Here is a 126,329-nt window from a genome sequence, read left to right on the forward strand (position 1 = left end):
CTGCTACACAAGGCAGAGAGGAAATGCATGCCAACAGACAGAGGGTTCGTGTGTGCACCCACAGGGTAGATCACACTGAAGGAATGGAGAACCACGATTAGCTTGGTTGTTTTTACCTGCTAACGTGGATGTCTTAACTTTTCAAAAACTGTTATTATTTAACATCAGTAATTCTCAGTAATTTCTCATTGTTTTGCACTTCCGTGTCTTCAAAGTGAGCACCAATGGGCAGGGGTTTCCATTGGTTTTCCGCTATACCCATTTCTAATTCATTTTACATGAAGACTTTTGCTCCAATAGCACGAAGCAACTGAGTAATCGGCACCTCAGGGAGGTGCTCAGTGCCTTCATCTGCTCAATAGTCATGAATGTGGAGAGCACCTGTCCTGAATGAACACTTGTAGCAGGGAGGGTCACGCATGACCAGCAGAAACCTTTAGCTTCCAGCAGCCATGAAGATCTACCAACTCCTGGGAGCATTTCCATGCAGCAAACCTCTCCAGTGAGCACCAAGTGATCACACCAGTCTTAAGGTGCCTGAACAGATTCTAAGGCTAAAAGGAACCTGGCTGCTTCTCTGAGGTCAGGAGACCCAAGCTTCATTCTCCCGCCTTCATTACAGTCTGTTCCATTGACAAGTTCACCATATCACATTTCAATGAGTTCAACACAAAACTTCTCCACTAGCCCATTCTTCAGTTAAGTCCACATTTTATTGATGGTTTGCTGTTGGTACTTCAATCAGATTTATATACATAGTCTAAAACCTACATCAAAATACTTTAGACTGCTCTGAAGACCGAGAGAAGTGACACGGCTGAAGTTTCCTTCCGCATCTCTATGATAAGACTACATTCCAATAGCAGCTTTTGGGTTCAGATTGCAGAAGAAAGCCAGCACCGGGTGCCTCACAGACTCCAAGTGGAAGGGTTACACAGTTTTCTTGCAGTATTTCAGTCTTACACACAACCAGGGCAACAATTGGTAACATTCCTTTCTAAATGAACAATCGAGGCCAACGCACAGAATAGTAGAATTTCTCATTATGAAACCTTCCCTTTCTGGCCCCTCAAGAAGTCAGAATAGCTGGAAAGCAGTTCACCTCCCTGTAATTGCACTATTTGCGAACTACTTTATGTCGACACACAGGATGGGTACGGAGGTAGCACGAGAGACTGGATGCAAGTGCCCCTGAGCCCATGGCAGGGTACCCCTCGGGAAGGCGTGTTCCTTGGTTTTGATGTGAGCACTCTTGGGATCAGACTCAAACAATCCCCAAAGGCTCCTCTCCACAGGAGGCAGGTATCGCCCTCTGCCCAACTGGGTGTTTCTGTGCTCCTGCCAGCCCGGCACTGAGGAGCCCACTGTGCTGTCCGAACCACTTCAAGCAGCTCATGGGGGCTCTACAATGAATGTCAAGAGGTAGAAAGTATGGATAGAAAAAACTTGGGGGGGGCCTCTCACTCAGCCTGTATTTGCCAAGGAGATTTTGCTCATCAGATTTTAGAGGAGTATACTATGAAGTGCCCAAGCTTTCAAGCCAGCCCTCTTTCCCAGTGCAGACTCCAGCTGGTCCCCTCTAGCTCTGCTTTTCACCTGTAGGACCTAATTGCTCCAGACAGAAAATGGAGCAGAACAAAAGTAGACAATAAGCTAGAAGCTACTTCAATTCAAGACCACAATCGGCTCCACAAAGCTTTCATCTCAATGAGCTTTGAATAGATTCAGGAGATGACAAAACCCACCTGGCCCAGACTGGGGGCTGCTGCCACAGCACTTAGAAAGGCTCCAAACTCAGGGAGCCAGGTTGGCTCATAGGAAATAAGCCAATATTAAGTAGGAAGTGATCCTGGCAATCCAGAATGACAAACTTAGTGTGAAAACATTGTGAGGAGTTATGGATGGGAATGTGAGGTTATGGATGAGAATGGAGCAGCCTTTCAATGATTAAAGGCCAACACTTTCAAAAGCTCCATCCACACAGGTATCGTGACAGAACAGGAATATTAACTGCTCCTAGTGGCTTAGGTGAAACCATGCTTGTAAAGCATTCGTTCAGTCCCGGTCACTTTGTGAAGTCAGGAACAGCACATGGTAGCAATGGGAACAGAAATGAGATGTGGGGAATTGACTTACACTGGGAGAAAAACAATCGTGTGAAGATTTTGCTTTGATAAGGGCTGTGCGTGCATCAGGAAGCTGAAAACTATGCAAGTGGCACAGCTTAGGGCAATACAAACAGCTATTGAAATAGCATGGGAGAAAGATAGGAATAAAAAGCAACGTTATCCAGCATTATCGCTTGATGCTTAGGGAGGGAACGATCTTTGTTTTCCTGCACTAAATGCTCACCCATGGTTGGATTTTGTAGGACTTATCAAACTTGTTAACTTCATCCCATTTTCAATATTCAAGGTCAGCTTGTTCTTAAAACTAGAAGGCATTTGCACATTATTTCCAACATTAAATAATGACACTTGCCACTTTAGAATTGTGCTGATCAATGTAAGGCTATATTAAATTCACCAAAGGAAACAGCCCGTAGGTCTGACTCTACTCTCAACAAGTGGCTTTAAGGAATTCTAAGGCTAAAAAATCCAGAGTTGGGTATTTAATGAAAAGTTAGCCCTTGTGCAGGAGTGTTTTTCTCCTCCAGAAACTGTTTCTCCTGTGCAGCAAGTAAGACAGCACACTGCCATCTCACTGCAGCTTATGCGGGGTGCATTGATCCTCAGCACATCAACAATCAAGTGCCAGCATCAGCAGGACTCACACAGATATCACTGACATCCTTGGATCCCGAAGCCACCGCAGCCTGCATTGGAAAATCTTACAGCAGGACAAGGGTCTCTGAATTGGAGCGCTGGAATCTGTGCCAGCGCACTTCTGAGAACAGCCTACAGCGCTAGAAGCTACAAGGGCAGGACTGGACACTTGCTACCGTTTAACAATAAATAAAAGAAACAAGGATATTTGGCATTTAAAAACAGCAAGTCCAAGCGAACCTTTTATACCTTAGAAACAAAAGGTACATAGAGTAAAAAGTGACAGTGCTCAGACTGGGTTAAAGCCCTCCCAGTGCAGCAGGACTTCCTGGTCTGCACATGAACGCATTAAAGCAGCAATTCCTAAAGACCAAGAGAAGGAAGAGGCAAAGAACACTCTTGAGGGCATACACAGGGTGTGTTGCTTGTGCTGCAAGGATCTTTACGGCACTGGTGTCCTGATCCTAGCTGCAAGTCGAAGCAAATGCTTGCTGCTGCCTTGCTCCAGAGATTACTTGCAAGAGGAACAGCAACCATACATGACGATACAGCTGGATTTCTTTCAACTTACTGTTTATTACAGTACTGTTCTGCAGCATGCAGTGCTTACAAGATGTTTACTACTTGTCCCCCAGAAAACCTCTTTTGTTTCGCTCTAGAGAGATGGCAGCTTTAGACCTTATCCCCAAGACCTCATGGATGTGAGAAGTGCACAACATGAATACAACAGGAGGTAAGAAGAGAGGGAGCCAACATTATTGCCATCCCGATCCACAGAATCACACCGTTCCAGAGCAGGGCCACAAGTGGCAGGAACCGCCACACTGCTGTGAGAAGCGTGAGGTTGGCACCAGTGTCTCACCCTCCTGAAAATTAAGGAACGTGCCTTTTATCACAGGAGTGGCTTGGCTTGCAGTGTGGACAAAAAGCTTAACTAAATATACTTAACCTGCAATTTCCTATCATGCTGCTTTTCCCTGTAATTGACAGAACTAATCTTTAGTTTCCCTTTGTTTCCACGCTGTGAGCCTCGCTGCAATGGCTACTAACCAAAACACACACCAACAAATGCACTGAGCCATCCTGCCGTCACACAGTACATCAGCCTATTCACTCCCAGCAAAAGACTTCGAGGTAGACAGAAACTTACTGAAACCCAAAGTGAAGTGAATTGCTACAGCAGCCAATTTCTGACCGTTCAGCTTTGGCAGAATGGCTGATCTTGTTCCCTCCTGGAACTTCCCAAAAATATATATAGAAAATTTTGGAACCTTGGATGGGAACGTCTGCCAAAACACACAAGCTGGGCACAACAAAATGGCCAAGGAAACATAGTAATAATAGTAATCTTAACACAGTTTTCTCACGTTCTCTCAAAATGAAGTTCCACTCTGAAAACGTGAAATGGCGCTGCGGAATTTCATTTCTTTCTGGCTTCATTTCAGTGAGATGCACCAGTTTTAAGAAGAGAGGAGCTGACTCTCCAGAGCTGGTAGTTAGGGAAAATTCCAGTTCTGCAGAATTCCAAACCAAGCTATATTCTTTTCTGCTTGCATGTTGCCATACAGCATGGCTCTGTGCATCAAATGAGCTCTCTCACAATCTCATTTGTCAATGGGCTATCATGGATGTGGGTGACCAACCACTCCAAACAAAGCTTAGTACATTTACTAATACGCAGCAGCAACAAAGCTCCTTTTGTATATGGTAGTACTGCTTCCTCAACGCTCAAAGTAAGAAGCGTTAAAAAGCTACTAAACAACCACAGTCCAACTGTACAGAGGGAGAAATTCTGCTTGGTAAGGTTACAGATTTCCCGCTACATCAAGCTACGCATTCACCGCCATGACATCACTTAGGAACATTCAGTTTCTACACACTGGATGTTACACTGTCAGGAACACGAGCATTTGCTTTACTATTTGACTGGCTTATTCGCGGAAGACCAAAGATTCCCTATCAGCTGTCCTAAACAAACAGGAAACTGCAATTGGTGCCGGGGGAATTCAATCTGTAGGCACTTTGAGGACTACTGCTTTACATTGTGCCATCGACAATGAGGTACCATGTGTCGCCAGAAAGCGACCACTGCCAAAATGCTGCGACAGTCACATGCATGTGACACTTTTTGCTTGTACAATTTTGGTTAAATACAATTTAAAATCACTTTGCCCAGAGCGAGGGGGAAAAAATAATAAAAACAAAAAGCATCGCACCTTTTAGTGTAGCTGTTTAAAAGCAGCAGCTGCAACAGACAACTTGGTTATCTTTCTTCCAAGTCACAAAGATGCAGCAAGTCCTCAGTTTGCCACCTGACAAATGATTGCTGCTGCAGTCACCGTCCGTTCAGGGGCAGGGCTTGTAGATGACTGAAAAAGTCACAGCCTTCAAATGTCACAGGCTTTACACGTCTCTACAATCATTGCACTATTAAAAGTGAACACATTTGGCAAGGCTGAACTAGAATATTATACATTTTAGCTACGTAGTAAAAAATACGTAATAATAATCACCTCTGTGATCGCTCGTTTAACAATTACTGGTCCAAATAAATAGGAACTATTTCAACATGAGTACTCAGGCCAGCAATTTTTGAGTTAAACCTTTCAAGAAACATTCCCAAACAGAAATGGGAAAAAACTTTACTCAAATTTACTAAGTCCAGGTAAAATGGCATTACTAAAAAATTGTGGAAAAAATCTGAATTAACTCGAGCACTGAGAAAACATGGAAGCATAAAAGTGATCGCTGCTACATAAGCATACTCTAAAATCTTCTGTGTCACTAAAAATGCCTAAGAGCGCGCCTGCGACTGAGTTTTCCTTGGTTCATTTCAAAACTACAGACCTTTAATTAGATAAGCAGCTTCGTTTCTGTCAAATCATTTGTAAAAAAACACCGTCAAGCTTGTGCTCATTAAATATATACGTATATATAAAAACATACAAAAAGTACAAGAGAAATCACATTAGGAAACTTTTGCAATGTAATTGTCCTGGTTATTTTATTCTGATGGGCCAATTCTTTTCCTTTCTTTTTGTGTGTGTGTATGTGCGCACGGAAGTCTCACAGTGACTGTTGTTCCAGAACTCAGCACAATGCCACTGCACAGCATCCGCCTTTCTGTGCAGACCATTAAAAAGAAGAAATAAGAAAGAATAACAAAACCAAACCAAAACAAAAAAGCCAAAATAACCAACACACACCACAGGACAAAACGTTCTTCTTAAATCAAATTCTATTTGTGAATTCAGCAAAATAATTTCTATAAAATAAAACAGCAAAATATTTAAATAGTATAGGGTGGGCTGTATCTGTTTTGCAGGGGTATTTGGTTTTTAGACAGGTTCCAAAAAATTACACACATTCAAGTTACCAATTTTCATTTAAATACAGTATTTACTGATGCGTTTCTCAAAGTCTTTAAACAAATGTTTATTCTGGAATAGAGATACCTCAGAATTGTATTTGACTAACCAGTAGTTTCTCTTCTCATTAAACCCTGCTTCTAACGTTAAGATCTCCTGCATATGGATAAAGAGCTAAGACAATTCTCGCTTTCAAGTAGAACTGTGAACGAGCAGAAAACCAGCAAGTTAACTTGGTGCAGTGGCACTCACAAGTACTGTGTGATTTTGTAGACTTCCACTTCACTGGGATGCAGTAGAAGGAAAGTGTTAGAAGTTTATCTAATAAGCTCTACCAAAGAAACAAAACAAGCACACCAAATACAGTCTATTATGCTCCAGGCATCCTGGCATAGCAAATTTTTGCATATTTGTTTTAAATCTTTTTTTAAATTCCTATTACTGAAAACTAAGTGTTCTTTATCCCACCCAGAGACAGAACTGTCAAACATCAGATGTGAGGAACATATGTGAAACTGAAAACCACTTGTTTGTTTGTCACATTTTCCCTCCCCGTTTTATAGTCTAGGTGTAAGAAGAAAAAGTTCTGAGCAATACAGTTGTCACATTGGGACAACTGCTGTCACTTTTTTCCCCCCTCGTTGGCTACACTAACTTGGTGTGAAGCCATGCTAAATGTTACAGCATAACTATAGCTTCAAAGTGATTAACCTAATACCAGAATGAAAAAGGCAATGAAAAAAGATCTAGAAACAATGTTACATCACCAATTTTCCACATCAACCAAATAATTAAAAGGTTACCAGCCATTACGTTGCTCATAGTAAAATCGACTCCAGTGGCAAAGAATTAACATGAAACTATTCTCGTGGTTGACATGGATAGGCTTTTTCATAAAGGAGTTGATCCAACTGCCGTGAGGCAGGCAACACTGGTCGCAGAGCGCAGCAGATATATCAAGAAATTATTTTTTGTTTTTGTAGATCTGTGAGTCTCATCAAGACAAAAAAAATGTTTCTTGCTTAAGAATTAACAGTCAAACATTAATATACTATATACACCTTTGCCATTTACACATTAGCATCAGGCCATTTATTACAAAACACTATACACTTTCCACTGCAGGCGGGTTATATATTGACAGCAATTTTCTGCAGATAAGACAGTGAATAGACTCTCCACTCCATGTTGATTAGGAATAGTTTTTCTAGTTTTAAATATTAGCCAGACACAGAGAAAGGTTGGACTGTAAGGCCTGGGTGCACAGTCTTGATGGAGCAAGTTAATTGATTATGTGCATTTCACTAATCTTTTGTCTGAGGCGGGGAAACTTCTTCACTGCCTTCATAATTTTCTTGTGCTCGTTGGCCAGTTCGCTGAGGGTTGTTCATATGATGTGCTGCCGGGCCTGTATATGGCTGTCCATGCACATGGTTATTCTGGAACAAAGCACAAACATTTTAAAAGGACATTAAATCCTTGGATTGTTTCCTAACCAGTTACTGGGCTTTCACCTCTAGCTTCAAACTACTGAAAAGCATCACTGAGCACATCCGACATCTGATGTGACGGTATTTGCAGGAACATACATGGCAACATCGTCTTTCCTCTGAATTACATCCCTCACTTACCTTCTCAACTAACACAGTGTAATTATGCTTTCAACTTGTAAAGATACAGTGATGAATTAAACAGTCATTTCTAGCTTTCGACTAAAGAACATTTACATGCAAAGCAAAAGCAAGAAAAAAAGGCTGCCTGTGTGCTCTGGATACTGAACTGTGCACATATTTTATAAACAGATTCAATCAGTGTGCATGTTTTCCCTATGACAATGGAAAAAGCAGACCTGCACATATGTAACATATGCTGATGTATGGGTAACATTTAATGTTACAGAACTGAATGAAATCTTGACCCCTCATTTTCTCCAGATGCTCTGTCCCAATTAAAAAAGCTATACACACACCTGGCAAATGAAAATACCTCATCTACCTATTGCGTTGCAAAGTTTAACCAAGTGTGGAAAAATTAGAAACACGAATTAGGAACTGTGTGCATTAGTGAAAATGCCACCTACTGCAAGGAAGTGAGCACATCACACAGGTAATGGTGGGGTTACAGTATGTGCCTGAACTCAGGAGCTCAGAAGAGAGTGGGAAAATCTGCACAACTTACCAACTGCTCTGCTGAGAACACCAAGTAAGGAAAGCAAGATGGAAGGAGAATGGGTTTGGGCAGGAGAGGAAATTAAATTAGCAGATTCAGAATAAATAAAATTAATTGGAACAAGAAAAATAGAAACTAAATAGGGAACCTGCTAATTTAGTCAGTTAAAATATCTGGTAATGATTTCTTTCAGATCTGTCTCTCTGTAAGTTTAATTAAGCAGCCATTTAGCCTGAAACAGATTCACGCTTTGTATGTAAAATCTGGAGATCAGTGTTCATAGCACAAGTTACACGCAGCAAAGGTACCCACTTTGATGAAAGCCTTGCAATCAACTCTAACCTTGGTCTTGATTTTAAATTTATAAAATGAGAAAGCAACTGACAAAACATCAACACAAACAAATAGCCCAGAATCTAATTTCATATGCACAAGTCTGTGACGACATCTGTTCCCCTGCTGTTTCTATGGATAATTAATCTCTGATCAAGTAACACTAAAATTCTCTCATGAAAGCAATAGGGACGTTGTTCCTGCCAAAATGGATCTGAATCTTTATTTCTCCATTAGTGATATTTGATAGTAACATGCTGCTGGCTATACACCTGTAATGAGAGCTACCATGAATGCTAATGTTAAAAGCTAACACAGGGCTCTGAGTAATTCTTAAGCTTTTACCTGTTGATACTGGGAACCAGGTGAATGAGGATACAGTGGTGCATCTTCAGGTGGAGAAGATTCATGTTCATCTGGAGCATCAGGATCATCTGGTTCCTGAAGTTTTAAAAAACATTAATTTACTCAGGTAAAACATTAAGATTATACTACTCAGAACCAACACTTTGTGCAAGTGATACTTTCAGGCACACTCTAATAAAAAAGATTCTCCCACCTCCAGTGTCACCTGTAGCTTGCACTGGATAAAAAAAATACAAACATGATATAATACGTATATAACAATAATTTGTATTAGGGTTATTATATATTTGTATTAAAAATCCCCACCATCAACACAGTATTGGAAAAACAGACTTTTTAATCATACACGATCTACTTCAAACAGTTAATTTCAATTCCAGACTAATTCTTTAACTGACAAATGTCTATAAAACCAGTAATAAAAATGGATAAAAACATGAATATGTAACTAACAAAAGTATAACTCCTTATCAATCACTTATTTATAGATACATTTACTCCAAGTTTTTAACCCATGTAGAAATAACTTTTTACCTCCTCCGGGCAGAGTTCACAAGCCTTTGCAAGAGTCATTCTAGCACTGTGTGATCTCTCTAGGAAGTAGCCATTTGATGTTTCATTGCTCTGTATTGGTGGAGACCAATTATTATAGGTGTACTGGGGATTGCCAGTGTATGGTCTACGCTCAAGCTCGTCTCCAAGCCATTCTACTGCCCAGGTCCATTTTCTCTTCAAGTCTCCATTACTCTGCAGATACAAAGTTAGCATTTAGGAATTATTTTCTCTGTTCTTCAAGAGAGGAATACATTTTTTTCTTTCAAGAGAGCAGACCACCAACTCATACGCTGTTGCTCCAAAGGCTCATTTTTTTCCCCACACAGTATAAACTTCAAAACTGAAATGAAGGATACGAGGATCTTCAGTTGCATCACACAAACACAAATATAACTGAATCACTCTGAATTCAATATACTGACCATCTGATATCAGAAGGTTTACACGAGTTTTACTCAAAGGCCATAATTTTGTTAAGTCAGTGAAAATAGAGGTTTGGTTTGTTTGTTTGTTTTTTAAACACACAACAGGAAAAAAGCAGAAGCAAGAGTCAACAAAATTTATCACCTGAAGGATCTGGTAGGCTACAGGGCAGTTGCTGAAGAGGGCCACCATGCATTTTATACACTGGTAAGCTCTTTTCTGATAATGGTTCTTGGAGCGCTGAATGGTGTCAAATAGTCCATCCCTGTCATCTGGGATCCCCTTAAGTGCATTGTGAATCCTACAGAAATATTCCAGTGTTAGAAATCAGTCTTCACTTACAGTGTAATTACGAAACGGGTAAATCACATTTTGAATGTTTTAACTTTTGAAATTAGGAGACTAACTTGACAGGCTGCATACAGAACAAACAGTTTCACCAAATGTTTGGTGATGTTTAAGCCAGTCAAAAGTTTCAGTCCCTTGAACAAAATAAAACCAATCACAGCAGTGTCTTTTTTTTGTATTGTTGTGTCTGTTTTTTTTTTTAAATATAAACTGCATTTACAAAACTATTTCTAAGTCATTATGTTCTGACAGAGTTAGAACAGTTAAATTCTTGACAGCAGGACTATGTTATAGTTACAGACCTTCAAGATAAAGACTTTTAGATGCAGTTCCTCTGAAGAGAAATGAATGGTACATGCATGTGCATAAGAGACTTAGACATTCGCTGAAACCAAACACATTATCTGCCTTTTGCTCTTTAGGTAGTGGATAAAGGAATTTCAAATAAAAAAAAAAGGACACTCTCGGTTCTTGCACTATATTTCCCAATTCACTTAATTTTGATTTTGAAAAAGCACCAGAGGAGAAAAACACAGAACCTAGACTGTCAAAATCTCTAAGAGTTACATTCACTTTAGGAAAAGCTATTGACTTCTTTCCTGTTAATCTCTGACAATCATCAGCAAATAGTCTCCAGGCAGCTGATAACTTAGGCCTCACTCCACAAAGGGCATTGCATTGCTCTAGCATGTGTAGTGATGAGCAACAAAGTCAATGATGGGACTAGAAAACAAGTCTTATGTAAAGAAGCTGGGAGAGCTGCGACTGCAGGAGGAAGCTGAGGGGAGACTCCTCTTGCTGTGGTCTGGTTGAAGAATAACGGAGTGTGGGCTTCTTTTCTGATGTGACAAGTGATCTTAAAGGTCTTTTCCAACCTAGATGATTCTTCTCTATTCAGTTCTATGCCTCATCAAGAATGTAAAATGAACTTCAATTGATTTAGTGTAATGGCATGCAGTGAAACTATTATCCCCAAACTGGGGCATTAACATATCAAATCATGATGCCAAAGAATGGCAGCAGCCATCCCAGTAAGAGAATACAAGAAGCATTGAAGGATGCACACTGTTAAAGATTCTAATTTTCTGCAAGTTATATGAGATTTAACTATGGACAGTTACACTATTTATTTTTTTTTAAATGGCAGCAAGAAATCAGAAAATGACCACAGTTGGACACTTCATATTCCTCTGCTGAAGCCTACCATAATTCCAATGAATGCTGTTATTCTTGAGACTGCAGTCTTGCATACAAATATAGCAAAAGCTATATTTTTTCTTCAAATATAGCGAAAGCCACACCACATTTAACCTCCTTCCTATCTCCATTATTTCAAACATTGTACTATTCCAAGCAAGCTTTCTTGTCACTTGCATTTTCACCATAGTAAGTCCTATTTTACTTCACACTTCCTAAAATATGCCCATCCTCCAGTGTTCTGTGGACTTCAGACAGGACATCTGCTTAGAAGGAAGTACATCTAAACAAACTGCTTTATATTAGCATTACATATATATATGCAAACATGAAAAGTCCGCATATGATAGGTACTCTAATCCCTTACTTTAGGGGTAATTCCTCTAAAGGAAATGAAGAAGCCCATCCACTCTAGCCTTCAGGTTTTGGAGTGTAGTAAACCAGATTACCACCTTACCTCTGAATATCTTCTAGAGTAAGGCAAGGCAACTGTTGAAATCCTGAGTGTAGTCTATGTCTACACTGAAATATTTATGAGTTCACTCCAACAACTTCACTGTGGCACAGATTTAATATCAAGCATGTATTTAATCAAAATATTTAAAATACAAATAGGACATGGTAGCAAATTATTTAGTGAATCCACTATTGTCAATATTCATCAATTACATGATATTTTGAAACAGATGAGTAGAACGCTGATTACATTTATTTTGTACATCACTCCTATGATTGCTAAGTGTTTTGGTGAGGCCAGGAAGGATATCATTGAACCCTCTCAAAATGAGATGCTTGCAGGAATCAGTCTAAGCAACAAATAGTAAATGCCAGTACATTTAGCCTAACTGGCACATTAGTAAAATTCTCCTGCATATGAAAAATCTTGAATTTATAGGACTGAGTAGCAAATTTCTCAGGAGTAAGGAAGAGAAAGGTTAAAAAAACATAGATTCAAGTTGTCTTGAAACGTGTGATGAAAGGGAAAATATGCTTTATTCCATATATTTTGTTCTAAAACTAATACCCTTGCAAGGATTAGCAGCAGAATCACTGAGAGAACAGGCTGTACCAAACGCAGTGGTAACAAATTGTAATAAGATAGGTAACTACAAACCTGTGAGTTTGCCAAGAATCCTCAATTAATAGGATTTGCAGAAGCAGATCCAAGTAGGGTCGAAGCTCATATGTGTATGAATATGCAACCTTAAAAAGTAAAAAATGCAGAGAAAACAAGAAAGCATTCTTCAAAGTACGTAGATTACATAGCGCAATACAAGAATACAATTACTTTGAAGTGAGTTGTACTGTAACATAAGGCATATTTCAAGATGCAATGCATACTATTATGACTTTACATTCTGGTAGCATCAGATTTTTTTCTAAATACACTGTAGATTTTATAAAGGAGAAGTGTTTCATCATGAGTTTCTAACACAACTGAAGTGCCAGGCATGATATGCAGAGAAGTTATCCTGAAAAGTACCCTTAGGAAAGTAAAATTACAAAATAGTATTTTCCACTGATATTGTTAATTCTAGTCAGCATGTTCAAGGTTATACTAAAATGCAAAATATGTGGCTAAGTACAACATCAGTAAAACGTATGTCTTGCAGACTTATAAAAAAGGACCTTATACACAGAGCCAAAATAAATAAAAGGGAGATTTTAGAATATATTCCCAGGTTTGATTCTAATGAAATAAGCTGTTATTTCATTATTAAAAAAGGAACTAAATGCACTTAGAGATCATCCTCATCTACATTTTTTTTTTAATAGAATGGCTTGGGTTAGGAGGCACCTTAAAACCCATTCAGTTCTAACCTCCCTGTCACAAGATCAAGTTGCCCAAAGCTCCATCCACAGAGTGGCTGAACAATTCCTGGGTGAGTCATTCACACCTACTCGGGGCAGCTTGTTCTAGTGCCTCAGCCTCACAGCTATTTCCTATAAAAATCTAATATAAATCTTCCCTCTCTTTGCTTAAAACCAATAGATCTTGTCTATCACTACACTCACAGATAAGCAATTCCTTCCCACTGTTCTTGTGGCCCCCTTTAGCTACTGGGAGGCTGCCCTAAGGTCTTCCCAGAGCCTTCTCGTCTTAAGGTGGAATAACCCCAACTCTATTGGCCTGCCTTCACAAGAGAGATGATCCAAAACATTGATCACACTCTGTGGCCCTCCTCTGGACCCAATCCAATGGGTCCATACCATTCACCCTGCTGGCCATTCTTCTTTTGATTGAACCCAGAATGTGTTTCTTCACCTGGGCTGCAAGCACAAACTGCTGGCTCATGCTGAGTTTCTCATCCATAAGTACTCCCAAGCCCTTCTCCCACAGGGCTGCTCTCTGTCCACTCATCCTCTAGTTTACTTATATCTGAGATTGCCCTGATCCAGGTGAAGCATATTGCACTTGGCCTTACTGAACCATATGAGGTTCCTGTGGGCGCATTTCTCAAATCTGTCTAGGTTCTTCTGGATGGCATCCATTCACAATGGAGTGTCAACATGCACCATTCAGTCTGCCGTCATTCACATTTGCTGAGTGACTCAATCCCATTCTGCCCATGTCACAAATGTCAATATTAAATACTATCAGTCCTAATATAGACCCCCAAGGGGCAAATGCAGAGCTTCGAAGTTCATCCTTGACCTCGTGCTCCCAACTTAGAACTATTTATTGCTTTCTTAAATTTATAAAAGGACTTCTCATAATACTACGCTATGGTGTATACACCCAAGAGTAACAAGATAAGGAACATCTCCTTACCAAGCACCTATTCAGTATTCAATAAGACAACAGTCCTAAACATAAATACAGAATCTGGCATCATACACACTCATATGCTCATCCTTAGCCTAACATTTGTTGTTACCTGCCAGAGAAGTTCACTTAGGACGGTGGAAGAGAACTGAGGATTCTCCCAGCAGCAGAAACGAAGCAATTTGATGGTCTCTTCAGAATTGCTGCAGTCTTCAATAATTTTCTTCACATAACTGGTTCTCACAAACAAAATGTCTGCTACGTTCTGCTGAAGTGCCATTATAGGTTGAGATAAATTAGGATCACCATAGGGGTTGGCAAGTGGAGGATTACCTGCAACAAGAAGTTATTCTAGATGAAAAGGTACCAGAACACTTTCAGTGTGTAAACAACAAAATCTAAGTTGCTGTAACTAATCAATAAACAACAGAAAGTAAAAAAGAAAAGAAAAAAAAAAAAAAAGACAACAAAAAAGCTTTGAAACATGTAATGGTATGAAATAACTTTGATTGCGAAGCTGGACTCCAGCTGACCAAGATAAAGCTGCTACTCTCTGATAAAGTTATACTGTGGCAGCCAAAGCAGAATAGGTGAAGATAGATTCATACACAAGAGGAAGAACTGCTGGAAGTTTCCTCAGTGAAAACCTCTAATTCCAGAACCTGCTTCCAGGCTTGTATAATAAAGTCAAAATTTATTGCATTTTAGGATACATTAAGTCTACTATAGGAACAGCTGGTAGAAAACTCCAGTCTGAATCTCTAGAGTGTAGATAGAAAAATGTTCTTGAAAAAAAATCAGAATTAACACAGCTCCTTTGTACTGTTTAATTTTGTACAAGGAAAGAATGTTGATTTGCTCCCGACGTTTCTTGATGTAGCAGTGTTGCATTTTTAGTTTCTGAAGATGATTAAAAGTCTGAAGAACTTCCCTAGCTTATTATGCTAAATAAATAAGTTAACTCTGCAAATAGTAATAATAATTAATAGTCACAATAACATTCACACAAAACACATTTTTAATTTTTTATGAATACAATGAATATATGATTCATTTTCAAAAGCAGAATATGTTCTTTCTGTTATCATCCAATAATATACTGGAAACAAAACCAAATCGAAGTTGCCAAATGCTTCTACAGCTTATTATAGCACAGTAAAATGTTCAGTTGATTAATTATTACTATAGCACATTCTAGCCTATTGACTTTGCTGCCTGACACATTGAGCTGTAATGAGTTTAGAGAAGCCATTCAATGATAGAGATTTCTAATTAGGTTTTCTAAAATATAGTTAATATAGGAACACATACATATGCAGGTTATAAGACAAGCTATAAAATTCACCTAGCCCAATATTGTCACCATTTCTCAAAAGTAACTGCACTGTCTTCATTCGGTGAGGATATTAATGATTTATTCTACTATAACTTATTGCTGATTCATTTGTAAATCAAAGTGCTGGATTCTATTTGTCTTTCTGACTGCAAAGGAGCACCAAGTGAACTTTGAAGAGCTATTCAAAGCAATGTCTCTTCTCCAATAAACACTTAGCTACTTCAGAGCCCACCATGGATTCTTCCTTGCACAGATTACTTTGTCCTGGTAAATGAAAGTCATTTATTATTTTATTTCCTACTCAGAACCAAAAAACCTTTATGCAAGCCTTTGCAATTAGTTTGAACTATTCTAAAATCCGTAATATTTTGCATCAACAAGTAACTACTTCACTACCTGTTTTCTTCTATCTTTATTTAATAAGCTACGAAGTACAAACTCAAAACATGTAAACCAAAAATCTGTTCTGAAGTATGTCAATATCAAATCAATTTTGTGTACAAAAGTGATTTCTGTCTTCAAACGAAAGGAGCTGCTAAACACAGAAGGTAAGCATTTTTTCAGCTAATTCATTTTATACATGGTAACAAAAGGTTACACAAAATACATTTACTGATATATCCAATTAATCTAAGGAAAACGTAAAATTCACTTTACCATTGATAGAAGACTGCATCCGTGATGACACATTGCAACAGCGGATCAGCTGCGACACAACAGTGTACAGCTTCCCCAGTTCAGCATACTGGTACTTAATTGGAGGGCCTGGACCTTCATCCAGAGCCACAAGCATGAAGGTTGCAGGAACATTTAGTTTCAGAAGTTGTGTCTTCTCTGCTACACCTACAGAGTGAAAACAAGAGCGAACGAGTTGTAAATGACAACTATTTCTTAACAGTACTCATTAGCACTTCAGTAAGTAGCATCCATGTTTCTTTTAGGATAAAAAATGTTTTGGTTTTTTTTTCTTCCAGAAGCAATCATTATGTGGCCCAGGAGTGGATGAAGACTCACACAGTATATTTTGTGATTTTTCCATTATGCCACAGACATATCAGTTACAGATTTAAGACATTTCCAACTGCATCATATTATGCAGTCAGTGCAAGTAAGCACAACAAAGATCAGTTTAAGATAAAAAAGCAACAATGAAAAAAATCTGCAAAGCCAATCAATAACCCAACTAACCTTAACATCAGTTGGTTTTACTGCAAAGGAACATTGCACATACCTACCATTATACCTGGTATACGGCCCCTCTGATCTTGTATACTGTTTCTCAGTTTGGTTAAAAGTCATGATTTTTCATACATTTGCAAAATTTTTTCTTGTTCTAAAACTGAAGCTTACCTACCATCTCTATAATAAGAGGAAGGAATCCAGAGAGCACCTTATCAGAGCTCTCTTACAGTACAGCTGTTAGACAGCTTTGTAGTTACTCTCTTGCTCTGACATGAATTAGTTGATCCCTCAATAAAGGCAATTACTTAATACAAGCAAGTACTTAGAGTGAAGCAGGAAGGATGTACTGCAGCTTTTGGTGAGTGCTCACTACAACCATACAGATGCCACCAGTTAACCATAGTATGTACAAGCACAATTGGCTGCCTCAAATTGCTTAGTATTTCCATGTTTCTCTTTGGGGAGTTTCAAATGCACTGAATGCATACAAAATTCAGAAAAATAAGTCAAAGCAGAAGAATTCCATTTATCTTCTATAATGACATTAAGTCCAGTCATGCTGGAATATCTGCCTAACAGAACAGTACAGGTGAAATTGAAGCAATTACCTACTTTATACATAGCATAAATTTATATCTATATTTATATATAGATATAAAATTTAATTCCTTTTGTGAAGGTAGACAGTTTTAAAGAACTTCCAAAACTTTGTAAGTGTGTCATTCCGATGTGGGAACGCTAAAATAATTCAGTTTGGATTGATACACTCGTATAACATTTTAGGCATAATGGAACCCAACAAAAACTCAGTCTGCAAGAGGTGATAACCAGCAGTAGCTGAGTTGCTCAATATATATTGTAAAGTGTTGTAGAATTCCCAAGGGAACAGATCTTCTCACTTCATACTACTTCTCAAAGAATGAGAATATTTTATATTAGAATACGGGGCAGAGTCCAATAGACTATCGCTATGGAAGAGTACTGTATCTTTTGTAGAAAACACTGTACAGAAAGACGCTTTGTTGCACAGGCTACCACATGAGAGAGAAACGGCCCCTGACAGAGAAGCTGGGAAAAATGAAAACAGAGTTTGGTGAGAAATTTACTCCAGCAGAAACTGTGACTACCCTCATCAATCTGGGAGTGCAGAAGCAATCTTTTCCTCATATGATTTGCATTTTCCTCCTCCTAACTGCTCTTCCTGAGTGTAGAAGTATAAAGTGCAATGCTTTAATCCACTTGAGACAGTTTGTCATTGAATTTTAGTGTGCGGGTAATGCTATTTGAAAGCATGATACAGCTGTTCACATTAATGTGAATGGGGCTCATTAGTTTAACAGCAAAAGTTACCTTAAGTTATAATTATTACTTTGGATATTATTTTATCAAGTTACTAGCATACCAGCTAGTAACTTTCTTCTGGGCAAAGAACACACACAGTCTAGACTTAATAGTCTTCTTTTTGTTTGTTTTCATACTTTTAAAATTATATCTGTTACTATTTTTGTAGTGCTGGATATAATCAAGACCCACAGCAAAAATGCTGCAAAAACGTTGCAGAGGCCATAGCCAGTATTTCACATCTACTGCTCCAAAACTGATTATCACCTCATGTCAGTTGTATTACAGCACATGCATGATGGATGAGTCTTAAATATGGCAACTGCAAATATAGATAAGTCCTAACAGACTTGCATTCAAAGAAGCTAAACTTAATGGGAGATCACACTCAATTTCTAATTTAATCCTTCATCAGTAAATTAAGGACATTAGTGTTTAGGAAAAGAATCACTTTTCCATGCCTGGGAGAATTTCACTTAAGCCTTCCTATATTGCAAAAACATGATCTTTTCTTGCCTATGTTTATCTAGGATGAATGACAATATTTGATAAGCTTACAGTGGAATTTCCTGATTTTTGCATTCTTCTACCTCATATGACGCTTTGGTGAAAGCATTCTGGCAAGCAATGATGCATTAAGAACAGACACAGAGCTATCTTCTCAGTCTCCCAAACAGGCTTTAAAGGGAAAGAGTGCTGTAGAGCTAGTGTTTTCTTTTTGTAGCTGTGAGGTTCCTACTTGAACTAAACCAAAATTAACACTGAAAGGGTACAAACTGGAGCACACAGACAAACGTGACCAGCTGCATTACTCTAAGGGAAAAAACAAGTCTTTTCTGAATCTCCATCTTTCTGGACTTCTTCAGACCAAAAAAGTTAAGACTCCCACGTACTTCCTGGATCTCATGACCTCCCTGCAAAAGAGGTCTGCATGAAAAATAATTTATTTTCCTGTATTTTCACCCCCACAAGAAAGAGACAATTTCATAGCTCTAAGCTTCTTGAAGACAGAAGCTTCAAAGCCCAAACAGGAGGAGCAAAGATTCTCTAGAGAGCATTCATGTGATTTAATCTTAACAATCTGCCTGTCTCCAAAAAACTGGATCCTCATGCAAATGGAAAACTAAACCATTAATAAAGAAGAGTACATTGCATCAGTAAAGTGCATTTAATAGGCTTACCTAGATTGGCATACATCACAAACAGATTGAAATACTGCTGCAAATGACGCCCATGTTCAGATACTTCCCTTCGCAGAAGATTTAGTACCGCTCTCAGTAAGTGATCACTTAAACTTAAGTTATCATAAGCCTATAAAAGAAAGTTGCACTATTAATGGTTGAACCTGTAAATTATTTAGTTTATACTTTCTATGACGACAGAAAACGCGAATCCACCAGTATCTTAGTATTACACAGAGGATAATACTTGCTACACTGAATATCACACACGCCAGAGAAACCATGCACATGCACAAGTCTTCAACTGAATTTTTTCTCCCACAGCGGCTAGGTTTGAATACTCAGAAAAACTCATGGAGTTCTACAGTGAACTTTATAGACTGAAAAAGACTCTTGAAAAAACAGACATACAAAATCAAAACAAACAAAACTACTGATAAAAGTCTATGTAGCCTTAACATACATATATATTTTTTTTCTTTTGCTGCACTTGGTAATGAAAACGTTCTGAAAAAGAGGAACAATACAAGCGAAGGCCCCACTGTAGGCATCAACAACCTTAAAAATACTTCCAGGGAAAAGCCCATAAAAGTTTACTTTTTTAGATTTTAAGACAGGTAAAACAACAACTATTCCATTAAGACTTTGACTCTATTATTGTGTACTGTTTGGTAGTTGCAGATGTGTTGAACTGGGCAATTCGCATTCTGCTCCCATGCAAAGTTATGATTTTTGATTATTTCAGTGTTATAGAATACAGGAGAAAGTACTTTAACTCCTATGTGTCTTTTTTAATTCTAAATGGAAAACTAAACTTCACTTCCTTTCACACCATCCAATTCCCTACTTCTATTTTGTAGTATTGTACTGCTAACTAAATTCAAAGTTCTCACTAGTTAATCTCAACAGAGATTTAAAAATGAGGTGAAAACGAACCTTTCTGACTGTAACTCACACAAATTGCTCAACTAATGCCAAGTAGGGCAACACAGACTTTTGTACAGGGTTTACAGTTTTTTTTTGTAAAGTCCTACTGTGGAATTAGCTTTATAGCAAAGTGCTGTTAATGAAGAAATAAGAACACATTTCCAAAGATTTTCATTAGAAAATTAAATACCTGACTGGAAGGTCCAGGAGAAGCAAAAGGTGAAGGACACGGTCCATCTTGCAATGAAAAATGTGCAATAAATACAATAAGTTTCGCAAATGCACCCCTCACTTCAGCACTAGGGCATTCCAAAAGGTACTCAGAGAAACGGTTTGAAACATTAAAAAGGACATTGTGTGCAAACCAAAAGCGTACATTCTTGCTGTGACGGAGAAGAATGCATAACGCATCATACCTGAAACAGAAGACGATGCAGCTTAGAGACCATGACACTAATTAATTGACAGCTGTATTCTTTCTATAGAACTTGGAAATATACAATAAAGGTGATCCCCACATATTTTTGCTCACAAAGTGTTTACAGTCAGATGAACTAGTTACAATTACAGATAATTCTTCAAAACAAAAAAACTTCGAATTAAAAAAAGCCTCCTGTACTAAGCTGTTGTTGTTATGGATGTAAAAGCACAACTAAAGAATTACATCCCTTGACCTCTGATCTATTACTAAATGCAGTCATAAATAGGCAGCTCTTATTTACTCTGTATTCAGACTAGGGGAGAGGGTGAGCAGCAAAACACACATAAGCTATGTATAAGACTACAAACTAAACACATAACATACTAGAAATTCACGTTCTCATTTACAGATAATTAAAAAAAAAAAAACAACAGTAAAATGTTTGTTTTAGAGAACTCATCACTTCTGTCCTTGCAGCAGCAATATTTCAATGTCTCTTCATCGCTTAAAACAGGGATAACTCAGTTTTGAAAGCTGCTGCTAGAGGAAAAAAAGTGAGGCACATTTTTGCCATGTACTACAGAAATGCTATATAGCTGTTGGTAAACTACTCACAAACATGAGATCTTCTTCCTAGTTCTTGCTAACAGTAACCCATGTTCCTCTCCCCAGAACAAACTAACAGTTTAAAGATGACTAAAATACTGTGGTAAGACTGCAGTTAGTTATACTACACACAGATTTGTATTACAGGCCTCATAGCAATGTATGTAAGCACTCTGCTAATGAAATCTACAGTTTCAGAATTGGAAGAATTTCAGAAACAAAACAAAAATGAGCTTCATAACCAGGCTGAAAACAGTTTTGATTAAAATTAACTGAACCATGAACAAAATTCTGAATTCACATTGGAATATATACCTTATTAGTTTTGCCCTAAAAACACAGAATCTAATGACAAAGGCAGACAAAAGGGCAGATTTACACTTTCTTTAAAAATTAATTTTAGAGCTGCTCTACTCAGCAGCTTATTTTAAGGCTCAGTTCCCTCTCAGTATTTTCTCCTTTTTTTCCCCCCCACATAGATGGGGGAGGGGCGCAAGACAGGATGGCCCACTGACACTTCATTGTCATATGCACACAAACTAGGATCTTTGAAAAGACATTGAACTTCCAGAAGAATAGCTGTTAAAAGATCAGATACCAATCACTAGCTGGGCCACGGACTATTTTCTTTGTATGAAATCCTGTGGTGAAGAGAAATCTAGCAGCAAGTTGAATGCTAATCATAGTTATTTCTTCTGCTTCTGGCAACAGATGATCTTGTCCTGAAGAAAAACCAGAATACTCACATATAAACAAAGTAAAGGAAAAGTTTCAATATTTCAACTGATTCAGAACTGGTATTTTGTCTGACATAGTGTCCAAATTTTAAAAGGAAACATCAGAATTTCTGTTTTATTTGAAAACGTAAGCTTTTAGATCAGCATATGTTAACCTTCCTTTATAGGTTACAGGTCATTCATATCAATCATTCAGCACCTTGCTTGCAAGAATTATTTTCAGCAGAAACCCCCATAGGCATATGTACTAAGTGATTTTAAAATAAACTAAACAGAAGTTACTAAACACTCTGGCGTGTTATCAGTGATGACCAGCTCAACAACAGACGTCTAACAGCAGAAGTCCAGAAACAGACAAAGCAGAATATGCAAAATTCTCCCATGAGAAATTAATAATTACCACATTCTCATACTAACCTGGTGGAGGATTTAGGTAGACACTATTACAAGTAAGCAACTTCTTTATAAACTGGAAATATTCCAGGCTGTACTGCATCCGATTATGCATGAACTGCACATTCTGTTTCCGTACACTTCGTTCAATGGCTGACGGCATTTTAATTTGATGTGGTTTAGTGGTGATAGCAAGTTCCGAAATGTATTTTGTTAGTTCACTGTCTTTGTCTATTGTGTCCATACGTTCATAAAAAAGAATATAAGCATTCCACCACCTCTTCTGGCGTCTGTAGGACATACGCTTCATCATGTGATCAAATACTTCTCCCATGTATTCTCCACCAAAACACTGATTTTTCATTTCTTCATCATCATCCATTTTACACTCTGTCACATCTCCATCATCAAATTTATACCATCGATTTTTCTCACCGTCTCCACCATTTCTCTGGATAATATAAGAGTAATAATGTCCGCCACTGGCCTGGCCACTATGTACAAGCACACCAACAAGCCTGTATTTCGTGCTCCCAGAATGTTCATTTTCTGACTGTTCATTTTGTATTATTTGATTTTCTGGATTTACATCATCTCCTTCCAATTTAGCTACACCTGCTACTGTGTAAGGCTCCATGTCCAGCTCTCTTGGAAACTCAAAATAGTCGTTGAACTTGATTGCACATTCCCGTTCCCAGTCATAATCAAATCTCTTCAACTGGATGGCAAGAACTGGAGGCAACTTCTTAATCAACAAGCGTTTCACTGTATCAACCTAAGGATAGAAAAGAACATGAGTAGTTATGAGTTTTAAGTCCCTATTCAGTACACTCTTACCAACAGCCAAATTCCATAATTATAACTTTTTCCTAAACACAAACTAAGACTGAATTTGGTACAGCTGCATTAATACAGTGGTACACAAATTTTATATATAAATAATCATTACCTTTTTGTTGCATTTTTCACAATGATATGCATTTGCACCTTCCAATAAATCTCCCTTGACATACTGTTCCAAAGAATCAAGAAGGTTTTGGTGATTTCTTATATCTACATTCAGAGTTGTGAAGGATTCCTCACATTCGTACCTATGAAAGAATAAAAATGAACAGATACATTTAAGAGAAAGATAAAACATGTTCAACTTACATTGATGTGTTCTTTTTTTAAATCACAGTGTTCCTATAGCTACATTACAGTATCCGCACTGCACAAATTGGTGGCTGTTAATGAGCTTTACCATCAGCAATTAGACTGGTACCGTACAATCATTGTTTCATACCTACACACAATGGTTCAAAACATTTTAGAAAAGCTTCTTAATTTTACTAACTGAATAGAACTAAGTAGTTGTCTTTGTAAAAATCACTTCGCTTATCTGTGTAGATTTTTGCTCTGTTATGATAAAACATGCAAAGGAACTACTAGAAATGAACCTGAAATGCCCGAAAGACAACTGGTTAAGATATTTTGGATACATTTTTCAACAAATAAAGAAGCGATGAAAAATTAAGAAGGTTGCATCCATTCCAGGGCCTGAGTCTCTGACACACAATGAAACATACAAAAGCTTCTATAACAGTGAATATACTAGTATGTAGAAATGCTTAAAATAGTAATATTCAATTTATCTGCCAAGTTACGAAGTCTGTTAATTTGCCATACTCCAACAGTTTTTCTGGTCACAGATTTTAAGGCATGAAACTAGAGAAGTTATTTTAATTCACATGTAAACTCAACTGAAGTTGAAAGATTATCACAATACAATTGGTTTCTATCAGTCTTCTCTGGCTTTTATTTGTTGATTGAACGGTAAGGCTGAACAATCACTTTCCACAGAGCATTTGCAATAGTAATGTGTAGAGACACCTGTCGTATGACTCACAGATGAACACCCAACCCTGGAGGTGTTCAAGGCCAGGTTGGGTGAAGCCTCGGGCAGCCTGAGTGGGTGGCTGGCAACCCTGCTGAGTTGGGCTGGGTGGGCTTTAAAATCCCTTCCAACCTGAGCCATTCTATGATTCTATGATAGGAAAGATGTCAACAGCAGGAGGACCAACTGCTTACAATACATGATTTAACTCAATAGTAGAAGCAATAATAATTAAATATTTAAAGACACTTCAAGACAATTACATGAATGCTGTAGTAAAACAAGGTAGCAAATTTTATGAGCTTCAAAAAGAAACTGACATACCAGTCTTTATTCTCCACTCATTTTTATAAGGTTGTCTGCTCCAGAGCATCTTCACTGTATCTTTCCCATACTAACTTATTTATTCTATAAGTAGACTTGAACACTTACCTATGAGGGCATCCTTGACAAATCTTCTGATCAGCGAAGGATCCTCCTAAAACTTTACTTAGCATTGCTGGATGGCCCAAAGCTTTCAAAGCTTCATCTAAACTATCCACCAAGGAATTAAAGAATTCTAAAGCATCATGTTGTTCACGAAGATTTACAGGTTCACCCCAGAGTCTGAAAACGAAAGTACATCCTCGTCAAATAAATTTTTCCTCGATAATTCCTTAATAAAGATTTATTGAAGTTATTAATCCCTTCTTACTGGGTAAAACTACCGGATCATGATGTAGTATCTCAGCTGCCACTCCATTCTTGACACTTACTTATTGATAAGTAGAAAAGTGCCTTTTGTGTGCAAGTTCAGTCTTAGCTCAGAGACTAAATGCCAAGCTCAAAAACTGCTGGAATTCCAAATTACCAACTTTCTGTGAATTCTGGCTTATTTACAGAATTTCACAGAAGTGTGAGAAGGCAAGATAACAAATATAAATCTACACAAGTTTTACTAATTTACAGTTCTTAATATAATTTCTTCTACTACAGTTTGTTTTGTTGCATTTCAGTGTTTCAGCAAGTGGATATCAGTAATAAATTTTCTATTTACCTAAATTGTTTCCAAAACCCTCTTGGTACATAGTATTGTAGCCTGGAAGCTGCTAAATGACCAAAAATTACTTGGAGATGCCTCAGGACTCCAATATTGTACTCTTTTCTGTCTTCTGTTTTACTCAATGCTGGTTTGTCTTCATACTGATGTGGGTAACCAAACACATCATCTCGTGGGTCAACATTGCTCTGAAAAGCAGAAGAGAATTTGTGCAACTAGGTTTGGTATGTACTTATAACTGGTAGTATCCCTTCCAGATCTATTCCTAGATTTTAACAATCTAAAGAAGTAAACATTGTATTTGCATGCATTTATCAAGTTCTGGTGACAGAAGCAATCCATGGTGCAATCAGGCATATATACATGAGGAGGAATTCTGCAAACTCTGCTACTAGTATCTTTTCTGCTGTTTCTCTGCCAAGGGGCCTATTCACATAAGAATATTATGCTACTGCCCCCCCTGTTAGCAGTGAAAAGCAAAATGATTAGTCACTTAAATTTATCATAACCTCTGGATCAAAAAGAACTTTGATGTTTCTGATAAAGAAGCTCTACCTAATTAAATTTACCTCATTGTCCTGCTTTTCATCCCCAGACATATCATCATCTACATCACTGCCTGTGCCTTCAATTGCAAGAATCCCATTCCTGATGGCTGGAATCATGTACAGCTGCTGAATTACAGAATTCATGTAACAAGTGGCACCAGCATTTTTTAATCCTACAAATCCCTTTGGTGGTCGAGGCCCAACAGGTGGAAGATATTCCCATTCTGTAAGCGCTTCACAAGCTAAGAAAAAGAAAACAAAACAACATAATGCAATTAGAAAAATTACTTTGTTATAAAGTATTAACTTTTCAGCTGCAGAATAGAGGACAGTTGCATAAAATTAGCATTACTCTGTATCATGTTGCAGTTTAACAAAAATGTTTCACCAGAACATCAATTGTTAAAATTAACACATTTTCATAAATCATAATATTACCTATAGCCTTAAGATTATACCACTTTCTTCTATTTTGTAATTAAAACAGTGGCTAAACAAAAAAAAAATAAAATAGTTTATTTATGGAAAAAGCATAACACTTCCCACCAGTATGAGCAATTTTCTAGTTCAAACATTCCAGATCTGACAGTAGTAACAAAACTAGAATATATAACCAACTAAATAAGACTTTCATAAATTTGCAGTATTTTTAACATTACAATGTTTATCTTACACCTCACTTTCCTGTGCCAGAAAAACATTTTTTAATAGTGCTATCTATATACCCTGTGAAAGACTCTTCCTCAGCCTTGTCCTTTACACTTCTCTTCAGAATACGTTTACAATCACAGATGTCCTACACTAATCTGTTGTATTTTTTGTATGTACTGAAATTGCTATTATCTTTCTTCAATGAGAATGAAGTTCTTTGAAGTGTAGAAGTGCAGAGACAAGGTCAAAATGGAGAGAAAAACTATAGAGAAGAGGCTGTGACACAAGCAGAGCACTAGTATGGTGTTAAAAACAGGACAGTGGAGCTGTGTCTGTGTATGGATAAGAATAACAGATCAAGTGAGCAACCGTAAGCAGAAGAAATTTGCTGAAGTGCTGGGACTGGTTAGGCAAAGCCTGAAACAATGAGATAAGCGTAAAAAAAAAAGGGGGATAGAATAAGGTTCTTGGGATCTAGTAGAGACAAAGTGGAATAGGCACAGATTAGAGTATGGAGTCTGCCTGTGTGAGAGAATGGAACTTGGATGCAATCATGTAATGCAGTCAGTCCACTAACTGCATGAAGAACAAATGAAGGGCTATACTAACTTTTCTAACATATGAAGGCCTAATTTTACAATAAAGCACATTCCACATTAAAACCACAGTGTAAAAAAAAAGTTAGCTCAGTTGATAAACACAAACAAAATCTATATATAATATATATATATATAAAAAAAATAGGAAATAGTTAAAAAAAATTACATACTAGTGATTGCTGTACCTATGTAATACATCTCAGTCAAGGTGTCTACTATTTGTTTGAGATTTCGGACACATCCAACTGCTAGTGCAACTAGTAGCTCAAAGCCAGCATTAATAGTAGCTGGTGAACTACAGACTGGTATGGCCTGCTCAGCAGGCAATTCTCCATTTCTCATGTACTGTAAATAAACATTAGATGCCGGAAAGATGAAATCATCTATCAATTCCTGAAAAAGATAAAAGAAAATAAATCACTTGCTATTGTAAAAAATAATCTCTATTTTATAACAAGTTATGAGTTATTACATAAATGAATGTCTAAGAACTGGAGACATACTTAAAAGTAGGGAGTTAAAATTTAGACCAATATCCTAATGAGCTTTTACATGTAGAAAAGAATAATTTACTCTAAAGCAGTTCACTACAAACTCCTTTCCCCATGTTAAAAACATATCTATATTGTTCTTGATTAGTAATTTTAATTTTGCCCAATCAGTATTATCTACAAAGCCCTATATCAGTTAATGATAAAGAAACCAAATCTAATTAAGGAGATTCTCAGATTTATTCATTTATTCAAACTTGCCATAAACATTAAGAGTTAGAAACACGGAGGAAAGAAAATACAGTATAACAAAAGACAGTAGCTCCATACTACCGTGTTCAAAAAACATTTAGATGTTGTACTGAGGGACATGGTTTAGTCTGGGAAATATTGGTGACGGATGGTTGGACTAATGACCCTGGAGGTCTTTTCCAGCCTTGGTGCTTCTATGATTCTAAACAGGTCTATCCTGTGTCTAGTTCACTATCCATGTGTGAGTTTGCTGAATCTTGGAAGCTTACTAGTTCACAGCAACTGTTCACACAGTGGTTCATGAAGAATGACAATGCCAAGTACTCTTAATAATTAAATGTGATTTTTCTTTTTAACTCCAATAAGAAACTCTCATCCAACAGTTGAATTGGGACATTTGTGGCTACAAACTACAAGAAAAAAAACTCTACTTATTTATAAATGCCACTCAAAACCCCACAATTCAAAAAACTTGAACTTACTTTAATGAGATTAGCACCTCCTTTTTCACAACCAATATGGTATTTCTTCTCAGGTGTCTGGAATGCTAACAACTCTTTTGTTACTCCAAGGTGACCTTCTAAGATGGTTTCTTCAACACCTGTTTCCCCTGTCCTTTTTACTTCATCCTGCCATGGAATGAAGAGAAAGTTAGGATACTCTACTAAATAATATACATCACTATCTAGGAAACTTGAAACCGTACTTAACGGCAAAGCACCAAAAATCTCATTATTAAAAATAAATCGATTCTTATTAACTTACCCTGATCCTCTTCAGCCAGTCAATTTCATTATTGAGAAGAACTTCAGCATTGGGCACATTAATACTACTGTTGTAAGCATAGTTAAGAAGATGTCTTAAGAGAGTGAAGTAATCTCCAGAATGCTTAGCTCTCTCTCTGGCAGTACTCTGCGCAAACAGAAAGTGAATGATTTGTAATTCATACATGCTTCTATTTACTTAGCAACACCCCTCTCCAACTCAAACTGAAATTGATTGTGCTGCTTACCTGTAGGTCAAAAGGAAATTACACCCTACTGATTTGTTAACTGAAATTTGTGTTCATCTGAAAATATTTTGTCTCAGTACTTTTACAAAGATTCACACTGTACTGAAGCCTTCAATCTGGCAACTTACCCCCAGAACTGTAAACAGCAGAGTAATGAAGAAAAGGAGAGGTCTCTGTCCCATGCAACACCTGGTAGCCATTAAAAAGAACTGCTCTTGTGCCATCTGACGAACAATTCTAAAACAACATTTAATAAAAAACTTTAAATACAATCTAAACAGAACAATGAAATCTGTACTTATTTGTTACACTCCTTAACGTTGTTTTGTTAAAACTGCATGTAGTGCAAGAAACAGCAATACTTCAATTATTCATTGGCTATTGACTAAGTTCCTCCTAGTGAAATTTTAAACAGGAGTTACTATAATAAAATCAGATCAACAAATCAAGTATACCAGAAATACGAGAAACTTAACAGCAACTAACCCCTAACCCTGCACAATATCACCATACACTGGATAGCCAGACAAGCAATTTGCAGGCCTAAGTCTAATTCTGGATAAGCTGTGCCTAAGGGACAAAATAAAATGATCCTAGTCAAAATACACATACATACCACTGTAGTAATTTGCTATCCATCTACAATGCAATCAAAATTTATCATCAGAAAGATAAAAGAGGGCTCCCTGAAAATTAACATGTCTGGAATTAAATGAAGCTTTCTATCTAAGAATTTAATGTAATCAGTCAAATTGAACTAGGAAAGAAAAAAAACCCCACTATTTTAAGTTTTAAAAACCCTTAAGTCTTAGGGTTGTCTTAGTAGCAAGCTCAGTAAAAACTGTTAGAAAAAGGACTCTGCTTGGGTAAAGGGGGGGAGAGGCAGAAAGGAAAAAACAAGGTTGCACTTTATGGAGTGTCTCAAGATGTAAGAAACTGAATTTTGCAGTGTCTTTTTGGTGTGGCTGTAATTGTTTTCTGCTCATGAGATCACTGCGGAAAGAACACAGAAGAATCCTATTTTCTCCAGAGTTCTCCTGTGTGCAGTTTACTGTGCTTCTAAGACACGTAGGAATGGCCATGAAGTCAAAGCAAAGAAGCACCTAACCCAGCACCCTGCCTCTGGCGTACACCTAGGAAAGCACACAAGAGGAGAGAAGCATGCAGTGATACTCCTCCAGAATGTCTTCTCAGCTTCTAGCAATTTGTGGTTCAGCAAGACTACCAAAAACAGTGTTTTATAGCCCCACTGGCCAAACTCATGAAAGAATCCCCTCAAACCATTTCTCAACTGATGGTTTACATTACTTAAAGAGTATGCTCAAAAACTTTTTACTACTATGAAAGAGAAAGAAACACTGTTCCCTATTAATCCTCCCTTTGCTACTTCTGATTTAAAGGTCTCTGTGGTATTCTCCTCCCACCATTTATATCTTCTCCAATAAAAAAAATGCCTCAAGCTATTCAGCTGTTCCTCAGATGGAAGTAATTTCAGAGCTTTGATCTTCCTTGTCACCCTTCTCTGATCTTTGCAAGTTTTATGGCAGTGCTCTGAGAGTTGTAGAAGGACCATGGGACAGAGAAGGTCTATTTTATTTGTAATGAATTGTGGCATTCATGGAACCAACTGCAGAGTTACTGTCTTCCTAAAACTTCTCACAGACACATCCTTTAAGAGGCATACCTTCAATTGCCTACAATACATCCCATAGACACTCCTCGGGGTCACACACTTAAGGCAAAAAGGTAAATATAGTATTTTTCTACAGTGAGAAGTGTGACTGATGAAACACAGTCTTGCACTGTGATGTCTCTGAGTAGTATGAAGTATTTGAACACAAGTAGTGTATTTTTTGAGGCTATGATAGGCTAATTCTTTACAGGAACATTCCTACATTCTTAAGAGGGATTCCGCTCCCTCAGGAGACATCTAGTACCACGACAGACAACATGAAGACCATGCAGAGCGGGCAGATATCATACAAGTTGCTCAACGAACTCTCATTTACCTGGTGAAACAGCTGGAGACCAAATGCCTCCATTAAAACGGGCGACCTATATTCTATCTTGTTGATAGCTCCAGGATGCATAACTCTGTTTTGTTATAAAAAGTTAGCTTCTTCAATGGATCTTAAATACCATAGCTTTTCATGGGCAGTAAGAATCTGGGGAAGGGTCTACAAGTATGACCCTTAAAAATTTTACAGCCATCAGCAGCATACCTATGGATTCCAGGACCATTGAGAACTACTGTTCAGCTACCATTTACTAAGTCAGTTTTGCACTCATGGCTCACCAATACAAAATCCATTGCACAGGAGGGAACAACTGCTCTGGTATTTAGTATTAAATATTTCACATTTTATTTCTCAACTTATATATGGCAAAAGTCCCATACAGTCTCAACAAATTAGGAACCAACAATTAATACCAAACAACCCATCTCATTAGCTCCAGAAAGAAAGTAACCGAGATATGAACCTGACCATTTTCACTGTCAATTACGGTACAGCAAAAAATGTTTTCTCACATGCATAATCTTGCTCATATTGTTCTAATAGAGGCTAGGAGATGAGAGAATGACAGTCAAAACTGAGAGGTAAAGAATTCTCAATGTCTGATATTTGCTGCACTGTGAACACAAATCTGTTTGCACATCAACTTAAAACAGAGACAGTTCTGTAGTTCAACTTTACTGTCTTCATTTTCAAATTGGTTTCTGTTTCCACCAATGTTTACGCTGCTCTAACCATTACTGAATAATGAACAGTACTGCTGCATTCCAAGTGAGATCATTAGGTATATATCAGAATTTTTACAAACATACGAGAGAAAATAAATGAAGCACAACTTCTTGTATGGAAAAATGATTCATACTACTAATACAACAAACTGCTCATTTCCTGGGCTGGTGGAAAAACAAAGCAGAGTGAAGGAACTGAGCAGCAGTTAACTTTGAAAGGGGAGTCCTTACAGAATTTCATTCTCTCTGACAACAAAAAACAAACCAGAACACAAGAACACCACATAACAAAAGCTATTCCTTAGTGCTACTATGTTTCTGAAGGGTGAAAAGCCAATATACTAGGAGAATTAAGTCACTGCTGTTCAGACTGGCTCATATCCCAACAAAACATGTGCAAAGAGAAGCCCCAGCTTGAGGAATAATCTAGTTTATTCCAGTACTTTAGGAAGGAAAGTACAATGAACTATTCACTAGGCATAACAATATGAAATACTTGGGATTCAAATTTCAGACAGAGTTCAAATCAGCAAGGATATTAACCACTGGAAGAGAGAGGAAAAACTGTCACGGTTTTGTGAATCTGTAAATCAACACTAAGTTCTACCAGAAGGATATACTACCTCAGTCATGTACCCCGTTAAAAGGAATCTACACAAAAAATGTGAAGGCTAAACTGCTTGACATGCGTAGATTTAGAGGGTCCCCATTTGAACTAACAGTTCACTCGCTTAAGGAAACAGAACCAGAACAGAAATAGCTGCAAAGAACATCCACCATTTTCAAAGGCTGAGAATGGTAACAAATCATCTTTGGTGCAGGTTTGTCACTGACACCATTTTATTTGTAAAAACAAAACATTGCTATTTTGCTAGTATCTATTTTAATACTTTACGTTGTGCTGTAAAGTAACTAAACTTTCTTTTCTAACTTAAGCAATAATAACAAGCTTCAGTGAAGCTACTCAATGCGACATTCCGTATAATAGGTTATAAACCAATAATAACGCTTGTGGATCTTCACCGTAACAATCCAGTCTCACCAAGAGACGCAAGAAGTTAATTGTAGTTCACATGCTAAAAGTCACAAGACATGCAACACGTCCCCCAGTGCCGAGGGTTCAACCAAGATGCAAGCACTGCACCACGTGACAACTCCAATGTGACAGGTTTATACAAATGTCTGCAAAACAGAGTCACAAGTGTTTCCACTCTCATGCAAGAAACTAAAGGAAACTAAATCTTCTTCCCCTCTTCTCAAAGGACTGTATCTTGGTCCTTACTTATCAGAAAGAAAGCATTTATTTGAAAATTCTCCCCTATCTAATTTACTTAAACTTCCTACTGTAGTTTTCAGCAATTGTGAACAATATAAATCACCTATTGTCTTACTCTAAACAAATTAAGGATTCTAAAGCTACCTATAATCAGGCAATTACTTCACTTGACAATATCCTTCTTAAGAGTACACAGAAGTTAAGACTAATGGAATTGCACAGTTTAGTTTGAGGGGATCTGTGAAGACCTACCCAACTACCTGAGCACTTCAAGGCTAACCAAAAGTTAAAGTACACTAATGAAGGCATTGACCAATTGCTACTTGAACACTGATGCCTCTCTAGGAAGCCTGCTCCTGAGTTTAACCACACTTACAGTAAAGAAATTGTTCCTAACGTCCAGTCTTCGCTCCTCGACACAGCTTTGTGCCATTCCCACGCAACCAGTCACTGACGACCAGGGTGCAGAGACTGGAACCTTCCTTGCTGCTTTCCCCTCCTCTGGAAGCTGCCTCCCAGCCTCCTTCAGACTGCATAACTCAAGGGTCCTCACAGTCTCCTCAATGGACACAACTTACCAGCTCAGTTATGCTTCTCCAGACACTATCACCTTATGATAAGTATCCACATTACAGATTTATAAATTGCTAAACAGTAAATCAGAATGATTGATGAATTTATTAAAATAAGCCACTTCTTTATGTGTAGGATATATATACATGCAATACTGGAAAATAATACACTATTAAAACAACAAAACTTACTTGCTGTGACAGTGCAATAGCAAATCAATGATAAACGTCTGCCATGCTTTTTCTTTACTTAGCGCATCCAGTGCTGTTGGAATCAAAGCAAAACATAGGGTCATCACCTCCAATGCTTCACAGCAAACTTGTTCATCTTCCATGTCTGGTTCATTTCCTGCATTCGTCTGTGAAAATAAACAAAAAGAGCACAAAGTAGGTATGGAAGAAAAAAAATCCAGAGAAACCCCAGCAGCTTCCAGGTACATATTCTAAATACAAACTCAAACCATGGATTTGTTCACAACAGTCATTGTTAACGCCACATATTTTATACACTCAGGTACTATTTGTTTTACACAAGACTAAACAGGCAGAAAGAATGGAATACAGTACTGAATAGATAACTAAAAACACCAATTTTAGTTGTGTAAAGACTAAATAGGTAAGGTTACCGAAGTGGGAGGATGTTGAAATTCTGAGCTTTCTCAAGATATGAAATTAACAGCAGAAGACTTAACAGGTTCAGGACTATGTCTGCTTAGTACTGAAACCTCAATTAGAAACAAAATTATTTCTGCAAGCAGGCAGGGACGCAGAAGAAATATAAGGCGCCATTCATATTTGAAGTATTTGTCTACACCCAAACAACAGGAACTAGATGGTCTGTATAAACACCACACTTGCAGTACTTCAAGATTATGGGCCTTCTCTGAGGTAACAAGAAGACATCTGATACTACAAAAAGCAGTGTATAGTCTTCTAAATCCACCAGTCAGAGGACAGCCATACCGTATCTTCTGAGCCAGTAGGCAGAAGAATTTCTGCAAAAATCTATGCTCTCAAAATAATTTACCCCGATTTTTCAGTTTAATTGAATTCAGTGCATTACAGAATCTTCCTGAAGTGCTCACGAACATTATTTCAGAAGTCACAGTTGACATGACTATTCTGAAAAGCTGCTTAATCCTAATTTCACAAAATTTAGCCCACTTTTCTTTCCCTTGAACTATCATTAAATGTTAAGTGTCTGCCCCACTGACTTAGCAAAATGCTCTAACAATTTAAGGATAAATAAATAAAACAGCTTAGCGGTCAATTTAGGAAACAGAAAGTTTTTCTTAAATCATTTTTTATCTCAGTGTATTCAATCAATGGTATAAAAACCATTGCAGGAGTTACTTCCCCTGCCCCGATGCTAAATGCAACGTCTTAGATAAACAACGCATATTTTCTTGCATCATACTAAACTATTTCTGTGATAAGTTTTTCTACCGATGTTATTTAACTGTATTGCATTATCACTTCTTATTAGTTCTTTTAACCAGTTTTTCCCTTTGACTTTTATTTCCTTCTTCCTTAACATAAACCAAATGCAGCTGTCATTTATTACAAATGTCCATATAGAAGTAAACAAAAATCTTAAAAAAAAAAAACAAACAAAAAACCGCTGAAGAACAACCAGTAACAGCGTTACTATGAAATATTGAAAAGTTCTTCTTGAGATCTATGCACAGTTTAAATTTCACATATTTTAAGACCACAATCACATGAAAATATTTCTACAGAATTCAACTGTAAAATTCTCACCCAGAATAATGTCAGAAACAAAGCAATATATTGAAATCAAATGAAAAATGATGTTTGTATAATGCCTCTTTACTTAATCCTAAAATCACAAATGCAGTAAATAAGACCCATCTGGTGGCAGAAGAATGCTTCATATGTGATAAACAACAGAAGTAAATGCTGTAGCAGTGTTACTCAAAGAAGGAGAAACAGTCATGACTTAACAGAGTATTTTTAAGCTGCAATAAAAGACCAAATCCTCCTGCATTATCCTTGAGCAACCTGATCACTGACCCAAATAGGAAATAAACATTGCCGTGGTTAAGCCCATAGCACAGGGCATGCTCTCAACTCTACCAGAAGAAGTTACATTAGTCAGTATGTTAAGAAAATGAGAAATGTGCCCATGATTTTACTAAGTTCTAGTCAGGAATATTTTCTCTTCTACGCTGACAGTCTCAATATGTACATCAATAGTTACAGAGAGAAGGAATTCAGACTTGGAAATTAAAGAAATTAAAGAGTAGCAGGACACTTGACACACAATACTATACTCCAAAATACATAATCAAAACAACTACTTAAAACCTCATAGTACTCCTAATGGCCCTATCTTTTTTTTATGACTATTCCTTCATTCAGAAAAATAAATTCTTACCTTTTCATAGATTTTACTGATTTCCTCATTAGAGCTGAACACAAGCTGAACTGACCCACAACCAGATGCCCAGACAATTTTTTGCACTGCTCTAATAACACAGATATCAGGTATGTATTTTGAAGCCTGGAAGGGGAGTGAGGGGGGATGGGGAAGAGAGAAAAAAACATAAGCATGTATTTTAGATGTATTACAGAATCTTAAATCATAAGGTTACAACAACTAAATGAAGTTTGAGAACAAGCCATTGGCTACTTCAGGGATGACTGAAATAAATGTTTCATCTTTTGCTTATACTCAAATTCCTTGAGTTGAGAAAAACCAAAACAAGCACACTGGAAGACATACACCATAGAAAGTTTGCTCCCTGACTTATTCCCTATTCTAGTTAACAGCTAGACAAACTAAGGCTTATCAAGTACCTGATTAATACATAAATGGATTCCCTTGTTTTCAAGTTACATGGGGTTTTAAATGAGTAACAATGCAGATTACATATCTTATGGATGCAGAATCACTCATCAGTCCTCAGGGCACAGTCTGAGTTAACACATTGTACTTTGTACTGATGTACATTAACTCTTGGGCAGAAACTGTGTTGTTCTTGTCATGATTACTGTCGTTACATATTGTTTGCATCAACTTGAATCTACATTCAAACTCAAATTGTCAAAACATTTAGCAATCTTTAGTAACAGATAGTCAACTCTCAGTTGCAAATTTTACTTTTCTAACAGTCTGATTTAATAATAAAATGAGACTCTAAAAGCTTAACAAATAAGTCAATCTCATTAAGAGACTTGAACATGCATTCTTGCTATTAAACATCAGCAGTTGCTAGAAGATAGGTATCCCACCCTTGTCACAAACAAAGCAATTTTACCAAAGCAGTATCACAATAAAAAACTGTCACAGGAAAAAGAAACCACAACGTTTTCTGATTTAATGTTATTGTAGCTTTAAAATCATAAGCCAAAACTATATAAATATATTTATAATTGTTTTTAATTTAATTTTATTTATTTATATATTTATATTTATTTTATTTTTAATTGTGAGGTCAAGAGGGAAGTCCCTGACCATGAAAGCACAGCACATACAAAGTCAAGATCTATACCAGTTTTAATAATTTCAAGACATTAGAGAGAACAACAGTAACATTGTGTATCCACTTGCAAAAGACATTCAGTTTTTGTTTGCTCTGATGTGCCTTATCCATACTCCACCTCAAAAGAGACTTCTGTGGAACGAACCTGGGAGTTCAGCTGGCTGATTTTTACACATAGAATCAACTATGGATGTAAAACCACCACTAATGGGAGACAGATGGCTCAGACAGTTTAGTACAGAGTGCTTTCCTTAGACAGCATTCTTTCTTCGTAAGAGTTGCTTTCAGCATAAAGATGGTAATTTAAGATTGCTTTTATTTAGGTGTCTTAGAAATGTTCCAAAGATAGCTTTGCAGAGATTCCATACCATATTGAAGAACAATATTTACTGCTTCCATATTGGAAATAGAAGCATCTCAATTTACCTTGAAAATAGTTGTAGCAGATCTGATTTTAGTTCCTGCTCAATTCAGCAAAATTTACTGATGTATTCACTAACATGACTCAACTCCAAATGGGGTTGGTCATACCATATAGTATCATACAGCAGCTCTATTTTTAAAGAAAATGTTGTTTAACTTTACACATGTATACAAATGTATACATTTGATTATGTATACATTTACATAATCAAATTTCTCACTTGCATCGTTAAAGAATTTTCAGTATTTAAGGATACACTAGTAGAGATTTCACACTTAATTTCCAGCACTTCAACTCCCGTTTAAAAATCCCTCCTGTTTTCTGTGTTTCTCCTCAAGAGAAGTAAATTACTTAGAAACCAAAGTGTAAAAGACCAAAACAAGAAGAACATATCACAAAAATGCTCTTGGAAACCAAACACCTGCAACATAATTAACTTATTTAAAACCACTGCAATGTGTTTCTGAAGTTCTGATGGAAGTGCAACAATTTTCACAACCATTAAAAGGCTCGTGCAGAATCTCACTTAAGCCTCTTCATGCCATTAGACTGGATTTTATAATTCCATATGGAGCCTGCTCATAAAATACTTTTAAACAGTTTACAGCTTATTAACCATGTGAATGGTACTTATAAGTATTTATGACATCGTAGGAGGAAAAACCATTTATTACGAAGTTATAAATTTAAGCATTAAAAAAACTGATTGGGGGTGAGGGGACTGAGGAAAATATACACAAAGGAATACACTAACCTCATCAGATATTTGCTGTGCAAGACGTATTGCTACATTTCTTAGCATGCATTCTGAAGTTGGATTAGGAATGTTTTGTAGGGCATTTTGTAGCACCACTGCCTGGTCGTGTGTAGCCTGGTTTATCTGTAAGAAAGGATTTCTTATTTCTTACATGGGAAAAAAAAAAAAAAGAAAGCAAAGTGATATGAAAATATAAGCTTACTTAAAGTAATTTATTAATAGCAGGCAAGATAATGGAAAACTTCTTACAGAAATTATAAACCAAAAAAAAAGAAACATTTTTGAATGGATTCCATCACACATTAAGATTCACTGTAGGTATGCTACAGTGTAAAATCAGGAAGCCAGAAGGACTTGAAACTATTTACATCCAGGGATTTGTTACTGGCCAGATTATTTCAAGTTAACTGAACATCTCGAATTACAATGCCTCCTTCTCTTTCTGTTCATGTATGGAAAGAAAAGGTTTGTTAAATAATGGGTCTCCCTCCAGATTATCTAATAGCATCTAGAGAGAACACAGCTGCAGTGTTCACTATAATTTAGTACCATTTTAAGCTTCTGCATTTAAACAGAATTCTCAACAACACTTAATTTGCTGCCCTCTTTTTTTTTCTTTTTTTTTTTTTTTACCATATTTTAACAGGACGAACAGCAGTAAGAAAAACTTTTATTCCTTCAGTATTGGTTCAAGCATGAAGCTTAATCTGACTCCACAGTCTTGACCATTCAAACCTGAAAGGATTCCCTTTTTTATACAAATTTGTTTGAGAAGACTGTGTGCTGTGGATAGAAATTATTTCTCGTACAAAAGGGTTTATCCATTTTTTAGTACAACTCCATTCAAAAAAACCCAAAAACAACACCTTTCTCAGGGGCTGCTCAGAAGACACACTACAGAGTTGTTCTGTAACACCTGCCACTGGTCACATCCCTTTGCTGTGTCAGCTTCACTAAGATACTTGACCCAGGGAACAAAATCACAGAACTCTGACTGAGGACAGTAACAGAGTTGACAATTAGCTGTAAGAAGCAGGTTATAAATGGATCATGCATAACGTGGACCAACTCATGGATCTATGTACTGGAATACTATGTTTAACTACCTTATTGATTCAACAGCTTTCAATAGAAGGACACCTTTCTACTATAATCACTTAACTTTGCAACACACTTTAACGGCCCAAAAGAATCTGAGTTTATGTTTATACTTGAAAACCGGAAGATACCTGTACTGGCAATCATGTAAACTGTTGAAAAGCATATAAAAGGCCAGTCAACCTCATGTCTGACTTTTCACAGACAGAATGAAACAGGGCTTTGTCTCTCTTTTTAAGATTTGTCAGACAATATTAACTGAAAGCACCAGAAGTTTTTTGTACATATACCATTCAAAGAGACTGTCAATGGAGTGTAAATGTACACTGCTGCAGACATTATAAGGTCAGAAGACATTGTTTTGTGCATCGAGGAAGATTTATATTACCGGTGAAATTGTACTTGTGCCTTCCACAACTGGTTGACAAGCTTCTGCCACAGCTCGAACGTGTCCATATCCAATTGCTGTTAGCAATAACTTGGCTATTTTTAGAGCATTAAGGTAGGCACCCCTTCGAGTTTCCATATCTGCATTTGGCAGGAAGTTATTTCGAGTCAGCATGCTCAATACAAGAGGTAAACCACCACTTTTTAAGAAGTTGTACTGGAAGTCACTGGCATCTTCTCCCAGAGGTGCACTGGCAGGCATTAACAAGGCATAAACTACCTGTAGAACAAGAGGGAGAGTTAATTAACATAGATACACTTGCTTGAATCTAAGTGGTTAAACACAGACTATGCTGGAATACACCTTAAACATTGCTTTGATGGCATTCACTGTATACCAGTCTACTCCAGGCTTTCACAATGTTATTGAAAAGATAGTTAAAAAAAATAGAAAAGTTGAAGATCTTCATTTTTAAAGAAAAGTAAACCATCACGAACCTCTGTTAGATATAGCACTTGTGAGGCAGAAGGACCAAAAAATAGAGAGTCAAGGGATGGACTAAGGCTGCTTTCCCCAAGTTTTGCGTGATCTAAACAAATAGCTCTTAGTTTCTCAACCGTAGTGTTATCTGCAATACAAAGACAACTTGTAAATACCTTGTACTGTCGCTACTTCAGAACAAGCCAGCACTGTTCACAACTAACAATATGAAACAAGATCTGACTGTGAAAGATTGTGCAATGTTTATTCCTGTCACTAAAAAAGTGATCAAGCTAAATTAATACCACAAAACCTCTCCACATACAATGCTTCTCTCCCTTTTCACTGCACTGCAGCATCAAATCCCACTGTCAACTGCAAACTGTGTACATTTTTAGGACACAAAATAACTAATTTAGGACATAAATCTACAATCCCAATTAGCATAAAGTAATGAATTAAAAAAAGCCAAAAAATTAGCAGAAAATATAAAATATTTCAGCCTTAATTTTTATTTAACAGGCAAGAAATGCAGTCATTAAAGTGAAACAGAAGGAAATTAAGTATTACCTGGTGGCATGAGCTTCATAAGAACACGTGCTCCATCTCTAAGAGGTGGCATATTTAGGCTACTGCCCAAGTCTGCAACTTGCCAAAGAAAAGAAATGTATCGAGGATGCAGTGACATGATCTTAAAACAAGCAAATAAATAAATTAAAAAACAAATAAAAACACAACACATAAAAATCATTAGTTAAAGACAAAGCAGAGAGGAAAAAACATTTTAAAACCATCATTTCACTGTATGCTTACCACTCCGGGCAAACAGCTTTCAACTTCTGGGTTTGGACCATCGCTGTAGTGATTGCCATGGTTGCCCGGAGAACCAGTTGAAGAGTCAGAAGAACTATCAGGACTTGAGGGCATATTAGAATTTATCTGTGTAAGCTTAGCTGTAATTAGCTGCAAAACATAATCACAGTTTTAATGCTGTGCAAAAATGACAATTCTTTATCAAATAATCATCTAATATCATGTTAATGGCATGTTATAAGAATGAACAGAACTATTTCACAAGAAAAAGCAATTCTGTCCATGGTTCTTTCTAAGTATTTAGAAAAGGCAAGTAATATCTTAATTTACATAAATATCAACTTGCAACGCTTACCGTTTTATCTTTGAGATTCAATTGTCCGATTAATTTTCTATCATCTGCAGGATCCACCAGCTCACCGCCAATGAAGAGTTCTACTTTTGTGTGCGCACTGTTGGCTTTAATACGATTGAGAATACAACGCCGCACTTGGCCAATTGTGTCATTTGTGTGAGACCAAATATCCAAATCTTCTACCTGTCGACCTTGGTTTGGAAAACGAACTACCAGTGTGATATGTTTCCCACGGAAAGCTCTAAAAATAAACAAACCAGATTAAGTTCCTTTGACCTCACAAAGTAAGTTAATTTTTTCTTTCTGTTATTATGACATCAAATCTGTACACATGATGGTATACTCCTGAAAATTTGTCATCTGTCAGAAGCTTTTAAAAGTTCTATATTGGAAGCCTACTTATAAAATCACAATGCTTTAAAAAATAGATGTCAGAAAAGGAATAAATGTTTTCACAGTATGAGTAACCACACTTAGTATGACAGGGTATCTGATATTAAATGTGCATCCAGATAACCCCCAATTAATCCCACACAACCATAAAAAGGCAAAATTTCTCATAAGAGCTTCTTGTTATCAAGACCTCTAAAAACAATTAGTCTAATCACACAAGCAGTCCATATAAACAAGATGCATCTGCAATAAACAACAGAACACGGGTCTTATCTAATCAACGTATACAACAAAAATACTGTAAGAGAAATATAATTTCTGTCACAGCAGGAAGAAATGGGATCTCACTTTTCCTGACAAGAAATGTATTCAAAGTAAGAAGGGTGACAACAAACCCCCTCCATTACTAAAATTACATTAACCACATCATAAATCAGAGGCAATCTCAGTGTTATGACTTTGAGAATTTCTTCCCACGTGCAGCATATACTAACAGTGGAACAAAATGAAGCAGCCCTCTCTTCCGCTTTCCTGTCCAATGTAATTAATTGCTTGTGAGGATATCTACACAACTTCAAACTAAATCACTTATCTCTCCTTTGTAGAAAGGACAGACTTAGGGAAGGAATGGCTATGATTTCAGATTTTATTCAAGCACTTACTTTACAAACAGAAGAGTGAAATTACACAGAAAATGTATATACAAGTGCCATTCTACTTTCCCCCATTTAATGGGAAGGTTTCATTTAGTGTTTCTAAATTTAAGCTTGCAAAGCAAGATTTGCATCCCTACACAACTGTGAAAGTATAAGATACATGTTCACAACATGACAAGACTATGAAAAATAAAGAGGTTTCACCCATGCTTATTTAAAGAAAGGTACTGCTTTTGCATTAACTATTTGAAAAATAAATACATTGTAAACAATTGAGCCACAAAATATACTGTGCCAGTTATAGAACAAAACACCAGAAACCACGTTCTTCTTAGGTCCCTTATTCCTTTAATGCACATAGTAGAATGCCTGTATTTGCATGATCCTTCAAGTACTTCTTTAAACTACAGATCAGAATTTAGTACAAACATAACAGAATTTTGAAATTCAATAAATACACCCCATGAACAGAAACCCCTTAGAATATAAAGTCAGAAAGATGTTCATAACAATTTATAATAGTCCATTTTCACACGTACCTTGACATAGGTAGAATTGTTCTTTCTTCATGGTAGTCACTGTCACATTCGTTAATGTATTCTCTTAAAACAGTCAACACTCTCACCATTCGTATTGCTTCTTGTCTTGCACAATTAATACTATCTTTATCTCCATCCAACACACATAATGTATCATAGGAGGCTTTGAGACGATCAAAACAGGACTGAATGAAGTCTTCATGAATCACTACCTAATGACATAAAAATTGTCATAATTACAAGAAATGCTTAAAAAAAAACCACTTTCACTTCGATAATCAAATCATGTAAGTAAAAGCAGAGGTAAACAACTCTAGAATGTTGTTTTATTCCATGTTAGAATAAGCTCCCACTGATAATGAGCTCTAACTTTATATGCACTTCAAAATCTCGCACAGGTCAATGGTAGTTCTTAACAAAGAGTGGAAATCCAGCCTTCAATAGAAGAAGTGGAAGTCTGTACAGAGTTAACTAAATTGGACTCTCTTCCTTCTGCTTGACTCCTAACACAGCATTGCCTTGCATCTACCCTAGACTAACACACAACCCTGTCATATCACTGTAGAAGGTCTGCAAAGATTTCCAGGTGTGAGAAAAGGATTTCTACTGGAGACTACATTACATCACAGTCATGGCAGTAAACCCAATCCAGTATTCACTTTTCTTGGCAGCAATTCAGGAACAGAGGAATTACCAGCAAACTGAATCACAGTACTTGCACGTACATTACGTAAAACCAACATTTCCTAGAAATGTCTGATGTAATTGCTTGCAGATGGACAGATCTATGCATGCCTACCAAGTTTTCAGCCGCTACAGCACTGAAGTCTATATAAGAAGTTTTTTTGAGGACAAATAATGAGATGTTTAAGAAATACAACTGGCAAGCTAACAACTGGAGATTGTCTGGATAATACACCAACCACAAATTTGTTAAATCCCAACACTGTATTTCCCCTGACCTCTCTCTCTCCCAGCAAATACTAACAGAGGGAGACAATATCTAATTTGCTAGAGTTCATCTTGACAATTATTTGTGACACTGTGATTCAAAGCATAAAAATATTAGACTAGCTTGTGACAACACTCAACATATCTAGCTAACAAACACGTTGGTGCTCTTAATTCCACATCTGACCAGAATTTGACAGCTGGACTTTTGAGTATACTTTTTAAAACATGGAAACTATTCAAACTTTCAAGCATAAGAATACTGCACTGAATTTTACCTATGATTTTCCCTATCATATTATAATGTATATTATAATCTTACCTGATTAACTTGTAACCTTGGACCAAGGTTAGTATAGATCTCTTTAAGAAGATCAATTGCTCTATTTGCGATGTCATCGTTTCCCTGAATCACAACCTAGCATAGTAAAAAACAAACCAACCAACAAGTATTAGAATATGCTACAACTTTCTGGTATAAAATTTAAAAGCAAAATGACATGATGCAAGCATCCTGACAGAACAGTAGTCTAATGCATAAGGCTTAGATGTGGCTAAAATTCTTAAGTTATATACAACCAGTACAAGTTATACAAGTTAACTGTGTAAGAGTCAAAATTAAGAAATTAGCACTTTAAGGATGTTTACAACAAAAGCTGATGTTTCTATAAATAGAATGAAAGTAGACTTCAAATATTCACTTTCATTTTCACTTGTTTCAGAGAATGAAACAACTTGTTAAAATAACAGTATTCGAGTCTGTCCTCAAGTAACATACATCTGGCTCCATTTAAATGTGCTAGATTTGTAAGCTCTATTAGCTTTCCTTTAGGATATCTGGGCATTTAAACCACAATAATAAGAACAGCATTATAAAACAAAAGGTTTTGAGATGCTTAAACAAATTACATTAAAGATAAAATAAATAGAGTTTTAAAGTACTTTAGATGCCTGGGGCTGGGTCATTGGGATGCAAGGACTTGAGCTCTTTTTACCTGATAATCTAAATTTTCATTACTATTCATCAGATCAGAATGGGTACTGAAAGCAGACCCTATAAGGGGAGACTAAAGCATCGTGAGTTCTCATGCTGCCAATCAGTTGGGCAGAGCCAAGAAAGCTGATTTCCACAACTAATATATGCTGCAATTATGTCTAGCTTCACATGGGCATTATGTACTCAACTACTGCATGCAAACTTATTTGCAAGAAAATATTTATCTACTTTAGTTTTGACCATTATAACAATGATTTTGATTATTAAAAAACCTACACATTCAACAAGCCACTGACAAAATTGAAGACTCTTCAGTAATAAACAGCATGTTGTCCAAAAAACAGCCACGATAATCATGCCATGTGCTAGTGTGGGTTCTATGCAGCTCTTCAATACAAGAAAAACTAAAAACAACTAAGCACCAAATTTCTGCTTTTCACTACTACATTTGGCAAGTTTCAGATCACTTTTACACAAAAACTGCAATACTTCTATTGAAAAGCTATAACCTTGTTTAGGTAAAAGGTTGTGGATACAAGAGAGAATCAAACCAGTCATCACTCAGACTTATCAGGAATCATCCCAGTTTACCATATTAGAAGAAATGTTGAAGTACATAAAATGAAGTAAAGGTGGATTACGGAGAAAATTCACCAGAAACGATCCTTTCTTCCTAAACAGCATATGAATGTTTTTCATTTCATGTGCATGCTCAAGCTCTCAAGTTCATTGAGCAGCTTGCACAGCCACCAATTTACTTACCTGTTAGGAATACAGCAGAGCCAATGCCCATGTATTTATTTGATAAATAAGCTTTCTGTAATTTCAGTCTGTAACTAATAAGTTACACATTCTTGAAAATATATATTAAAAAAAAAAACAACAAACCAAGATTGAAAAAGACTTCAACTGTTAATCTTTCAGATGTTTCCTCTAATTAACTTACCCTCCAAAGGTAGTCTAATCCTATTAATTCCAGATCATCCATCATATAGGCTCGTCTCTTTGCTACTAGCTTTCCTTCTCGACAGTTCACAGCTTTGAAGAAACGTTCAAAACATTTCATTCCATTTTCTGTTAATAGGGAAGGATCCAGCTGAAGCACATTATTTTCAAAGAAGTCCTTATTAATGTCAGGGTCTAAGTCTGGTTCATCCCCCATTAGTTTGGAATACCATTTAAAACAGGCTTCGCGATCACAAAGATAAACAGCATTTTCAGCTAAACACTTCCATATTTGCTTCGCCTGAGGGGCACAGAGCCACAGCTGACCATCCTTCAATAAAAATCTTGAGCAAAACAAAAAGACAATTAACAGCACTGTCTAATTAACATCTGGAGTAACAATTCAATAAGAAATACAAGCAAAAAGTTGAATACGTATTGTATATACACACAACATCGATCAGTCACAAAAATACAATCCTAAAATCTTCATTTATGTCATCAGCCCTCTCATAGTTAGTCTCATGATTTCTTAGCAAAAGTCCACAGGCATCAAAACATTACATTCCAATTAAGAAACAAAATTAGACTAATATTTTACAGAACAATACTAAGTGTCTTATACATATTACATAAGCATGTGCATCTCCTAATGTAAACAGGTCAGTTTAAAAGTCAGGTTACAATGTAAGAAATCATTTCTCTGGTCATTAGCAAAATAACAAAAGGATGCATCAATTATATGGAACAGAACTAGGAACAGAAGTCAGAAATGAAAAAAACTAGTTCTAAGTTTTTCCTTTGTGATAAATCTTATTAAAGAACTATTAAAAACAAATTTAAAAGGTTAATACTAAGAATGTTTCAGGAAAAACACAGGATAATCAAAGTTCTTCAGAATCATTTCTTTTTTTAAATTCAAGGTCTTTTTTATGTAAAAGAAAAGAACTAGTGAATTTAAAAAGAAGATATTTTTACCAAGTAGAAGTGATAAATCAAGTTTGCTATGCATATCCTACTGTACAACTTAAATGGCTATTTAACACTTAATTTCAATTCACAAAAATCACTCTGAAGTTTCTAAATAATTTTTACAATGTTCTTAAAAATAAGCTTAAAAGATTTCACAACTTGACAGTTCATATAATATTACTTGTCTGAACATCAGAACAGAGTTAAAAAATAAAGTTGGGAGAAAGCCTGCAAAGAATCAACAGAATGCAGCTCTGTCACGAGCAGAGATCCTTTGCTTTTTTACATTCAAACAACTGGTATTAAAAAGCCATTCAAGTAATTTTTGTCTGTTTCTCTTAAGACTAACAACCTTAGTTGTATGCCAGTTTACGACTGTGGACTTAAGATTTGGTGTGGTACAACACATCTTCTTTGGAGTATTTAAAATGTTTAGATACATTATCCTAATATGTATGTAACTGCATACATATGCACACCATACTCAAGTCAGTAGGGTTCCGGACATAGAAATATCCCATAGAGATCTTACAGTAGAATTCAAGTCTTGGACTACATAGATGCTAATAAGTTTTAATTCTTACACTAACACAGAAGACCTCTGGGGGAAAAAAAAAAAACCAACCAAAAACACACACTTAGTACATTACTGCATCTGAGTTTTAAAAGATGAGAGATATAGCTACCATGAACTTCTTTCAAGTATCTGAAATACTCCTAGAGAAGAGAATGATCAAGTTAGAACTAACCGTAAGAAATTAAGTCGCTCCTGTACTTCTTGCACATGACTGTATCTGCTTCCTGGTCTTACAGTTTGCGGATCATATTCACCATGCTCTGCAAGTATAAAAAGCTTTATCAGACAACACAAGCCAAGAAGACACGTGGACTTCTTGAAGGACAGAACATATTTGAAGACTTCACGGCCTGAACAAAATCAAAACCTAACGCATTTTCAGGAAGGAGTAAGAAAGCCATTTTCAGAAACCTGCTAACAGTTAATATACATTCTAAATGAAAATGGGCACAGGAAAAGATTGCTGAGGTTTATCAACGAATACCTAAGGGCAGATGCACGTGCTCATCATTCAGTATAACTAAAGTATTGCAGAATAATTAAGAACCTACATTCTACTCAAATTTTTCCTTACTTAAACACATTTTCTTTGGGAAATAAGTCAGTCACAGTAAAAGTACACCATTCACATTACCCAGTGCTTTTTCCTAAAGATGCTCTAGTTTCATTATTGAACATCTTCTCCCTAGCTTGTTTTACCCTCAGAGAAAACCACAACTCCAATTCTTTAATTCTTTTCTAAGTAGCTATATACGTGAGAACACAAAGAGGAAGTAACTGTATGACAAATTTACTTACTGTAAAGCTTGCAAGGATAAAAACAAATCCCTGTGATACTGACAAGATCGAAAGCAGAAGTTGCACAATGTGGAAATAGCACATAAAACTTTTTATCTGCTATTTGTCAAATCGCAGAGTAATGTTCAGCAAACAGCTGTTTGCTTCATACAAACAAGTTTGCGTTTTGAATTTTTCCTCCATAAGAGGTAAAGGCTGGGTATCTCTCAACTTGTTAATATAATAACCATTTTAATTCCGCATGCAAACTGAAGAGAACAGCTACATCAAGAGCTAGTTACGTTGCCACAGATGAATACCCTGATTGAGACTTACTGTTGAAATATTACTGCATACTGATGTTACCTTCAGAAGTAGAACTTAAAAAAACATTACATTAATTCAAATTAAAAAAAATATATATTCCTTTTGTTCAGCAGTTAAGACAATAATTGCTAGTCATAAATTAGAAACCATTGGACATTTATACATTTTTGAATCCTCCAAAACAGGAAGCGCTTCTTTGTTATATACTTCTACTATACACAGGGCTGACAGTTGACCAGTAATACTAGGAAGTATTTCATCATGTTACATGTTCAGCACGACAGTTCCATTATAAAAATAATTATTACTCTACCCCTTGTGTGGAAAGTTGTACAGACTTCATTTAACTAAGACAACCCATCTGTGGAAGACTATTATCATAGTAACATTCACTCATGGTAAAACTCATCTTAAGAACTGAAATCATCACCTTCCTACTGTAATCAAGGAAGGGAAAAAAAAACAACAAAAAAAAACCCACCAAATTTAACACCTGAAGTGCATCACGTGTGTTTCAAAATAAATAGAACTGCCATAAACACAACGCTATATACAACATACAAAAGATACATCAGCTTAAAAATGAAATAAAAGGGAAATCAAAAGACCAGTACTTAAATCATAATGACTAGAAAAGTGGAAACATTCTGTCCGCCTTCAAAATCCTAATGAAGTGAGCATAAACGAGCAATTGCAGAAATAGTGAGAAAAACGCAAAACAAAGCATATAAAACCAGCAAATAAAAGTATTTAAGTATTAGAAGAAAGAAACAAGAAACTCAAGAGAACTGTTAATACAAAATCTAATCTACTGAGATTAAATCATGTCAAGTCTGATGTTTGCAAAGTTTCTGACAAACAAATTTCAAGTATTTAGAATTAAGATCTACCTTTTATATATCAACTCAGCATCTGAACAGCATTGTTTGTCACCAAAACTTGATTAACCAGTACAAAAGTATTACTGAAAATGTCTATGTTAAGAAGCAGATACATATAAAATTAATGATGTATCATATGGTTACTTAAAAAAAACACACATCACAATGCCCTTTTTTAGGATGATGTTACAATACCAGTCACCTTTTCTTACAGAGGATTCTGATGATTTTTCCCTGACTCTTAAGAGTCGGGGGAAGGAACAAGTTCAGTAGAAAGACAACAGAAAAAATAAATAAATCACAGAATCACAGAACAGCTTGGGCTGGAAGGGACCTCAAAGATCATCCAGTTCCAACCACCCTGTCACAAGCAGGGATAGCTCTCACTAGATGAGGCTGCCCAAAGCCCTATCTAGTCTGGCCTGGAACACCTCTTTCTGAGGACAAAGTATTCATTGCTTACAGGAAGAAAGAAAAATTATTACTGTCCCTCTATTTTTGCACTTTGTTGCAAATGGCAAGAAGTTCTGCAGCAGCTTCATCTCCAGAAAGCACAATATAATTGCTTTGTGAGTACACACCAGTTATATTCCACACATTTTTAATTCCTACTGTGCTGAAGATAATTCAATTACTACTTTCTTAAGAGTCACAGTGTGTGCAAAAAGGATGAGGTGAGTGGAGCAGGAAAATGGGATGTGCTTTTTAGCCAAAGACAAAATGTCTACAAGACACTAGCTTAATTTTTCTGCCAAAGCCATTGACCATTTGATAGGTAACATTGTCAAATATGACCTTTTCCTTTCAGAGTTTAAAATTAATGGATGACAGTTCATATACGAATAACACAAGAAGGCTATTTCTGGACAAAAACAAAATTGCACTGGAATACAGCTGCTGATTATGTTTCCTTCATAACACTAAGGTTGAACCCTAGATTTTCATTGCTGACAAAGCAAAAAAAAAAAAAAAAGAGTTATCCATATAGTTAAGATAGAAGCTTAAGAAGAATAAATGGAATTGTTTTTATTTTACTTTTGCATAGCTTAATAGTTTACAATAGTTACACAGAAAAACATACATTCTATTCCACCTTCTCAAACAAGATTAAGCTTAGAAACTTTTGCTTGAGAATGAAGCATTTAGTAACATTTTAATATAATTAGAACAACATTCTCATTAATGAAGCAACTCTGATTACAGTAAACTCTCACATGTTTCGCTGAACAGCAAAATACAGCAGTGGTACACAGATTTAGCTTAAATGTTGTTTTAATTGACCTGTACCAGGCTGAAGCTATCATCTTCACATTGCACCACTAGTAAAACAAGTTTTCAAAGACTTATCTTAGGTATTTATATTGAGTACTCCAAATCAGTTCCAGAACTAAAGGTGTGTAGGTATAGGAAAAGATACCCACACACAAATACACTTTGTGTATTTTTTTGTGCAGTACACACACATTCCGTCTTCTCTGAACAACCACCACTAAATTCCTACAGAATATACTGTGCCACTTTCAAGATGCAAAGCCTGGTAGTAAGCAGCTCCAGAATAGGATGGCTCCTAGTTTCAGTCAGTGAAAGAGATGTATCAGGGTGAATTTCCTTCTCTATTCCACTGGCTTTGTTTAACACATAGAGTTCTGCAGTACAGAATTGCAGGGAAGGTCCTTGTCCAACATTTTGATTCCCTACTTCAGAATCTAGAAAGCTAGTTTCCTTCAAGGATAAGAGGATAAAATAATAAGCGCAGGGTTGAGTCTACACTGAAATTTATCAGTACTAGCACAGTGTGCTGCCAAAGTATTACCGCTAACAAATACAGCAAGCAGCTAAGCAGAACCGCATGATTAAAAAAAACAAACAGCAGAAGTGATAAAAGAACTTCTAAAAGGATACTAAACAAAATGCAAAATAGATGTGGAAGAAAATCCAAGATTAATATTAGGACCTTCCACAGAGATAACCACTCTAGTCTAAGTAGGGCAAGATTATCAGTCCATATATAAATGAGAATACCACTTCCCCATAACTGCAACCATGAATAAAAACAGTTGCATTTTAAGTTTTTCTTGACCAGTCTGACAACACCCCGAAGGCTATCAGACTCACAAATGTTCTAAAATAAACATACAAACAGTTACTTCATGATGATAATCTGCTTTCAATTGCATTTGCAGCTGGAGCTCTCACACGCTATTTTATGAGGCTAATTTTTGTTTAAAACTTACCTTTAGCATACTGCCTCATGCTTTCCATATAGGCAGACAGATTTTCTGCAACCAATGTCACTAGGGCATGATTGTGCTGAAGTTGATTGATTAAGTCATGTCGGTAAAACACATGGGGACTTCGCTGTGTTTGACTGAAATTAAAATGCAAATGTTGTCAGAAAAGCTGAGGAGATATGGATGTAACAGTTCATAAATCTACTTAGGAAATCCACGCCTTTAATGCAAGTTTCAAGTTTTGATGAAGTATCTACAACATACAGAGTATTAATTCTCTGACAGCATTCTTTTTTCTCTTCTGAAAACAATACTAGTTTTACCAGCAATTACAGTAGTTACTTAACAAGGATGGCACAGCTGCAGAACGTACAAACGATATCAAAGCATCCGAGCAGCTAAACATGCTGCAGTTTTAGAGTTTAAAACCACATGCCATGAATGCTATCAAATTCTAGAATGTGGGACTAATCACCCCTGTAGAATAACCTCAGAAGGCCTCAACTCCTCCAGTTCAGGGCACTCAGTCTCATCTGCATGACTAACACCGATTTGCACAGTTCTACTGAGAGAGAGAGAGGGGAAAAAAGCAGCTATTTATTGTACTGCCTCTCTGATGATCACATAGCCTGACCAAGAAAAAATTAAATAAGGTTTCAGAACTGTTTTCCTTTCGTTCAGCACTTAGATTCCAGAATTAGCCAATAGATTACTGGTAGGAACTCTCATCCGTCTCATCTACAACACTACAGTTATCACAATATCTTTCAAGAACAGTAGGGAAGGCAAGAGATTTCAGCCCCAGCTGTTACTGATTACGCATCTGATAACCACATTTCACTGTAGATGCAACAACAGCTAAATTGATTCATCAGACCAAAGAACGCTGTCAATCTGGGTTTAAAAGACAGAAGCCATTAACAGATATCCACAGCCATATTATCTGCTACCAACAGAATTTGGCATGCAAAGCAGAGAAATCATCAAAAGATGAAGTTGCATAACATGTAGAGTTTTCCAGAATGCTTTCAAAAAAGCAACACTTAAAGTAGAAACTGTGTTAAAAAAGATTAAGTGAAATGAAAGCAGAAAGGCAGAAAACATAAATAACTTCATATATACGGAAAGAATATCTTTTGTTTTCACTGTGAGAAGCTTCCAATTATACTTCATTCCAGCTTGGTCAACTCCCTTTGCTCAGCATAAACTAGCAGTAAAACTAGCAGAAAACTGGATGTCTGTTTTGTGGCTACCTGGGAGGTCAGCTCTAGACAGAAAGATGCATTTACAAAGGACAACATTAAAAAAGAACTTTGATACTTTGGGAAATACATATGATGAAACAACTAAAGGAACCAGCACAAACAAGAGAGAGTATTTTTGCTGAATCAAGCTGCTGACATATGTACTCGTATACCCACAATAATATGCATTTGTACCAATCTTATTAAACACAGCTATAGGCAAGCATTATCTGCAAAAGCTAAGGAGATCTTCCAAAAGGTATTTATCACATCTCCTAACTCACATGCACAAATAGTAAATTTGGACACATGGATTCACTTTGCTTAGCAACCAGTTCAAAAAGTTTAATTATAATAACTAGAGTTATGAGCTACGAGTTGTTGCACAGTATTTGTGAGGAACACTTATACTGCTATTTTAGCCATCTGCTAGGATGGAGTCCAAGGCAACGTGATAGTCTCTGTGCACAGGAAAAAAAGCTGATCTGACAAGATTTTTCAAGCTTGCTTTCTACAATTAAAACAGACTTCACATGAAACTACAGAATTATCCCTTAAGCATCTAAGGTTGGCCTAATTGATGTTTCCATTGTGACATACTGCTTTACTATTAAGATGATGAGCATGAAAAGTTGATGTTAACAGCAAAACTGTCACCTTCTCACTGCTGTTCTCTTGAGTGGATATTAAAAGAGAACGTACAGCAAGAAAAATTACCATTTTGAGATGGATGCCAAAATAATTTGGAAATGGTAATAAAAACATACAACAACTAAACTGCATCTTTATTTGCTAGAAAACTATTCTCAGAGTGACAAAGACCCAACTACTTAATTTAAATGGCTTTATTTCAAAACAATAAGATCATTTATCTGCACATATAACTTGCCTAATACTGCACATAACTCAGCTTTCCAAGTTGAGGGATCTTCCATTAGACCAATACATGCTATCAGACATTAAAAACAGATATTAGAAGTGTAAATAACAGGCTGAAACCAGCAAATTCTACTTTTAGGTTTCAAGAAACAAAACTTGAGGCCAAATGAACTGTTGCCCCAGTGCAGCCACAAAACTCTTTAACTCTTGCAGAAGGTCCTGCCAATATTCAGTTCATTCTCCTCAACAAGTATGAGATTAGTCTCCAAAATTACTGCTAGGATAGATCCAGGTCAATCTAAGACTGGCCCTGCAGGAGACTCTTCCCTTCATTCAACACAGAAAAATATGACAACCAATTGTATAAACAATAAAAATCAATCTGCTGAGTAATGAAGTTGACTATTCCTTAGTACTAACAGGTATCCTATAACCAGTGCAATAATTACTTCCTAACACTACGACAATTCTCCTTAAGCTAAACTCCACAAAGAAATGCCATGTTTTCAGAATTTAAATGTTGCCAAAGCAACTGTATAACCAATTTGCCGCTTTCCTCAACTTCAAAATTTATTAGAAACACTTAAATGATCCCTAAAAGAATCTCTACAATACCAATGGCATAAGGTAATTTATACTTATGTATGCAGACCATCAGCAGCTTTAGTTGTTTCTGCATAAGACTGACGCTTTACTGCTGCGAAGGTTTCTTTCAAATGTGGCAAATGAACAAAATATCTGATCAGAAAAAGATTCAAGTCATCTAACTGCTTGCCTTACAAGGAACCTGAATTTCTACAACAAAAAGAGAAGTTCTTCCCAAGATTAATTCAGAGCAGAAACTCAGTTGGTACTTTGGATGAGTTCCACTTCACTAAGTCAGAGCAAAGCTCCTTTGTTACAGTATTGTGCTAAGAATTGTCCAACTTGAACAGGTACCACAAGGTACCAAACTTGCACACAAAATAATGTTTATTCTTTATACGTTGTGTGCTCATTTCACTGTAAGGCATAGAAGTCCATAAACAACAGAGAACAAATCCAAATAGCTATAAATCAGTCTACCATTCTAAAAATGAGTAAAAGCACATTTGAGAAAAAAAAGAGCTTTCTTACTGGACACCATGTGTTTGAAGGCTGTCTATATACATTAAAATAAACCCAATAGCATCCTCAAATACAAATCATTTAACTCAAGTTCTGCCTGCCTCCATAAAGAAAAATACAGCAAAAAATTGGTCATTCCTGCCCTTTCAACTTATAATTGACACAGAATCACAGATCTGAAGGGGATGGAATAGACCTCTAGAGATCGTCTAAGTCCAACCCCCACCCACAAAGCAGGCTCCCAAGATCAGGCTGTACAGGTAGGCGTCCAGATGGGTCTTGAACATCTCCAGAGAAGGGGACTCCACAACCTCTCTGGGCAGCCTGTTTCAATGCTCCATCACCCTCACTGTGTAGAAGTTCTTATGCACATTTGGGTGGAACTTCCTATGCTATGGATGTTTCCCCTTGTCCTATTGACATGCACTGCTGAAGAGAAAATACTGTATTTGCATTCCATTCTTACCTCAAGTTTTGTGGTGCTTCACCAAACAAACTGCAAATTTCTCTAATTTGTTTCAGTGCAGGAATGACCCATTTGTCATTTGTGCGAAGCTCTTCTATAAAACGATCTATCCACTGGATCTTTTGTGTATCTCGATCCTTAAAGAACAAGGGTTTGCAATTAAGAGCTTTTCAAAAACCATAATAATTCCCCTACTTATTTGCTTCTAACACAGTATATACAAAGCTAAGCAAATACTACATTCAACTGAGTACTGAAGCATGCATTCATAAGATAAACAGATCAGGACTGCATGCTAGTAAGATACTATGTGACACCTACCTCTCTAATTAAAAAGATGGGTGGAGAGATGCTCCACCTACTTATTTTGATTGGGTTCTTGGCAACTCACATATGGTTATTATAGTATATATAGTATATTGCCAATTGCTTTAGTAGTTGTAAACAAGACAGGAAAATCTCTATTTCACTCTCCAATTAAAGCCCCAACTGTGTTATTTAAAATACATTCTGTCACATTTTAATAAATGCCTGAATATTCATTCTTTCACTTCATTATGAAGAACACTTTTGTTCTATTATCAAAAACCACACACACTTTCCTCAGGGAGTAAAACGAAACTGCTAGCGACTGATTTCACAACAAAAATCATTCCAGATTACCCACCTGTGAACAGCTGTAATCTAAGATTTTAATGTGGGCACTAAGAGCCTGGTCCATGATATCAACTGGTACATCATCGCTGTGAGCCAAATTCCACAAAAGGTTCAGCACTTTGTGTGCCATCACACCATCCTTGTCATCTTCTGCAAGACGACGGATTAACTCAAGTAGCTTCTCACGCTGTTTTTTGCTTGCGTTTGTCCAACTTGCCTAAAGATAGATTTTATTTAATATGAAAACTACACTTTTTAATTTCATATGTTATAGTTCAAACTGTAAATATGATGCAGAAAATATAAAGATGCAACTATAAACTATATAAATAGCTTTCATATTTCTTTCATTAAAAATAATTGCAATGTATAACTCAAAACTGAGCAGTTCTAGTATTTATAGATAAGATGTACTCAACTTTGAGACTTTAAGCACCTTTAAATCAACATCACAGATATGCCTGTAAAACTTAACAATACACCAGTGTCTATTTCACTGGTAGTCAAAACAGGCTGGACTTAGCTATTTCTTGGAAGTGCAACCCATTTCCTGAATAGGAAAAAGCACGCATAGTTACCTTAAAACAATCGAACAAGTGATCAAGCTGTTCAGGAGAGAAATCCCAAGCTAATTTTGCAAGGAGATCATGTACATTCTTTACAATGGCTTCATGTTTTCCTGCCTGTTAAGAAGACAAAATTGACCAACATCTGTCATCAACACTGTCAAGGTGTTGAGTTATATACTAGGTAGCATTTTCAATTAGAGTTTGGTGTATATCATCACTTTGACATTTAAAGGAGGAAGAAAAAAAAAAAGGCTGACTTTTAACACTGCTTTCCTACAATTCCCCATAGGATAATGCATCCCGTGCTTTAAACCTGCACTCATGGAAAAACAACTTCAGGTTACATGAATCAACAGCAGATATATGACAGAAAAATCTTCTCTAAGTGGAGAATTAAAAAACCATACATAGAAAAAAACCAACCCTTTTATGTAATTAGTCCTGTACAAAATGCACGTATAAGCAGTTTTGAAATCATTTCAAGCCTGCATCAGTAGCTCACTTTAAAACAGCAAAAATTAAACGAATACGCCTTGCCTTAGAAATCTTAATCGCATGCCTTAAATTTACATTAAATTGTGGTGAATTTAGAGAATAACGATACATTTTCTCTTGATGTATTTAATCCTCATTTATATATACATATTTATTTATTTATATAAAAACTATTTATTTCATTTTTATAAATAAAAATTATTTATTTATATAAAATATATATATATATATATATATATATTTTTTTTTTTTTTTTTTTTTCTTTTCTCCTTAACTCAGACTTGGCTCATCCTTGAGGGCTTCTAAATACTTGCTAACTTTAAAAACGAACAAAAACACCTCCCAAAACATTAAATCACATCATATAGGGCATTATCCAAATACCCCAAACAATGAGAAGTACAGGGCATCATCTACATCTTCAGCAAGCCTGTTCCAGTGTTTGACCACCTCAGAGGAAAGGAAATTGCTCCTAATGTCCAGTCTGATGCAGCTTTGAGCCACTCTCAAGCATACTGTCACAAGATAACAAGAAGGAAAGATGAGCACATCTCTCCCTACTTGCCCTGCTCAGAGGTTATCCCTCAGCCTTTACAAGCCCAGTTCCCTCAGGTTCTCCTCATAACATATGCCCTCCAGCTGTTTCATCAGCTTTGTTGCCCTCCTCTGGTCATAGTTAAATATCTTAATTTTTTTTTAGACTGTTAAGCTCAGAATTGCAAAAAACCCTCTAAGCATCTAAAACATCACAAGCCACATTTAACTCTGGTTGAGTTGGCTTACAGCATGTGGTACTGCCTGATCCTGTGCTTCTAAAACGTAGCTCTTAAGAAGTAACCAGCACTTGTGGACCTGAGCCATAAAGGTTGATTCCTAGAGGACATAGCTCTTTGAAGACTTTATATACATGTGCAGTTGACCTCCTTCACTGAATATACTTGAGAAGATAATTCTGAGACAGAAAGTCCCCAAAACGAACACTACTTGACTGCAGATCTATCTTAAGTTTTGTCTAATACCAATTATAAGAAGCACAAGTCATCTCAGTTCACGACAGAACAAGTTTCTCTCCGCTCAGGAGCAGACTAACAGCTTAATACTTTACCTGTGCAGCCCAAATGTTGTCAAGATCCTGCAAAGTGAGGGCTTTTTCTTTGATGACGAAACGAAGAATCTTCTCTAACTTCTCTACGTATTGAGGTTGATGAAGACTATCTCTCAACACAATTGATAAAATATTATTCTGCTGGATCCATTCCTGATTGTAAAAAGAAAGAAGTGTCATCTCTAATTACTGAAGTGTTGTTAACAACATTTAAGCTAAAAAGAAAAAGTTCAATCTGTTACAGATTAATGAAGTATTATAACTACGAGAATCCAGAACGTTGCAGTACAAGGTGTTTATATATAAATTCATTTCTTAAAAAAAAGAATCCATGTTTAAAATAATCCAATATGCCAGTCATTGTAATATCTTAAAACATTTTTTTCCAGCCTATTAAAATCATGATCTCAAAGCATTAAAAAAAAATATTCAAGCAACTTCAAACAAACGGTCGGTGGGAAGTACGGTCAAATCTTCTCCTCAAGGAACAAAACTTTTCCACTTCACAACCACTGATAGAAAATATATTGTTTAAGACATTTCTATAGCTCTACTGGTACGTTCTATATCATACCATGCAAAAAAGGCATAGGAAAAAAATGAAGTGTAAAAATGTTGGATTATTTCCATATTTCCACTTACAGGTATTTTTAATGCTTCTAATTGAATTAGAGGGAAATATTCAAGCAATGTTTAAGTAGATGGATTTTTCCCAGTGGCACAATTGCCTGAAAATAGCTTTATACACCAACTGAAGCAAAGCAGCATTCTGAACATCAAGAAAGAAAACAAGTATTCTTTCAAATACAGTATCCTTGATTACAGAAGCATTCAATCTGGTCTCATGAAATACTTAAATCTAGATGTTTTTACTTAAAAACAGAGGCCTTGTCTGAGATGATTAACTACAAGGAATGTGTGAAAAAAGCATATCTTCCTATTTATCGAAAAGGTCAAATTTTGCAAGAATTTCTTTTTGCCAGCAGTTCCTCTGCAGATTATAGACCAGTAACTCGCTACAATGTTGACCAATGGTGCAAAAATAACTTCAAGTTCCACAAAGTTTAAGAGTTAAATTCTTAACTTTACAGATGCTCATTTTATTAGTTAGCCACTTACACACTGAAGCACAGAATGATATCTAAAGCATATGAATATTAAATATAATCACAAAATAGGATGTCTAGAGTTTCCTTTACCAAAGAATAGATAGAAATTCTATTTACTTTCTACATCTTTCAACTTCTGAAAAATGAAATGCAGAATGATTACTCAATTCTGACTAGAAAATTTATTTGATGTATAAAAGAAGAACTAGATTCTCATTTAATGAACATTCATTTTTAGGTTTGGCATCACTAAAGTTTCATAAGATGAAACCAGCGTGATCCAATTTTTTTCATTTTCTTTTTTAAACACCATATAGAAATCATGCTATTCAAGGATCTCTTCTTAAAACAAGTTTTTAGTGGCACAAAAAATATTTAACAAGCTTTGGAACAAATGCAGCCATTTTTAACAGAAAGACTACTGTGTAAATGACTTATTACCATGATGTGATATGTATTGTTTAGAATATTACATAGCAGTGTTCAGCATCTATCATATATAGCTACTTCTATGGGCAGAGCGATAAGGAGGACAAAAATCTCTTCAATAATTTAAGGTGAAGAGAACTTACTGCCATCCTTTCAGCTGTAAGCCATTCCTCCTCTTCAGGATTACCATGCCGGTGAGTATAATACGATACACTGGATATTACTTTGTTAACTTCATTTAGTGCATTCATTTTACCATTGAAAGAAGAAATTTGTAACAACCTGTAAGAGAAATTAAATGCAGTTAGTGTGAAACAAATATTAACAGTAGCATATCATATTGGGAGAACCATCTTACCTAAGAATCATTTTTAACCTAAATATTTCTAAGTTTTTTACAGTTTCTTCTTGTCCTGGAACTCTTGAAGCTAAGTTCTTTAGAGATTTGATTATCATTGATAGAGCATCATTTTTGGCTTCATTCTTTGCTTCTTTTTTCAGTTCATCATCTGTTAGATTTTCTAAAAATTGTGGAACCATTTCTATAATAGGAAGGAAATATTTCTTCACTGTATGCAATGTTAGAAATTCATAACATTGTCCAAATGGCCTAAAAGGAAAGAAAAAAAAAAGTGATCAAAGCATCATAATTAATAGTTGTGTAATATTAAGTTAGTAAGGAGCAATAAATTCTACTTAAAAGCACATGAAATGAAAGGGATATATATATATATATGTGGCAAGTGCTTCAAGAAAACACTAAGTTTCATATTTTTATTTATTCAACATAGCTCAACTTGTCCAAATACGTAAAACATTCTTTAAAAACTTACTTGATGAGAGCTGCAATTATCTGAACATTCAATGCTGATCCACTCATGAAGCGGTCATGCAAGATCTGAAATCCATTTAATGTGCCAAACTTGTTGATAAGATCTACTAGCCAACCCTGTAATATAATAACCAACAATTATTTGACATGTATAAATAACTATTCGGGATTACTTTCAAGTATCCATTGGTAATCAAGTTACTTTAAAAAATGTCTTCTCACAGAAAGTTGTTAGAAGGTAACTGAATTGACAAGGAGCAAGTCAATATTGTTTACACATTCAGTTTTAAGGAGATACTTAGAAATACTATCTTTCCCATTATCATAGGAAAGAACAATTGCTGTATATTAGTTACTCAAGGTAACTTATCAAATATCCAAGAATAAAAGTGTCCGTATTTCAGGTCTGGATGCTAAATTTCTACAGAAATAATGTCAATTGTATTCTTTTCTGGTCCTAGATGTGATAATGCCACATAAAAACACAGCAAGAACACAAAATAACATTCTTATTTATAAGACTAGCAATGCAAGTAAGTCCAAGGACACAGAGTTCTTTTATCTTCTGTTCTCACATATCAATAGCTAGCAGTGCTACCAAAAAAAAAAAAAAGAAAAGCAAAAAAGCAAGCAAGCAACAAAATCTAATTCAGTTAGCTCCTGAACTTGTACCAGTCCCACTTGGAACACAACTCTGAAAAATCCAGACCCAGGGACTGAAACAGATTAGTAATCTGAATCATTAGTTGAGAAAAACAAGCAAAACAACAAAAAACACAATAAAACTATACTTGGGATCTATTAAAAAAAAATTAAAAAAAAAAAAATTAAAAAAAAATCCTACATTATTACATAACCCCCTTCTTAAAATATGGCATTTAAAAAAAAATCACAGGGAATGAGAAGTCACATCCATCACCTGGCAAACAGAAACAAGCTAAACAACACAGTAGGAATAGCACTGCAATAGTTATGCCAGTTTATCACAAAAACACAGTACAGTTCAATGGCAGACCAAAGACTGAAATAGTTATAAGAGCAAGTGTACATTAAATAATGACTGATTAGGGGTCAAAACCAACCAAAGTTTTTTGGTGATATAAAAAAAACAACCCACAATAAGTATTTGCCACCATGCCTCCCCCAGAAACACTTCCCTACGGCTACCTTGTGTTTCCTAAGTATCCAGTAAATAAACACACTCAGTTTTGTAGTTCTGAAGAAGCTGTCATACCTTTGGTGAGCGTGGGTCAGGAGGACGTGCATAAAGTTCATCTTCAGCGAGCTGGACTCCTGCAGGAACTGTTTCAGAGGGACGTGTACCATTGTATAGATGGAATTTGCAGTGAGGATTTAAGGCCATGGCAAGAAGTTCAAGAAGGGGAAACCAATCTTGGGACAGCTTGGCCACACAGAGTTCTACTAGTCGATGAGTGTTGTTAATAATACATCTCTATGAAGAAAAAACAACACAATAATATGACAGGTGACTATTCCAATACAACCTATAAATTCTGAACCATGTGCAAGTAGCTTACTGAGTCAAATAAGAGTTTTTACAACACTGTACTTAAAACTCTGTACCTCTTCCAATAAAGGCTTTGAACAAATGTAGTCCGCATCCAGCTAAAAATTAATTTAGAAAAAAGACCAAAATATTTTTGGTCTCATATAGCACAAGGCTGGCTGTCCAAGAGATAGCTCTGAATATTAATATAGCTGCCACAAACATTCAGAATTTAGTAGGCAACTAAAAGCTTCTGTTAAAAAAAGCAAGCCTTCTCATCCTAGCATGGACACAAAAATAGGTAGGCATCTAGACATCTATCCAAAGACAGCCCATTGAACAGGAGTTGCCCTACTGAACATACAAAGTCCAGTTTCTGCCAGCATCATCCTTTGTGTTCTATTTCCCTCCAAAAACAACAAAGGCAATAAGATGAAACCACAATGATGGAAAGATTATTTTTCCTCCCAAAAGCCACATACGCAAGAACTCTCCCACTTCTCTGACGTGGTCATTTCTGAAAATTACATTCAGTCTCTGCAGTCTCTTCAATGTCAAGAATGCAGGTCCTGTTCTTCTTTTAAAAATCACTTGCTTTAAAAGACATCAACAACAAAACAACAACAAAAAAACACTCACATGGATTTCAAACTTCCAGCCGCTCACTGCCTCATCAGTAAGGATTTTTGTGAAAGATATTGTCAACCCATCTCGAAAAAATCGCTGGCATGCTTCGCTTTTGACATCAAGGCCTATTTTGAAATAAGAAAGAAATACACAATTATGACACACGTAATTTCATCAGCTGTTATACGCACTTACAAAAACTGAAAGCAGTGATTTAGAGAAAGGTTTGGTGATCAAAGTTGCAGAATTATTTTTAAAAGGGACGCCTTGTACAAAGCAAAACTTACATAAGCTTAAACATACAAATATATGATAAATTAATATTCTAGTAAAGACACTTCAAGAACTGCATTCTTCTAGTTAGTTTTTCAGTTATTTTAAAAACAATAGTTTTTGCTGTGCTTGTAACACCAGAGGTATAATAGCAAAAATAAGAGCAGTCTTTACTTTTTACACCTTTATAATACCTGCATGTCACAGAATCACATCACAGCTGGGATTGGAAGGGAGTTCTGGAGGTTACAGGGCCCAACCCCAGCTCCAGTGGGGACACCCAGAGAAGAGTGTCCAGGGCCATATTCAGGCAGCTTTAGAAGACCTTCAACGAGGAGGTTTTCTGGGCAGCCTGTACCAGTGCTCCGTCATCTGCACAGTGCACAAGTGCTGCCAGGAGTTCAAATGGAGTGCCCTGTGTTCCAGTTTGTGGTGCCTCTTCTCCAGGTACTATGCACCATGGAAAAGCAGCTTGCTCAATCTTCTATGTACCTTCCCTTCAGGCACAAACACATGTTGAAAAGATTACCGTAAGCCTTCTCCCCTTCAACCTAAACGGTCCAAACTCTCCATGTCTCTCCTCACAGGAGAGGTGCTCCAGTCCCTTTATCATCTTGGCAGCCATCTACTGAGGTCTTTCTAGTATATCTAGGTCTCTCTTGTACTGAGGGGCCCAGTACTTCAGTGTGGCCTCTGTGTTCTCCGTGAACCAGTAAAATTCAGTGAGAGAACAGGAGAAACCTGTTCAACTTCCCAGACACAACTGACTTGCAGAATTAAACATGAAGAATCCTCTCTTCTGCCACTGTCACTTGAAGTATGGTTTCTTATAGTTCTGCTGCCAGAACCCGATATAACTAGATGCCAGCACTGTCATAAGCCTTTTCAATCCAACATGCACGAAATTTAAAGTTAAGTACAAGTCCTCCATACCTTTCTTTTACTTATTTAAAAAGCTCAAGTTGTTTAGAACCCAGTATAAAACTGTGTCTCCCTTCTGAAAGTTCAATTACAAAGACCAAAATAGAGCTAAGAGTCAACAAGAAAACATATCCAATATGCATGAGTCCACACTGCATAAAAGAAAAGCCTCTGGGCACATTAAAGAAAACAGTGAGCTGCACACGGTTTCTCTACAGAACAAGTTCTATGTTAAATCAGGTAATTTTAGCATTCAATAAACCCACAGCATCCAGATCCACAAGAATTACTGTCATCTTTTCCTCCTCCTCTACCTTTAACTTATTAATGATACTTCCTGACGGTAAAGTTCCACTGGTTTCAAAGGACTGATTTCACTGATCAAATCAAAAGTTCTTCACAGCCACAAATAACTGTGTGACAGATGTTTTTGAGAGGAACTTCTGTCCTGCGTGTTATTACATCCTACAGAGACTTTCCAAACTCTTCTAACAGCGCTTGTCAGCCTACACGTTTATGGTGGGTACAGCTCTCAAGCAGCTTGAGTAAAGCAAGAATCTTCAGAGAGCCATGTTGAGACCTGTGCCAGCATTTTTATCATTACCAGAGGTACATGACACACACTGTGTAGCCCAATATCAGAAATTCCACATAACTTTCTATGTAGCTTGTAGTCTGGATGGCTGATATCCCTACACTGTGAAGCATTAAGACCAGCAATAAGAGGCCATGAATCACAACAACAAAATGACAAAAAGAGAACACTAGACAGATGCTGCTTAAAACTTCAGCATTGGAAGTAAACAAAGAACATGACAAACTCAAGGGTGTAAATACTACAAATTCATTCTACACAAAGAAGAAGACAAGAGAAGACATTAAAATCATTCATTGTGACCTAGAGGAAATGCTCCTTTCAAATTCAACAATGAACTTAGCTCTTGAACTCAAATTTAAAGCATGCCTTCAAGTCACTTCAATGCTCCCTTGAGTACCAGTACAGCACTAACATCTCCCTAAATCTTTCAAGCACCATCTCCTCCCACAGTGGTGGGCCAGCTTCAATTAGCAAGACTTTTCATACCAGGTTCAAAAAACACTAAAATAGACTATGTTTCAGAAATGTATTGTCCCTTCTGTGCTTCAGTAAACTTGGAAAAAGAGGTAAGATGGAGAATCTCAGAACTTGTGTGACTAGATATGTAGTCACCTTCCACCTCTGCTTACAGTGCTCCAAACTCTTGAAATAACATATGGTACTCATGGAAGGAACCAAGGCTGAGTATCTACAAGGACAGGAGTATCATAGTAACAGGAGCCCTAGAAGACAGACTGGAAGAGGAAGCATTCAGCAATTCAAAGGTGTTGAGAAAAGAGCCACTAATTACATTAGTTACTTGGCATCTACCGCTTGAATCAGATTCAGTATTATCAGTAAGATCACAAGCAGCCTTTTTTTTCCCTTCCTCCAAATTCCGGGGGCAGAGAAGGATAAGGAAAATGACTGAGAAGTGCATGCATGTAGTGCCAAACTAAGTATTTAGAGAGAGGTGGTGGAAATCAACTATGCAGAGAGAAAAAGTGAGCATGAAATAATGTGGTGTGCAACACAGTATAAGGAAGTTGTAATTAGGGGGACTGGAGGAGGAAAAGCTGGAGCATCAAAACCCCACACAACGTCACCCAGCTCCTCTCCAGGACTTTGGATTAAACAACTTTGTAGCTGGAACCTCAGACCTAAGCTGGCTCCATGCATTGCTATGGCAACCCAAAGCTCCCACTAGACCAGGAGCCTCAGGCAGTGCAACACAGGAAACGTTTCAGTGGCTTGACAAGGACTTAGACCTTGCAGAACAGTAACCTGGAGCTAGTGAGCTCTGAGGAACACACACTTGCTCACAAGCGCAGCGGATCCACATCACACTCAGATTCTTGCAGGCTCTCAAGAACTCAGCAGGAATACTTGAGTCCTTCTGTACCAGAGCATCACACTGAATCTGCTGATCATTTTGCTCAATTGGTTCCGGCCCAACAAAACTGGCTAAGTTTTGGAAAGCGAGGGCACTCTAAGAAAATGCAGAAGATAGTTTCAGTAATGAACTCAAGGGTGGTCCCACAGAAATGCAGATGTTCATTCAGATAAAAAAAAAGAAGTTTATTTTTATTTTTTAACATACTTTTGAGGCCAGAGGACCCTCCTCTCTACTATTTCCCTCTCTACAAGCCTTCGTGATCATCCATCCGATACAAAGATTCAGGATCAAAATGGAAGGTTTAAGCTGTGCGGTGAGTTTTTATTTCAGTTTGAATATGCTCTGAGTTGTAAAGTTGCCTAGTATCTTATTTCTGTGTGTTGCACAGCGAAGTTTTGGCAGTATGTTAGAAACTGAATGCAAACATTACAAAGAACAAAGCAATACAGAGCTGCTGAGGGAGTTTTAGAAGAAAGAGCAGAGAATATTTCAGCCTTTGAAAAACAACAGAACCAAGAACAAGTTTTTTCCCTTATAAATTTCTAGCATCCAAATAACCATAACAATTATTTATGGAGCAAATTTTATCTGAAACAGTTTGTAAGTGTTCCAGAATTATGTGAAGATAAACATCATTCTTGTTCAATGCTATTTTTCAAGAAGTTCCTCCAGCGTATCACTTGATGGACTTATGGCTCACTTAATGAAGAATAACCCACTGATGCCAACACACAAAAAGCTAATTTTCCACAAACAAACATCTGTCAGGAATAATGTAAGTCACAATCTCTGTCAAATATGCTCACTGCACTTGAATGTGGAGATGAAATTGTGTTTCTATGAATACTTTCAATTCTATTAAGTTCATTTTAATTTCAGTTCCTGAAACAATTTCAAGAGAATGCAGCCATTTTCTTTTAAAGACGGGGTCACAAAGAAAGAAACTACCACAGAGTCCCTCCAGAAAGCCAGTGCCAATGGCTACTGGCAACATGAGGAATAAAAGCCACTTAAGACCTACAACCACTAGAAAAAGGTACTTAAACAAACAAATTACAATAAGTGAAGTAGTGAGATCTAAAGAGTTACAGAATGCAATAAAAGAAATGTAGGTAGTTCAAACGGCCTGTTATTTCTCAATTTCTCCTGTCAGTTCTCTCTTGAAACAGAACTCAGGTTAAGAACATTCACAGATGGGCAGCCATTTCAGATCTTACTGAAGTAATAGAATATACTTCAAGTTCATAAAAATAATTTTATATATTTCTTCTTGCTACTTATTGAAACAGTGTCAATCTAGTTATGAACTAGAAAAGCAGTGCCTATTACAGCCAGTGAGCACCCTACCACATACATCGAACACTGGAAAGTATATTAAAGAAACAAACAGAAAAGGACTGTATTAGTCACGGTGTAACTTCAAAAGGCAGGTAAAAACAGAATCTAGGATTTAACTATGAAGACAATGGTTAGAGAACAACTATTCCTAACAGCTTTCCTAGTTTTATCTTTGGCCAATAAGCCTTCTATATGTTAACATAAATAAATTCATCCAGAGGGCAAGAGGAACAATTAAACAGCAATGCAGAAGTACTTTTCACATAAGAGTATGCATAGATTCCCATTGTTTTTCATAGCTTTATGAGGAAAAAAAGAAAAAGTCTCTTTGTATGAGAACTTTCGGCAACGTCTGACGCTTTTGAGAAGAACAGTGATGTTAAGAGCAGCCAAAAATCTCATTCTACTCATATTACTTCATTGCATTACACTGACATGTTTTTGTATTTGTGTGTTTTATTTTTTAATATGACTTAACAGCTGGCAGTACATACATCTCTCTCGTGAATCATAAGCAGAAAATTTCTTTTCACTGCACTGCCTTCAGCAGCCTACGTACATAGAATGGTGAATTTCTTTAGTTCCTGAACAGGTGTGATCTCTTAAAAAGGTCTACAGTCTCCTTAAAATTCCTGCCAGATCCAGCTAAATGCAAAGAAAGCCAATTTAAAATGCAACTCCAGTTGATAAATCAGTGTTAGCAACAATGCATCATTATCCTATTTTGGACCACACTGGTGCAATCCAACTTGTGTTTCTCCAGAGAAAGAAGAGACAGAAAACAAACTGGGGTAACTCCAAATTTCCTGACCACAGCCAGCTTTTTACTCTTGAAACTGCTTAAGTATAACCTTTATCATCATAGAAGTGATAGTCTAGCTATGTCACAGAAGGAACAGGCATTTTGTATGTCACTGTATTAAAACACAACCGGTAAGTATAGAAACACTAGGAAAGTATCTAACTTTAGGCATCACTCGCATACTAAGAACTTTTAAGTCTCCACTGGGAACTCAAAAAATTCTCACAACTAAAAAGCTTACATAGCAAACAGTAGAATCATCTAGATTGGAAAACACCTTCAAGATCATCAAGTCCAATCATCCAACTGATCCATCAAGTTCTATCACTGAACCACATCCCTCAGTGGCACATAAGCATGCCTTAAATACCTCCAAGAGGCAGACTCAACCACATCCCTGGGTTGCCCCTTCCCAAACTGTAAAGAAATGCTTCCTTATATCTAATCTTCTGGCACAACCTAAGACCGTTTGTCACCTGGTCCAATACACATTTTCTCATGTCCTATCACTTGTCAGTTAGGTTAATGATCATTCCCTTTTCAGCTTACCTTTTTTACTCAGGTCAATAGCAGCTTCTAGAAGAACTTCTAATTCCCCCTTCGGCAACACAGGAACAACCCATCGAGGCCTATGTTCAAAAACAAAACAAAACCATGTACCTCAATTGCGGTTCTGATGAAGGCTTCACTTTCAAAAAAAAAAAAAAAAAAAAATCCCACAAAACCCAATACGAGCATTTCTTTCAAACTCCAACCCAATAAGAAGCACTTCAAGAAAACCAGTGAATCAGAGAAGCACAAATCCTGCTTCCACTACCAAAATATTTTCACAAATAATCCTCACACACTGGAAAAAAAAAGCATTAAGTGTGAAAGCACCTGTTGATCATGTCATCCAACTTTGCCAGGTCTGTGTGTGGAAATGCAGGCTCCTCATCTTCAAGCTGAGGTGGAGCATCTCCTTGGCCCTGCTCATCAGGCGGGGTAGCAGGAGAGTTCTCATTTGAAGAATCAGGTGAAGACGTCTAAAATTGGTAGGGAAAATACTTGAAATACTGTCTACATATACAAATAATCACTTTAACCGTATATCTGTCACCACAAATATGTAGTAAAATAATTTCATTTTAGATCTATTCATAAGAATAAGACATAAAATGTGCTATATGCTTTCTGTCAGTACAGTTTAAGCATTAAGATACACTCCTGGAGAAGAAATTGTTTTTTGTTGTTGTTGTCACTGTTTTTTTTAATAAAGGATTGATTTTCAGCAGACCACCTATCTAGAAGACGAACATCAAAACTATATGGATGCTGTGATTTTACCTATCTTCTAAAGATGATTATATGTAGAAAAACTTTAGCAATAGCACAGAAGAAAAGATCATGAAAACATTTTCGGGAAGTTTACACCAAGTAGAACAGTAATGTACTTGTCTACTAGCCAGCTACAAGCACACAATTACTTAAGCCCATTCTATAAAGGGGGGAGAGAGAAAGTGACCAGGTGGCTTACCTGCCAGCTGAGGTTACCCATCACACATATACCCAAGTAACATTGATTCTCAAGAATAATAAATATTAAAATCTATAATATTTATTAAACATAATCTAAATACCATATAAAATAAAACTGGTTTGGGCTGCGGTGTCTAAATGTATCTTTTCTATTTTCCAGGGAAAGAAGAGCCACTGCATTATGATACTGAATATTTGAAGGTTTTTACTCTTCTTTGAAAGCTGGATACTGTGTTCAAAAGAACCATGCTATGTCATTCAGGCAGTCTAGTACAATGAACAGGGGACTCAGCAGAAGACGATGTAAAAGTGACTAACCACCCCCCATAAGCTCCTTATACACAAAGTGCTTTTACAGAATCAAGCATAAAGTCACAGAGTGCTTTTACCAATGTGTGTTAGACTCAACAACACAGTTGTAAGTGAAGCTTCTGATATCATTCCAAGACAGCTCCATATTCCAAATAAATACACTTAAAGGAACTACATCACTGTCTGAAAAGGGAGCATGTTTTCCAACAGAGTGTTCCCTAACATTATCTACTTTACCAACAGTACTGTATTCATTCCTTAAATTCCTTCTGCACTCCCCAGAACAAAGAAAGAGCTCACTTAATTAGACATCTCTAGCACTACACAAACTCACAGTTCAGATAGATCAGAAACACTGTTCTAAAGAACTAAGCTCTGTACTTCTAGATAACTCAATTGTTAATATCATACCTGATTCTGCTGGAGGGGAGGCTGGGACTGTCCATCAGGAGCCTGGCCCTGGCTATCATTGCCTCCTACCGGAGAGCCACGAGTCGTGGCTGTCATACTCGACACAGGGCAGATCTTTGCAATTTTGTCTGCTTAAGTAGTTGTTGTGAGAGAAGAAATTATAGTCCACTTAGTAAAGTTGAAGTACCAGCATATGCTTGCTTTAAAAAGCTCCAACTCAAGAACATGCCATCTTGCAGAGACCATTGCATAACCTGGGGAGAAAAAAAAAAGACAATATGCATTAGTGATATACACACGTAAAAGTCATTTGAACCTGGAAAAGAGCACTGCAAAAACAGTACTACTGTATTACTGTACTGCTTTTATCTTTTATTTTAGACTTACTATTTCTATTTACTGAGTACATTTGACATGTTAAGAAGGTAGCATTTGAAATACTTAACATAGTTTTAATGTTCCAAGTAAGAATTATACCTCTACACCACAGAGAAGCAGACAGTCCAAATGCAACCACTTAACGTGACCTGATTAAGAGTACAGAAGAAAGTCATACTTATCACATTGTCCAGTATTCTACTGACTGTCCAAACTGTAAATGTATGAGTGGGAGTTGAGGAAGACTGTTTCTACTTCAGCTAAGACTAACAGAGCCTACAACCAAACTTCTGTTAGTTCACCAGTATTTATCCCTGATGTCTGACCTGCATTCTTTTTTCTTTCAGCACTTGCCCATCAAAACCTGGATCTGCTGAATTTTCAAGCCCAGTATAAAAGTCCACCTCACCCCCACCAAGTACTTTAGCCAATAAAATGGAGACATCAGATTTACTTTCTGATTTTGTAATCATGACAAAGCAACAATTCCATACTTATCTAAACATTTTTCATATTTATCAAATATTAGATATTATGAGGAAGATTATCACACAGAGGGTGGTGACACACTGGAACAGGTTGCCCAAGGAGGCTGTGGATGCCCCATCCCTGGAGGCATTCAAGGCCAGGCTGGATGTGGCTCTGGGCAGCCTGGTCTGGTGGCTGGCAGCCCTGCACATAGCAGGGGGGTTGGAACTGGGTGATCATTGTGGTCCTTTTCAACCCAGGCCATTGGTGATCTATTTTTTTTTTTATTTTTTCTTTTCCAAATGCTCTCCTTTAACTATTTGTTTTCTATTAAGTTTAGAGACTGCTAGGTAGAAAATATTAATAAAATCAAATGTCTGGCCACAAGAATGCACTCATTTCCACTGTGTTACCTGCATGAAGCTTTTAGGTATTTGCTTTTACCAATGAAATCAAACTTCTCCCAACCTACATTGTACTTTTCAACAGCCCTAAGCTAACCCTATGACCGCAGTAAACATCTCCCTCCCTCCTCAGTAGGTCCAGTCTATAATTTTACCATACTGAGTGAGGTAGCAAAGACAGGGAAAGGGCATAATAGCTGCTTTCAATAGCAGTCCTGGTCCAGGTTCCCTGAACTGCAAACTGCAACCTCTGACAGCTGTTGATTCCCCCAGCAGTGAAGGTGAGCTGCTTCAGTCCCACCTCTTTTCATTCTTTTGCTTAACTCATCCTTGAGTAAGCCAGTGAAGTCTATGAAAAACCAGAAAGCTATGCCAGCCCCACATGTCCTCCTCCTGTCATTCCCCGCACCCCCCCCCCCCCCCCCCCCGCCTTTTGATATGGGGGGGGGCCGCTCCTTCTCCTCCCCCCCCGTTCTGTGCGTGTGCCCCCCACCCCAGCCGCCTTTGTTGAGGCTTGTGTGTGTAAGCACAAGTCATGTTCAATTTATATATTTTAAACAGTGTTATAAGGGAGTCATTTCCCAGCCCCAATTTAACGTTCATTTTAGAGAAAACATCAAATGGGACACACTCATTGAATACTGTTTCATAGGAATCATTAACCAGGAAAATATGAATTCCAAGTCGCTGAACTCAGACTATACAATTTCAAATGTTAAGAGTTAGAGTTCCCTAAGGCACATAATATGGCTCAGCTCCAAATTAACCTTTGCACCTACTTATAATTAACCTGTCTATAACCAAATGTAAACTGATGCAGTGCCACCTCATTTTGCACCAGTAGACAGCCCAACAACTCTTAACTGTATTCAGCTGAAGCATATGGAGCCTCTGTATTATTATTAAATCTATGGCTAATTACTACTATATTCAAATTTGCTTTCAACATACTAATCAGTGTTTAAAAAAAAAATCACCATCCTTATCAAAAGGTTTTCAATGGATGTTCTGATACAGCATCAGAATGCAGACAAACACCTGTTAACTGTCATACTAACTACCCCACTGTTCATCAAGCAATACATGAGGCTAAGTCACATACATCCCACTGACATTCAGTTTTGATTGCCAGCTGAGCAGCTCTTGATTTGCCATGCCTTCTTCCATTTCTTTATATCATGTTGATCCACTGATAAAAGACAGGTAGAATCCAGTTTTTGCTTCACCTGTCTCCTTGCCACTTTAATCACACTGGGAAAAGGCAACTACAGAATACACCAGCCACTGGTAGGGCTCCACCAAGACAGCAGCATGCTTGAGCCTCACCTCAGCTTTGACTTCCATCATGGAACGATGAAGAAATATATGTAATTTTCTAATGCAGTTCACTTCTAGAATAGCTTTCATCTGAGTTTCTCAAAGTCACTTGTGAAATAACTGAAATATTTCAGTACAGGCAGTCTACTCCAGGACTCTAGCATACTCAACATGTTAAGAATGGAGCTCCCTAAAATCATACAAGTAGGCTAAGAAATAACATGAACTTTTCCCAAGACTATCTGTAGACAGATTCCTACCTTACCAGCATCTCCAGGAAGATAAGCTTTTTATTCCTAAGCACTGTACTGCAAAACCTATAACTGCAGCAATACAAATACTGGGTTCAAAGGTACTGCAGCTTCACTTCATGATGGATTCTGGGAACTGCCTTCTTAAGGGGCTAATAAAACACTGACTCATCACAGCGGATGTGATTCTCGTTTTAAAAGTTCTAGACTTGGAATCTAGCTTTCTGCCCTGTTCCTTTCTTGCCATCAAAATGCCTTCTAAGCTAGAAACACCCTTCCAAAAGTGTAACACTGACCTGATTCAGGAGTTGCATCCTACATACACCCCGGTAGGTTTCTCACTAGCCTTCTTTGTGTACTGTGTCTTTCAGGAAGGAGGAAATGATTTACAGATCATCATAATATTTTAAATTTCAAAACAGCATTAAGACAGGTTAAGGTTAAACAACACTTACTTAATGGCACACAACTTCAATTCTACCCAGAAGCTTCTGCTCCCACATGAATTAAGCTAGCTGTGAAAGCACAAGAGAGTAAACTACCGTAACAAAGTTATCACGTGTTACTACCACCACAAGGGCAAAGTAAAAAAGAATCATAGAATTACCCAGTTGGAAAAGACCTTGAAGATCATCAAGTCCAACCACAGCCTAACCAGCACCCTAACTCTAACAACCCTCTGCTAACTCATATCCCTGAGCACCACATCCAAATGGCTCTTAAACACATCCAGGGATGGTGATTCAACCACCTCCCTGGGGAGCCTATTCCAGTACCTAACTACCCTTTCTATAAAGAAGTTCTTTCTAATATCCAACCTAAACTTGCCCTGGCGCAACTTGAGGCCATTTCCCCTCGTCCTGTCACTTGTCACCAGTGAGAAAAGACTGCAACTCTGAACTGTTTCAAGATGGTCTCCAAGAAGGATTTCTCTTAACACACTCAAGTCATCCTGTACCAACTATGTAATGCTCTGTGCTGAAGAAGCTCTATAAAAAAGAGAGGCAAAAAAATAAAATGCTAGTTTTAAGCAATAGTGATTCATCCTGCTGGAGTAACAAACAGGAATAAAATGAATACAATCTGTATTACAGATTTAGAGAAGAGACAGCCTGACCTGTTGTCTCCTGCCTGTATTTTAGAGAACTGTGGAATGCAGAAGTCTGGTGGAAAAACTAAGAAGACATTCAAAAACTGAAGCCTCAATGTGAATCCAGGTACGTGGAAAACAAAGTTCAACAACACCAAAGCAATGAAATTGTCACATTTACACCCTGCATTAGGAGAACTGTAATATCGATACATGCAGCACAACTCAAGAACACAGAGAACTCCATATTTTTCCAGTCACTATTAAAAACCAACTAGGGTTAGAAGTATCAACGATGGAAAAAGCAAGGTTTCTTTTTGCTTTTGATAGCTCTGTTACTGCAAAAACAATGTATTATTTCACCTTGTGAGAAGTTGTTTTGAATCAAAGCGGGACCGGCTCCGCACACATAAATGGGACTTGAGACATAATGTTGAAGAGCAGAATCTGGCTACATTTAGCTGTTCCAGATCTAAGAGTCAGCCAGCCTAAGCTTATGGCTCAAATAGAAACCTTATCAGATCATCAGAAGTAAAGCCTCTTCTCAGGCTCCCATAGCTAATGCTGTCCAATTTCCACTTAATTTCTTCAGTCCTGATCTCATCTAAGAAATCTTAAACAAAGCAAGGTATATTCAAGCTAACGTTGAGAAACTAAAGTTTGATCCTGCACATCAGACAGCCAAATTGGCATAATCAAAACATCACCTGGAATAACTTCCCAAAAGACTTAAAACAAGGAAAGAAAAAACACTAACAACACCAAAACAAAACTAATAAGGATATCCTTTAGAACATAGGAAAGCTTGTCTCTCTTGAAGTCAAGAATCAATGAAGTTCAATCTCTCAGAAGGGAACCGGACAGCAGTGCAACAGTCTCAGCTTAGAACACACACTTGCCAAGAACTCTCAACAGTTAAACAGCACAGCAGCGGATACCCAATGTACAGGATACTTGTTCCCCAGATAACGTAACAGCAAGAGGTCAAGTCTTCAGATCATACACACAGTTCTTCTGGCTCCCAAACTGAAAAAATCAATTTCAGTTCCTATTCTGAGGAAGAAAAAGTGCTTTGCTCACATGATCGTGTGTGGAGCAGAATGCCAAATATACAGCACCAAGAAAGAAAACAGTCAATGCCTTACAGACCAAACCAGCAAACATTAAGGCAATTAACTGCACTCCCTCCGGCAAGCCACAGCCTTCTTATCTTTTTCCATAGGCATAAATTCAGGCTGCTGCCCTAGACAAAACATGGGCGGAATGAATGTGATCATTCTTTCGTTCTCAAGAGCTCCCGGACAGAGTTAACCTGCTTCAACTGGCATGAAACTGTGGCCCAGTAAGATTTAATACATCTGGATAAAGGGGGATTTACAGATCCTGCAGTATCACTTTAACTCTTAAGCACTTCCAGGCAATCATGAAACTACATTGAAGCCACAAGTAAGCAAGTATGCAAAGCATCTTTTATGCTGGGAGAGGTCAATTTTGATCACTGCTGTAAAACAAGTCAGACTTTGCAACATCATCGAGCCGGGTAAATAAACAAAACCCTGGTAAATGCACACACTGTGACCTAAGAGGAAACTTAGTAACTTAGAGCTACTTCTGTATGAAAAATGCTAACATCTATTTTAAAAGTGTTTAAATGTCTTGAGGTATTCCTTCCATACCATTGCGTATGGCTATGCAAATCTTTTCCTGAACTCACAATGAATATGCAAAATAGTGGGTAAGATTTCCTTCCACTTTACATTGAAATAACAAGTTGCAACAGGTTCGAGACTAGAAAAAAAAAAAGTCAGATCAAAGAATTTTATTACGTGCATTTGTTTCACAGTTAGATTAAATCTCACACAGCCAAGCAACGCAATGCTGTACTTCTTCCAATTATGCTACAGTTTATTTACTCAGGAGGCTACACTTCTGCATTCCAAAAATGTACTCCTGGCAATGCAATAAGGATCGAGTTGGTATTGTGGGTCTGAGTGCAATCTTGGTACTTCTCAGGCAGCACTAGAACACTATGAGCAAGGACGAATCATGGTTTCATGCTTATATTTATATTGTGTTCCTTTCAATAAACCTACAGCACTCATACTTGCAATTGACACTCTACCATCTACGGAAACATTATGTCTATGGATTGCTAGTGCAGGAAAATAACAAGTATGTCTACTGTGCGCAACAAACACTGATGGAACACTCCTGGGTCTGTATTTCTCTTTTACCTGTAATTCACTCAAGGCCACAGTACGTAATTCACACTGTTTATCCAGTTCAAAAATGGATGGACATAGGTTGCTCTGAAAGTAATGCCCCCTATTTGTTTCCACGGTAACTACAACAGATACAAAGAGCACAACAATACTAATTGATAAGGCAACACCTCAGCACGTAATACTGTTTTTCAGTGTAGCCACCACTACGAACTATGTATTTTCATCAGCAATGAACACAGAGCCTGCACAATGCACTTGTAGTAATCCGCACCAGCACAGATGAGGGCTTGTTCAGCCTAGAGAAGAGAAGGTTGTGGGGTGACCTCATTGCAGCCTTTCAATAAGGGCTGACAATAGCAGGACACGGGGAAATGGTTTTAAGTTAAAAGAGGGAAGATTTAGGTTGGATGTGAGGGGGAAGTTCTTCACTAGGAGAGTGGTTAGGCCCTGGAACAAGCTGCCCAGGGAGGCTGTGGATGCCCCGTCCTTGGAGGTGTTCAAGGCCAGGTTGGACGGGGCCCTGGGCAACCTGATCTAGTAAATGTGTATGTTTGGTGGCCCTGCCAGGCAGGGGGGTTGGAACTACATGATCCTTGAGGTCCCTTCCAACCCGGGTCATTCTGTGATTCTGTAAATTACTGAAGTTGTGCATTTTTTTTTTCCTTAAAGCACCATTAAAACAAAACATAATAAAAGTTTACAGTCTGCAATACTTCAAGAATGCTGTTTGTTCCTTAAGCACTAATTCAAATGCTAATAATTACATGATGTTACACTATGAGGCTTTTGGAAAGATTTAATCTCACTTGATTTTAAAAAAGGTATAATTAACTTATAATATTACTTCATATTCAACTTGACTGCTTCGTCTTTTTCCTACTGAAAAAAAAAAAGAAAAAAGCATTACTATTGGATGCTCAAAAGTCAATGGGAAAAATTAAAATACATTCCCATAATTATTAGTAGGATAAAATATAGACTTCACTCCACTTAAGAAATGAAAGCTCTCTTTTTTCTTCACTCAGCTTATTTAACATACAGTCTACAAAACTATTTTAATTGACTATTCTCATCTAGTACGTATTTCCAGGCACAGACATGTGATCACCGTCCACAATTTAGAAAGACATTCAAAACATCCTAGCAATCATCATATGAATCATTAGATCAATATTAAACTTCTCTACTTTTTCTGCCGTGAAAGTAATATTCCTGCTTTGAATCTGATGTACTGCTTGTCAAGTGTTCAATGTCATAACAAAACCTGTTTCCAATATATATCATTTACCACATCATAACAACTTATACTGAATACTTTAAAATCTGAAAACTAAGGTAAGCTGCATAAAATTGCTTTATGAGTCGAACAATCCAAAGAAATCTATAGATACATTTTCTACTAGATCTTTGAAAACAGGATATAGCCCACAATAGCACAGAAAGGAAAAGGGGGAGAAGTGGAGGGAACGGAGAGAGGAAATCAAAACTACCATTTCTGTACATGGACCTGTCTCATAAAACATGCAGCCTCCAATGTAGGATACATGACTTCCTACAGTCTTGTACATCAGAGCAATTTAATACATAATGTGAAAGTTGCTGGAGATTACCTGGATTTTCACATTTTTACATGCTTTTCTGATTAAGCTTACAGTAAAGAAAACAGGCAATGTCAAATGATTTTAAAAAAAATATTTAAATGTATAAGTCATAGAATCATACAATCACAAAGGCTGGAAAAGACCTACAAGATCAACCAATTCAACTGTCCACCTATCACTAATAGTCCCACTAAACCATGTGCCTCAACACAATGTCCAAATGTTCCTTGAACACCTCCAGGCACAGTGATTCCATCACAACCCTGAACAGCCGATTCCAGTGCCTGACCACTCTGTCAGAAAAGTAGTACTTCCTCATGTCCAGCCTGAATCTCCCCTGGCATAACTCCCTCTCACCCCACCACTGTTACACGAGAGAAGAGGCCAATCCCCAGCTCACCACAACTTCCCTTCAGGTAGTTACAGAGCACAATAAGGTCACAGAATTTTCAAATCAATAGAATCACTCAGGTTGGAAAAGACCTTAAAAATCATCGAGTCCAACCACAACCTAACCGTACTACCCTAACTAACAATCCTCTGCTAAATCATGCCCCTGAGCACCACATCCAAATAGTTTTTAAACACATCCAGGTGACTCAACCACCTCCCTGGGGAGCCTATTCCAGTGCTTGACAACCCTTTCTGTAAAGACGTGTTTCCTGATATCCAACCTAAACTTACCCTGGTTCAACTTGAGGCCATTTCCCCTCGTCCTGTCACCAGTGAGAAGAGACTCTCACCCTGAGCCTCCTACAGACTGAATAATCCCACCTCCCTCAGCCAGTCGTCATAAGACTGTTCAGCCAAACATCAACCAATACTCCCAAGTCCGATTCTTTTACAGTCCTCCAGACACTCTGCCCCAAGCCTATAGCATTGCCTGGGCTTGTTGTGGCCAAAGTGCAGGATCCAGCACTCAGCTTGTTGAACCTCATTCCACCCTGTGATCCAGCCTGTCCAGACCCCTCTGTAGGGCCTTGCTACTCCCCCAGGCAGACTGACACTTCCAGACAGCTTGGTGTCATCTGCAAACTTACTGAGGGTGCACTCAATGCCCTCATCCAGGTCACCAATAAAGATACAGAACAGGATGGGCCCCAGTACCAAACCCTCGGGAACAACACTCGTAACCAGTCATCAGCTGCATTTAACTCCATTCACCACCATTCTCTGGGCCTGGCCATCCAGCCAGTTCTTTACCAAGCAAAGAATATTCCCTTCCAAGCCATGGGCTGCCAGCTTCCCCAGGAGAACACTGTGCGAGGCAGAGTCAAAGGCTTTGCTGAAGTCAAGGTAGACCACATCAACAGCCTTTCCCTCACCTACCAGGTGGGTCACTAGATCATAGAATAAACTACTAACAACATTTTAAAGAAAACAGGCCAATGCTTCTACCCAAACCCCACAGGTATCAATTCTTCATCCCATACTACTCAATATTATCGATGACTTAAGCAGAACTATAAAATCTCTAATACATTTTTGCAAATGGCATACAAGTCAATGGGATTATAAACAACGAGACCATAATAAAGTAACCTCTATCATCCGATAAACCTGAAGCAGCAAAATCCGAACCAATTATAAGACTGGCCACAGGATAGGGCACAAGAGACCATGCAATTCTTGGACAGTCTACTTGTTCCAGGGTATTCAGCTGCTGCTTATCTTACATCCTTAAGGTAAAGAAATAAAGATATCCTTTTCCGACTGCTATTTCTACTCAATTCTTCAGGTTTTTGAACCTGTCAGAAGAGAAAAACCCTGAGAAGTCAGCGGGCAGGTACTGTACGAACTATATTTATAATTGACATTTTCAAAGAAGCAATCATTGCCAATGAGGCACACAAACAAAATCATAGAAAGCAGACAGGACCTGCCATCGCCTTGCAACTTTTGAGGAGAGGTGTTGTTCTCCAAACATGACATAATATATCCTTCTCAGTTATAAATACACTAAGATTTTACTTCATGCTGAGAGATTTTTTGCCCAGGTGGAGTCTCCTTCTCTGGAGATATTCAAGACCCGCCTGGGTGCCTACCTGTGTGACGTGGTGTAGGGAGCCTGCTTTGGCAGGGGGGTTGGACTCGATGATCTCTAGAGGTCCCTTCCAACCCCTACAATTCTGTGATTTTAAGCTGCAGACCTCAAGAACAGAACCAATACATCAGAAATGTGCTTTGCTAAATTTTGGCTAGTACGAACAAAAATGTTTCTTGGCTGTTTGAAATAGCACACAAAGCTCAGAAGACCGGCTGATGCCCCTCCCAGCTATACAGAGCTACATGTTCAATTAAAAACCAATGCCCAGACACAGAAACCATCTTTTGAACATAACTTTGAAAATGCAGAAGGAAATGAGCAAGTTTAGGAACATTCTTCTTCATACCCAGTAAGAAAGGAGGATATTGAATGTATACTCAAAGCACCAGGAGAAATTTCCATCTGCTGCAATAGTCCCAGGAACAACCCACCAAAAGGGGTTGGGGATTTTATCTTCCAACACACAAGAAACTAAATTAGGGCACTGTTACAATTTTGCACTGGAAATTTAAGCAGAGAGCAGACAAAAATACAGACAGAGTTCAAAGTTAAATGGAAATTATATTCTCGATTCAATATGCTTGAAATAAAATGAGAAATAACAGGGTAAAAACACCCACTACCAGCTATGTACAGAAGAGAATACTGGCAAGCCCTCACCATTGAGAAACAAAGCCAAAAGAAGCACTACAGCAAAGAGCTGTTTTAAGATTCAAATTATGCCAGAGAAAGAGCAGTAAATACAGCTCATCTCTTACTCAGGTTGCTTCATTTAAATCATTCAAATAAACAAATGTTGATGCATCTACACAGTCTTCCTCCAAAATACAACCTCTGCTTTCTTAGTTAATTTTAAAATCTCCTTCAACACTGTCCTTACAAAGCGATATCCCTTTCTTCTTTCATGATCAAATCCTTGCACTTTTACATTTGATTTCTGTTTCTGATGACATACGAGTAGCGGGGAAACCAACGAAACATATTACCCACAACTTACATAAGCAGTTTTAATTGTTATTTAAGGTTGCATTAGGTTCTGTGGTTTCTTTCTACATCTACAGTTAACCAGAGACAAACATGAGGTTTGTGAATTCCAAAGAGATCCCACAAAATATCTCACTTTTTATTTATTAATTTAAATTTGGGTTCAAACCTTTACAGACTAAGAACTTTTATCCTTCAGCTCTTGTGACCTTTGGGACCTCCTTGAAAACTGTGTTCTTCCTTTACTGCAGGGCTCACCAAAATCTCTAGGATTTTTAAGACATGTTTTAGGCAGAAGGGATGATGCTGAAACCAAGAAGTACATCTCTCCTTCTCCAACGGAAGAGTTAGAGACAACAACTCATATATCCACAACTGCAGACAAAAATGGAAAAACTTCATGAAAAAAGTTGAAACAGAAGCGCTCCCTTTGATCTGCTACACTAGAGTAATTTAATACATTTCACAACTTCGAGTCTTGCTGGGGGATAAAATGAAAAAGGCAGTAACACTTGGAACATCCCGCTTAACACAGAACTGTACAAATGTTCAATTGATGATTTCTCATTCTCTATGCCATTTCTATGCTTGTTTTCTACCCAAGACACACAAGTACCTCTGGCTTCTGTTATTTACAAGCTTCATACTTTTCCACCAAGCTACTTGTAGATGCCAAATAGGCTCTGTTACCTTCACTGTTTCATAAGTACTCAAAGGGAAGCAAAATGGCATCTTCTGCATTCATTTCACCTATGACTTTAAAATATCAAAGTATTTATAGTACAGCACACTTCAGACTTCAAGCAACTCAAGAGTATAATAGTGTAATAAGAGTATAATACAGTAAGACTTCTGCTAGAAAAGTACAGTTCAAAGTTAGCCAGCCCCTTCTGACTCCCTTTATGTTTTTATGTTCTATGTAGAACTCTAAAGAGAATATTCAAAGTCTGTATTCCTAACAGCCCATGACATTATCAATACATTATAGAAGTTCTCCCACAAAGAATAATACTCAGAAAACTTACTGCTTGATTTAATGCAAGTTAAAGCATGGTGCAGCATCTAAGCTGAGATATTAAGCTGAAAGCATTTTTGTCCTCGTTTCAGCTGGGTCAGAGTCGCTTTTCTCCATCGAGTCTGGTATGATGCTATGTTTTGGCTTGAGTAGAAAAGCAATGTTGGTAACACACCAGTGTTTCAGTTGTTGTTGAGCAGTGCTGCACAGAGCCAAGGATGTTTCAGCTTCTCACATTGCCCTGCCAGTGAGGGGGCTGAAGGGCACAGAACCAGGACCTAAACTGGCCAGTGGGATATTCCACACCATATGGTATCACGTAGAAAAACTGTAAAACTGAGGGGTACTTCACATAATGCTCCATTTAAAAGCACAAACTAAGCACATGAACTCAGACGCTACCACTACCATCAATACCTCAAACACAGACAAAAGCCTTACCAGCATCAAAATTTAACTTTCAGCTATAAGTTCTTCCTTTGTAATTGCTTAAGAAGCTTAGTCAAACTCACCACTAGTTTTCAATGTACCAACTGCCTATTGCAACTAGGTGGTTTTGTGGAGAGAACCTCCACAAAGACTGCCTGCCTTAAACATACTCATAGAATGGTTTAGGTTGGAAGGGACCTCAAGGATCATGAACCTCCAACCCCTGCCACATGCAGGGCCACCAACGTCCCCCATTTAATACTAGACCAGGTTGCCCAGGGCCCCATCCAACCTGGCCTTCAACACCTCCAGGGATGGGGCAACCACAGCCTCTCTGGGCAGCTGTGCCAGCACCTCACCACTCTCATAGTAAAGAACTTCCCCCTGACATCCAACCTAAATCTTTCCTCCTTCAAATTAAAACCATTTCCCCTTGTCCAGCTATAATCTACCCTTTCAAAGACTCCATTCCAATTCAACTCGCACAAGCCATCGGCACGTTCACCAAGAATTATCTGTCTGCTCCAGAGGGCTTGTTTAACAAATCCCCTTAAAAATCCTGGCTTCTTTGAAGGAAAATAAGTGGCAACAGGAACATCTTCTGTCTTAACACTCCTTCTGCCAACACAACAAATGTGGTAGCTTGATTTAAAAGCAAAAAGGTAGCAGCAGAGGAAGTTGGGCAGGAACAAGTAAGGAAGTCCCAAGAAAACATACACAGAAACAAGCAGAGCTGGAAACAGGAGATTCGTTTGCATACCCACTTCCCACAAAACCAAGAAGTGTCTCTGATGTTCCAGAAATATAATTACTCTCATGTAGCTGTAAAACCTACCAGAAAGTTTGTCACATCCTTTCTTTCCAGGAAATGCAGGTGATAACTACCTACTACACTATTACATCCTAAACACTGAGGATGGGTTGTAAAATTCTAATCAAGTTATGACTAAAAAACAAATTAACAGAAGAAAAAAAACCACCAACAAACAAACAAACACCAACAAACAAACAAACAACAAACAAAAGCAACTACAATGGTCATATGTTAAATCATGCAAGTCACCTTGAACCATCAAAGCACCATCTCCCTCCAGTGCACAAAACAGACTAATCAAGATGCCGGTTTTCAGCTAAACCCATGAATGGGCCAGGAGAGAACAAGACTGTTCAACCACTCATTTAACAGCCAGTGCCTGTACTGGCACAATGCAAAAGTGACAGAACTCTCATAACGCAGCTTTACCATTGGAGTGCTTAAGTTGTTCTGCTCCCCTGATATTGCTGGAATCTCAGTGCGAAAAGGTGACCTTATTCCTCCATAATAGCATTATATCCTGGCACATTTTAGAGCAGACTTTCATTGCACTTCTGCACGTGCACAAGCCTTAACTGAAGGTACAGTTTCAGTCTGTTTGAAATCAGGTAGGCCTATGCTGTCACAAGCAGAGGAGATGATGTAGCTTGCTTTCATCTTCAGCAGCCCCTCACCACAACACCACACAGTGAGCCCCATCAAGAACTCACTCTGGCTGAAAAGTAACTAGAGAAAGGAATGAAAATTACTTTCATTTTTATCTGGATCACACACCATACGAACACTACCTGCCCCTCGTGCCATGGTTAGAATATATATACCCTTAGACAGAATCAACTCAAGGCATTAGAGCAAATCTATAATGAAATAGATCTGAGATAGAAGGAAGAAGAAAGAACATTGCATGGATAATCACAGCTAGCATGCATTTATCTATGAAAGCAATGAAGATTCACACATATAAAACCAGAGACGAGTCTTGACAATGCAGAAATGTCATGAAGACTGAAGCACTTCTTAAGTATAATGGCTAACAGGAAATAGCACACAGAGAAAGCTGATTAGTATACAATAAATGCCAGGAATGTCAACTCATAAACAGTACAAGCTCAGTCATGAAGGAAATATTAACTAGCCAGAGCAAATATAGGCTAAGAGCAAGAAGTTTAAGAAGGCAGAGGCAAAAAACTGTACTTGTCCCAGACATTACAAGAAAACCACTGCAAGGAGCAACAGAAAATGGCACTCAGATCACAGTGAGTCAGGAAAATTGATTTAGCAGTAAAGCTTGGAATAACTGGACCGCAACTACATACAACAGTGAGAGAGCTGCAACAGCAGGTAAGGTGGAAGATGTACACAACACAACACTGAGAAGCAAGCAAAAGTTATTTCTGTTGACCAAGAAAAAGAGTTATGAAACTGCAGATAGCTCTGCACAATTTAAATATTACCTGCAGATACATATTTAAAAAAAAAACTAGACTTAACAGAGAATTTAACTTTCATCAAACTAAAGTTTGCTTCCATCAAACTAAGTTATCTGCATGGACAGCAGTTAACTGAGGCACCAGAAAGAAAAATTTCCTTTACCTATTTGTTGTAGAAGCACAATGATGTTTCATAAGAAAACAAGTCAAAGGGAAATCTTGAAAGTAGATAAACAGAAGCACTGAGAAATGAATTCTGCCTGCGTCTCATTCACACATGTTGTTGAAGACATCTGTTTGTTTTCTTATTCTCCCCACATTAACCTCTTCATTTCTCTGGCTACTGAGATACATGAGTAAAACACAGAGACTGAAGAAGCACAAGAGCAACACATGTTGACTTGAGCTGCATCTATAACTGAACACCTAACACAGACCTGTAGAAATGCTACTGGATAAGTTCTCTCTGAAAGAACTGTATCTGTGTCTTAATTTTTCATCGTTAAAAGAGAAGACAACGCAAGCCTTTTAATTTTAAGAGAGAAGTAATACACGAATGTTTGGGAAATGCACAGGTGCACAGCATCTATAAATGTTATTAATGGATTAATAAATCTAATCAGTATGGGGGTTACACTGATGCATTTGCAGAATTAAGCCTAAAGATAAAATACTGCATGGCAATCCAATTCAATCAGCCTTCCCAACTGATGGAGTTGAGGATGGAGTCAGGGAAGGAAAGTTTGTAACTAAGTGCAAGAAGCAGTGGTTAATGGTAAACATAATGCACGCATTTCCAAATCTTCCATTTTCACATAGAGGAATCTTCTAAAATCAGCTTCCCCATTACAGTGTAAAATGCTTAAATCATTCACAACCTTTACACTTTTTCAAGTCTCGTTTCATCGTTTGCTTTTCACGCCACCACATTTTCAAGCAGTCTCCCTGAGCTACCTGATAATACAAATGGAATATCAACAAGCATTTTTAAACCACAAGCCCAGATGAAATAATACATAATACAACCTATAGTAGATGGGGGGAGGGAGTGAGGAGGGGAAGTGGTCATACTCCTATTCAAATCCTATTTATGTCTTAATTTGGGGGCAGGCAGCAGGAGAAATTAACCTTCTCACTTGTTTTTAATCAAGCAACTGAGCAAAAATAAGGAATCTTGTATTTACAAGTTTGGCAATGGAAAGAACAACCACAAATCATAGACACTCTGTGACAAGTTGCTGTCTGTAAATAAGACACTTCCAAGCAAAGATGTCTGTCCAAACTACAGGATGAACCTCAACAGTATTGGGAAACCAAATATCAGCTACCCAACAGTGCGACAGAAAGGGAAAAAAGCCCTAAGAAAGATGCACTTAAACACTCAGACACTGTGAATTCATAGAAGAAACAATGCCAAGGAAAAGGGGCATGAGAAACACAGAATGAGAAGATAAAATCTCACCATGAAGAAGGTAACACTACAACACCATGCAGGCAAATAAGATCAAAGTGCAAAAATTCTATATTCGTAAGAGAAAACACTCATTGCATTTAAAATCTCTAAATAGAACACAAACATCTCTAAGGGTTATAAAAGAAGCATAGAAGTCTTTTCCATACCCACTGTACCTCTCTCCAGAAATATACCCTCAAAGACAACTACCAGAAGTACAATATATATATATATATATATATATATCTATGTCAGACTGATTTTGACTGCTACTTGTGGCCAACAACACAAAACTAACACATTGGTCAACTGCTGTTATTACTCAGAAGTCACTACTGGTTCTAAATACTTGTTGCACCATCAGGAAACTGATGTGTGGAAAATTCATGACAGGATGCTGCATTCATTTGCTCAAAAATCCTCAGATAGAGCAGGTAAAAGTTCAGTTATATTCCTGCTAACCAGAGCCTGATACTGAGTACCTGTTATTGTCCCATGGCTGAAAGAACACAAGCTTACAGCAAGGATTCACTACCGCTTATTATTGACCTTGCTGCACCCGTTGTCACTGAAGAAAATGGAGCTTTTCATTTTACTTCTGATCTTTTAATCTTTAAAACGTGACCACTTTCCCAATCTTAAGGCAAGAAATGAAAGGAATTAATGATTTCTCAAATGTCATAAAGGGAATTCACGTTTCAAGTTACATCTTCACTAGACACGTTACAAACTGTCAACCACAACTCCAAGGGAGCTACAAAACAACAAAGCAATGTGACACTGCTGCCTTACTTGGAGAGGAGAAAGAAGGCCGTGCATCTCCTTGAAAACATCTCATCGTATATGTGCATGTACATAAGTAGCTAGAAAAAAACACTTGGGATTTTGAGGTTTCAATGTGATTAATAAAGCACTGACTGGAAGACAGACCAAAGCATATGGAGAGCTGTCCAAAACTGGAGCCTGAAGTAGCAGAACACAACACTGGAGTTTTCACCTCCAAGCTCCTGAGAGTCCGTGCAACTGGAAACAATGCTAAAGGATTCAAGAAAATGCACAAAAATGCTTCACAAAAGAAAAAATTGAACACCAAAACATCAAAAGCTCATTCACTGAGATGCCAGCATACTTCACTAAGGATGTTCATTCTCATATTAAGTTAATTAGACAAAGACTTACTCCCCTCACCACCAATGTCCATTTCTGACAAAAGACGACCAAAACATGGAATTCCACCCCCAGCCAACACAAACCCGTTGTCACTCTTCTACACCACAGTGCTAGCAAAGATATTCCCCTCCAACTATAAAAGCCAGTCTGGTAACAGAGGGATCCTACTTGGTTTGCACCCCTGGCCTGCTCAGTGTGAGACTCATTTCTTAAGTCTTTTCCATTTCAGAGTGTGAGAATAAAGACCGTCCTATCCCACAGTAACGCCTTTGTATCTTCCCATATCTACTCCCGCTGAAGCAAGGCAAAAAGTCAAGTAGCATTTATGTGTTTCAAGGACTGAGACCTATGGAATCCATAACGCACACTTCTGCATCATTTCTTGTTGCCATTCAGCTGTTTCTTGACTAAAAGAAAGCCTTGTCCTGGGAAAATTTAAGTTTTGGTTATTTTCTATGGAAGCTCGATAAAAAGCCCTGAAATACCCTCTAGGAATGTTTCATTATCTTGAAGTGTTCATCTGAACAATGCTTCTGTTTAGAAAATTAAAATAAACAACACAGAATTTTTATCATTCATAGCAGATTTTATATCTAGGAAATCTTCCATAGTTTATAGCAGAGGAGTAGAAGACACGAGTCAGCACTAAGGAGCTCCATGCTTGTGTCTTGCCTTCAACATATTAATGGGTCTCAGCTTTAAAAAAGCCTGGAAAAAGAGCTCTTGGAGAACTCTCTCCTCACAGATGTACATCTTTAAGAAATGATGCAATGTGGAATTCCCCTACTATGAGTAAATTGATGGCTAAATGCTAACTGCCAGGCAGTATTATTTGCTGAATGTCCAGGAATCACAGAATTGTAGGGGTTGGAAGACCTTAGAGATCATCGAGTCCAACCCCCCTTAGCCAAAGCAGGCTCCCTTACACCATGGTCACACAGTACCCGCCAGGCGCTCTTGAGATATCTCCAGAGAAGAACTCCACCACCTCCCTGGGCAGCCTGTTGCCTTCCAGGAAGGTGAAGCTTAACAGAAAAAGAGATAAATTAATTAAATATGTAAGGAAGTAACATTTCTGCATTGGCACTTTCGTGCGTTAGGAAAACTGAATCAGAAAATGGGTTTTGTACAAACAGTGATCAAGGATGTTACAAATAAAAGTATCCCCACAGTAACATGCTGGTATCTTTGTATCACTGCTGGGAGCAGTCTACACGGTTTAACTCTTGGGGAAAAAAGGTGAAAATACCAAATACAGCTGGCAACCAAAAGCTCTGATAACTAACAGGCTGACTTCAACTCTCAAATAAGATGAGACGAAGGTGTTCACACAGAAAGAAAATACCAGAAAGTTCAGAACAGAAAATGGGAAAACGAACTGTCTGTGCTGGTAAGTTTCCCAAAGGGAGAAGAAGAAAAAAACAGGAAGGAAGGAAAGAAGGAAAATATTTTGCACTAAGTCACAAATCGACAAAAACCTTAAGTATGATTAAGACACATTTTCCTCTTACTTTATGATTAAGGGCTTCACCCGTAATGCTCACTTTTTTAGTAACTTATCACAGTTAATCCCAAATTTTAGTTGGAAAGACCTCTAGAATCATCAGGTCAGTCCAACCCCCCTGCCTCAAAAACAGGCTCCCTGACACCACCGTCACACAGTAGGCGTCAGTTGGCCTTGAATATCTCCAGAAAGGATACTCCACCATCCTCCCTGGGCTAGCCTTTCAGGCTCCGTCACCCTCACTGTAAAGAAGTTCTTGTGCACATTTGTGTGGAACTTCCTATGCTGCAGCAACTGACACTCAAGTAGCAAAGTCACCATCACTGTTGTAGGGTTCCAGCCACTATCTGTATCCAAGACTGAATGAGAAGATCCAAGTCAGAACATGGTTTTGTCAGAAAGCGCAGAAGGAATCTTTGCTAACCACATTCCCAAGTCATGCTACAGCCTTGAGCACAGCAGACCTTTGTTACAGGACAGTCAATACAACCAAACTGTTTTTAAGAGAACAGCTCAACTCGTTATGAAACTGTAAATCATTATAACAGTGTAAGAACTTTCAGATGGCTCTCCAGTAACAAGAGAACAAAAACTAGATTTAATACATGAAAGAAGCTGCTGCATTTTTATAAAGAGTGAATTCAAAGTGCTCAAACTTTCCAGGTCATTTGTACAGAAATGTGAGTCTCATTGCAAGCAAGCATACACTTACAGAGATGTTCTTCTCATCTCTTGACACTCTGGGGAAAAAAAGCAAAGAAAACTCCAAACATTTCTTTTACTACCATTCCACAACGTCAAGGTTTACCAAACTGCTCTAAATATAACTAACTACCTGGCTATTCCACTAAGAAAAAGCCATTGGCCACTACTGAATGTTGCAGAAGAACCACCTGTTAAGTGTTCAAAAGAAGAGCAGAATGAAGACTGCGATCAATGTTCCGCACTGGTAACAGATGGCAGGCACAACAGTGTAATTTAATTTCTCTACCTTTTTTCATTAGTCTGCGTTGGGATGAAAGCACACATAACAAAGGTTAGTTAGTTAAAAAGGGGGAGGGGGAAATAGTACTTATTACAAATATGTAGAAAGGAAGTTGATAGAAACATACAGAATCACAGAATTGTAGGGGTTGGAAGGGACCTCCAGAGATCATCGAGTCCAACCCCCCTGCCAAAGCAGGTTCCCTACACAGCACTGCTAGTTTTGCAAAAGGCAAGGAGCTACAACAAAAGGTAGGTACATATCCTGCTGTACAGCTTTACATTCTGAACTGTTTCTAAAAGAGTCTGATACAGATAATGAAACTGGATAACTGGATGCACTGACAGAGTTTCAAGAGACACATCCACAGCATCCAGAAACACTGTTTTACTTAACAAGACAAACCACGTCCACATGTCCCAGTTAATACCAGTGTGAGCATCTAGGAAATGATTTCCTAAAGTACTCAAAAGCCTCCACACACAGCTCCCCAAGCCCTGCAAAGTTTCTTTGTATCCTGAGAAGAACACAGACCTCTCTGGCAAACTCTGGGCAAGAAAAACTACTGGTTTGATAAGCAATGTTCTTCTTTAAGGAAATTAACTGCAGGTAATAGTGTGTGCTAGGGGATGGGGGGGGGGGGTTATTATGTTTTGTTTTAATGGTGCTTTAAGGAAAAAAAAAATGCACAACTTCAGTAATTTACAGATCACAGAATGACCCAGGTTGGAAGGGACCTCAAGGATCATGTAGTTCCAACCCCCCTGCCTGGCAGGGCCACCAAACATACACATTTACTATATCAGGTTGCCCAGGGCCCCGTCCAACCTGGCCTTGAACACCTCCAAGGACGGGGCATCCACAACCTCCCTGGGCAGCCTGTTCCAGGGCCTAACCACTCTCCTAGTGAAGAACTTCCCCCTCACATCCAACCTAAATCTTCCCTCTTTCAACTTAAAACCATTTCCCTGTGTCCTGCTATTGTCAGCCCTTTCGAAGAGTTTACTCCCCTCAAGGGTGAGTAAGATGGGTTTAGCCAGATGAGGCTAAACTGCTCAGCATCTATCAAAATATACCCACAGTAGCTGGGCATTGTATGTATTAGGATACATAAAACAGCATCTCTGAAAAGGAATAACGCCACTAGTGATAGACAAAGCACTGCCTAACACAACAGGACTTATGTCAAATACAGATTTCTAAACCAGTAAGGGAAGGGCAGAAGTATTTCCAATGGAACTTAAGGAAGCTAATCAATATTATCAATACATAGCTGAAAGAAACACAACTTCATCGCCATTTAAAAATAAATTGTTCACACAAGCAAGTAACCAAACTCCTCCTTACATAACTTCATTCATGTTGGAAAGTCCTACACTAATTTCTGTTTTAAATTTAAGGTGCTTTGGAACACCTTGATTTTCTTACATGCCTAACTACTAAGTCACTACTTTTGTTTGTTCTGAGGCTCATTTGCAATAGTTCCAACAAACGAAGTAAAACAGACCAAGCTAAAGGCGTGCACTTAGAATAGAGAAGTTGACCAATGTAACTACTCTGAATATAAATTCATCACAATGTGAGAGAGAAAACATGTATATTAGAGTGATTGTGTTCTACAGATAGACAGGAAAACAGTCAACAGCTCTGCTATCACTGTCTTTATTGATTCCCACCTCCAGATGTAGCCTTCCTGTCAATTAATTCAATGGGCAGAAGTAGCATCACGAGGGCAAATTCAGCATGAGATGAAATAGCACCCTAAAAAGATTATAAGACAGAGGCCACCCAGAAGAAGCATCGTTAAGATCTATACAGAACAGCAGAAAGTACAGAAGATACTGAAGAGAGGAAAAGTTACTATGAAACAACAGTCTCGCTTGGTTATTTTTAGCTGTATTTCCCCCTCCAAAAAAAAGTCCTGCTGATGCATGAGTTTCTTATACTGCAGCTTTATGATTATGTTTATGGGTTTTCGTTGTTGTTGTTCAAATCTATTATTAAGCATCAGTGCAGCCCAGGGGATCGCAACAGTGCAATCAATGCATGTACTCTATATTCTTCCCCCAAATTCGTTAAGTTCGCTGTTGTATTCTGTTGGTTCAGGGAGTAAACGTTACTCTAACTCAGAACCAAAATCACTATGTTCAAAACCAAAACAAAAGCAAAACGACCAAAATTCAGGTGATTGAGTTTTTATTGAAACAAAAGGGTTAGTTGCTCAGGAACGTTTATTGTGGGGAGTCCAGCCAATGTCTCAAAGCAGAAACTTAAGAGAACAAGAACAAAGTTTAGCTGCTTAGAAATATGGGCCATCCCTAATAGTCCTCACTAGAGCTAACGTTTGAATTCTACCATCAGTACAGGCCAATTCTCCAGAAACCTATCACGAAGCCCCATAACAGCTTGAACATCCATGTGCTGGGTATTTGAGAAGCCTGCTGGAAAACACACATTACCTGCTCTGTCTGTCATGACAAGTGTTGCAACAGTGCACTTCACATCCAGTTCAATGGCTTTCCAAAAAATACAGGCCCCTGTTCTGCAAGTAGGTCAGCAAAAGTGGGCCTCGTGCTGGCCCTGAGCCTGTGACTTCAGAGAGTCTCCATACTGATAGCAACGTCCAATGATATGAATATAAGTGTGGAGCTGTGAGTATAAATCCGGTCGTACAGAAAGAACAGCAATAGCTAGGCCTAGGAATCTGATTAGAATATTTCCTTTTTTCTTCCTTCGCAACTCCCTTTCTATACAGTCGCTGTACACCAGCAAAATACTTGACCTCTGAAGGAGCAACCTGAAAATTAAATATGGCACCTTAAAGCCCACCTCAATGCTTCTGCCCGTCTCCATGAGAGCAGACTCGTTTCCACATGAAAGGAATCGTTTCCCAAGGCCATACGTACAGTATACAAACAATGCCCCACACCAAGTGGGCCGGCACACGTTATCGGGGCCACGGCCAACATTCAAAAACCCAACAACTCATCTTCCTGGTGTAACACTGGGTTCGTCTCGAGGACAATAAGAGAGACCGCACCTCGGACAGGGGAGAGGGTGGTATTTTCTAAATTAAAACGCAGCATGGAGCCCCGAGCCCTAAGTTCGAGGAAGAACAGCGGAGCAAACTGGAAGAAGAAGACACAAAAAGCCAGCGCCGCTTTCCGCGCATCCAAATGGGCTCGCTAGAAGCCGGGCCTAGAGGAGTGGCCTACGCGTTAATCGTGTTTACAGCGGGCGTGAATGAGCCGGGCTGGCGTTTTTCATTGAGGCTGTCGGCAAAGCGCCTCGCCGGGGCCTGACTGCCAGGCGTCGCCCGGGCCTACGCGGCTTCAATCACTCCACCTCAGTAATGGCGTACGGTGCGGAGGGAAGCGAGCGGCGGGGGTGCAGCGCCGCGGGGAGCCGCCGGGCCCCGCTCGCCCGGGGGAGGCCGGGAGGGGCCCCCGAGGGCGGCGGGGCGGGGAGCGCTTCCCCCCGCCGGCAGCCGGCGAGAGAGAGGATGAGGAGCCGTCAGCCATTTTCCCTCGCCCTCCAAAACACCGCCCGCCGCCCGTTATCTCCCCCCCGCGCCGCTCGCCCCCGCCGAGCTCCGTCCCCGGGAAGGTGTGGGGGGGCGGAGAGCGCCCCGTTCGCTCCCGCAGCCCTCGGCCTCGCAGCCTCGGCCTCCTCAGCCCCGCCCGGGCCCGGCGCTCCGGCCACTCACCCCCGTACGGCGTCCCCTGGTCCCGCGGCCCGGAGCGCTGCCGGCTGCTGCCGAAGGAGCGCGGCCGGGGGCTGCCTCATGCCCGGCACGGTCTCATGGCAGGCCCCGCGCTCCGGGCGTACTGCCGGCCGGCTGAGGGGGCGGCTCCGCTCGCTCCGCTTCCCCCGCTCCCCCGGGCGCTGCGACGGGCGGAAGGGAAGGAGGAAGGACGAAGAGCGAAGCCTCCGCCGCCGCCCGCGCTTCGGATCCCGGCACCCGGCCGCTCCGCTCTCCGCACCGCCGAGGCGTTTTTCCTGCGTCACCAGCTCCTGCCCGGCGGCGGCCCTGCGCTCCGGCTCCGGCTGGGGCTTGGCTGGGGCCTGCGCGCTCCGCCCCGTCCGGGCAGCGGGCGCTCGAGGGGGAGGGGGTGCACACGCAGCCGGGGCCTGCGGCCTGCGGGGCTGGGCTGCGCGCGGGGGCAGGGAGGGAGGAAGGCAGGAGGAAGGAAGGCGGCGGCGGAGGGGCCGGGCCGGGCGGCGGAGCGCTGCGCGTTGACGGCTCCGTACACGGGGGAGGGAGGGATGAGAGGGTGGAGGGGGGGGAGGGCGCGAGGCGAGACGCGGCGGCGGCGCCCAGAGTCTCGCGGGGCCCTGGCCAAGATGGCGGAGCTGGGCCCGGCCTAGCGCGGCTCCGAGCGCTCCGCCGTACCGCCCCCGCGCCCCGCGCCTGTCACTCACACCGCCCGCCCCCAGCCCTGCGCGCCGGCGGTTTCACGGCCGTTGGGCTCGAGCGGTCTCCATTGTGACCGGCGGGCGGACCGCCAGGCACCCGGATGATGACGTCAAGCGGCCTCTCGCTCCCAGTTCCCCTTCCCCGCTGCTGCTGCCGCCGCTCGGTTGGGGCGGCGCCTCCCTCGGAGCCGGTGGAGCGGCCGAGGGACGGCGGCACTAAGCGGGGGGAGCGAGGTGTGTGTAGGCCTCGGTAGGCCGCAGGGCTGGAACATGGAGACGGGCTGCGAGAGCTGCGAGAGGGCCGAGCTGTGCGCGCGTGGCTCCGGCCGTTAGAAGCACGGTGCTTTATGTAGCCTTTAGGGACACAAAACCTTTAAACTGCCTTGTGACAGGTCGGAAGTTAAGCATTGCTGTTACTCAGGGTACCTGGAGCCGTGCTTGGGTTTATCTGACATTTTTTATCATCCGTTTCGAAAGGTCAAAGTCTCGTTTTAACAACGTCATTCAAGAATTTCAGAGCAGGAAGTGGAGAATCCAGTCTCCAGCTGAAAACGTAGGAGGAATTTAGGTCGCCGGGTTGGAATTTGCTCAGAGGCTGGGTAACAGCCTTCGCTCTGTGTGCAAAGACCAAAATATGGCTGGTCACGGTCATAGAATCGTATCATAGAATCATAGAATGGCCTGGGTTGAAAAGGACCGCAATGATCATCCAGCTTCAACCCCCGCTATGTGCAGGGTCGTCAACCACCAGACCGGGCTGCCCAGAGCCACATCCAGCCTGGCCTTGAATGCCTCCAGGGATGGGGAGGGAGTATGTTCTGTAAAAAGCCAGAGCTCAAAGTTAGCATTGATACGTCCTGTTATTTCCTCTTTGAACAAAGTTAGGGTTAGCTGGGTTTTGCTAATCGCTGAGATTGGTTGCGAAGGAAACCTGAAATACGTCTTTGCATTAACCCCTCAGATAAAAGGATGCAGCTCCTTCACTGCTGTCCAAAAGCAAGTTTGCACGCTGAGAGAGGGGTTGTGTGTGCATTTTACTCACCAACAATAAAGAAAAGCTCCAACTGGTGAAAATCTGTGTCAGTGTAAGCCTTTTGTGTTCAGTCTAGAAATATGTGTAATCACAGAAATAGCAGCCTTTTCATCTCTGGTGATTTTCATGCCTACAAGTGTATCATTGTGGCCTCCTTGCTCCTTTTCTTTGCTCCTTCCTAATTACTTCGGGCTTTCCTCTCTATTTCCAATTTATCTGTTGTGCTCTCTCGGGAAATGCTTGAAATTATTGCACCCGTAATACATGTAATGTTTCTTTCCTCAGTGCTGTCCCTAGAGCTCCTGAGTGGTGACTGACAGAGGATGGCTGCACCCCCAGCAATTTCAGTTGTGTGTTGTTTGACAATTCTCAGTCCTTAAAAAATAAATTGCTGTGGTTACAGATGCTCCATTCTTTTTACTGCGTTAAGTAGCTCCCTTTTAGTGACACACCGAATACTATGTGCCTTCTCACTGTTATGGCTTTTTTGGCAGAGTCAAATAATGACACATCAGTGGAGTTTTATAACGTGGGCAATTGTCCACCAAGAAATTGACTGTGGGTTCACATAAAACTCAAAGAACAGAAGCAATACTGGTGCAACTTGTAGCGAGTACTCCCTCCCCAAAGGTCCTTTCAGCCAAGAGAAGGAGTGGAAGCTTTGTTTAATTGAAACCTCAGCTTTGGAACAAACAGAACTAATTGCTCCTCAGCTTCCCGGGACCTTGCTGGTATTTTTTCTTCTTCTTTTAGATTCCACTTTTTGTACAATTTGCAGAATCTGCAGTACTTAGTATAATGAGATAGAAATGTTGTGTTTGGTGGGGGAAACAAAACAGTGCGTGTCTATTACTTCATGTTTATTCTCTTACTTTTATATTTGACCTCCATTCTGTTGTAAAATTATATTCTGAAGTATGTTGACCGAGCAGTATTTGCTTGTAGCCGTGCTAATCAAAGGTCATGGATAGGCTGAAGTAGGCAGCTATTTATGGCAGCAAATAAAAGAAGATATTGGGACGGCAATGGCACTTTGTGTCTGCTAAGTGAGCTCACCGTGCTCCTGGCTTCTGGCTCGCAAACCAAAATGCCCACCCAGCATTGCTCACACCACTCCAAAGGGATCAACTCGGCTCAGCTTGTGTGACACTGTTTGGTCTCTGGAAAGCATTCTCCTTTTCTTTTCTCCTCCTGGTGCTGCAAATGCATGTTACCATTTTATCTCTGCAGAGCAACTATGGAAACAAAAAGATATGCGTGAGAGGAAACTGCTGATTAAAGAGTATCCATGGCACGAAGGCAGAAGTCAGTAGGCACGCGCTAAACTCTCCAATTGTTCTCTGATAGGTGTCCACGCAGAGAACTATGACAGAAAAATGTATTCTTTGGTAGTCATTCTGCTCGCTTTCCCTCTGTGCACAACCTCGGCTATGATTGGAAATGCTTTCACAACATTCTTAGGGAAAACGTGGGGAACTGAAATTGTTTCCCTGCAGGCTTTCCAGCTCTGCCATTGCAACCAGCCTTATCAAATAAAAAGTGAAACTAGTCACAAGCAAGCTGATGGCGTTAATCATTAGCTAAGCCAAAGAAATTAAAAAGAAAGCAGAGAAGAACTGAGTCAGAATTTAGAAAATCTCTGTGCTAATAGTTGCGTTTGTTCCCAGTTCTTAAACTCTAATTAACGCTGTGCTGCTTCACAGACAAAACACACAGAATTGCTCAAGCAGATCTTATTCTAGGGGCATAAAAGAACAATGACATGTAAGAGAAAGCAGATTTTGATCACAGAACAATAAAATATCTTTTATTTCTTCCGGTTCAGCTCCCCTAAGTGCTGCACTGTGTGCTATCTACTGAACTTCAGAAAACAGCATAGGCAGTGCAGCATACAAGGAAATAAAATACTGCTTGAAAACCAAAGAACAACTTCTAGGATGCTAAGATTTGTTTAATGGATCATGTCAAGGATCAATCTTGCAATATTTTCAGTATTTTTTGTCCCAACACAACATATCACTTAAGCAGAGGAATAGCACTGTTGGTTATGTAATTTTTTGACTTATTTAAGCCTGCATGCAAGTGCAGGTAAGGAAAATAATGACTCACTCTTGTCCAAGTCTTTGCTTCAGGCAGCATGTATATTGTACAGAGTTGTGGAAATAATGATGTGCAGCTATATGCCTTGCACATACAAATTAACATTCAAAATTGGAAAAAAAAAGAAAATTCTTATACAAGTAATGTATCAAGAGGCTGTAAAGACTGTTCTGGGGTTACACGATAGTTACACTATATCTCTTTTCTTTTATAAAGGTCAAGGATGGATATTTCCTCTTAGTTTCTACAGAGACAACTGCTGCAATTACTGTTCCTAACATCAATATACAACTTCATCTTCATAACTTTTCATCTTTCTACTTTTGATTTCTGCTTGCAAGAGATGTTAGCAGCCGTGTTGCAATGAGATTTATGTCACATTCTAGGGAGTTAAATCCAGTTTCTGCTTCATACTCATGATGGTAAAAGAATGCACAATTAGGTAAAAATCATAGATTTTTGGTAAGAAAAAGATTTGGTAAGGAGCCTTGGTCTCTTAAGCTGAAGTAAGGATGGTGTTCTTTATGAACGGTCCTTATGATAAGAAAAATATGGTGTGATAATTTCTTCTCCGAGAGAGTGGCCAAGCAGTGGCACAGGCTGACCAGGGAAGTGGTGCAGCCACATCCCTGGAGATGTTCAAGAGCCGCGTGGATGTGGCACTGAGGGACGTGGGCATGGTGTGATGGGCTGCTGGACTCAGTGGTCTTAAAGATACTTTCCAACCTCAATGATTCTATGATTTATCATTTCCTATTCTTCTGCTTTCCATTTTGTTGTTAAAATGGGGTCTAAATGAACAGCATAGACAGAAACTCTGCATGTCTATGAAATGCTGAGAAGATATCACAGAGACGAGTTGTGAAAATTTCTGATCCCAAAAAGTGACTTGTCCATCTTTTGGAAAGGGAGCAGCAATTCAGCATGCTTCATTTTTCCTGCTGAGTTGGTTCCCAGCCGAATTGACCTCAGATAAACCATGTGGTGTCCATGTGAAAAGTATCAGTCTCATAGGATTTGGACAGAGTTCAGCAAACTGATTTGACAACCATATGGTCCTCCTTATCCACAAGAACCTTGAAGAAGTCTGACTTCCTTCCAGCCTGTTGAGTAGAGTAAGGAAAGATGGGAACCATTCTTTAAACTTGCCAATGTTATTCCCAAATTTGCTGGATGAGAACATTGTCAACAAACCACCAAAAATTTTGTAGATTCACAAAGTGCTGCAATTTCCTCATTTTTTTGGAATGTGCCTCTGCACACTGAGTGTTTGTCATCAGTATGAACTTGTGGAGGGCTGCTGTTCACAAAATGACATCCCAGACATATTATATCACATTCATTTTCTGTTCTGTAGGGCTTATAAGAATAGGGTTTGCCACACTAGCAACAGAACTAAAAAAGCTTTTTTTCCGCTATATTAGCATCTTCCAGCATTCCCACCCCAAGCTCTTTCCAGCTTTTAGTTACATTCTTGCCATGCTAAAGTGCCTGCTTTAGGTTAAATATGCTGGGCTGGCCAGGGTCTTCATAGCCTCATAGCATGCAGGGTATATATAATAGCCAAATCCTACTTGCCTTCTATTGTGTTTCTCTCTTTCCTTGCTAAAAGTCTTAAAATAAATAAATAAATAAATAAGAAATTTAAAAAATTGTAGGAATTAACTTCTCTTTGAAAGATCTTGTCCCACATTCAGAGTTTATTGAAATTGTCTGAAAGGCTCAAGGGAAAATGATAGGCAGGAGGATAGAGAGACAGTAGGAACACGTGAAACCAATGTCATTAAGAAATCATTAAAAGTTTCAAGACAAGCCGGTCTGATAGGAGGAAGGCTACTACCCCAGGTATGGAAGGGAAAGAACAACAAGGAGAGGTGTGCTCTATACAAGAGACAATTGAAAAAGATTATTAGAGAGTAACCCACAACATTTGAAACAAACACGCAAACACTATTTGAACCAAAAATACAGCTCCATTTCACATCTTGTATCAATAGCTTTAGCCAAGCTTTATAAAACAGCTTGTCAGGAAAGCTTACATGTGAAACTATGTACACACAGGAAGTCTGTAATATCATAAAGCCAGTTATCTTTTCCTTTCTTGGAATTCAAGGGGGTTTTGGTTGCTTTTTAGTTCAAAGAGGAATTTAACAGTGCGGCATGCTGAGCAGTAGGAGTTTGGAACCTTCTCTTATATGTTTGTTCTTCCACTCTTTTTCTTCTTTGTCAGAAGTTTCTCTGGGCTATCTGTATCTTTTTGTCAGTTATTTACAAAAATAATTGCCGTTGCATAATAATCCCTAAAACGTCAGGATTTGTCTTTCCACAAAACAGTAGCAGTGAGGAAATTCCAGTTCACGCTGATGATTTGTGAAGACTGCAATTGTTTGGATATTCCATTATTTCACTGCGCAGGTCATTTCATAACATAACACAGATCAGCTTTATGTCAGATTGTATTTAGAGTAGCTCCATAGCATTTCTGAAAGATTACATGACTTTAGAATGTGTGATAAATATGGAGTGGCTCCTCCCAGAACTTCTGTACTAACAGTGTTTTTAACCCAGGAGATGAGTAGCAGTAACAGCATTGTTTAAGCAATATCATTATCCTTGCAGCCCGAACAGTATAAGGCTGTAAGCAAGCCAAAATTGTAAGGAGAGGTAATATCTTTTATCAGATCTGAAAATGGACTTGTATGCATCAAAGATTGTCTGTTTTTACTGGAGATATCACTTGGTCTGTTGAAACAAGACATAAGTAGATCTTTTGTCATCCACAGGCAGTTTGCTTTTTCTCAGGGCACTAATTCTTTTTCATTTATTTTTTAGCATTTTAGTTTGAGAAAGTGAATATAATGCAATATCTCTACATATTGATATAACCTCAAGGAGAGACCAGAAGTTTATGCTGTAGACAAAAAAATATTTCTGTACTTTGCTTTTTAGAATATCAAGCATAACACTGTGAAAGTCCAATTGATTTATCACTACTTCCATCTTTTGCACTGCCATCAATTTCGAATTGAGACCAAATGGACAAATCTGATCTATAAGGTGAAAATAATACAAAGATGGTAATAATACAAGAAGGATGGTGATAAATATCCAGAAGGTAACCTATAGGAAAAACTCACCAGTATAGACACCTTCAGTCTGGCTGGAAAACACTGAGGCAATCTCCACAGAGGAGCAGCCTCCAAGAGATTCTGCCTTAGTGGTGGTCAGCCCTTAAATGAAGTCTAGAGGAGGTGGAGTCAAGCTCCACCCTTTCTGGGAGCACAGCTGAATTACCCTCACCTGTGCTCCCACAGCTGACCCGACACTTGCCTCAGCTGATTAATCAGAGCTTCAGACTGTGATTGCCAGTTTCCCATACACTGATCCCAGCAAGTTACTATTCTATTGGAAATCTTAACTACTAAATTTCTACTTTAAACTTACTACTGTTGAATCCATAAGTTAAAATGAGGGTCAGATTTCTGGCTCTTTTTACTTGTTTGCCTTTTCCTGTGTTTGCATGGTTGCACGCGAGCGTAATACTGCACCTTTAGGGATCACAGATTAAAATCCCTAAGAACTGAAGGCTCCTTATGGTTCATCATTAATAGAATAACCAAAACCAAACAAAAAATGAACAACAAAAACAACAAAATATTTTTATCTCTCTGGAGACAAAGTGGTTACTCGTTTGTTTTTGTTTTCTGAAATGACAGAAAATTCTTCAATCATTCAGGCTTTTGTGTTTTTGTGGTTTTTTTTTTCCTGGGCTAACATTTCTAGTAGATGAACTATGAGAAGCCCTCAGCTCATAGGGATCTTAATTTGTGACTACACAACACTGCAAAAGAGCAATTCCTTGCTCTTCTTGGGTGAAAAGCCTGACTGACGTGCATAGGTTAATGCTATCACTAGTATTCATTTCACCGAGCAATGGCAGACTTCAAAGTTTTTCTTGAACCTTACTTCAAGGAATGTTAGTAGTATCAAAAACACATGGCTGAAAGACTGCAGCTGATTGCTGTTTATTACAGATCTAACCCCTACATAATATTCAAAACCATTCATAAGATTCTCTCTATATTTCCAAGGAAGATTAGGCTCTTAGTGTGTTGACCAATAGTTTACACAGCAGAAAGATAGATCCCCTGAGCATGACCCACTTCACTCCATTACCCTCCACTACTGTGGCAAGAGCGTAAACACAGCCTTCAGGATGCAATCATTTGGTAGTATGAAATTTGGGCCCTCAGGAGGTAGGATGTGTGGACATAATTGAGTTTTGTAGCAGTGAGCAAGATGACCAAGGAATGAGCCAGCAAGCCAATGTCTGTAGTCAGGGCTGGAGGAAGCCAGGAATTCACATTTCCCTTAGTCAGCAAGCGGACAGCAATTGTATTACAAACTGCTCAGTCCAGAAAAAGAGAAGTACACTGTCCTGAGCTTTCTGAAGTGTTTAGCAGATATAATGAGTAATTCATATTGCGGGGTTGATGACAGCCACTTATCTGTGGTACCAGACATGGATGAGGTGCCACCACAGCTATTGGGAGAGAAAGATAAGGTGAGAAAATAGATGTGATACTGGGACTCCAAGCAGAAACAATTATTTCCAGAGCACTGTCTCTTTAGCTTATCCTAAACAACGGGACACACTGTCCAAAAATTACCTACGCAGTACTTGAGAATACTCATCCTAATAGCAAACAGCTGTTTGATACATTCAGGTTTAATAAGCCCTTCATTTAGTGCTAGTGGACATTTCTGTGATTTGGAGCTTGGTCTGCTGTTCTGGAAATGCCTGATCTTCCCACTGTCCTGCACATGAAGATGGCCAATCTTTGACTTCAATCAAGCATTATTCCTTGTTTTACTGCTTCAAAGGCTTAATTTATTGCATCAGGGAGTAGAAATTATAAAACAACTCTTGTTTATGTGCAATTTGAACATTGGGGTCCAAGCTGTGGTTGGAGCTATGTATAAATTGATTCTTTAGTGTATATATGTGTTTTTAAATACATGAACAATATGTAAACTAGACCCAGGGAACATGGGGCTCATCGTGATGCAAACATTTTCAGGCGTATCATCATGGAGTTGCCTTAAGGCTGCTAAATTTGGATGCTGATGGGGATTAGAATTAGAATGTAAGACGTAGCTCAGTCTCACACTTGTAAAGAAATCATCAAGATTTTATTTCCCTCCCCACTCTCAACATGTGGCTGATACTTCCACTTACTTTTAATGGTGGGTCAAAGGCCGTCCTTCAAAACTATTTGTTCTCATCAGTAAAACTCAGAATCAAGTATCTTAAGTCACATTAACAAATATTGTGATAAGTACCTAATTAACTCAAATCCATTGCAAATTTGGTGGAGGGGCGAGGGGGGGTGGGGAAAGGAGAGGGGGGCGAGTTCTCTTAAACTCTATTTCTTGAAGGAATATTGTTTTCTAAACATATAGTCTCTAATTTAATGGCAAAAAATGTCGTTCAGAAATTGAAGATTACTGCTAAAACTTTCTTGAAGTTAGATTGGAACGCATTTAGAGACTGCAGTTGATATTATACAGAGAAACAACCATAGCAGAGAAGAGGAAATTTGTTGTTGACATTTTCATCCTTTTAACGTATATTCATGAAAGGCCATCTAAATTTCTGATTTCTAATATTCACTCTCATATTTTATCTGGCATAAAAACAGGGGGGGGGGGGGGGATGGGTATTAACTGTGACGAAGAGTTTATAAAGCATTACAAATATCTCCCTGCTAAGTCTCTGTTTTCTGGATCTGTGGAGAATGGGGAGCCCATAGTTCCCAGGCACATCTTCAGATTTCTTCTGAGTATTGGGACAGAAGGATTAAGATGGAAGGACTGACAAACTGGTGTTTCTCCCTCTGTGTTATTTTGTGTGAATTCTCTCTGGGACTCAAGGGTTATTTTGTTTTCTTTAATTGCTATCACACACTAGGTAAAGTATATTACATTCCTGGATGTGTAGGGATGGGATCCAGAGACACCAGTGATTCCTTTGGAGATGGTATTTCCTCTGCAATTGTAATGGATGAGAGCTGTGGAGTTGTACATTCTTTGATTAGTAGCTGCATAGGTCTAACTGGTGTACTGTAGGCCTTAAGGAGCTTGCATCCATCCCATACTTGGTGGGACTGGTTTGAAGACTGGGATGGATATCTCTGTGAAGACTTCTTTCATAGACCTCACAGAGACATCCATCCCAGTCTTCAAACTCCTACTGTAGAGGAGTCCTTACTGATTTTTCTTTTTTTTTTCTCCATATATTCCAAGGCATGTATAAACACTGTTAACGTTTTATGCCACATTAGGAATGCCTTTCAACATGAACAATAATCTAAACTACCTTAAAAGAATGAATGTGAGCACAGACTGTGAAAATAAAAATCAAGCGATTGTTAAAATAAGGAGAATAGCATCCTGGATTAATTAATTGCCCCCAGAATGGCTGCTGTGTGTGTTGCTGTTTCTCATTCTTAGCTTAAAATGTAACAATGGGAAGTAAAGGAAAGGAAAGAAAAAAAGGAAAGGGAAAAGGAAAAAGGAAAAGGTAAGAAGGAAAAGGAAAAGGACTAATAATGTTCATGTGTTGACAAGGAAGATACCTTCTCATGAACTAAGAATTCACATTTGAGTTTCTAAGAGTCTCACAGCTAAGATCATCCATGCTGTATAGCCTGTGGGAAGATTGCTCAGGCTGTGAACACATCATGTCACTGGTATGGTCATATTTCTCTATCTTATCTGTGAAGAGCTGGCTTGGCTAACAAGCTCTTGCAGAAAGTGGAATGCAGTACAGAGATGCCAGAGTGACTCTTTGGTCTGCAGCAGTACTGCTACTGGGTTCTTACATCCATTGTGTACCTCAGGCCTGGGTTGTCCTATATAATGGAGAGCTGATGGTGTAAGGAGTATACCATGTGGATACGGCTGGTGGTATTTTTCCTCTATGTTATCATTACATGACGAGTGTTGAATGATTTCTACACTGTTTTAATCTAATTTGATTTAAGGGAGTGACCAAAATAAAGTGATGGCATTGCTTTACAGGGGCTCACTTATGGCAAGGACCTTTGCCCAGTGTGGGTAAACGAGGGTGGCCAACTTCAGGGTTCTATTTCTTGCATCCCAATTCTTAGAATTTACATCTTTTAAAATAACATACTGACATACAGATCTAGAATTATGTCTTATTGTCAACCTTATTTAGAGGTTGTACTGAATCATTGCAGCAAATATTGCTTTATGTGACTGTGTCCTGAGATAAAATTAGAAAACACACTCTGGCTAAAAAAAACATCAGACGTATTTAAAAGAGAAATTTAAAAGCTTAATAGCTCTTGAATTAATGGTTAAGAACGATTGCTTCCTAGTGATTTACTAATGTGTATATTTTGTAATTCTGTGGGTAGGTTGGGTGTTTGGAAATCTTTAGGAAGCTGGGCGCTGACAGGTTGACCAAGTTAAGCCACAGGCTCCTCGGGTGGCCTTTCCAATTCTTCTGTTTTGTCATTGCCTGCAGGTGAGACTTCGCTTTGGCTAAAATCTTGTTGGGGGAGGTTTGGGTTCTAAGTTAGAATCAGTGCCCATTACACTTACTATCCAAAACCAGAGCACAGCTGCACAAAAGCAGGAAAGATCTCTGTAGATTTAGTTTTAGAGGAATTACTTTTCATCCACTGATACATGGCACGAGTATTTTAAATTTTGGAAGATGAGCATTTAAATACACTATTTGGTTTTGTTGCAGTAATTTTATTGGTAATATTTTACATTCTCGATAGTAAGCAATACAAATGTGATTTTTTATTTTTATTTTTTTTCTGATGGGAAGGCTCTTTCCTTCTAGAATAACATCCTTTATCATATGTGAGAAATTAGGTGACAAATTTAGAACCAACTATTCTTAATCCCTGTATTTAGTGAACTCCAACAAGTGTGTTTGTTTTTAATCTTCTTTTGTCTGCTTACAAAGGACTTGTCAAAAATTCTGGGTAACTGCTTTTCGAGTTGAAAGAATAGCTGCCCTCTGGTCCCCCATGGGAAGGGTGGAGAAATACAAAGAACCTCAGAATTGGTTTAGCTCCTTCAGCAGCTGAATGAGGATTTGTAATAGAAATGTGAATGCATGCTACAGCTCTCAGTGAAAAGCTGCCCTGATACCACAGTGTTTGCAATCCAAAACCCAGCTTTCCCTGGCAGTGCCCTGCACTTTATGAAGGTTTTTGATGTATGAAAAAAATCTGGTGTAGCTCTGGATAAGGCTTCACAAATATATACCCACGACATGCTGCAGGCAGCTGTGCACCTGGCTGCACTGACTCTTGTCACCTTCCTTGTGTGCTCAGGTACTGCTGGTGATGGGGACCATTGTAAAAGCACATGATAACAATTACTGCAAGTGCCAAATTCTTCAGCATGAACAGAAACAACTTCTGAACTTCATTATTACCCAGAAGAGGTAATCACTACCTGGGAGAACTTGGAAGATGAGGTTTGTACTTCTAAACATGTTTCAACCACTGGATTCAGGTGCAAGCCACAGAGCTGGAAATCAGCCTTGCCCGCATGTAGTCCTGTGAACCCCAGCATCACTTCCCACTGTAAGGTTTTCCATCACACAGTTCTCCAGTTGTGCTGGCTTCTTTTCTCTCTTGTGCTTTTATTCTCTGACCTTTAATGACACAATTGCATCTCCCATGCCATTCATCATAACTTTATCTCCCTTTCTCTCCTCTGCCCCATCCCTTATGCATCCACCACATGTGGTTCACTGGTCAGGAGGATCTCTTTTCTCTGCAGTTTCCCTTTCTTTACTCCAGCTGCTCTGCACCTTTAGTTTTTCTTGTCCTCTTGGCCCCTGTTGCTGAGAGGACTCCACTGAAAAGATCTGCCTGTTTGAATGGACAAAGGATAATGGCTGTTCTGACTTCCGTGTTAGAGAGTGCTTTAGGAATGCTATATTCTTAGGAATAAAGCATTTAAAACACACTTATGGTATACAGTCAGGAGTGCATCTAACCACATTATCTTCCCATATCTTGTTTTCTGTCCCAATAGTTTGAATCGAGTGAAATCCCCATTTATCCATGCTTTGTGCTCCTGTGTGTACTTTGCCTGGTCTAGCTGCAGTCTCCCCTGGGCATACACATGTACAGCAAGAAGTTGTGGAAGCATAACCCAGCTTCCTGCTGTCCACCCTAGGGAGAAGAAAGGCAAAGATGTAACCAGGGTGACTGCTTGGGAGATTCTCTGAGTTCCCAGCCTAGCTCCTCTCGGCTTCTCTGCTCCAAGGACTGTCTGGCTGTCTTCTTGTTTCCTTCTCCCTACCCTGTTGCATCACCTCAAAGTCTCTGGTTCCTCTTTTGTGTGCCAAGGAGCATGTCTCCTGCAGCACTCTCACTTTCTCTTCTGTTGCCCTGAACACGTACAGTTCTCTTCACAGCTCTTGTCCTACCAAGACAGTGCATTAGTTGCTTCCTCTCTTTCATGAAGTTCTTAACACAACAATGAAACTCTCACCATCCTTGTGCAGTTTCCAGCTTCCTTTCAGTGTACCCATCCTTGTTTCTGAGATTAGCTATGCAAAAACTACGGGGGTAAATTTAGTAAGAAGACATCTGTAAACATTATGCTTTCTATGCCATGATTTCTTTTAAAGCATCCAGTGAAGTTATCTGCCCATATCACAGTTTGGACAGTATTCAGAAAGGCTTTAATTTTAAGAAATGGATTATTTCCTGGATCTTTTTCCAGACGTGGCACTAAAGAAAAAAATCTAAGAAGGCTCTGCAAGTACAGGAAGAAGCATGTGATGCCACTCTGATACCCCAATGGGATTTTTCAGAGCCAGAAGAAAGCATGACAAATCAGTGAGGGGAAGGGTCAGCCAGTTGCAGGGGAGAAAATGCTGAGTTTGCCCTCCTGGCTACCTTCACAGACTGACTGACATTCCTGCTGCATGACAAAATGCAGGCGTCATCTTCCCACACTGGGAGGGGAAAGAGCAGGAATGCTGGAGAAATAAGATGAAGTCAAGAGGACAGTGGAGGGGCACAGGGGATAAAACTTTCCTTAATGGAAAAGCCTTGGCTACTGGGATGCATCTATAAGGGAAGTGGTGGCGAGGATGTCAAGGATTTTATATGAGGTGAGGAAGACTTCCTCAGCTTGACAAAGCACAGATGAGCCAAGGGGGATAGCAGTAGAGCCACCAACAGACCACAGATGGCAAAATAAAGTATCCCAGCTCAGTGCTGCCCCTTCGCTCCCTGTGAGGAGCTGCAGCCACCATCAGGCCTCCCCTCAGCTCCTCTGCCCTGTGCTGGGCACGCTGAGGGGCCTCAGCTGCTCCTCACATGTCTTCCTTTCTAGCACTCCTCCCCATCTTTGTTACCTTCCTTTGGATACTCGCAGATAGCTTTATATCCTTGTTACATTGAGGTGCTCAAACCTGCAAGCAGCGCTCCTGGTGAGGCTGAGTGTCTATCTGACCTGAGAGTCTCAGCTCTTTGTGACAGGTCAAGCATGCTATGTTCAGCTTGGCTCTGAGTCACCGTGTGCCTAGAAAGGAGATATCGAAGACTTGCAAGCCTGTCCAATCCACGAAAGGGCTTCCTTAGAGAAAACAGATGTATTTCACCACAGCTGGTGATGCCCATTTGTACACAGAAACACTTGAGCAACATAAATTTAAAGAAGAACGTGCTTAACATTAGCTATTCTGGCACTGTTTCTGTATTTTTAAAAGGCTGGGCTGTTTGGGTGGGTTCTTTTGGCCTTGAAAATGGATTTCTACTTTCAATCTGATATAAAAACCTGCAGATGTTTGCCCAACACATAGACAATTGAAAATTAGGTTGTAATGGACAATTTTAGGCAATCGTAATATAAATGTTTATTCTAGTTGGCATAGAGCTACACAACTTTTACCTTGCGTGCTAAATGAATCAAAATGCCTGCTGCAGTAAAGCCTGTAATTGTGCATGTAGCCTTTGGGATCTGCAGTGTGCTGGAGCAGTCCAGCAGCAGACGGTTTTCTTAAACTTGTTGGGAATTGGCTAAAAAATAATCAACTACAGTCAATACATTTTAACAGTTTACATATCCTGACAGAAAAATAAACAAAGCTTTGTGCGGCTGTGTGCTCAATTTCCTTGTTTACCGCAAGGCTGTGCCTCGATCAGTCCCATTACAGCTCTATTTTTAGGCAAGAAGAGGAGCAGTGATGCCCAAAGCTGCAGTGTTCCTGGGGAGATGGCAGGGAGAGGCAGAGGTTGTGCTTGCTTCTCCAAGAGTGTAGTGCCGAGCCCCGTGCCATGTCCTTCTGAGCAGCAAGGAGGTAGAAGTGTCTCACTTGCACACTCTGGGATTTGCATGGGCATCCTTGCAGCCCTGCAGCTCAGCCAGCACTGGTGCCACAGTGCACAGTCCCATCAGCAGCCACCGGGAGCTGGCAGGTGAAGCAGAAATACACTTTGCAAAGTAAGCCCAAAGTTTAATCGTTCTTGAGGTAGTGTACATCAGAAGGAAGTGAAAGTCCTCTTCAAGCAAATGATTTGCTTGTTGTCTGAGGAACTAAGTCTTGTGAGAAGGAAACCAGCATGTATAGGATGTTGTATCTATTTGTTATGCAGCTCAGGGGTAACCTTGCCTCTTACTGGCTATAAACACAGAGACAGAAACCATCTTCTGTCGCAAGATTTGATATTGAATTTAAAATGAAGGGTTTGAAGCCATAAAATTCAGCAGTCCTGAAAATGAAAGCAAAAGTCAGTAGTGACATTTACACAAATCCTCCAAGTGACATAAACTAACCCTGTGGAAAATCTGCTTCTCTGTTTGTCTGCAAGCATTTCCCAAGCACCGGGACTGAGTGCTGTGGAAGCACACAGCTTGCAGACACTTGCCTTCCGCCAGCTGTCTGTGTTCTTGGAACTTCCCCGCTCTTCCCTGGGGACTCCCAGATTAAGTCTGTGATTTGGGTTCAGTGCTGCAGGGGATGGAGGCTCTCACTGTGGCAATAAGAGAGGTAATCTGGCTGCTAGCACTTTCATATGGAATAGCTAGTAGATCAATTTAACAAGCACCATTTTTACCTTTTTTACTAAACGTGTTCATGAATGCCTGTGGCATCACTTATATGAGAGGTCAGACTGAGCAGCTGTTGCCATCGTAACTTCCTATTTAGTCACACTTGACAAAGCCATGGTTTTCTGTCTTCTTGGAAAGATCAATGTTTGATCTCTGCTCAAATTGACCAAGCAAATAAAACACCGGGTGATGTCCTTTTGGACACCTGGGAGTGAAAAACGAGGGGAAGTAAGTTCATCTGGTCTGCTGTATGCTGAGAGGAATGACTCCCATGACACCCATCTCTACACTGCTTCAGCCAAAAGACCCGGCTCTGCAGCAGGATGGATGCTTCCACCAGCATATGGATGCATGCCTCTCGCTCTGGCTCCTTCAAAGGCAAAAAAAGATATGAATAGTATATATTATACATTATATATCACATTTATTTGAGGGAGATGGCAGGAGTGATTGCTGAGCCGCTCTCCACCATCTACCAGTGCTCCTGGTTAACTGGAGAGGTCCTGGAGGATTGGAGGCTTGCCGATGTGACTCCCACCTACAAGGGCCGTAAGGAGGATCCAGGGAACTACAGGCCTGTCAGCCTGACCTCAGTACTGGGGAAAGTTATGGAACAAATAATCTTGGGTGAGATCACATGGCATGTGCGTGCTGTCCAGGGGATTGGGCCCAGCCGGCATGGGTTCATGAAACGCAGGCCGTGCTTAACCAACCTCATCTCCTTTTATGATTGGGTGACCAGACTGGTAGATGAGGGAAAGGCTGTTGATGTAGTCTACCTAGACTTCAGCAAAGCCTTTGACGTGGTGTCTCACAGTATTCTCCTGGGGAAACTGGCTGCCCGTGGCCTGGACAGGTATACCCTCCTTTGGGTAAGGAACTGGCTAGAGGGCTGTGCCCAATGGGTAGTGGTTAATGGAGTTAAGTCTAGCTGACAACCTGTTACAAGTGATGCCCCCCAGAGGTCAGTACTAGGGCTCATCTTGTTTAATATCTTCATTGATGACCTTGATGAGGGAATTGAATGTACTCTCATTAAGTTTGCAGATGACACCAAGATGGGAGGTGGTGCTGATCTGCCTGAGGGTAGGGAGGCCCTTCAGAGGGATCTGGATAAGCTGGATAACTGGGTTGAGGTGAATGGAATGAGGTTAAACAAGGCCAAGTGCTGGGTCCTGCACTTTGGCCACAGTAACCCCATGCAGCGCTATGGGCTTGGGGCTGAATGACTGTGAAGAGGAAAGGGACCTGGGGGTGTTAGTTGATGCTCACCTGAACAGGAGCTAACAGTGTGCCCAGGTGGCCAAGAGGGCCAACAGCATCCTGGCTATAAGAAATAGTGTGACCAGCAGGAGCAGAGAGGTAATCATCCCCCTGTACTCAGCACTGGTGAAGCTGCACGTCAAGTACTGTGTTCAGTTTTGGGCCTCTCACTACAAGAAAGACATTGAGGCCCTGGAATGTGTCCAGAGAAGGGCAACAAAACTGGTGAGGGGTCTGGAGCACAAGTCTTATGAGGAGCGGCTGAGGGAGCTGGGATTGTTCAGTCTGGAGAAGAGGAGGCTCAGGGGAGACCTTATTGCTCTCTATAACTTCCTGCAGGGAGGCTGCAATGAAGTGGGTTTGGCCTCTTCTTCCAGGGAACAAACAGGACCCAAGAAAATGGCCACAAGTTGTATCAGATGAGGTTTAGATTAGACAGAAGAAGGAACTTTTTCTCTCAGAGAGGTCAGGCACTGGAATGGCTGCCCAGGGAGTTGGTGGAGTCGCCATCCCTGGCAGTGTTCAAGAGATGTCTGGATGAGGAGCTACGAGAGATGGTTTAGTGGTTTGCTGTAGCTACGGTAATGGGAGGATGGTTGGACTGGATGATCTTGTAGGTCCTTTCCAACCTTGTGATTCTATTATTCTAATAGTTTTAGTATTATCATACACTGTTGAATGTTGGGCAGAAAATTCTTTCCCCAGAGGGTGGTGAGGTGCTGGCACAGCTGCGGTGCCCCATCTCTGCAGGAGCTCAAGGCTAGGTTGGATGGGGCAGCCTGAGATGGTGGGGGAGGAGACCTGCCCATGGCAGGAGGCGGGGTGGTTGGGCTGTGAAGTGCCTTCCAACCCAAACAATAACTCCATGATTCTGTTCTTCAATCTATGCCAGGTTATTTGCTTATTCTTCTCTTTGAAACAGTAATGAATTTCTGCTTCTATCTCTTATCTGAATGTTGCATGCACATAATACAGGTGTCCATGAAATCTTAGGAATTACCTAGTAGTCAGAACTCAATGACTACAGAGTTGCACTTGCTAAATTCTTTTTGCATTGTAGTAAATCATTTAATGTGAGCTCTTGACACTACTTATAGTAAAACAAAATAATTACTTTGCTACTAGAAAATAACCATCAACCACAACTAAATTTAGTACAATGTGTGTGGAGGTAATTTCTGAAAAAAAAGATGGGCAGCTTGTGGCTATTTTTATGCCTATTTTGTTGTAACTATGTCTTATAACTAGTATAGTCAGAGCCACAGTTTCCTCTTCTTGGGGGTAGAGCAGATCAAACACTCTCTTTGTACCTGACAAGCCCAAGGCATGTGGCTTCTAATCTGTCCAAAAAGAAGACTGTGCCAATTTATTTCAATATTTTCTAAATTGAAGTAGTTAAATTGTTAACAGTATGTGTGTGTGCACACGGCTACAGGTGTTCATTTACACTTCTCTTTCAATTGATTTCTTCTGGCAGTTGCAGCACATCCTGCCTATCAACTAGTCCTTAAATTGAGCACTGTGTGTGCCTGTGGCAAGTTCAAAGTCTAGAAAATGACTGGGCAGCAAGACAAAGCAGAACTGAAACTAAGGTCCCAGTGTGTTTTGCTTATTGCTTAGACCTCCTTTGCTGTATGACATCTCGGCCTGCCCCAAATTAGGAGGCTTGCCAACTGGGACGATTTGAAGCTGGTAGATAGACCACACTCTCAAATGCTGTTTAAAATCATTGCCCTTTCATAGAGCTACAGTGCAGAAATAATTAACATTTACAATATTTTCTTTTTCTTTGTAGGACACACACTTAATAACGACCTCTAAACTTCTGCTGGCAGTTTTTCTCACCTTTCTCCTTAGGATGCAACTTGCTCAGCATTTAAGCAGGCAAATGTGTCACTGCTATCACACAGAGGGGAGGGAAGGGGAAGAGAAAGGGGAAAGGGAAAGCAATGAGGATATGGAAGGAAAAGGGGAAAGAGGAGGGGAAGGGGAAAGGGAAACATGAAGGGGAAGGTTGCTTTCAACCAGGTTGGTCTCTTGATGCTGTTTTGCCATGTTAACCCAGTAGTGACTGTCCTGGCAAAGACTGGGTATTATGGTTGAAGACAAGAGGGGAGCAGGACAACCTCTTGCCAGTGTCTGTGCTGACTGGGAGTGTTTGTCAAATGGTACCCCCTTCAGCTCAATCATTTATTTCAAGTAACACTTCCTCCTCAAGAATTCTTTTATGCGTCACACGGACTGAGTGTGGCTGGTGACATCTCACCCTGGAGCTGTGTGTGTCTGGGACTGACTCACACTGCCTGGGATGCCACGTAGGAATCCTGGCCACTGGAGTTTGACCCACAGTTAGGATCAAATTCTCAGTGATAATGAATGAGAAGACTGTGCTGTGGCCTGTCTGAAAGGCAGGAGTAAAGCAAAAGCTTATTTATGATTACCTCTTCCTCTAATTAAACTGATAGCACAACGTAGTCTTAATCCAATTTGAAGTTCTTTGATTGCAGTGTTTAAAAATGTGCCTTCATTAAAAACTCAGCAGGTCAACTTCATTTGTAATTGTAAACATTAATAAGTGGCGCAAGAAAATCAGAGCAGCCTGGAGGATTTAGGGATGATGGCTGCTTCTGGGGCGAGGGGTAGGATCCACCTTATCCCTTTTCCTTCCAGAGGGAAGGTAGCCTTGCGAGGCTAACCCTCTACTGTGAGACCACCATCCTCTGCTCTGAGCACAGACAAAGCCCCCAGGAAGCAGCATGGGGCCATGTGTTCTTTTCTTCAGGGCTGCAGGGGAACCAAGTGTAGGCAAATGACTTCTAAGGCAACTTTGGTTAGAAGTTTCAGTCAGATTTTATTACATAGCTACAAGAGAAATTGAGCTATCCAAGTAACTAAAAATAAATAAATAAATAAAGAGAAGTCATGTTGGTCATGAAAATGATGCGAACAGCAGCAGTGACCTCCACAACTCGGCCTGGGCTTTGGTCCCATAACTGCCCTTTTGTTGAAGTCTGATTTGAGGTCCCTGGGATGGGATTCAGGCCTTACTCAGCTAGGCTCAGGCTTTTGCAATGGTGATGAAGCAACAGTCAGTAAGAAGATGGTGGACTAAATTAGTATTAAAGGCACTCAGAAAACCACGACCCCATTTGGTAGAACTGCCTAGTGACCACTGCTGGTTATGATGTAATAAAAAAGCCTCTCCCCGGAGGTTCAGCTCTTTCCCTTCCCTCTGGTTTCAGCAGTGCCTTCCCTCGCTCCCATCAATGCTCCTGTGAGACTGAGGTAAGCCAGACCAGGAAGCCAAAGTGCCAGAAAATGCATCTCTCCCCATATTGGGTGAGTTTCAGGTAGCTGCCAGCAGTGCTGGAGGAGCCCCAGTGACAGGGAGTACAAGGCAGAGGAGTAGGATTAGGAGTGGGGCATGGTGGAGGGGAAGAGGGCTGTCTCTGCAGCAGCACCAAGCTGTTTGACAGGATCCACTGTCATGTCAGAAACGCCTTGAGTTACACCATGCCATTGCTACGGCTGGCTGTGCAGGGAGGGTTGGTTACCAGCAGTTATCTGACATGTGGGTGGCAACATGGCCTTCTCATGCAGTTGCCTTCCTGTCCAAGGGCAGGATTACCTGCAGCCTTAAAGGAACTGTTCACTATAGAGAGTCCCATCAGCTTCAGAGGTGGGCCTGAAGGGCTTGAACTTCTGTGTGTAGGCCAACGTGCAGGGAGATTCCTGTCAGGTGCAGTTAGGGATGTTCAACTGGAAGCATAAACCATGAGCTAAATGTGCAGACCTGTGCAGCAATGTTAAAGAAGAAGCTGAGGTAGGAGGACATTTTGGAATGAGACTGGTCTCTTCTAACTTTAGATAGAATCACAGAATTACAAAATAATTAAGATTGGGAAAGACCTCTAAGACCATCTCCTCCAACCAGCAGCCCATCCCACCATGCCCACTGCCCATGTCTCTCAGTGTCACATCCACACGGCTCTTGAACACCTCCAAGGATGGTGACTCCACCACCACCCTGGGCAGCCTGTGCCACTGTTTCATCACTCTTTCAAAGAAGAAAGTGTTTTTAATAGCTAAACTGAAACTTCCCTGGTGCAACTTGAGGCCATTCCTTCTCATCCTATCACTGAGGCCAATCCCCACATTGCTACAGACGGGTGTATGGAGCCACACCTGATGAAGCCTGATGAAGCTGGCAAGGCTCCTTTTGAAGTCAGCTGGAGAGAAAAACAGGCTTTTTCAGGATACAGTTCATCCCATCCTGATGTAGAAACACACAAGTAAAGGTCATAAATACCCTGAAATTTTGAAGGGGCTTTACCCCCACGGGCATCTATTTTTAAAGGAGAGAATGGTGCCTATTTCTTTCCAGCTGACACTCTAGAGCGCCTTCAGTGGCTAATGGGAGCACACACTTGGCCAGATGAATCCCATCAATTCTCTCCTGGGACATGGGTTGAGGAAATGTGAGGAAATATTTCTGCACGTTTGCAGGATCATAAACACATTCTTGTCCTAAAGCAGTAGCTAAAAATTGCATCAGACTTGGAGGGAAAGGTAGTGATGAAAGAAGGAATTGCATTCCATTCTCTGAAGGGCAGAGAACAAAAAGCTTTTGAATGAAGAAGGGCTGCCACAAATTCAGCTTTGTTCCGGACTGATGCAGATTTTTCTATGCAGCATGATGCTGACTGCACAGCTGCTTCTTTAGAGCTCAGCCTTGACACCTGTATTGCGGTTTGGTTTGGTTTGACATTAGAGTCTTTCAATTTTATTTATTTATTTATTTATTTATTTGTAGCTCTTGCTACAAAAATATGTGTTATTTGGCTCACTTCTGCGCCACAGACAGAGGTTACTCCATTTTCATTCTGAAGACTAATCTACTCTTAAGGCTGTGTAAACACTCAGGGAAGTAATTGCTCAGCAATAGTCCTGATCTGTTCAGGTCTCTGACAGAGACCTCTCGGGTCACAGTGTTTTGCCAGCAGTGGGAAACTGCCAACACACCTATGTCTCTTGGGGGTATGAAGTAGCAAAATCCTCACTGCTGCCAGAAGATACTCCATGTACAAACACAGTGACACTTGCAATACAGCACTTCCATTGACAGCACTTATTTCCTTGAAGAGGTGGTGGTTCTGCAATAGCAGTAGTACAGGGAGGTTTATCAGTTTAGCCATACCACAGGAGGGATGTTTTGTCAACAGAGAGCACCAGCACTACATCTCTTGTACATCTGGTACAAGAAATGGCACCTATTGTACTTGACCTTGATGTCTGCACATTTTATTTCTTCTAACAAAAGTTTTGACTGCGGATTTAAAGAGCCACACTTCATCACAGCCTGATGAACTTCTCTTGTGTTACTTTATGAAATAGAGCTTAATACATCCAAGATTCGTACAAATGTGTAAAACGTGCTCGAGAATATGTTATTACTCTTAAACATTCCTCCTTAGCTTTGGGATTAAGCTGGAGTTTAGCTTAAATGAGGGGCACAACTGGCCGTAGCACAGTGACCCTGAACTAGTTTCAGGCAAAAACATGCACTCATTCTGGAATACTCCTGAAAAACACACTCAGAGAGCCTGTATCTCTTTGAGAAGGGTGTGTATTCCCTTGCTACTTGGGAAGAGAAAGCATGCAAAACAATGCTGTCATTTAAGTTGGGCTGCTAATATTTGAACCTCCAAGGGTTAAATACTGTCACTGAACAGATTCATTTCCTCTCTGTCAGAAACAGAAATATGCTGTATGAAATAATCTGTTTGTACTCCTTTCCCATTCCACACAGACTTACAGTGCACATTTACATGGCTGTGTCAAGCACTCTCACGTTCCTTTAGTAAAAAGCAATTTAAAATTAATTTTGGAGAGGGTTTTTTGTTGTTGTTGTGGTGGTTGTTGTTGTTTTAACTTTAAATGGAAGGGATCCTCTGAAAATTTTGCATTAGAGAAGTAATAGGCCTGGATAAAAGCCTCTGTCCTCTAGAAGCGTTTGCAAGTGTTTGGAGTGACATTCCATGCTACTGGAGACCAGCGATTCAATAGTTTTCTCTATGTAGGACAAATGAGATAGATGCTTAAGTTTGGGTATACACTTTATGGGAGAAAATTTAGGCTACTGTTAAATATTCAGTTTGGATAACATAAGGGAAAATGCTTTTTTAGAAGTTTTATGAGGTACATATGCCTGTCGGACAATTGCTGGGGGAAAATCTCACTGGCAGCTCTTATAATCAGTGTGGAGATGTGGCACTGAAGGACCTGGTCTGTGGGCATGGTGGTGGGCTGATGGTTGGAGTAGATGATCTTAGTGGTCTTTCCCAACATTAATCATTCTATGATTCTACGTGGGAGCATACCATGGAAATATTTGGTCTGTGTTGAACTGAGCCTGGCTGGGAGCAGGGTAAGGAGAAGAGGGGGAATCAGGGCTGTGGCAGTCTCATTCCAGACAGTCTGTGACCATGCTGCAAGATGCTCTCTTTCTGCCCAGGTTGTGCTCTCTACTGAGTTGCACAGTGACAAGGTTGATGATGAGCTACAAAAGCTATTTTGAAGTCATAGGAGTGGAAGCAGGACACAGAAGTCAGGGGGGAAATAGGGGAAAACAGGGAAGGGAAAACAGACACCAGAGAAAGAGAGCAGAAAGAATAATTTCTACTTGCCTAAACTCCCCCTCCTCCATGGTCTTTGTGCAGCTTTGCCTTGCTCTTAGAACAGCTGCACAAGCCATATCTTGAGGCAGGTCCTTTCCCTGACACCTTTCAGTTCTCCACTACCTAATTTCCTCTAGCTGAAACAAACAGGAAACATGCCTGCAAGGTCTGTTTGTCTGTCTGTCTGTATTTATATGGTGCAGGTGATGAGCCGGTGGAGAGAACAGCCTCATTTTGTGACTCCACTGCTCTGTGTCTGTGCTGCAGTAGAGCATTTCCATGTTGTTATTTCAGTGCTGGTCAGTGTAAGTTGTCTTCCTCCTGCCAGCTCTGCAATGAAGGCAGGCACCTTCCCAGCCCAGGAGTGCAAGGTGCCTAGTGGGTTTGGCAAGCAGCGATTTCAGAGGAAGGCTGGCAATTCACTGTGTGGCAGGACTGCAGAAGGCTCTTTGGCTGGAACAGAGGGACTGCAGTGAAAAGTTTCCAAAGGGAATATAGGCCATGATATTTGCTTAGCAGGAGAGCATGTGCCTGTGCCGTCTTGCGTCCATCCCTAAAATCTGGCTAAAGTAACATTTTCATATACTCTAGGAAGAAAGACCCCTCAAGTCTCGAAGACTCAAAGGTTTCTCCTGTAGCTTCCACTGATGCTGTTGTTTACCCCCTTACTCACTGATGTTTCCCCAGCTATTTGTGCTACCATCTGCCTTCCCATGCATGATCTCAGCCTCTGAGTGGTGCAGGTGGACATGGAGCCCCATCCCAGGGCAGAAGCATGGTTCCTAAAGCCCATTTCTCCAGGTCAGGCCTTGCTCAGCCAGCACAGAACCAAGCTGCCAAAGGAAAGAAAAGCTTGTCTAGTGCTGAATGGGGAGTAAAAATGTCTGTACCTCACAGTGATTCAAAGGAAAATGGAAGCTTGAAGTGATGATTGACACTCAATTCTTGAAAGACATACAAACAAATCCTAGTTAAGTCTCTTTTCTAGGTGTATCATTGCCACCAGTATTCAGATGGCAAAAGATACTAACGTTCAAAATGATCGCTGAGATGGCAGTTCCCTTCCAGATCTATATCTTTCCTTTGGCAGTGACATTTTTCTGTTGGCCTTGACTTGGAAGTGAATAACTGGGGACTTCAGTGACTCCATTTTAAAAAATGCTGCCCAGCACAAAATTAACTGTTTTTCCCCCCAAAAAATGTGTGCCTGACTGACATGTATGTTAGTATATACGCGTGTGTACGTATAGGTATGTATATGTCTATTGTATGGTTAGGTCATGGTTGGACATGATGATCTTTAAGGTCTTTTCCAACCCGAGTGATTCCGTGATTCTATGATTCTATGACATTTTCTAACAAAGCTGCTGGTGCTATCATTTCCAGTCTTATTATTTTAGCAAGCTGGGGAAAATAGGAAAGGAGAAGTACTACGTAGATAATAGGGCTGAAGAAAATTGCCTCGTATTTAGCAATATTCTCATTTTGGGTTTTTTATTCAGGGGGAAAAAAAAAGGAGGGAATTACTGTCAACGGAGATACTCTGATATAGAGTTTTGAAATGACTCCTTCAGTTACAAATAATTACCTGGTTTTATTAAAAGGGTTATTTGGGAACATCATATAGATCCCATATAGGCATGATGATACAAATCTGCTTAATATGAGCACTGTTTTGATATGCTTATTGTGAAGCACGAAGCTCATCTCACCTGTAAACTTGTTACCTGTGCTCAGGTTTGTAGTACTGAAGCTGGAGTAAAAGTAAACACTTGTGGGGCTGCAGACACAAGACTGGGATGTGAGCAGAATAAATCACAGGGGTTGTGGTGACCCAGGCTTCATAGAGCATGCTTGCAATGAATAAGTTGGAAGTTTAAAAAACAAGGATTTTTAGGATGAATGAATGTTTGGAAGGGAGTGGAAATGCTCTGCTTCTATGCTTTTGCCATGGCAATGACTACTCTGGAATGATGACATATAGTTTGAATTTTTCTCCTGGAAACACAGCTGTAGATCAGTGGCTGAGTTGCTAATAACAGAAAGACAGACATTTTGATACAAAATGGGTATCCCGTGGCTGGAGCTGGGGTCACAAGCCATCACTCCCTGTTGTGCAGAATCCTGTTAAATTGTTCTCAATGAACAGAGTGAAGATAATGGGGCAGCTGTGAGGGCTGACAGTGGTACACTCATTTAAAGAGTTGACAAATCACTGCTCTCACAGCAGAGGTGAGTCCTCTAATGAGGATTTAAACGAATCCCTTTTATAAACAGTTCAGACATGCTGCTAGACGGCAGTTCTCCACCTAGCCAGGAACCTCCCTCTGGCTTCACTTCAACAAAGTACTTAAGCGCATGCTTCACGCTAACCACCTGAACTGTCCCACAGGATCCACTGCAATGACTCATGAACTAAAGTTAGGTCCCCGCTTGCATATCTTGCTGACTGTGGATTTCTGCAGCATCTACTGCCAGATGTTTCAGAGGGGAAATGAAAGAAACTCTGTAGTGAACAGCTGAGGGAATAATTTACCAACAGGGGAAACTTTGTGTTGCTTCCAAATATCTGAAATATGATCTGATGTAACTACATATATTTTGGTACTCCAGACATGGGTTTAAACCACTTTTAGTCCAACTGAGGTGTTGATCTTTTATGTTTATCCTCTGGTTTCTTTTGTAGTGCTCCAGACTGTCTACATCAGGCTTTATCAACTTTGTTTTTTTTGTCCTGATTTGTTTATGCCCCAGTATTCTTCAAGCCAGTACCAATAAATACAGTATTGCTGGCTAACAATGTATGACAGAAGAAATAAAAACGCTGTTCTCAGGGGATGTAACACTGTATTGTGAAAAGGCTAAAAGGTGGTGTGAGATCTCTGGTATACCTCCACTTTTGCAATTCATGCACAGTGTTTCTTTTCTTTTTTCTTCTCCAATAGAGTCGTCTTTCATTTGGGTTGTCTTCCAACAGCTCCTTAATGGGACACAACACAATCTCTGCATGAACAGCACAGTGCTGGGATACTGCTAACAGGAGGCTTCAGCCTGCAAATCTCACAATAATTTTCTATGCCATAAGAGGCGCACACTACAATAAGGCCTTTCATTGTGATTATACAACCCTGCACAACGCCCCACACTCGTCTGCTAATTTCGATGGAGCATTATCTTAGGCACAACCCATCCTGCAAATCAGCACACAAGCAGGACAACTCTAGTGTGTACTCTGTGGGATGAATAAAGCAAGTCTTGCTTGCCAGGACCTCCTGCCTGTTGTAGAAGTACTGTAGTTATTGTAGTAGTTATTGTGAATACATACATTACTCTTGACTAGTTAATTTCATCCCATGCAACAGGTCTCTCTGCCTTGAAAGCATTAGAAGGAAAACAAAGGCTTGCTGTTTCTGTGAAATACCACAGTTATTGCTAGTTTCCATCTAGAAAAACCCCTTCTACCATTTATTCAATCCAGAGAAAGATCACAGGTATTAGTGGATGAAACATTGACTGACATTTTGGAAAATTCCTCTGCTGCTGTAAGAGCAGGGGAGCCAGGAAAGGAATAAATAGCCACAGTTCTTCAGTCCAACCAGACAGCCCCAACTGCCTAAAAAGTCCTTAGAAAGCATATTATTTTTTTATTTGTTATCGGCTCTCAGTCTGATTACATACCTATATGACACACCATGATATTAGAGACCATGGCTGTGGGGAATTTACACCCCACTCTAGGCTGCTGCAGCTTTGGCTGGCAACTCTTGCACAACGGCATGGCGACCTGAGCCAGCGGTGGTTGAGCAATTGCCCTTCTGGGATCTTTACAACCTGGGCTCACTCTCCTGCAGGGGTAAGTCAGTAGCACCTGGAATTTTATTAAGAAATAGCCCTAGGTTCAACACATAAAATTGTTTCAGGGCACAATTTAAAATGTACTTTCTTGTGCTAGGGAATTTCCTATCTTCCAGTGTGCTTAAGTGCCTGCATTAGGTGCATAGCCACCTTCAGTGTCACCTGTTCTGAATGAGCAACATCTAACCTTACTATGAATGAGGAAGAAAGTAAGGGAGGCTCTTGGCTTCCATGTGCAAAGAGCAGTTGCATCTTTCTCTTGGTACTAAGGACTGGATCTACGGGTCTGCCCTGATTGGACTCCTACCCATTGGGATTTTCTGCATGTTACAACAGGAGACTCCTTACTCTGTTGACCTGTCTTACTGCTTTAGGCAAGAATGCTTTAACATGGAAAAGTTGCAGCTTTCTAAATTACGTCACAGTTCCTACTTTGGACTGCATCCTAAGTATTACCTCTGTCCCACACCAGGTTCTGATGCCTTGGCGTGGAGGTCTTCAGACACTTCACCATCTCCAATAGCTCCATGAACTGGGAGTAGATGGTGTCATTTCAGAGACCTCCTCTTTAACTCAGCAAAATGCAAACAGCCTTGTACCTCCAGGGAGTTTAGCTAACATTTTCCTATTGTGGTTTGACTGACAATCCAAAATGTTTCAAGTGGACCTTTACCTGTAAGGAGGGTTGGGAAAGTTTGGGCTACATTCAGTCCCTCAAGTCCAACTTAGTGGGTGCAGCTGTTCTGCACTATTTTCAGATGTATCATGTATCTGGGTTTGGATGCCAAATACTTGACTTGCCTAATTATTGGTAGGCTTAAGCAAAATAACCTCCAGTTTTTCCTGTAGGCATTGGATTTGCCTTTGCTACTACTTTCAGGCTCACTCTGTTATGTCTTTTTTTAGTGTTACCACATACAATTATGGGTGAATTTTTCCATGTTTTTCTTAGAAATTTGTGATATACACGGATGCATATAGTAAATTAAACAGCTATATTAAAAATAGCAACATTAGGAGAGCTCTTATCCACACAAAGAGACTACACTACAAAATGGTTTTATTGAAAATGTGTCCCGTAATGCTCAGTTCATTCTCATAAACCTCTTTAAATGTAGACAGCAAAAATTACGCACGATAGTTCAGCTCAAGAATCTGCTGGCTGTTTTTCTGAATCACTGTGGTTAATATAGGGACTGTGGGCGTCTAAAAAAGGTTCTATATATAATTCTTGAAGATCCATCTCATTCAGCTGCAACTTTACCAGTTTCTCCTGATTCTTTTTTTTTTTTTTCCCCCATAAATGCAGAGCATTTTAAGAATACAGACTGAGCAAAAATGTTCTGTATAGACTGTTACAATTTGCAGCTCCTTAACTTCCCAGGTGGTTATTATCTCTCAGGCACTGAGAAACATCTCTCACTGAGCAAGAAGTTATTCCATTGTGCAGTGTTATTCAAGCAATTAGAAATCACACTGTGTACCAAATACCAGATCTCTAGGTAGCAATTTCTGGTGTTGTATTATGCCTACTTGAGTGTGTAGCTACAGCAAAAGAAGTACTGTACTAACAATACAACCGTTTTTAAACCAACAGACTAATATACTTGTAAAAACAATATACTGTGACCACAGTGCACCTCTCCATTGGCTTTAATCACCTCAGTTCTCCTATTCGGAATGTTCTGCCTTAATTTCTCTGTTATTCATAGACTTTCCAAGTTAAAGGACACGGGGGTGTATTTCTTTGAAATCCATCACAGCAATATACATGGAGAAGTTCTCAGGAAGCAAGAGGTAAAATGCACTTTGCTTTGCTTGTGCAAAGCTCTAGCTGTTTCAAAATGCTCAAAACCTGGATCTGGATTTTTGTGTCCAGTGCAACAGGCTACCATAAAGCTAAGCACAGTGTTTCTACATATTTCATTCTTCAGACTAGAAGTCAGCCTTTTTCTTTAGAAATTAACTGGTATCAACATATTAATTTCAAGCATTGAGCTAAACCCAGATTTGCAAATGATATAGGCAGGGTTTAAGAAAGCCTAAGCTTAACAATTATCCAGCTCTTAGAGTAGGCCCTTTTTATAGGCAGAATCATAGAATCATTCATTTGCAAAAGACCTCTAAGATCACCCAGTCCAGCAGCCCATCCCCACCATGCCCACTGCCCATGTCCCTCAGTGCCACATCCACACAGCTCTTGAACACCTCAATGGACAGTGACTCCACCACCTTCCTGGGCAGCCTGTGCCACCGCATCACTGCTCTTTTGGAGAAGAAATGTTTCCCAGTATCCAACCTGAACCTCTTCCAGCACAACTTGAGGCCATTCCCTTTCATCTTATTGCTGTTACCTGGGAGTAGAAGCTGACCCCTACCTCACCACAACCTCCCTTTGGGTGATTGTAGAGAGTGATAAAGTCTCCCCTGAGTCTTCCCTTCCCCATACTGAACAATCCCAGCTCCTTCAGCTGTTCTCTGTAGACTTGTGTAACATATCATTCACCAGCTCCACTTTGTCCAAACAGAAATAGACTAATTTCCTTGTGAAGTAACTGGGATACATTTGCTGATATTGGGTTCATTCAACAACTTTGCAGGTACTTTACAGAGGTATAAATGGATGAGGTCTCACAACATGCCTGTGGAGACCAGAAGTAAAAAAGCATGATTATTCCCTTTTTAAAATTTACACAGACAGTGTCAGACATGAAGACATAAATGTGAATGATTCTGGGCTGCATCCACTCAGTGCGAAAGGTTTTATATAAAGAAGCAGGAAATTCATGACAGTGCAGGCATATGCACGCTTCCCTTTGCACCCTTGTAAGACACAGAGTAGCAGTGTTGCTGCAGTGTTTCCTCAGAGGGCAGGAGTGAGGATATGGCTCCTTACTCATAACTACACAATATACAGTTCATCACAGGCGTCTGAGTGCTACCTGCTCATGGCTGCTGTGGCCCCAGGGAGGCCAGAGACCTGGTGTGAGTCAGGCCTCAGTTGTCTTTCTTCTCAGCTCTGCCCTCCAGATACTGCTGAGGGACAGAGAAATCCCTGGCTGTGCTTGAGGGTCTCTGGACAGCTGGCAGCAATGGCTGAGGGAGTGAAAGACATAGCTGGGAATCCTGAAGTCCTGCTATCATGGCACGTCATGCTCTGGCTCTGCACCTCCTCGCTGCACAAGCATCCGTAGAAGCCCCTATGGTAGGGAGGAAGGAGCGAGTGAGCACAAGAGAGGCAGAAAAGCACAAGCTTTCTGTATGGAATATCTACATTTCATAAGGCTTTCTGTTACCATAGCAATGAGCATGGTATAAATACCTCGACACATCTCCCCTGTGGCAGTGTGCTGCAGGGCCGGCCTGCATGCAGATATTCTGATGGGCTTGTTCAACCCCCCTGCTAACGATTTTGTTCCATAGCAAATCTATAGTGCAGTGGGAAAAAGTGTGTTTTTACACTCCACCCTACACGACTTACTTTCTGCCCCTTCAAATAACCAAATGATTTTATTTTGTTAAGCATTAAGATGGAGGATGACATCTTTATTAATTTGTATTCTGGCTAAACAGTCACTAGGAAGAGCCGCATGCTAGTGGCTTGAGCTTTGTGTGAAGTCAGACTCAGCCCAAGCATTTCCAATTGCAATTCAGTGCAATCAGAACTGCTAATGCTGCTGAATTATGAGTGGTAAAGGAATTTTAACAGATTCAGGTTAACTAGTCACAGAGAAGAATGGCCTTAAGCTAAATACAATCGCTTTTAAGAGTGTCTGTGTTTTATAACACAAAAACCCTCTGACTGATTTCTCCATGATGTGTGCACTCTTGTATGATGCAGACAAAAATTCATGGATTTATTTATTTTTTTTAAGCATCAAACATGGTCCATTTTTTTTGGAACTAAATCCCTTCTTTAGAAAGGCTCACTGCCTCCTTCCATATTCTTGTGGCAGGAATGGTATCAGCAGTAATCAGACTTTATCAGGACATCTCATTTCCACTCTCTTCTTGGGTTTTGAGTGCAGAACTGAAAAGAGGAAAATGACACAACAGAAAAATATTTATGTTCCCTTTCATTACACCTGTGCAGAAAGACATACTATTTCAGATGAAGAAAAAAGCACTTTGAAACGAGGTTTGCTCTCACACTTTAGGCAGATAATTCAAACCACAGTCCAAAAGAGGACAATGGATTTGATTTTTTTTGTCCACAGAATTAAGTAGGTAAATCACATATGGAGATCCCACATAGGTTGGCCCAACCTGTTGTAGGGAAAAAATGATAACATTATCAAGCTGCCTGATTGTATCTCACAATAGTTAACAGAAGGTGAAGACAAAATGTGTATTTGAGAAACGTGCCTTAAAATAAATATATACCAAGATGAATTTCTTCCGGGGCTATTTCAGACTCTGGTAACAGGAGTGTACTGTGGAAATAGAAGGGGTTGGGAGCAGTGGTAGAGTCACAGAAAACCCAAGCAATACAATAAAAATCCTGTTGTGGTACCAATGCAGCATTGCATCTGACAAGTTGAAAGTTTCTCTTAACTTGTAAACAATAGAGGAAGAGGTTGGTACAGCCCAAATGTTAGGAAGGGGCAGAAGAAGCAATTGCCCTCCCTGGGAAGTGACAAGGTAATGCAAGAGAGAGAACCACGTGAGCCTGTAAAAGATGAAAAACTGTGCGTGCAGTGAGATGCATGTTTGTCATACTGAGCACATTTGAAATACAGTTCTAGCAGACCTATATTGTAACCACATGCTAAAACACAACAGCAGCTTGTACTCTTCACACTTGATGATGTTCTGATCCTGCAATACTTTTGAACTGAGCGCTCATCTGAGAGCTAGGAAACTGAAGGGAGCTTTCCTTGGACAGAGTGCTCTATGTGAAAGAAAGGTGATTCATACAATGGCAGGAGAGGGAAGAGGACATTGCATTAGTCACCTCTGTTTGCTATATGACAACTACCTTCTCATAATTGGTAGCTAAAGCAACTTTCACTTCCATCTGCTGTCCTTTAACCACAACAGAGTACATAATCTACAGTATGTTGCTTAAACTCACTTCTTAACTGTGAAATAGATTCTGGAAGGTATTCATTGGGGTCAACATCTTGGAAAAAGAACAGAAAATACTTGTGCTGATGAAACGTTTCTCAGCTGCCAGTTT

At 39.3% G+C, this 126,329-nt stretch overlaps 1 protein-coding gene and 1 long non-coding RNA gene across 5 annotated transcripts; one reads left to right on the forward strand and one right to left on the reverse strand.

The window, feature by feature from the left end:
- Window positions 1–5,985: 5,985 nt before the first annotated feature.
- On the reverse strand, window positions 5,986–93,494 carry USP9X (ubiquitin specific peptidase 9 X-linked). 4 transcript variants are annotated; one of them, XM_015884807.2, is made up of 46 exons: window positions 93,387–93,494; window positions 70,116–70,369; window positions 68,754–68,899; window positions 68,424–68,503; window positions 62,580–62,692; window positions 61,668–61,886; window positions 60,435–60,550; window positions 59,960–60,211; window positions 59,745–59,883; window positions 58,064–58,216; window positions 56,473–56,577; window positions 55,905–56,111; window positions 55,238–55,374; window positions 51,545–51,678; window positions 47,498–47,585; window positions 45,778–46,120; window positions 44,157–44,252; window positions 42,884–43,095; window positions 41,296–41,536; window positions 40,941–41,090; window positions 40,698–40,818; window positions 40,145–40,275; window positions 39,648–39,926; window positions 38,159–38,284; window positions 35,873–35,998; window positions 33,667–33,833; window positions 29,012–29,120; window positions 28,637–28,783; window positions 28,354–28,500; window positions 27,299–27,521; window positions 25,900–26,120; window positions 25,328–25,518; window positions 24,724–24,897; window positions 23,365–23,506; window positions 22,440–23,190; window positions 21,884–22,007; window positions 20,449–20,674; window positions 19,332–19,461; window positions 16,285–16,470; window positions 14,404–14,624; window positions 12,639–12,727; window positions 10,124–10,280; window positions 9,536–9,748; window positions 8,981–9,076; window positions 8,312–8,322; window positions 5,986–7,572 (listed from the first exon to the last, which is right to left on the reverse strand). In XM_015884807.2, coding segments are annotated over exons 2-46 (7,536 nt in total). In that variant the 5' UTR covers window positions 70,212–70,369; window positions 93,387–93,494; the 3' UTR covers window positions 5,986–7,571. The 4 variants fall into 4 exon arrangements, with proteins under 4 accessions (XP_015740293.1, XP_015740287.1, XP_015740279.1 ...); XM_015884815.2 differs by having other exon boundaries at window positions 7,460–7,572; window positions 8,312–8,319; XM_015884801.2 differs by lacking the exon at window positions 8,312–8,322 and having other exon boundaries at window positions 27,314–27,521.
- Window positions 93,495–93,985: 491 nt separating this feature from the next.
- On the forward strand, window positions 93,986–95,533 carry LOC116654420. The gene is made up of 2 exons (XR_004309659.1): window positions 93,986–95,181; window positions 95,415–95,533. It is a non-coding gene; the product is annotated as an uncharacterized LOC116654420 (long non-coding RNA).
- The last annotated feature ends 30,796 nt before the right edge of the window (window positions 95,534–126,329 follow it).

Source organism: Coturnix japonica, chromosome 1 (assembly GCF_001577835.2).
Source record: "Coturnix japonica isolate 7356 chromosome 1, Coturnix japonica 2.1, whole genome shotgun sequence".
NCBI lineage: Eukaryota > Metazoa > Chordata > Aves > Galliformes > Phasianidae > Coturnix > Coturnix japonica.

Bases quoted from the DNA above. Each gene is read 5' to 3' on its own strand.
- USP9X (XM_015884793.2), bottom strand. From the start codon at position 70,211: ATGACAGCCACGACTCGTGGCTCTCCGGTAGGAGGCAATGATAGCCAG. The intron at 68,900-70,115 runs GTATGATATTAA...TACCAATTTTAG, and splicing joins CTCCCCTCCAGCAGAATCAG to ACGTCTTCACCTGATTCTTC. The intron at 29,121-33,666 runs GTAAGTTTTGTT...ATGTTGTTTTAG, and splicing joins CTATTGCACTGTCACAGCAA to AATTGTTCGTCAGATGGCAC.